Source organism: Syngnathus leptorhynchus, chromosome 1, assembly GCF_054491065.1.
Source record: "Syngnathus leptorhynchus isolate UIUO chromosome 1, UIUO_Slep, whole genome shotgun sequence".
In the NCBI taxonomy this organism is placed as follows: domain Eukaryota; kingdom Metazoa; phylum Chordata; class Actinopteri; order Syngnathiformes; family Syngnathidae; genus Syngnathus; species Syngnathus leptorhynchus.
In genome coordinates, this window is record NC_141195.1 from 4,523,245 (window position 1) to 4,658,037 (window position 134,793).

General features: G+C 42.1%; 8 protein-coding genes and 1 long non-coding RNA gene across 14 annotated transcripts; 6 read left to right on the plus strand and 3 right to left on the minus strand.

Moving 5' to 3' along the window:
* The first annotated feature begins 10,605 nt into the window (after positions 1-10,605).
* On the plus strand, positions 10,606-71,345 carry celsr3 (cadherin, EGF LAG seven-pass G-type receptor 3). The gene is made up of 37 exons (XM_085925916.1): positions 10,606-15,679; positions 25,020-25,363; positions 26,065-26,353; positions 35,958-36,180; positions 39,004-39,119; positions 39,228-39,316; positions 39,614-39,628; positions 40,364-40,521; positions 43,683-43,846; positions 44,459-44,584; positions 45,592-45,761; positions 45,852-46,037; positions 48,710-48,820; positions 48,922-49,090; positions 52,445-52,586; positions 52,720-52,840; positions 53,599-53,782; positions 54,152-54,253; positions 54,335-54,429; positions 54,532-54,741; positions 57,485-57,680; positions 58,316-58,504; positions 58,584-58,758; positions 59,146-59,313; positions 59,734-59,860; positions 60,564-60,770; positions 62,067-62,241; positions 63,913-64,025; positions 64,171-64,250; positions 64,527-64,653; positions 64,729-64,848; positions 65,909-66,006; positions 66,417-66,508; positions 66,648-66,821; positions 67,977-68,171; positions 68,835-69,870; positions 70,838-71,345. Exons 1-37 carry the CDS (start codon positions 10,606-10,608, stop codon positions 70,863-70,865), a joined length of 11,388 nt encoding a protein of 3,795 aa, XP_085782042.1. The 3' UTR covers positions 70,866-71,345.
* Positions 71,346-73,445: 2,100 nt separating this feature from the next.
* Positions 73,446-78,949, minus strand: fsbp (fibrinogen silencer binding protein). Of its 2 annotated transcripts, XM_085925953.1 has the most exons (5): positions 78,683-78,949; positions 78,124-78,169; positions 77,511-77,563; positions 77,269-77,437; positions 73,446-76,711 (listed from the first exon to the last, which is right to left on the minus strand). In XM_085925953.1, the coding sequence occupies exons 1-5, from the start codon at positions 78,809-78,811 to the stop codon at positions 76,392-76,394; spliced, it is 717 nt and encodes a 238-aa protein (XP_085782079.1). In that variant the 5' UTR covers positions 78,812-78,949; the 3' UTR covers positions 73,446-76,391. The 2 variants fall into 2 exon arrangements, with proteins under 2 accessions (XP_085782079.1, XP_085782069.1); XM_085925943.1 differs by lacking the exon at positions 78,124-78,169.
* Positions 78,950-79,376: 427 nt separating this feature from the next.
* wdr6 (WD repeat domain 6) lies at positions 79,377-85,316 on the plus strand. The gene is made up of 6 exons (XM_085925930.1): positions 79,377-79,683; positions 79,840-80,001; positions 80,127-82,764; positions 82,831-82,908; positions 83,785-83,901; positions 84,254-85,316. The coding sequence occupies exons 1-6, from the start codon at positions 79,572-79,574 to the stop codon at positions 85,188-85,190; spliced, it is 4,044 nt and encodes a 1,347-aa protein (XP_085782056.1). The 5' UTR covers positions 79,377-79,571; the 3' UTR covers positions 85,191-85,316.
* Positions 85,317-87,390: 2,074 nt separating this feature from the next.
* Positions 87,391-88,282, plus strand: LOC147061466 (uncharacterized). Its single transcript, XM_085925981.1, has 3 exons — positions 87,391-87,544; positions 87,660-87,911; positions 88,068-88,282. Exons 1-3 carry the CDS (start codon positions 87,394-87,396, stop codon positions 88,280-88,282), a joined length of 618 nt encoding a protein of 205 aa, XP_085782107.1. The 5' UTR covers positions 87,391-87,393.
* Positions 88,283-89,571: 1,289 nt separating this feature from the next.
* On the plus strand, positions 89,572-107,091 carry LOC147061467 (caspase-9-like). The gene is made up of 12 exons (XM_085926008.1): positions 89,572-89,851; positions 89,935-90,074; positions 97,624-97,734; positions 98,016-98,149; positions 98,442-98,544; positions 98,947-99,095; positions 103,647-103,836; positions 103,889-103,968; positions 105,680-105,827; positions 105,900-106,088; positions 106,319-106,428; positions 106,518-107,091. The coding sequence occupies exons 1-12, from the start codon at positions 89,814-89,816 to the stop codon at positions 106,647-106,649; spliced, it is 1,524 nt and encodes a 507-aa protein (XP_085782134.1). The 5' UTR covers positions 89,572-89,813; the 3' UTR covers positions 106,650-107,091.
* LOC147061468 (uncharacterized) lies at positions 106,134-108,083 on the minus strand. The gene is made up of 3 exons (XR_015067735.1): positions 107,969-108,083; positions 107,755-107,859; positions 106,134-106,164 (listed from the first exon to the last, which is right to left on the minus strand). It is a non-coding gene; the product is annotated as an uncharacterized LOC147061468 (long non-coding RNA).
* A 272-nt stretch (positions 108,084-108,355) lies between these two features.
* On the plus strand, positions 108,356-111,701 carry LOC147061469 (L-rhamnose-binding lectin SML-like). The gene is made up of 9 exons (XM_085925968.1): positions 108,356-108,853; positions 109,326-109,358; positions 109,437-109,514; positions 109,617-109,752; positions 109,970-110,079; positions 110,154-110,198; positions 110,367-110,499; positions 111,063-111,166; positions 111,573-111,701. The coding sequence occupies exons 1-9, from the start codon at positions 108,820-108,822 to the stop codon at positions 111,578-111,580; spliced, it is 681 nt and encodes a 226-aa protein (XP_085782094.1). The 5' UTR covers positions 108,356-108,819; the 3' UTR covers positions 111,581-111,701.
* A 5,740-nt stretch (positions 111,702-117,441) lies between these two features.
* Positions 117,442-120,369, plus strand: LOC147061470 (L-rhamnose-binding lectin SML-like). 2 transcript variants are annotated; one of them, XM_085907513.1, is made up of 9 exons: positions 117,443-117,547; positions 118,028-118,060; positions 118,144-118,215; positions 118,327-118,462; positions 118,700-118,809; positions 118,884-118,928; positions 119,091-119,223; positions 119,919-120,022; positions 120,225-120,369. In XM_085907513.1, exons 1-9 carry the CDS (start codon positions 117,514-117,516, stop codon positions 120,266-120,268), a joined length of 711 nt encoding a protein of 236 aa, XP_085763639.1. In that variant the 5' UTR covers positions 117,443-117,513; the 3' UTR covers positions 120,269-120,369. The 2 variants fall into 2 exon arrangements, with proteins under 2 accessions (XP_085763648.1, XP_085763639.1); XM_085907522.1 differs by lacking the exon at positions 120,225-120,369 and having other exon boundaries at positions 117,442-117,547; positions 119,919-120,030.
* A 10,581-nt stretch (positions 120,370-130,950) lies between these two features.
* Positions 130,951-133,173, minus strand: LOC147061471 (L-rhamnose-binding lectin SML-like). Of its 4 annotated transcripts, none has more exons than XM_085907591.1 (9): positions 133,058-133,173; positions 132,742-132,774; positions 132,584-132,652; positions 132,272-132,407; positions 131,995-132,104; positions 131,890-131,934; positions 131,497-131,629; positions 131,334-131,437; positions 130,951-131,056 (listed from the first exon to the last, which is right to left on the minus strand). In XM_085907591.1, exons 1-9 carry the CDS (start codon positions 133,092-133,094, stop codon positions 131,034-131,036), a joined length of 690 nt encoding a protein of 229 aa, XP_085763717.1. In that variant the 5' UTR covers positions 133,095-133,173; the 3' UTR covers positions 130,951-131,033. The 4 variants fall into 4 exon arrangements, with proteins under 4 accessions (XP_085763717.1, XP_085763726.1, XP_085763735.1 ...); XM_085907600.1 differs by having other exon boundaries at positions 132,584-132,649; positions 133,058-133,126; XM_085907609.1 differs by having other exon boundaries at positions 133,016-133,117.
* Between the last annotated feature and the right edge of the window lie 1,620 nt (positions 133,174-134,793).

Below are 134,793 nucleotides of genomic sequence, written 5' to 3' on the forward strand. Positions count from 1 at the left end.
ACGTGAAGTGGGGGAGTTTGGGCAGCTGAAGCAAAGCCTGCGTTCTCCATTAATGGAATAAATTGAGAATTGAATTAAATTAAATAATTTCGATTAATAGTCTGTGTAGTCTTAATTGCAATGGGCTGCTGTGATGTGTTCAAGGCTGTATGTGAGCTTGATGATCACCTCCTTGAAAGGCTTTTTACAGACAGAAATGTTTTTTTTTTTTCTGCCCTTGGGAGGATAGACTGCAGGGTTTTTGTTTTTTTTTTGTTTTTTTTAAGACATCATTAGGACAATAAAACCCAGTCATGTGTGTTTCAATTGAAATTTGACCTGTAGAATTAAAGAATGTCTTGTATGTCTTGTTTTTATAAAGGAAATTCATTATTTGTGCCTAAAAGTTGAGTGGAGAAAAGCTTGCAGAAAGAAGTCTGTCAGTCTGTTTGAGTTTTGTAACTACCCTAACCCTCCCTGGCCTAATCTTCAGCAGATGTTCCACTGTATACACATTCGCTTCATCAGCCAAATGTAACAGACCACTCATGACTGCATTAGTGCTGCGAGATCACAAATATGAGATTGGGCGCACATCCTGGGGTCGTCCACGAGTCCGTTTTTGACCCATAATGTCTTATACTGTATGTGCATGTGAGTGTGACCATTTGAGACAAAAGAAATTAGTAGTTGAAGTCAGCATGTTGCAACTCTATTCAGATCGTTATTAAATATCCACGGCTATAATACCACTCTAGATTTTGTCCTCTTTTTGAAATTGTGTAAACTGTCAATTCCACCGTACTTTATTTAGTAGCTGTCATCCAGGCTCACGTTTGTTTTTTTATCTCGATCACCAGTCTCCCCCTCTCATCCCCTGTGTCTCTCTACCACAGCATTTCTCCTCGGCAGACCTTTGTGCACTGTCGCATGTCTTTCCTACAAAATGACATTTCTTTTGTTTTGCTTAGGGAGTAAGCAAGTAAATTGTGTTCAACCGGCTTAGCTTGTGAGGAAGGTCTGTTGGGTTTGTGGAGTGGGTCATGGCTGTCATGACAGTTATTTAAAGAGAGGAGATATTTTAGCAATGGGTCTAAATACAGAGTATGGACTTTTGGAGATGTCTTTGAAAGCTGGACAGCCACATGTTGCTTGCTTGAGTTTTTTTTGGGGGGGATACTCTGGCTTCCTTATACATCTCAAAGACATGCTCTTGGTTAATTAAAAACTCTAAATTGTGTGTGTGAATTGGGGCTATAATGAAACACTAAACAAGTCTAGACTGTGTCTCACCTCTTCTGTGCACTTAAATGAATTTCAAGATGGTGACTTTGAAGGCGCATTAACATGTTGGATGTGACTCGGAAGTCTTTTGAGGCACTCGATTACCTCTGTTTCCTGGTCTCGCATTGTTGAATTACCATGAGTTTTAGTGTTTTCAAAGGCAACAGGCAACTCTATATCCATAGAGTGCAGCAAGAAGTGCAAACTTTGCCATCACACTTGTGCGTGTCTCCTTCCACGTCCACGAGACACCGGCTTCAAGTATAAAATTATTCAACCAATTTCCTAAATACATTGTGGAATTTGTGCCTTTACAGAAACGTATTCACTGACGATGATAGACATTACTGCTGCATATAAGCTCAGGACACAAGTCTGAATCGCTAGTGGCTACGATGCTGGATACTGAATAACACTGGTGTACGTTTAAAGTGGTAGACCAATTTACCTGACATATAAATGGTTGCGGTAAATAGCTCATCTTTAGTTGTTGAAAGATGATGGTATGGTTATAATTGAGGCTTCCTCTTCTCACTGTATTTGAGCTTGATAATCACCTCTTTGAAAGGCTTTTTACATTAACATGAATCTATTTTTTGGACGGTCACCAATTCCGCTGACTGCACTTATAAGTGGCGTCGGGCTGGATTGCAAATGCAGAAATGTAAATACTCCATAAGGAATGAAAGATGGCAGCGTTCCTAATGTTGAGCACTTAAAGCACGTCTCAAGGCCGTGTTCACTACTTTAGCGATTACATTCAGATTTCCCGTACGCTGCAGAGCGACTGCGGGGATTAACTCCAATTACACTGTCAAGCCAATGCTCGCCTTGAACTGTATGGTACTTTAAACGAGTGCCTCAAAAGCTTTAATAGACTGAGGTTTGCATTAATCACATGTGGTTCATTCCCAAGAAAGAAGCTGAAGGTCGTAGGGCCTTACTGTGACACTGTTAGAATCCAACACGGCAGTACCGTAAAAAGTCACATTGATACTTCTGTTCTGTCCTCACACACAATGATTGAGATGTCTGTCTGGTGGTCTGTCTATACTGTGTATATGCACAGTACTATAAAGTTAAATAAAATATTGAACTGTGGTAATGAGACCATTTCCCTCCTGTTGGCCTCGCTATTGATCCAGTGTGTGAGTGTGTGAATTCAGACTTGCACCGCTGCCAACCAGACAGACTGTGTGACAGCCGAGGCTCCCTTCAAATAAAGATGCTTTTTTTGAACATGAATGCAGTTTGACTCGGGTCCAAATCATCTCAACTGGATCCCGTTATGAATGTCATTACCGTGGTTTTAGCTTGAACTTTTTTTTTAAATCCACCAAAATCATTTAGGGCACTACTTGGCTGCAAGCAGAGATGCTGTTGAATCACTTTTGGCTATATTGCAAAAAAAGCACATCATTTTGCTGCATTGAGTCTGATTGACACAGCTCAAAATTCTATTCTGTAAATTTTAAGGCAATATACAGTATATTGTGAGTAGTTTGGCTTTCAATAATTTCACTTGGATAATTAACATAATGTGAAATAATCTCGAATCCAATAATGCAAGAATGCCATAATTTGACGATAGCTACTGTGAAATTCCCACACAAACTTTGAAATAGGACAATAATGTATGTGCGGTGAAAGTTTCAGTGAAAATGTAAAAGAGGCTAACAAGCTCAGATATTTATATCTCGATAGCTGCATAATTTCTGCTACACTAATATCATCCAGCCCCTGTAGCCCGAAGCCAGCAAACATTTGTTGTGCTTCTTTCAGACTTGTTTCTAACTTAACCCCCTCCCTCCCCTCCCTTCCGTATTGCTCTTGTTCTTACCCCAGAGTTGATCTGTTCACCCCATCATCCCTCTTTCACACTCAGGCTTTTTCAACCTCTCGCTCTTTTTATTCTGCGATTTAGGTCAGCGGCTGAGTAAAAGACGACACACATCTGGCCTATAAAGCGCTCTGTCCTCTTCCCCTCCCTTCCTCTCATTTAAACAAGTCAATTCTGGGTGGCTTTACTTTGTATGTCTGTGCTAGGTGACAGTCTGCCGGCGCTGACATCTTTACTCTACTACTTAGTATATCTATGACGACTTTATTTTCCACTCTTCTTCATGACTGAAAGCTGTACTAGCCAATTTCTTTGTGGAGTTGCACCAGCGAAGCGTAGAAAGTCCAACCAAAATTTGTTCCAGGATGCTGGTGGACTTTTGAAACACGCGGATGTGTAAATTTGATTAAGTCAGGACGAGTGTGGGTGGCCTGGTGGGACATGTGGTTGGTAAATCGGTCTTTACAAAAAAAAGGGGGCTTTTCTGAGTGGAGTCTGCATATTGCACAATTGCCCCTGCATTTCTTACACATCTTTTCACAAATTTAATTGGAAGTCATCAGTCAGAGAAATATATTTATATCTGACTCAATAAGTACACCCAAAAGTGTTTTTTGTAATTGTAATCTCCCTGTTTAATATTCATGAATTTTTAGTGAAACATTAAGGAAGATAATGCAGTACCTAGCAAAGACGACAAGCTAACCGGAGTGTTAACTAACAAAGAAACAAAGCAAACTGCTTTCCCTTTTGCATCAGGAAGAATATTGGTAAAACATCATCACATTTAATTCTATTTGCAGGCATGCTCTCCAATCTAAATCTAATCAAGTGGCCCCAAGGAAGAGAATGGAACTACACAGTGACACTTTCTACAGGGCAAGTTTAATCACATAATCTCAAATCTCCCAAATAATGAATGACATCATTTCAGGCGAAGCTGTTACAATGTGAGCCAATTGGGCGCCAGTAATAATGAGCGAGAAGGAGGGAGAGGGCGGGCAGGAGGGAGAGAGATGGCGAACAAAGAGCAGACTGTTAAAATAAGGCGCAGATGATGACACAATTTAGAGGCATGAAAAAACAGTGTAGGTGCAATGCTCCCTTGACATTGATTTTTAGAAGCTTTAGAAAAAAGAGCAGAAAGCAAAAGATAGCAAATATTGCTCATGAGAGCTCAATATCTGTGCGTGTGTGTGTGTGTGTGTGTGTGTGTGTGTGTGTGTGTGTGTGTGTGTGTGTGTGTGTGCGCCTGCGTGTTTTGCAATACAACCTTGGAACAGATTAATTCTATTCACTATTTCAAATGGAACTAAACTGTTTGGAAATTATAAAAATACAAGCGAGGCTGGCATCCTTCCTGGGAAGAATTGTGTTCCAGTTTAGTAAGTCCACTGTGACAACATTAAAAAAATAAAGTACTTGATTCTATCACATTAATGCAAATGGCAATAACCTAAAAGGAACTAATCTAAATGGATTATTGTAAGGAGAGAAGATCCAGACAGATCGACATACGGACGGAAACGAATCTGTCGGTCAAATGTGCAGGGTTATACAGGGTCATAGGTTATACAGTCATCTAGACTTTGACTTCACTTCTTTCCTCTCCGCCATTCTTTCGATGTCAATCAAAGGCTTTTTATTCATGCGCTTCCAATTTATAACATCAAGGCACGCGCCGTTCTGCTGCTGACGCCATATGTCGCCCTCACACTGAGTGGCTGCATGGAGAGTGGGGTCGACGTTAGGAGGGGTCCTTGCAAGGGGCTTTTCCGAGCAAGTGCTTCTTCTGTCTTTGACTGTTCCTGCGAATGGAAAGGGATGGGTGTCTGATGCGCGCACACACACACACACACACACACACACACACACACACACACACACACACACACACACACACACAACACACGCACACGCACACATACACACGCACACACACACACACACACAAACACACACACACACCGTGTTTGAATATGCATCACTTAGAAAGCGGACAGATGAGCAGCAAGCCAGTGACCACCTGCTGGCCTGCCGCTCAGCATCTCCCCAGGCTTTTCAGGGTGGGTGTCAGGAGGGGGTATCAGTGTTACAGACAGCCTGTGGCAGTTATGTCCCTCGCCCCCCATCACTCAGGCCCTCGCCCAAAACCCCACCCACCACCCCGTGGGATGGAGCAACAGAGGGGCAATTAGAGGGGGCTACTTATGCATGCACAGGGCATGCTATGAAGATTGGAAACATTATAGAGTGTGTGCGTGTGCGTGCGTATCTTGCGTTATCAGTTTCCTCACCACCTTTGTACTTTAATACACACACACAGGTAGCCATAATCTGCTTGTCTCTGTACACTACAAACACACACACACACACACACACACACACACACACACACACACACACACACACACAGTCGCTCTGTTACCATAGAAACCAACACCGACAGAACGCACATAGGCCAATGCCTGCAAGGCTCAAGACAACAAGGAGACTTCCTTTATAAGCAGTCAGCCAGTTATTGATCTTAGTGTACAAGTCCAGATGAGTAGATGGACACATACACATGCACACACACACACACACACGTGCATATCTGTCTAAAAAAAGCATCCACTGCTGTTCTTTATTCTCTTCTCTTTTCTTGAATTAATCAGCATCCCCTTTAGCCACAGTGACTGAGAAGGAAGTCGGCCTGTGATTGGAGGCCCTTGGTTTCGATTCCCTCAACAGTTGAGGTGCAACTGCTTTTGAGTGGGGATATCTAATTACGGCCAAAGTGCCACAAGTTCTTGGACATTGTCGATCCGTCTTCCCCTCACACATAAATCTTGAAATGAACTCCTCCATGTGAGGCCGAAGTACACTTTACAAATTCTCACTCTTTTGACACTGAACACTTGGATTAGTCTCTCTAAATCAGGTTTAGACACCTTTCCTTTGAGTTGTTTATTCTAATCCTCAACCGCACTTTAAGAAACACTGATGGCTTCAGCTCACAGAAGCCATCAGGATTGCATCTGAATTGAACACTCTCTTAAATATTAGGCCCAGTAAATTAATGAACCGACCTAATGACTGAGGGCAGGCGTAGCAGAGTCCACTTCCACTGAGAGCAAATTCAATCTGCAGCAGACAATGAGAAGCAAACTCCTACTCTGATTGTACATGGACCAAATGGCCTGGAGTTTTGATCTCTGAAATCCACATTCTGGCAGAAAATCTCAAAGAATACCAGGAGATTCCCGAATGAATGGCTTTTAAGAGCCCTCAGAGCAAATGTGGACCGATAGGGAAAACTCCTCTGCAGCCCTTAATTCCCTTGAAATGGTATGGAGCACAGACCAATGACCAGGATGAAAACCATGATCCCTCTATTGCACTGATACCCACCTTGAAGCAAGGCAAGGAGCTAAGTTTTTGCAAGTATTTGTAAAGTGAAGTTTCTTTTGTAGCTCCAGCATGTTCCCTTTCCACTATGCTACTTGACAGCTGATCAGTCATTAAAAGATGAAAACTTTCCTGCTTAGTAATCTGATATCCGATAAATGGATCGCAGACTGCAGCTGAGCGGATCAGCAGCAGACGGGATCCAGCCGCACCGCAACTTCCATTAAACCCACTCAAGTCTGATTATGACCACCATGTTCAATCAAAAAAATAATTGCAGTCCATAATTCAGATTTTAGGAAAAACTTTTAAAATGAAATTGCTCAAATTAAAAAGTAGAATCATAAAACATCACAGGAAAAAATTTAACAAAAAGTCTTCACAAACAGCCCTACGTGAATGCTTAGCATGCATTTTTAAGGATATTTTTATTATTTATTTATTATTTTCTGTTCTTTTTCTCCGCCTCCTTCTTCTCTCGCCTACAATTGTGGAGTCCCTGTCTGATGTCAAAGCCCCACAGGGTTTTCTCATGACTGTCAGTCAGTCACTTTCGTTTAGTGTTTGTAGTCCGGGAAGTGTCTCTGATCCATTATAAATAGCTCTAAGTGGCACGACATAGTCTCAGTGCTGTCACTCAGCACCTCCTATTAGAGTCTCCCACTTGTTAACCTGATCAGGTTCTCACAGCAGAAATGAAGGAACACATGAAACATTTACTATATGTCATGAATACCTTTGTGTTTTATACGGAATTAAAATGAGCCTGTTTTCCTCATTAAATATTTTGATTGACTTCACTGTCCAATGGGGAAAAAGAAGGTACAAAATACGTATTTTTAGGGCCTAACGGAGTGCAAGGTTTCTCAAAGTTGCTTCACTTCTTCGTATTCTTAGGACAAACTTTTTCATGTTTCAAAAACTTCATGAATTTTATTCTTGCTACTTAAAACTTAAATTTTTGAAGGAAACACCTGTGGGACAACTCAAATTTGTTTTTTTTAAAAGAAAAGAAAAATCCTTAGTTCAAATTTCACTTACAGTTGGTTATCCAAAATAAATTAATAGTAGAATTTTTATACGCACACACGTAATGAATGGATTAATTTTCGTTGCGATGGAAATTAATTTTGAAATTAGAAGGTCACAGTGCATACAGATGGCATTCCTCTATGAAGCAAGTGTTTTAATTGTTTTGTTTTAACTTTCAAATGAGTTCTGTTGACACAGATATTATACTGAACTCTTTGCATAAGTCTCACTGAGCTTGTCTGACAGTTAATGAGGACGCCAATAAAGGGGAACTTTAATGAGTAATTTATTGCATTCACTAAAACCGAGTGCGTACGCCTGTATAATCTTTTTTTTTGTCTTCGTGTAAATTTCAGGAATTTTGTGATTAGCACGTCCGCACCACACTTCTGAGGTTTGGCATTTCGCTCTTGGCTCCATCTTCTCTGTGGAGTTGGCTTGTTCTGCCCACGCTTGCATTGGTTGTCCACATTTTGCCCTGTGGTGACCAGTCCATCAACCAAAGTCAGTCGACATTGATTCCAGATCCGCTGCTGTAATATGTGTGTATGTCTGTAAAGAGACCAACACTGTCACACTGCGTTTTAAAGTACACGCTGCCTCGTCACACAACTTGACTTGACATCCTCCGACGTGCTCCCCTGACACGCGCCCATTCCAAATCCTATTAAGGGCACCAGCCAGTGCCAAGTAACCTACATTCTGCTGTAATCACTGTGTGACCAAAGCGTGCGATGGGTTTGCATCCACATTGGGAAAAAAATAACAAATCCTGTTGGCAAAGCAAAAGGCTGCGGGACAGACTGCAGGCATTCCCGAGGCCGATAGAGGAGAACATTATCTTTTGTGCATTTAAATCGTCTTTAGAAATGGAATGTGTGCTTTTGGGAATACCGTGTAATTGTGGTTATGCTCAAAGTTTCTGTTAGCGCTTGTAGAGAGAGGACAAAAAATATGGCAGTGATCCAAATGGATATAACATGTCCTTAATGTTTAGTTTTATCTTGTGCCTCAATATATTGCAGACAATATTGCTCACTTTCGATTGGCAGGGTCATAGTTCAGCATTAATTCTTTTTCCACACAGTGTCGGTGTGATCAGACTGTGATTGATTGGGGACCAGACCACTCTGTAGTCTTCTTTTTGCCTTTCAACCCTGGACAGGATAAGTGGTATAGAAAATAAAAAGATATGGGTTTTATTTACATTTTTTCATTCCTTATTTTTGGATCAATATCATGTTGTTTCTTAAGATATATTCGCCTCAGGTACCTGCTTATATTTGCTGGAAAGATGGACTTTATTTTTTTGAAAATGTCATGAGATTGCATGGTGTCACGTGACGCTCTTCATCCGAGGTGACCACACGCACGCAAACACTCAGGCAGATACACACGCATGCATGCATGCATGCATGCGCGCACAAACACGATTTCATACTCGCCCATGTTTCTGCTGTTCAGCTTCCTAGCGGGTGGGCCGCCTTGTGTTTTCATCTTCCATCTTGCACGCAACGCGAGAAATGCAGTCCCACCAATATCCGATTGTATAAAAAAATAGAAAATAAAAAAGAACCTCCCCTCACAACCGGAAGGATGAACACAAACTGATAATGATTGTGGGATAGTAAACGATTTCCTGTAGAAAATAAGTAGTCTGGTTAATTTCCATGTTGTGATTTCATTCCATTCTCCAACAATCAAGATCTGTTGGCCACGCGCAAATTGGTGTTAAATTGATACGTTGTGCGCAAGCGCTAACTTTACAACAGTGATAAATATGTATCGGTTTTGTCGGACCAATAACCAATTATACTTAATCCACCACTATTATTTGTTTTTAAACTAATTTGAATATGTTGACAATTGCCTGCGACCCTCGCGAGAATAAGCGGTTCAGATATTTAATGGATAGATGGATGCATGTTGACATTTTTATTTATGGTTGACAGTCTTAAAATATTTACTGAAGCAAATCTTACTCATCATGGCCAATACAGACAGTGGCGTCACTTGTGAGCTGCCTGGCAGCGTTACGTCACCCTACTGGAATTTACGGTGGATTTCCTTTGATAATGATATGATACTGTGGACAATCATATGGACATTCATATTTAATACATGCACGAACACGCACACACACTTGCGTGCACACACGCGTGCGCAAACACAAACCCACTAACACATGAGCGCGAGTGTTTGTTAGCTTTGGTAATTTAAATTCTAAATATCTTATAGGCAGCAGGACATTGTGTACATGATAGAAAAAAAAGACATATGACAGTTAAAGTAACGTAAAATAAATAGATTTTTTTAATTGAGTGATTATCAAGCTATATCATAACTACGTTACAAAAATGAAAGAATCCTGCAAAATAAATACTGCAGAAACATGAAATAACAATAATAATAATAATAATAATAATAATAATAATAATAATAATAACAACGTTTCAATAAATCAAATCACGGTTTACAAACTTTCAGAGCATCTAAATGTCCATCTATTTTTTTTTACATGAACATTTTAGATTTCTCAAGAAACGTGCAGGATGTTGCAACGAGTTCAAGTGGTGATAACTACACGTCCCCTCGGTGTTGGTGGGCTATATCTGTATCACTTCAAGGTAAAGATGCTGGCCGTAAAGGGGAGGGGAGAAAGAGGAAGGAGGAGGAGAGTTTGATTGTGTGCGTGCAGATGCTGGAGGCTTGTGCCGGCGCCAGGGGTGCATGTGCGTGAATGCGCGTGTATGTGTGTGCGCGAGTGAGAGAGGCAACCAGTGATCGTGTGAGCCATGTTGGATGTGAGTGAAGGTGCGGAGAGATGCTGCTGCTGCTGCCGCCACCGCGCAGCTCCTGACACATGCAGCCCCAGCATCACGCATCACAGCGTTTAGATGCCAACTCTCCAGGCTGACGGAGAGACGGGGAGCCTGGGGAAAGGGTTCGGGCGGTGCCGGCGCTTCTGGAAGTGGAGTGGAGGGGAGAAAAGTGATCGGGCAAGAAGGAAAGACGGTCTCTTTGGAGAGATAGGTGGAGGAGGATATAGGAGGGGAGAGACCGAGAAAGGAAGAGACTAAATGGCTACACTGCTACCGGGCTTCACCCCGCTCTCGCCTCTGGGTCTTCACCTGCTTCTTCTCTTCCTCGGCTCTTTGTTCGCCATCACCCCGCGGACGGGGAATGCAGCGGGGTCTTACGACCTGGGCACCCCGGGCCCCCGCCATCGGGATGCCGGTAAAGCGAGCGAGCGGTATGAGCGAGAATGGCAGACGCCGGGAGCCAGCCGGACAGAGCCGGAGGGAGGAGAACGACCAGCAGCGGGAGGGATGCCGGGATCACGAAAGGAGGCACGGGAAGGAGTTGGGACCTTTTGGAGGTGCGGAGACGAGCCACCGATACTACCTCCTCCTCATCTCCGCCCCGGTGTGACACACAGGAGACGTTCTGGGGGGTGGGAGAAGGGCGTTGTTCCGCCATCCACCTCGGCCGCTTTCAGCTTTTCGCCGGTTCAGAGTGGTAAAAAACGGACGGTGCAAAGGACTACCGGAACGCGCGCGCTGCCACGGCCACACCTAGCAGAACGTGGCGCAGCCTTTGTGCGAGCATTTGGCCTGCGCAACGCACCCGGAAGTGGAGGAAGGAGTGGCGGAGAGGTGCGCGAGAGGGCTCGTGAGGTGAGGAGGAGACTCGGAGCCCCCGCCACGTTTCACAAACCATCACCCGACCCTGTGCCTTGTCGCATCCTTTCTCTTTATGGATACAATTCAACGTGGACAGAGGCTACTAAGTCTACATTTCAGTCACACTCTTGTTTCAGCAGAAATTCACTTTGGAGCCAAGCAACGAAATTGGATGACATTCTAAACGCCCCTGCATTCATTGTTTTCCAGAATTCAAGTTATCAGTACCAAAAGGCGTATAATGATGAGGAGGAGGATGATGGTGGTGGCGGCATGGTTAGGAGGCCAGCTGGTAATTGTTCTCATTTGGGCAGGCACAGCGTTATCGACCCAAGCAGCATCCGAGTGGGGGCTGAGGGAGCCTGCTGCACGGAGCGCATTAGGGGGGAGAGGAAAGACCGGTTGGAGGGGGAGCAAGAGGACAGATGTGGTGCACCAACAATGTTTAGGTGGAAAGAAAAGGGTGAAAGGAGGGGTAGAAGAGGAGGAGGGGTGTGCCAAGGCAACAAATGCATTAACTTATCTAATTATGCGCTTAATGATTTGGCTTTTGCGACTCTGACTCGACAATGTAGGGCTGATAATGAGAAGAAAACAGTGGCTACTACCGAGAGATGGATCTATGAAGGCTGGATAGAGAGGAGGGAGGTCACCAACGGTTGCATTTGCTATTTGAAGAGACGAGGGACATGTTGTGGATTGTCTGCTGAATTTATGGGTCTCGGGGGAGGGACAATACAGAAAAATCCACTCCTCCAATTTAGACTAGGCAGACTCAAAGAAATGCAAGGTCAGTGGTTTATATGTACCAAAATGCATGAAAGCTTACACACACCCTGTGATGCAGAGATTGAACCCACTGAACTTTTCTTTATCTCTTATGAGAAAGTTAAAGTAACTTCAGAGGTAGCTGAGTCAGCATTTTCTATGCAAGAGAATTTTCCTGTTCATTCAACCAAGCTAAGTCCTTTTTTGCAACATGATTTCCTCTCAGCAAAACATCCCCTTTTGGCTTCACATAGCAACCTAACCACTCGGTCTAGTGAATTTCTCTTTTTGCCCCTCTCTGCGAGGGACAAGTGGAATTCAGTACTAGGGACAGTTCCCCTGAATGTTGGAATGTTTATGTGGCGGGGATTCAACATGAACAGTAATAACAACAACGAAGAAGAGGAGGGGGGGAAAGCAATACACGGTTTTGGTGAATCAGAAATAATTATGTCCAGTGAGCAAAGGCTGTTAGATGACGTCAGACCATTAGAAAGGCGGCAGATGGGGGTTGAGGGAGGAGCGAGGAGGGAGGGCGAGGCTGAGAGGGATGGGCTGGAGGGCCCTGCTAAGGGAAGAAAATTACAGGTGGGGGAGGGCGAGTTAATGGGAGGGAGAGGACCATGGGGAGAGAGGCAGAGCGAAAAGGGGACAACAAAGCCAGGCCAAACTGAGGAGAGAGCGGTAGAGGAAGGGAAGGGTCAGGATAGGTTCAGCAGCGCCGCCACCATCACACAGTCAAATATGGAAAGATGCAAGAAAGAGAGCATGGTTGATGAAAGCCAAAAGGGTGAGAGGGAGCCAGAGGGAGAAGCTGAAGAGTGGCACAGTTCAAGGGGAGAGAGGAGCCTGGAAAGGCTGATAATAGAGAGGGATGATAAAACCTTGATGCCATGGTCTCGCTCTCGACGAGCAGCTAACAGACATCCTCATTTCTCCCTGTATAACTACCAAGTAGAAATAGCTGAAAACCAGCCACCTGGGACCTCTGTTATTGTTATTATTGCCACAGATTCCGATGCGGGGGAGGCCGGCAGGGTGAGCTACAGCATGGCACCGCTGATGAACAGCCGCTCATCTGACTATTTCCACATCCACCCCGATACTGGCCTGATCACCTCCACGCAGATTTTAGATCGAGAACACATGGATCAACATTATTTCCGAATCACTGGAACAGATCATGGCTCCCCTCGTCTCTCTGCCACCACAATGGTAGCTATTAAAGTTGCAGATCGCAATGATCACGCTCCAATTTTTGAGCAGACAGAGTACCGGGAGACCATCAGGGAGAATGTCGAGGAAGGGTACCCCATCCTTCAGTTAAGAGCAACTGACTTAGACTCCCAGGCCAATGCCGAAATTCGTTACCGCTTTGTCGGCGACTCTGCCACAATTGGGAAAGCTGCTTTTGAGATAGCCCCGCGATCGGGGCTCATAATGACCCGTGGAGTTGTTGACCGGGAAACAAACGAGCACTACACGCTCCAGGTGGAGGCGAGCGACCAGGGCAAAGAACCGGGTGCGCGCTCAACAACAGTTAAAGTTTTCATCACTGTGTTGGATGAAAATGACAATGTGCCACAATTTAGCGAGAAGCGTTATGTTGTGGCGGTCAAGGAGGACGTGAGACCTCACTCGGAAATCCTCCGTGTGAGTGCCACAGACCGGGATAAAGACAGTAATGCTGCGGTTCACTATAACATAATCAGCGGGAACAGCCGTGGGCAGTTTTCCATCGACAGTGTCACAGGGGAAATTCAGGTGGTGGCGCCCCTGGATTACGAGGCCGAGCGGGAGTACACGCTCCGCGTCCGTGCGCAAGACAATGGCCGACCGCCACTTTCCAACAACACTGGCATCGTAAGTGTGCAGGTGACCGACGTCAATGACAACCCGCCCATCTTTGTCTCCACACCGTTTCAAGCTTCCGTGCTTGAAAGTTCACCAGTGGGAAGCTCTATCCTCCACATCCAAGCCATCGATACCGATGCTGGTGACAATGCCCGTCTGGAATACAGATTGACCGGCACCGGTTCCGACACACCGTTTGTCATCAATTCTGCGACGGGCTGGGTCACCGTCAAATCCATTCTTGACAGAGAATCTGTCGAGCACTATTTCTTTGGCGTGGAGGCCAGGGACTACGGAATGCCACCTCTTTCTGCCACGGCAAGTGTTACAATAACAGTTATGGATGTTAATGATAACCACCCCGAGTTTTTGCAAAAAGAATATTACGCTCGCCTGAATGAGGACGCCGTGGTAGGAACGAGTGTGGTAACAGTCACGGCTATGGATCGGGACGTCAACAGTGCGGTGACTTATCAGATCACAGGCGGGAACACTAGGAACCGCTTTGCTATCAGCACCGCGGGAGGTGCCGGGCTGCTCTCCTTGGCCCTCCCACTGGACTACAAACAAGAGCGGCGCTATGTCTTAACCGTCACTGCCTCAGACCGCACGCTCCATGACACCTGTCAGGTGCACATCAACATCACTGATGCCAACACACACCGGCCTGTGTTTCAGAGCGCACACTACTCTGTGAGCGTGAACGAGGACCGGCCGGCTGGGAGCACCGTGGTTGTCATCAGTGCAACAGATGACGATGTCGGTGAAAATGCCCGCATCACATACTTCCTGGAGGACAATATCCCTCAGTTTCGCATTGATCCCTCATCAGGCGCTATCACGTTGCAGACGGAGCTTGATTATGAGGACCAGATGACCTACACTTTGGCCATAACTGCCAAAGACAACGGCATACCGCAGAAATCCGATACCACGTATGTGGAGGTGAATGTCAATGATGTGAATGACAATGCACCTCAGTTTATCAGCCCCAGATACCAGGGAACTGTCAGCGAAGACGCGCCTTCCTTCACCAGTGTCCTCCAAATCTCAGCCACCGATCGAGATGCACACGCCAACGGCCGCGTGCAGTACACTTTCCAAAACGGCGAGGATGGCGATGGAGACTTTACCATTGAACCGACATCCGGCATTGTGCGAACCATTCGCCGGTTGGACCGCGAGAGCGTGCCATTTTATGAGCTCACAGCATATGCTGTCGACCGAGGCGTACCTCCTCAGCGAACACCTGTCCACATCCAAGTGACGGTTCTTGATGTCAACGATAATGCTCCGGTCTTCCCTGCTGATGACTTTGAAGTTCTGGTGAGGGAAAACAGTGCCGTGGGTTCTGTGGTGGCACAGATCACCGCCACGGACCCGGACGAGGGCGCCAATGCTCAAATCATGTACCAAATCGTGGAGGGCAACATTCCAGAAATATTCCAGATGGACATCTTCTCAGGGGAGCTGACATCACTTATTGATCTTGACTATGAGGCTCGCAACGAGTACGTCATCGTAGTGCAGGCCACCTCAGCACCTCTAGTGAGCCGGGCTACCGTACGGATCAAATTGGTGGACCAGAATGACAACAAACCCAGTCTGCAGGACTTCCAAATTATTTTCAACAACTTTGTGTCAAACCGTTCAAACAGTTTCCCCAACGGGATAATCGGGAGAGTCCCCGCCAATGATCCTGACGTGTCGGACCGGCTCTACTACACGATTGACAGGGGGAACGAGCTTCACCTGCTGCTGCTCAATCACACCAGTGGGGAGATCCGACTGAGCCGTAAACTGGATAATAACAGGCCTCTGGCGGCTCCCATGCTGATCACTGTCACAGGTAAGAGAGCTTGAATGGGGACACAGGAGGGAAGTGTGTGTAGTAGTCCACTGTGACAAATACCATGAAGATAACCGAAAAGCCCTAAAAAAAGTCTCATTTTTGAACGATGGAATGGCGTGTCAACAAATCTGTGACATTGTTGGCTATAGATGGAGCACTCCTATTCATTGGGTATAAATGTTAACATTCATAGATAGTTTGCAAACATTTTGCCTTAAAAGTAGACTGTGCAAAAAAACGAATGCTTTTAAGGTTGGTTAAGTTGTCTTGTTGAAGAGCAGACTCGGGAGAGTGTACGTGTGTGTGAGCTTGTGAGCACGTGTATCCATCCATCCATCCATCCATCCATCCATCCATCCATCCATCCATCCATCCATCCATCCATCCATCCATCCATCCATCCATCCATCCATTTTCTGAACCGCTTAGTCCCTATGGGGGTCGCGGGTGTGCTGGAAGAAAAAAAAAACACGTAAAAATGTCGAATCGGACTACTAAGAAAACAAACAAACACGGCGTCGAGCGGTAATTACCTCCTGGTTTCCTATTGGTTAAAAAGCAAATCACGTTGCAACATGAGCAAGTGTCTCATGAAGCCATGCAAGGCGGCCATCTTGGAGCTTTTAAAACGCCGAGAAAGTCAGTCGGCCATTTCCCAGCCGTCATCGGGCAGTAGGTGGGGGACACCCTGAACCGGTGTGCCGGGGCACACAAAGACAAACAACCATTTGTACTCGCACTCACACCTAGGGACAATTTGGAGTGCTCAATCGGCCTACTAAACATGTTTTTGGGATGTGGGAGGAAACCGGAGTGCCCGGAGAAAACACACGCGGACTCCACACAGGGAGGGCCGGAGGTGGAATCGAACCTGCACCCTCCTAACTGTGAGGCAGACGTGCTTGAGCATATGTACATTTGATTAAATTCTCTTACTTTTGTACCATAATCAGCAGTGACAGTATCCATTTATACAGTACTCATTTTCTGTGGTTTTTAAAGAATTCAGCTGACAGTCAAATGAGGTAGTTGGACAACGAATGACTGCAGGTCAAACAGTGAGTGAGTGAGGTGTGGAGTCCATTTTTACATAATGCTTGAATTTTTTTTTAACAACACATCTTTTGTTATTAATGTTACAAATTGGACCTAATTGACTCAATCATAATGCTGTGAACCATTCAGTAATTTCAGTGGTTACGCTATGTACACAACTGCAATGACTTATGATGAAATATACACTGGCCTTTCTTTAGGGTGAAAAATCTCAAGTATTTCAATGATTTCCCAGTTTCATTTTTGGTGGTGTTAATCAGCAGTTATAGCACTGCGTGTGTAGGTACTGTCTTTTGTGTCATGTGCAGTGAGAAATGTAAGTTTCATTTATTAATGGGAATCAGTCCAGATACTAGCGGACTTGTAAATGTGCCAAAACGGTGCCCCACTGAATCGTTCCACAGAGCATTCAGCTTTTTAAAACTGACTCACATATAAGATTCTCCCACTATCTTTCCCCTCCAGGATGTGACAGTTATGCGATTATAATGAAACTACATTTTGCGCCAGTCAGGCTCGGAGCATAGCTGTCACTTTCTCTCTCGCTTGCTCTGCGCTTGTGTGTCTACGATTTCTGGTCTTTTTTATTCTCTATATGCATAGATGTGTGGATGAATTCATTCCTATTAGTTGACTCACTGGTCATGTTCCTCCCTCAGTTTTCACTCTGCTCTTCTCTCACCTTATATTACTACCGTAATTTTCGAACTATTAGTCGCTCCGGAGTATAAGTCGCACCACCCATAAAATGCACAATAACGTGAAAAAAAAAACATATATAAGTCGCTCCGGAGTCGCACTTTTGGGGCAAATGTATTTGTCAAAATCCAACACCAAAAACAGACACGAACCAGCAACAATAGGCTAAACGATACGGTATGCTAACGTGACATACACAAACGAGAGGCTGAGAACGGGCCTAACGTAACATTCAGAGTTATTCAAATGATTATTACATAAATAACACGTTTATCAAACCATCTGTGTCACTCCAAATCATAAAATACATCGATCATCGATCGTGTAAACAATGCCGCGTACGCGCGCCGTCGGACTCGTGATTTGCATGGCTAATTATTCCACAGACCCATATAACGATATATAAAGTATATTTCAAATAACTATCATATAGCAGTGTGTACTTGCATACTTGTGCAAGAGATGTGTGTATACTGTAGCGGTGAACAGGCAAAAGTTGTTGGGTTTTTTTTACATTATGAATCATATTTGTGTGTTTATTTTCCCCGTTTTCAGATTACAAAGTACATACTCTCAGGAGGCTCAAAAGCTTTGTGCTTCAGAGGGTATTCACATCTTTTTAGTCAATAGTATCTGTGCATGGCAGAGAGCGTAGGGGCTGCACTCCTCTCTCTTTTAACTTGGCCTCTCTAGCTCTTTCTCTCAGTTTCTACGCTATTGATATAATTTCCATGTTTGTACTCCATTGTTGTTGAAATGCGTTGCCCAATCATGTTTAGCCAGTTTTTATGCACACGATTATGCATCTTGCTGCAGGGTCAGCCAGTAGACTGCAGACAAATCATGTTTTTATTGTAGAGTGGCACCACAAAGGGTGTCAGCTCAAGGTGCCCTTGATCAAAGAGAGGGAGAGAGAAAAAAAAAAGACCAAGTGGCCAAGAACGGCTTTGGTTGCACTCGCCAACTCTCAGAGGCAAGGCTTTGCTGGAGGCCAAAATAAGAAAATGCAATTTGTTCTGGGGACATCAATGGTAAATAATGTTCCCCCACAGTGGTGAACCACAATTTTGCTGTACGTCCTACAAGAAAACAACAACAAATGTTCTCAGCAGAACAATTAGAATATAAAGGGTGTATCAAAAATGTTGTCCTTTAAAAATATAGTAAAAGCTTATTTCTTACTGCACTTAAACACATTTGCATGGAAAATAGACATTTAAAAACCAACCAACCAAACAAGCAAGCAAATGTGATTTTTCACAGTCCATTACAGCGTGGGTCAAAGAATACACTACCACATTACAAGCTGTGGCCGATTCAACGTTTCCTTTTTTCCCCCACTGATGTTTTGTGTTGTGAGACTTTTAGTGGTTTTCTCAACTGCTGCCCAAGTAATACAAGAGTTTGATGCGGGTCTAATTGACCCTTGGTGGAGGTTTATGCTGTACTGAGTGCCATCCTCATGTAATATGGAGTTTCATTCAGGGAACACAGCCCATTCTGTAAAAGCAAAAGTTCAAACCTCATGAGCATGTTGACTGCAACCACAGCCACCTACATGTATTGACTATACAGTATCCATACTGTACACGTCAAGCCTGTTCTAAGACCACCAAAGAGTGCTTTCACCAGCCCATTAGAAGCCATTAGATCTTCTCCTGGTCCACAGTTGCTTGCCAGACGTTAAATATTTCTCAGGTGGTGCAGCAAGTCCCAGTTTCCGCACCCCGCCATTGGCTCAGTGGACCAGATGTCACCTTTTATTTTGGGTTGTTTGTGGCCAGCAATCATGCCATAGTCTGAGACCTGAGACCCTGTCAGTAGCTTCAATGACCTGCATATGTACACGGTTTGCTCTAGGGGTTCACATTCTCCATGCGTGCTTTAATGGATGTTCACAACTAAACCGTTTTTTTTACTGTCAATTATGCACAATATCCATTTGTGCTGTTGTTTCTCTGCAAAATTTGTCAACACTAAAATGGGTAATATCAATTAATACGAAAAAATGTATACTAAAAAATAGAGTCTCTGTAGCATTGCATTGCATTTTGATCACTCCTGAACCCAATCTGCTAATGCAGAAAAAGAAAAAAAACAGTTTGAACAAATAATTGTTGAATGTTGTAGCTGGTTTTGACATGTTCTTCTAGCAGACATCAAACAATTTTGCGAAATATTTTTTTTCTAAAATAGGGCATATCTTGCTTCAAATCGTTTCCGTTGTCGTTAATGCTCCATGGTTCAAATTTCTCAATGTCACTTTTCCGCCTTAAGATGCAAGGAACTCTATTATTCTATTTTACATAATGTTTGTGATCCGTGGAGGATGAAAAAAGTAACAGACCTAGTTTGACAAAACAAGGAAGATAAAGTTCACATTGGGAGTAAAAGTAAAAGGTCATAAGAAAAAATAATATTCAAGAAAATATCCCAGATACAAAATGAAGTATTTTTAAATTTGGAAGAAAACATTTACAGCTGCGGCAACAAAAGGAAGACACAAATAGGATGTTGGCAGCCGCCACATTCCAGCTGCTAACTGCTGTCACGTGCATGTCAGAGGTCAGAGTTGTGCGGATTTGTGTGAGGCTGTAGATCAACCTAGGAAGTACAACAGACGTATGTGTGGAAGTATGATATGGGCTAATGGGCAGAGACTTAACGGGCGAGATGGCTGTTGTGTCAGTGCAGCGAACTATCCGGTTTAATGTAAAGGATTAAAGCTTTTGTTGCAAAAGGCTGCTTTGAACCCTAATGTTGCCGGCTTGCCCTGTGCATGTGTGTGTGTGTGTGCGTGCGTGCGTGTGTGTGTCAGTGTTTTTTTCAACTGAGTTCCACTTTTAGTATAATCACTGACCTCAGGCCTTGAAAGGCTTTCAAAACAAACAGAGCAGAAACCAGTAGTCCAGCCAGTGGCTGAGCTGCGTGTGTGTGTTTTGCAATGCTACAGAGACTGTATTTTTTAGGATACATTTTTTCGTATTAATTGATATTACCCATTTTAGTGTTGACAAATTTTGCAGAGAAACAACAACAGCACAAATCCACTATAACCTTGGATACAACACAACACGTTGCTTCTGAAGGCCAGTGTGTTCATATTCCAAAAAAAAAAAAAAGAAATTAGAGATAATCTGTTTAGGGTCCGAATAATCAAAATAATCATCAGTGACATATGTACAGGCAATAATCAAAGTAACATTCTGAATTGTCAAACAAGTTGACTATTGTTAACTTTTGCGAGATTTTCACTTTGTGGCTGTCAAATGGAGAGCTCAGCGTACCTTGTCTTATCTGTCTCAGCAGTCTGTTGTGAGGTCAACCTTTTCATGCACTTGAGGGCTTTTCTGGCAAGAGGGAGAGGAGGGTCGCATACAGGCCGAACAAAACCATGTTGACAGCGCCGTGTAAAAAGGGATTGAACCCATCCAATTGAGTCGAGATGGCTTGAACACTAATGGGTTGAAGGCACCATGACAGACATTTTGTGTATTCCGGAGAAGCAGCAAATGGCTTTTGTTCACCCTAAATCCAATTTTTGCATTTTTTTTAACCGGGTTTGCATGCCAGTTGTAATAAATCTCCCCCTTTGGGCTTTTTACTCTTAATCCCAATCTCTTAAATGAGCAAGAGAGCAGATACTCAGCCAGAATCTCAACCACAACAGTAGTGATGAATATGAATGAGAAAAGCAAGAGGAGCCTTTTAAGCATTTAATCCTGTCAGACGTGTCTGCTACATCTACAGTACATCCCATGAACTTGACATCATATGACGAAAGAAAGTATTCATTTAAACAAAACGGATTATATCGCTCACCAACTCACAATTCATTCTGATATCTGGCAAATTAATGGAGTGAATTTCGTCTACTGGTTCTTAGTCATGTACAGTTATTCATCTAGTGCCAACCTGGTTTGCAGGTCCCTATGCCTTACAAATATCAATGTTTACAATGTAAGCTAAATTGACTTTTGTCTCCTGTTTTAAATGTAGAAAAGTTATACACTCAAACACACTCATTCAATTTTTTATCGACTTGCAGTGTTCATGAGTAATGCATGCCCTGAAAATGAAAAGCTAATTTTTTTCACATCTAAGGCTAGAATTTGATCATTTAGGACACACTGAATGAAGCTTACAATTTTTGGTGGGTAGAGTTTTTGGACTTGTTAAACCACGGCACAAGTCTCCTTAAGAGACCAAACGTGCCTTGTGAAAGGATTTCCTTATTGTTGGTGGAAAAATGCTGTCTGAAAAATAATATCTTGTGTTCCTTTTGTATGGAAACTTGCGAGCAAATGCGCCATTATTGGTGTTAACATTCGTCTACAGTAGAATCATGGATTTTTTTTCAATTTCAATGCCTCATTCCATTATACTGTAATTATTTATTGATTTTAATTTTCCAAGTACAATTTTCACATTTGTTATGACCATACGTATAAATATATACATATATGTAAAGATATATCCAATGTGTAAACAACAGTAAATATATTGTTTTATCAAGGCGGAATGATTTGTAGATGCAGCTCATCCATCTGATTTACAACATTCTTAATTGTCATACAATTGCAAAGCAAGTTAAAGCAAAACAACAACTCGGAAAGACATCTAACTTTGACAATGCCAATCCAATCACCCGGTAACGGCGATGATGACAAAGTGGATCAGCGGGAAGTGATTTGACACCCGGGGAGCGGTTCATGGTATCGGTATTTTGCTCAAGGACAGCACAGCTGGGGGTCCGAAGACTGTTGGGGGTTGATGGTCGATTGCTGCATCCTCTCAAGTCTGTCTACGCTTGCTAAATCGCTTTTTTATTTTGCCACAATCGTCTACCGGTCGATGACGTTGAACCAGCATCCCCGTGGTGTTGAGCTTTGAGCTTCATCTCTTGGCCAAGGTAACCTCGCTTCTCTTCTTCTCAGATTTATTTCACTTGACACACCAACACCTTGTCACCGGCCAACTCCTTTTGAATATGAAGAGTTCATTGTCACTGAATTGAGGTATGCAACGACCACATGCTTGGCAGCGGTTCCCTCATCACTTTTCTCAGAAATGTTGGTTGAATTCCAAATGACCTCAGGGGCTTTCAACTTTCCAATTTTTTATAATCGCATTCGGTAGATTATTTGTTTCCATCCCCCCCCCTCCAAAAAACGACAACATATTTTCGTGTCTGCTTTCAGCTGCAACTGTGGCGTTTCATTGAACTTGACTTTGCAGACTATCTTAACTGGATGTGAGCTTGGGAGGCTCTGACATTCAAGGAGCTTTCACTATTAGTCAAGCTACCTGGGAACGTGAGATAGCGCTGGAATGCTCACTTGTCGACCCAGGGAGCATCTTAAAAGCCGAACACTTATTGGACCCGCTTGGTGTTCTGGCACCAGTGGGACCTTACTGGTGATTCCGCATCAGCGTGTTCATTCTTTAAAGCGCTCTGCTGCTTTTCAAGGGGAAGATGTCTTCATATCCACACGGGTCAAAAAGGCTTCTATCAAGTTATTAAAAAATCTTTTGTTCAACAACATATACCAAAGTAACTTTCTATTTGTGGCCTTTGGAAGATATTAATGTTTTATTGTCTCCATGCACGCTAAAGCACCATAAAGGCTGATTAATTATTTATGACTTGGATTTTTTTATGTGCCAAATCACCTGTCCTCACTTTGTATCTATCAGAGTGCTTCACTCTGGTTCCACGGCTTTCTATCGCAAAGTCGGATATATATTTCTCAATGAATAAATGATGGTATTAGCCAGCAGCAGTAATCTCGCTCATCTCTTCTCGACGGCGCAAGAGTTTCAAGCTATAGTCCCCCCCCCCCCCCATTTAAAGCGACTTCTGCTGCACTCCACAGGCACTCACATCTCCGCTTGAGATGATGTTTGACCTTGTTTGTTCAAGTTTCATTGAATGTCTAATGATGGATTTGCAACATGTCAGTCAAAGTCTCATGCGCTACTGAAGCAAGCTTAGTCTTCTTAACCTTCATCAGAGTGTCATAACTGTTTATTGCGAGGCCAGAGAGTAGAGCGAGCTATGTTGTGTTCTTTTGTATTTCAATCCTCATCCAAATTTGAATAACTTCCAACATCACACCTAAATGCAATGTAATTCATAGAAAAGAAGAAATGGCCTTTATTTTTCCAGAAGTCATTATGTACATTTTGTTTTAACATTCCGCACCACAACAAAGCATTTAGCAGTTTCAATACCCACTGCTGTTCGCAGATTGCTTTAATTTGCTTCTTTTCAAGTCTTCTAATTGAGAAATGAGTAAACTAAAACTACTGCACAAATATACTAAGAGATTAATGTGAGGTTTTTTTAATGTGCTATCCATCATGACAATTAACAAAATATGGCAGTAGACAGTAAACCCACAACTCAGAACAGTCAATTTTTTTTTATTATTATTTAATACCTAAACAATGGATGTCCAAACAAAATGTGTGAGTGTGTGTGCGCAAGTGTGATTAAGTCCTCCTCCAGCAGATTATCCAGTCATTCTCAAGATTTCCTCCATTTAAATAACAATAGGAGATCATCTTCAATTTGTGTGACATGGCGGGATGACAACAATGAAAAAATGTTGCCCTCTGAAGTTGAGGATGATGAGATGTCGTTTGTTGAAACGTGCTGTGTGAGCAGAGCTATCAGTTATGACTCCATAATTAGTCCATCTAGCCTGTAAGCGTCCATTTTCTTCATGTTAAAGTCAGGGATTTTTCTGGCTTCTTATTTACTGCCTTCGTCTATGTTTGTGCGTGTCTTAGAGGTCAGTAGGGAGCGAGGTTCCTCATAATCCGATAATCAAACCAGCTGCCACCACCAGCCAACCCCCATCCTCGCTTCCGCCTTTCTCTCTTTTTTTTAGCCCACTCTCCTTCTGTTGCTTTCACTTTTTTTTTTCTTTTTAACAAATTCATTGATTCTCTGTTTATTAATTCTTAAATTAACAAATTACGAGATAGATTAAACCATTCAAATATCTTAGTCGGGAAAATGACCTAATAAAAGCCAGTGATTCGTAATACTATTACACTGACTGTATATTTGATGATCCTCAAGTCATCATTTTGTTATGATTTCTTCTTCCATATTCCTGTTCAATAAGATTTTTTTTTAATTCAAATATACTGTATCCTTGTTTATTTATTTATTCTTTACTAATTGTACGTTAGCCGTCCACCACTTTCACCACTGTTGCCAACCGTGCGCAATCTGTCATCCCCACTGTGTCTTCATTCACATACAGTACCTCTCATCTTGATTATCTTGCTTGGGAGTGGTCATTTTTCCTCCCCCAATCGCATTACATATTCCAATGGCAGTGGGTTGGCTGTTTGCCAAAGCCTGCAAACTAGCTTCAGAACTGCATATCCATCCATCCATTTATGACTATTAATGTTTTTTTTGTAATTTTTGTGAGCTATTTGTCTAACATATTGCGCATTACAGACCCCTCGTGTCTTCATTCGTCAACTCCTCGTTACTCCCATCAAACCGTCCTTATGAATGTTTTAATAAATCTTGTTGTTTTTCCGTTTTACCTGCTTACAGATGGTGTCCACAGTATTTCGGCGCACTGCGTCCTTCGTGTCCTCATCATTACAGAGGACATGCTGGGCAGCAGCGTCACCGTTCGCCTGCAGAACATGTCCCAGGAGCACTTCCTCTCACCGCTACTGGGTCACTTCCTGGAGGGTGTGTCGGCGGTTCTCTCGGTGCCCGTCGAGGATGTTTTCGTCTTCAACATCCAGCCGGATATGGACGAGGTGTCGGGAGGAATCCTGAATGTGAGCTTCTCTGCTGCGCTCCCAGGAGGACACTTCTTTCCTTCCGAGGCCCTGGAGGAACAACTGTATCTGAACAGGCCGCGGTTGACCTCGCTCACACAGATGGAGGTTTGTAACCCTGCAAGAAACTCCCAACTCAGTTGCTATGTTTATTTTTGTTCCCATGGCAACATAAACCATGAAAAGGAGTTTAACCTTGGGGGAAGAAAGATGCAGTTTGAATGCAATCAATTTATATAGGCTACTAGTACCGTGCGTATATAGACATGCATTGATTCACAAATAATGAAAAAAAATATGTGAGGAGCACTAATGCCATTGTGCATCAAACATATTTTCTTTTTGTGTTCACCTTGAATTGCAGCCATAGTTTTGACTGTATTAGATTATGACTTGAATGTCAACAATTACCTGATTATGACTTGAATGTCAGGTAATGCAAACTAAAATATTTTGTTTGTGATAAAAGATGTATTAGATTTCCCTCCAGGATACAAAGGCGTAATTGTGGACAGATGAGCTATGAAATAATGATAATGACATCACCCAATAGCTCTGGCCAAGTGATCAATCTGAATGTTTTTGGTTCTCATTTCCATGGTCGATCACCAGTTTTGAAGCAGAAGTCAAGGAAAATTTGTTGCAAGCTTTCGCCAGCCACATAAAATGAATGGAAGCATGACACCTGTAATGGATTGGCTCAGATGTTATTCCTAAACTTAATGAGGGCATATCTACATCATATCTGAAGATGCTTTGACATCCTGTGATCAGTGTCTTTCTTTTTTGGACCTTTTCTGTGCCCTCAGGTCCTTCCATTTGACGACAACGTGTGTCTACGCGAACCGTGTCAGAACTATATGAAGTGCATCTCCGTGTTACGCTTCAATAGCTCCGCCCCCTTCATCTCCTCACCTTCCATCTTGTTCCGACCCATTCATCCCATTGCCGGCCTGCGCTGCCGCTGCCCCGTGGGCTTCACTGGTGACTACTGTGAGACGGAGATCAATCTGTGCTACTCCAACCCCTGCCTGAACGGAGGGGTGTGCGCCCGCAAAGAGGGAGGTTACACGTGCATCTGCCGTGAGGACTACACTGGTGAGTGATGATGCACACTTTTTATACTAGCAGCAGAATTACTTCATTAGGATGTTTTACTTGAATTCAGAAGTTTATTATGCTAGCTAGAACTTCTTAAAAGACAAAATTAATTTAGCAGGAAACTCAGGATGGAAGCAAATGTAAGCAATAATGTTGTCATTATATGATATTGGTTCCTACTAATCAAATTTTAATGACTGAATGGCACAGGCAAATGCTTATTTAAGCCTGGCCAATTTATTTATTTATTTATTTATTTATTTATTTATTTATTTACAAAGTTCACATATTTGCTGAAGCTGCTAGTACTAGGTAATTACAAAAACAAAGCAAAAAATAATAAACAATTCATTGTTATTCAAATCAATATTTACAACCTTCAAAAATAGCTTTGCAAACAAGTACTTCACTAAAAGTGATTCACAGATTTTCCAATACCATATATATTTGCATAATTTCAGTAAACTTGCAAACAGTTCTTGAATCACATTGAAATTCCTGGATTACAAAGAGCTTTTGTATCAGGTGAGAAATTTTGTGTTTTGACTGTATGAGTGTAATAATAAGTTTTAATAATTATCAATAATATGTGTTGCTGTCTTTTGCAAAACAACAATATAATGATAGTAATGATAAAACTATCAAAATTATGAATAAACAATATTTACTTAGCTTCCAAACATATTGTTACATTTTCAGTTTGAACATAGGAGGTAGGCCAAATGCTAAAAACATTTTTTTTTTTACTCACGCATGCCCAATATGCTGTGGCATGATGGGAAATATGCTACATTTGTAGCATTAAGCCTACAAGTACGTTTGAACATATTTGCCAGTCAAAATAGTGAATTTTCTTCCAATATATTGATTATTGCATAATAATTGCTGTCTCGTAATTTTGATTATTGACATTGAAAAAGGTACTGGTGGCTAAATTATAATTATATCGTACTAGAGGTTACCAAATAAGAAACATTTGTGTGCCATATCTGTGAAATAGGCTTTCATTTTAACCCAGGAATTTAGCAGGTGAAAAAGAGAGTTTCTTCTTTCAGAAATTGGTTCTCTCCATTGGAAAGCTTCACAAATAGAAGCAGCTAATGATGGCCATGCTGTGTGAATTCATGTTCATGTAATTACTCTGGATGTGGTTCACATTTACCACAGTGTTACAAGTGTGTTAGGCCACTCATGAATTTCAAATCTGCATCCTTTCCAAATAAATGGGTGCCCTCGGGTAAAAATGTTTCTTTTTTTTTTTTTTGTCGGCACGCTCAGGAAAAGAACACACGTGTGAAGTTTCTGTGAGCTGAAGTTAACATTTTCCTTTGTTGGTGTCCCACATTGAGATTGTTTTTGATCTGGTCTGTTTTCCCTCTTTTGTCATGTGGCGCCTGACAACTTGAAACACGCACCATTGCCATGTGGGAAAACTTTGACTTTGCGGTTGTCTACCTGTTAGTTTGTCATTTACCCACAGCACGGCTACTTTATACTACTTTGCTTTAGTCTCTAAGCTTCTGTTTTTTTACTTCATTTTGTATTTGATTTGAATTGATGCTGTGCAGTGTCACATCAGAGAGAAAAAGTAGTTTCAAACTCCCACTGAGACATTCAAGAAGAGTCACGACAAATGGAATGAAAACGAAGCACAATTGGTGGGGAATACAGAAGTCAAGAACACTAGTGGAGTGATGACTAATATCCATATATATGTATATGATTAATAATTGTTAGTTCTCCAATGGTGTCAGGAAAGTAGAAAAGACTGACTTGATGTGAATGAGGCAGCCTCGAGAAGTAAAGGTGTATGCGTGACTTATCCAGGACAAATCAAGGGTCTGTCTGAATATAAGTAGCAGATTAATCACACCATATGCCTCCCTAGATCTGAATGGATGTTTCTTAGTAACCATTCCAGTACCCTCGCCTAAACTCAGCTGGGATCAGTTTCAGATCAACTCCTAATAAGGACATGCAAAATTTTAGAGTATGTATTTTTTATTATTGTGTTTCAAAGGTAGTCAGTACGTTACAGAATTTAAGGAACATAAAAGCCTCTATGGACCTAGTTCAAATTGACTCTTTCTGTGTTTCTGCTGAACCCAGCTGGTGCTTTAACTCAACTGTAGTGTGAATTAGATCTTAAACATTTGATAACCCTGATGCCATGAAAAAGCAGGATGAAGGCAAATTATCTCATGCGACACTCAAGATGGTGATATATTATCACACTGTATATGCAGTCTGCTTGGAAGAGACAAGACACAAGCAGGGATGCAGACTAAATTTGTTTGTGAGGAGACGGAAAGTCGACGTAAATAGAAATGAATTCTCATGGTGGTTGTGCAGCAGGCTCTATTTCATACACAGTGAAGCTGAGACAAAGCTAAAGAGGAAGCGCAGGATAGGTGGGGATGAGATTAGTTTTACCTGCTATGACTATTAAATTGACATATAATCTATTTTACAGGGAAGAGTGAGCAACATCACATATCTAAGATCTAGAAATGCATCTGCTCAATTGGTTGGTGTGTTATCAAACTAGTGTAAAATAAAAAAAAGCTGCATTCATCTAGTGCAGTAAATTTCAGTGAAGGTGAAAAATGTAGTGCAACCCGACAATTTTGAACTGGAAGAACAGAGGAGAGCTTTGTCTGTAACAAAGCAGGGAGAAGTGTGAGGGCATTTAAAACAATCTTCCGAAAGGCAAACTACGGAGTACAATGACCTGAGGGAGGGGATAGTACCAAAACTAGACCGCTATCTCGTTGCACTCATCGACATACATCATCATTACTGCCACGCTGTTCTCATGAGAAGGTAGTACAATTTAGTATGACCAGTCACGCAGTACTGGTGTATATTTAAGGTTGCTTAAACACAGGAAGATGTGCACCTGATTCAACAAGGCCTCAGCACAGCACTGCAGCTCTCCAAATCTGGTGGTCGAAAAAGGTGCGTGTAACTATCCATGGGGGCGGGTTTGGTAAATCTGCAGGCTAGCAGATCTATAAGAGGGAGGTCTCTGCTGCTGTGGGAATAATCAACAGCAAACTTTGATTGTATCAGTCGTGCACTGACAGCTGTGGGAATAATCAATAGCCAACTTCGATTGTATCAGCCGCGCACTGACAGTGTTGACATGCCGGAACGGAGACAACCACTTTTTTGACATAGGCGAAGTGGGCGCATGGGGATCCAAAACATTTTCTCATCTTAAAATGATGAGGCAACCTAAAAAAGTCGTTCTGGGGATTTAAGATACAGCGGGCCTCCATTTCCCAGACATCATCATTGCCCCTTACCCCCAATTATTTGGTTGCGCTGACCATTAGGTTTAAAAAATTAAAATTATGATAAAAAAAAAAGAATCTAAAACGCTGCTCCCAATTAATATATATATATATATATATATATATATATATATATATATATATATATATATATATATATATATATATATATATATATATATATATATATATATATTTTTTTTTTTATATAATAAAATATCCATCATAATCCACTGCACGTCCTCTGAGCTTGTTATCTGTCTGCCTGCGTTCCAGTCGAACCCATGAAAGTCACATTGCAGCAGCAGTATACCCTGCACCAGCACTTAGACATGGTCTGAGCTGGTGCAAGTTTACATCGACTTTCTGCCACCCTTTAGTCACTCGGCCTGTCTCATCTCCTGTATATATAACTCCTTTTGCTGCGGTGGTATACCCTGCTCAGTGGAAACCGGTCTGCCAAATTGGCAAACATGCGCAGCCAGTCTTGCGCTTGCACAGAAATCAAGATACGCTGGCATTTGTTCCCCACCGGTAGATAAGCTTTCCAAGAAAATAGAGCCCAGTCACTTCACATATGTCCCGTGTAGTTTGTTCTTTTTTATTTGGGGGGGAGGAAGGGCATTATTTCCGCAACAACCAGCTATTGTAGCTGGCCCTTCTACTAGACACAAAAAGAACCAAAATCAAAACACGCGGAGTTCATAACTTGATGCTCGCTGAAACAAAGACAAGTGAGCTATGTCGAGGGCTCATGTTATATAATGTACGAAGGCCGTTCGAACACCAAGATTTTGTGTCTTTTCAGGCCCTCCCAGAGTGCTTAATCTTCAGTTCAGTCACAAAATTTTAATATACAATGTTATAGAAGCACTTTATAAAATTTACAGTTTACTGTTGTCCATGAGCTATATAAAAGCAGTGGAAATTTTGCAGTCTAGATAAATCAAAGTGTTACATAAAATGAAAGGATAAATACAGTATTGCAAATGAGAGAAAATTGAGGATGTTCGATACCACTTTTTTTCAGACCGATACCAGTACGAGTTTTCAATTCTTAAATAGTAACCAGCACCATATCCCTATATTAAAATTTTCCTTGAAATTAAAGGAAGTTCATGGCAGTACAGTCATCCCTCCTACTTCGCGGCTTCAACTATCGCGGCTTCGCTGTATCGCGGGTTTTCAAAAATAAATTAATGATTTTATCGCAGAAATTTCATCATTTCACGAGGTTTCGCGGCCACTTGAGTTTCTTCATTTTCCTTTAATAATGATAGCTTATGTTTAAAAGTCGTTTTCTTGTTTTGAAATGAATAAATTAAAGAGTCAGTACAGTATACTTTATCGTCACATGTGACTTCAGGGCGTTCTCTCTGTTGTATATTTAGATGTTGTATATTTTGGACGAACTCATGTTCCGTAGTGGGAAAACCCCGGATGTGGGAGGGGGAGCTTCGGGGACGTTCAGTGTTGTGATGTACGGCCAGTGAACTGACTGTGATGAAAGGAATAAAGCAGTATCCATCATGTCGTTGTCCGAACCATGCTTGCTACATCAGAACCTGGAAAATAGTAAAGATATAACACTCTCCACCGGCGGTGGCCTTCATCTGGACATAGCAATACACTGTTAGTCTCGTCGCTAAGGCATGAATGCGGAGCGCACAGTCCATTGATATGAAAGTCCCCTAGCAGTGAGCTGGTTGATGTCAGCGATAAAAATAGAATATCTTCCAAGAATAGCTCAAAAAAATCTAGTTTCTATTTCGCGGAAATTCCCATTTCGCGGGTGGGTCTGGAACGTAACCCCCGCGAAGTAGGAGGGATTACTGTATTCTATTCTTCTAATTTCTACTTCCTGTTGGTAAGAACGGTCACAAAATGCTGATACCAGATATTGGTACTTGCCCATCCCTAGAAAAAAAAGATTCCAGTGGAAATCTTTTTACCTTTGAACAGCTGCTGTCAAGTAATTGAACCCAGGAATTGGAAACTGCCTTTCAGAATACAGCTATGCTTTTGTCGACAATTAAATGATGACAGCAAAGATTGTTTATTGATGCAAAAAAAGTCACAGATTAAGCAAATTGGTTGATTTGCAGTTCATTATGCATTTCTTGAGGGGCTGGAGGAGAGAGAATGATCAAGAGGGGGAGACGATTTAAAAGGGAGCAAGACCTACAGGAGGAAGACAACAGGCAGGAAAGAGGGATCTGCGCAGAGTATATCGGCCTCCGGGGATGTACCATGTGATGAGGTGGAAGAGGAGGGAGCGACCGGGCGTTGGGAGCCGAGGCGAAGCAAACCAAGATGCTGAGGGGTACTTGAAGAATATAGTGGCTTTGATGAATAAAACATCTGCATGAATGAAGGGATGGTGAGAATACATTAAGCTCAGCATGGAGGAGGAAGAAGAGATGAGCAACTAAAGATGAGGCAAGATGGATAAATACTTAGAGAGAACACAGGTGAGGAAAGGAAGGATGAAGCAATAGACTGGAGGGAGGCAAAGTGAAACAAAACTTAGAACTGATTAGGTAAGTGATAATTCAGGTAGAGCCATCATATTTTGGGACTGCAAGTGGACATTTGCTGAAGTTAAGGTCTACAGTCTAAACAGATATTTTAACATTTTATTCATAGTGCAGCAAAAAAAAAAAAAAAAATGCCGTTGCAGGCCTCGTGTAGTGTGACAATTTTGTGGCTGAAGTTTTAACGAGGACGGCTCGGTGGCGCACTGGGTAGCACGTCCACCTCACAGTTAGGAGGGTGCGGATTCGAGTTCACCTGTGTGGAGTTTGCATGTTCTCCCCGTGTCCGCGTGGGTTTTCTCTGGGCACTCCGGTTTCCTCCCACATCCCAAAAACATGCTTGGTAGGTTGATTGAAGACTCAAAATTTTCCCTAGGTATGAATGCGAGTGCGGATGGCTGTTTGTCTCTGTGTGCCCTGCGATTGGCAGGCAACCGGTTCAGGGTGTCCCCCGCCTACTGCCCGATGACGGCTGGGATAGGCTCCAGCACGCCCCCGTGGGGACGAAGCGGTTCAGAAAATGGATGGATGGAAATTTTAACAACTGTTGGTCAATTTTATTGAGAATGAGAGGAGCCGCTTTGATTGGCTGTGAATCTGTTGTGGTCACACTCACAGTGACACAAACCACCTGTTTCTGACAAGCCTTGTGCCTCTGTGAAAATATCAACATTTGTTGTAGCCTGTCTTGTTGCACTGCAGAGACTGCCATTTGCTCAAAATCTTTGGATTCTTTGTATCCTTTATTATCCTTGGGAATATTTTCTGTGGAACGTTTTTGACTGCCTCTTGTCACAATCCAAGGATGAAAAAGAAATGCACTGCAATCCTGCCTGTTGTTCTTGACTTCCTCTAATTGGGATGTATCTATGTTTTTTCAGTTATTTCTATTCTTTCTCCAATTTATTTTCAGCTTTTGTCTCCATCCAACTGTGCGTGCAAAATGGACCAGCCTGTGTGTTTGGCACGTACGCATGTGCATTTGCGTTTCTGTGCGTGTGTGTGTGTGTGTGTGTGTATGTGTGTGTGTGTGTGTGTATTTATAAGTGCGTTTAATAATGAACATGCACTATTCATGAATATTAATGTCTATTCATTTATTTTAATATTAATGAGTCTGTGCAGATAAGTGTTCCAAGAGAGAAAGGCAAGACAGGCAATTTGCTGCATTAGCAAAACTGTGTTCTTGTTGCCCAGGTTGACATACATGGACGCATAGTTACGTTTCTGTTGGAGCGAGAACGTGACGCCACTACTGGAAGATGCACTAATATGACAATCATTTGGTTATTGGTTTAACGGTAAGACGATGAAGACTTGGAAGGACAAACAAATGAAGAGTAGGAAAGTGGTGGTGCGATGGGAGAAACCCCAAGTTTAACCCATAGACCAGCTCTGCACATATTATTCAAAGGAATATCTAAGTATAGTAATTACGATGATCTGGCAAGCCTGGAAGCACTCACAAACCATTCAGATTCCTCTGAAGACATTCTCTATGTGGCTCAGAGCCATGAGAAGAGGGAAGACTGAGTCTTTTGCTGTTTGGCTTCACTTGTGTGTGGGCGTGTGTGTTGGAGGGCCCTTACCTGCCCTGTAAGCATGTGTAGCTATTGTATGTATGTCTCAATGTCTTTTCTGTCTGATGATATTTTCATCCAAACTACCATGAGGAATGGGAAAGGTTTCTATTGACTTACAACCGTGTGTGTGTGTGTGTGTGTGTGTGTGTGTGTGTGTGTGTGTGTGTGTGTGTGTGTGTGTGTGTGTGTGTGTGTGTGTGTGTGTGTGTGTGTGTGTGTACATGTGTGTGTGGCCTTGTGTGATGTGTGGACTTATTGCTCGTGGGCACCAGCTAAAAGCAGCACAAACAAAGTGCCAACAGAGACAGTTACTTGATCAAACTTGACAGCCTCGAGGGCAAGGGCAATGATTCTTTGTGCTTTGTGTTTTTTTGTGTTTGCCTGTTTGTGTGTGTGTTTGGTGTGCAAATGAGAGAAATACTGGAAGTCTGACACACAAAATTAGATTTATTGCTTATGTATGTAATCAGAATGTCATTCTGTTTGCCATCTTCTGCAGTGTGGATGTTTGAAATGCCGCCGTCAGGCTCTACTGAGGGTCCTTAAGGAGCAATTTATCTGGAGGCCAGTTTAAAACCCAGTTTGCTCTTTTTATATAGAGAAGCCAAGGGGGATGGGGTGCGAGTGTGAGCAGCTGCTGTGTCAGAATATGTTTGTGTCCGAATGTGCTCCAGGAAAGGTAGAAACAGAGCATTGATGTGCTGCATTCTGTGTGTGGCGATGAAGGGCTTACGGGGGTGTTTCTTTTCATAGACAGATAATGTAGAGCTTGTTTTTGATTTCTTACCTCCACCAAGGAGGCTGCTTTTATCAATCTGTTGTTCTACGTTCAAATGTACATTCCCAATAAATTGGAACAATACTCATTGAAACGGAACTAGCCAGAACTTTCTGAAATGTGACGTGGGATGAGGCCACCCAGTTGGATTTTGTTACTTTCAAATTTGGGGTAAATGCTGTTTAGGCATAAACCTTGCATTGATGACTGCTACTTATTCAGTTAGTCTGTGTTGAGAAGAAATAAAGGCAACACATTTGTTAATTTATGTTGGCAGTCATTGCTCATTCACTCTATCTCATCAAATCTCATGAGATGAGGTCATTTGTTAAGAGACAGGCTAGCTGTTTCACCCAAATGATCCCTTTTTGGAGGTCAGATTGCCCATTATATTTTTTTGTGTTTTTCCATAATATCTTGCGTTTGCTCCATTTGATCAACCATAAAGGTCAGTCTGCTACAAAAGAAACTCTTTAGTCCTCCTCAAGGAATCAGCACCCTGCTGGTGTACTCCATAATGAAGGAGACGTTTGCATAAAAAGGAGAGTATAATTGGCTGCCTGATTGGGAAGAAAAACCAAGTCTATGAATATGGTGCATAATGAAGATACAATCAGCGCTGTTTATTGCACTACTTTTCCATCCTCAAAACATTGAGGTAAATCTTTCTGAAGGCTATAGAACAACAATAAGAAACAATAACAACAATAACGCTGATTAATTAAAAAATACTTTTTTTTTTCTCGTGTGGTACATTATGAACATGTTTCTGCCCCTTCGGTGACCTGCAAATTTTGACTGCACATTTCGCAGAATCTTTTTTCCTTTCAAATTTTTTGAAAATTATTTTTCTTGTTTTTTTCTTTTAGTCAGACAATGAGGCTTTTTTTTTTTTTTCATCTCAATTGGTAGGATGATCAAGAGTAATTGTTAAAAAACTCCCGATAAAGACAGAAGACGTCAAAACTAGTCTGGGTCAAAATAGTCTCATTATCTGATTAAAAAAAAAAAAAGCAACGAATAAACATAAATAAAGTCAAGGTTATTTGACTAGGTCTTATACTGCCCTAATGCTTTTTGCTGATTTAGAATGACACAAAGGAGAATTATTTTGAGTGAGTTGATTTTTGTGAATTAATGCACAAAATGAGTTCTTGCACTTCAATGTTGGTTTGCTGTTCAGCAGTTTTGCTGGAAAACAAAATCACATTTTTGATTTCTCAGTTGGCAATTTTGTTGTTTACTTCAAAACCTTTGATGCAGAATAATGGTCTTTTATACTTGCATTGACAAACATATTCTGAGCAATGAAATCCATTAAGAGCGAACCAATTTATCCATTTTTAAAAATGTAATTTTTGCCATACATCATACAACAAGCCTTATGTTTATTAAGTGTATTTCCGACAGGTGACCGATGTGAGTCCGATTGGCGAAACGGTGGCTGCGTGTCTGGGGTGTGCCGTAACGGAGGAACGTGCCGGGAACTCTCGAGCGGTGGCTTCCGCTGCGAGTGTCCTGCTGGCGGGTACGAGCGACCATACTGCACCATCACGTCCCGCTCCTTCCCCCCAAAGACCTTTGCCATGTTTCGGGGCCTCAGACAGCGGTTTCACCTCTCCATCTCTTTAACGTAAGTAGATAAAAAAGACTACTTTCTGTTGCTATCATGTTTCCTTGGGCTCTCGTCTCTCAAAATCCAATTTCCCCTCATCCAGAGATCTATAATTAGACCCTTTTGATTCTCATCTTGTACTGTTTTTTTCACTTTTGATTTGGTCTCCATCTCGTAGATCGATGTCACTCGGTTTCCTTTTCTCTTGCTTCCATCACACACACTGGTGGGCAATGTGATTTCTCCTCTTTCAACTTTCATCAGGTCTCATCAAAATGTGTATCCCTGTGGTGTTCTCTCAGTCTATCATTCAGCCTCTGGTGATCTCATCCTTTCTTTGAGAGGCCATCGAAGTGCCTTCAGTATTTCCCGTACAATGATAAAATATTCAATATTAATATTAAAATAGTTCATAAAAACCAGCAATTCTCTAAAGTGGCAGCAATGTTTAAGTTTGAGAGAGCATATCTTAAAATCCAGATTTTTATCGTCACCACAAACACTGTATGCATTACATTTAAAAATTGCAGTGTGTTCAGAAATCTTACTGCAACTGGTGCTCATTTAATAATTGTCTCCTGAGAATTTATGACAAAATATGACCATGGCGGCTCGGTGGCGCGCTGGGTAGCACGTCCGCCTCACAGTTAGGAGGGTGCGGGTTTGAGTCCACCTCCGGCCCTCCCTGTGTGGAGTTTGCATGTTCTCCCCGTGTAGGCGTGGGTTTTATTCCACTTCACAAAAACATGCTTGGTAGACCGATTGAAGACTCTAAATTGTCCCTAGGTATGAATGCGAGTGCGGATGGTTGTTTGTCTCTGTGTGCCCTGCGATTGGCTGGCAACCGGTTCAGGGTGTCCCCCGCCTACTGCCCAATGACGGCTGGGATAGGCTCCAGCACGCCAGCGACCCCAGTGGGGACAAAGCGGTTCAGAAAATGGATGGATGGATGGAAAACGATTAACATAAATTCTTCAAATTTACAGGGAACAAATCCCTCAAAGAAAGCCCTTCAACTTCTAGACTTAAAAATAAAAGTCTAGCGCGGCTGAACTTAGTGTTGTCCACACAAATCAGGATTTGCTATCTGAAATTTGAACAGCTTTAATGTTTACGACACCACAGGACAATTGGTCAGGATAATCTTTTAGAAACATCAGCCTTTGTCGACTTTAAGATGGGAATCACGGTCAAAATTGAGAGATACTATTGTTAAACTGCAGATGCCCATTAATAGTCACATGTGGGAGTCTTTCACATCAATCTTAAACGTCGTGCCTTGCTGGATGGCAAAACATTGCTGAGCTTGACATGCAGTCAAATTCTTAGCCTTGTTGAATTTTACATCTTAAGGTAGCTACTAACTGAAGCGTCTGCACTGACATTGTTACCCTGCCTGCTCTCCATATTTTATTCAGCACCCTGTTTGCTTCCAGTGAAATGTTTGGCCTGATTTTGCAGAACACAGCATTCTAGAATGCGATCGTTTCTCAAGTCCCTCCACCCCCTCCAAACAATTTTGTATCCCCGTCTTCATCAGTCACCTTCAGAGGGACACAATTTGTCATTGCCATGGGGCCTAAAGACAGATACTGGGCAAATATGCTGTGTTCCCTGGAGCTGCAGAAAGCAGTATATGTTTGTGTGTACGGGCCAGCTGGAGAGTCTGTGCTGTGCAGATGAACAAACATTAGTTGAGAAATTTTAGGAGCGAGAACATCAATATGTTTCACCAGCAGGGGACACAAATATGAACTAAAGCGTGTTTTTATGCTAAATTTGTGCAACATATTTATGTAATGTCCAATGCCATAATGCATTAGTCGTCGGCATATTGGGCACACAAAAATTTACCACAACCTTTCCTCTCCTGTGTCTGTTTTAGCTGGCCGTTGCACAACGGCTAGTTGGTTAAGAGAAATTCGATAGCTCTGCAGGATGTCGGCAAGCACGGTTCAGCACTGCTGCAGTGACTTCCAAGTCATGCAGACAATTGCTATGGAAGAAATCAATATTTGCATGATTGTAATCAGTTCACAATGTCTTCTATAATGGTCACAAAAGTTTCAAGTACACATTTACAAGATTTTCAAATTCACCTTGGCTATGATTCTGATGTCGTATGGGCTTGATGCTTTATAAGTGAAGTCTGCACCAAATCTGAATCTGGTTTTCATAGGTTATGATCTGTCATAATAGTTACTTTACTTCATTTTGACTTGGTTTTTAATTCAATTAGGTTTAATTCGTTTTTGGAGTGGGTAATTTTCATTTGGTCAAAAATGCTTTGTTTTACTTGTCATTGGTCAATTGAAACATGTTTTGATTTCCACCCCTTTATTGAAAAACAAGACATTACATGTATTTCAAAATTAACATCTACTCACTCACTCACTCACTCACTCACTCACTCACTCACTCACTCACTCACTCACTCACTCACTCACTCACTCACTCACTCACTCACTCACTCACTCACTCACTCACTCACTCACTCACTCACTCACTCACTCACTCACTCACTCACTCACTTCTTTCTTTTAAACTATATAAAATTCATGACCAGCAAAAATGAGTGGGGTTGCTGGACCAAGTAAAAAGCCAAACCGTATCTCTTTTATCCCATCGCTTGATTGACATACTGGTAAGCATCTCGGGAGTCAATCACAGTGAACCCCCCCTCACCACAGCACATAGACACAAACATTACGCATCAACGCACACACTCGCTTCTTTCTTTTAAACGACATAAAGTTTATGACCATCAAAACTTGCTTGACCAAGTAAGAAGCCAAATGTATCACTTTCATCCCATCACATTATGTATGTTTTTTTTTCTAGTTTTGCCACACTTGAGAGCAACGGTCTTCTGTTCTACAATGGACGCTTCAACGAGAAGCATGACTTTATCACTTTGGAGATCCAAGAGGGACAAGTGGTGCTTAAATACTCCACAGGTATGCACAAACACCGAGCATTACAGTTTGTCTCAATACATTGAGCTGAACGAAAAGGAAAAACTGCAAGGTTTGGTTATTTTGAGTTTGCGTATACAATACCTGCAGGTGAATCGTCCACCCAGGTGAGTCCTTTTCTGCGTGGAGGTGTGAGTGATGGGGAATGGCACACAGTTCACATCCACTATTACAACAAGGTGAGTTGCTCACAAAATCTTAGCACAATTGTGCTATTTTATGACACTTACTCACATTTCACATGTAATTTCAAAATGGCTAAAGTGTCCTTTTTTTTCCAGGCTTTGTATCGTTTGGGTTTCTCCTGAATTTTAATTGCTTTGCTTGTCTAATGAATTTATTTCATGCCAACAAAGCTCTTTTCTTGCTGACAAACATGCGATTATGCCATTGCATGGGTGTTTGCTTGTCATTGTAGCCATGCGCAGTGAATGCACATCACCTTTAATTTTCTTTTGTTCTTTTATTTTCCTCAGCCAGCTATACGCTATGTGAGTATGACTGTGTGACATGCTGTCTGTTTTCCTTTCTTACCCTGCAGATTGTGTGTAAATTAATCAGGTTATTGTGTCTTCCCTGAACAATAAATCTTTTCCTTTTTCCTTACTATGAGATACAGTATAAGCATTGTGGTCTCCCATCCCACTGGTCTGCTATACTGTATGTTAGACTGATAGTAAGACACAGGTATTGAGTGGGATACAATGTAGTCACCACCCTCTCATTTTTTGTTGATAATTTTGATCTTTAATGTGGTTTATGAGTGAGGCGGCTCGGTGGCGCACTGGGTAGCACGTCCGCCTCACATTTAGGAGGGTGCGTGTTCGATTCCACCTCTGGCCCTCCTTGAGTTCGCATGTTCTCCCCGGGCCCGCGTGGGTTTTCTCTGGGCACTCCGGTTTCCACCCACATCCCAAAAACATGCTTGGTAGGCCAATTGAAGACTCTAAAAATTGTCCCTAGGTATGAGTGCGAGTGCGGATGGTTGTTCGTCTCTGTGTGCCCTGCGATTGGCTGGCAACCAGTTCAGGGTGTCCCCCGCCTACTGCCCGATGACGGCTGGGATAGGCTCCAGCACGCCCGCGACCCCCGTGGGGACAAAGCGGTTCAGAAAATGGATGGATGGAATGTGGTTTGTCTGGTTGTCAAATAAACATCATACAAGAGTCTTAATTGAATATAAAAATTCTCTGCAATCTTATCATTTTGCTCCTTTGTGTGTTCAGCCCAAGCGCAGCATGAGTGGTGAGGCTCAGGGTCCCTCAGATGAGAAGATTGCAGTAGTGAGCATTGACGACTGCGATACAACCTTGTCACTCCGCTTCGGGAGTCAGCTTGGAAATTATAGCTGTGCTGCCCAGGGCAAACAGATCAGCAGCAAAAAGTGAGTGTGTCTTTTTATGCTAGAATATTACCGTAATTTTTTAACTATTAGTCGCTCCGGAGTATAAGTCGCACCACCCATAAAATGCACAATAACGTGAAAAAAAACATATATAAGTCGCTCCGGAGTATAAGTCGCACTTTTGGGGCGAATGTATCCATGTGTCAAAATCCAACACCAAAAACCGACACGAACCAGCAACAACAGGCTAAACGATACGGTATGCTAACGTGACATACACAAACGTGAGGCTGAGAACGGGCCTAACGTAACATTCAGAGTTATTCAAATGATTATTACATAAATAACACGTTTATCAAACCATCTGTGTCACTCCAAATCATAAAATACATCGATCATCGATCGTGTAAACAATGCCGCGTACGCGCGCCGTCGGACTCGTGATTTGCATGTCTAATTATTCCACAGACCCATATAACGATATATAAAGTATATTTCAAATAACTATCATATAGCAACAATATTACCAAACCATCTGTCACTCCAAATCATAAAATACATCGATCATCGATCGTGTAAACAATGCCGCGTACGCTCGCCGTCAGACTCGTGATTTGCATGTCTGGCGTGATGTGTGCTCGCATGCTGTCCATCACAAGCAGAGCTTGCATCCTAAATTGCATTGCTGCCCCTACTGTTTTTTTTTTTTTTTTTTTTTACATCACCACACTAAATTCTCTTCACCAGACCTGTGCTTTTTAAAAACTCAAAAAAAACAACGCTTTCCTCTCCCAGTTGTTGCGTCACGGCCAATGGTGAAATTTAAATCACCCTCCTTCAGTTTAGTTTGAAAATAACTATATTTCTTTTTCAGTTGTTGTTTTTTTTTGTTTTGTTTATTTGTTTCATGAACTTGAATATTGTGCTTTAAAGTGTGAATTGCTTTATTCGTTTTTTCAGTGTATTAAAAATAATATGTAAGGTGATCAACTGTACTAGTAAGTAATGTGTTAATGATCAAGTACATTTTTTTGAAAAAAAACACATATAAGTCGCTCCTGAGTATAAGTCGCCCCCCCACCCAAACTATGAAAAAAACCGCGACTTATAGTCCGAAAATTACGGTATGTTTACACTTGAACAGCCAGTGTGGTGTATATATATGGATGTGTTTTCAAATTGGGAAACATGTACTCCTACGACCATAAGATTCCACAATGAAAAGATCTGGAAATTTGTATATTAAGTCACCTTTCATGATACACCAATTGCTCCCCGGTGATTCGCTGTATCTCGCTTATGATCTTATTACCTGTTGTACTCATCATCTTCATTTCTTTCAGCAATGCTTGCTGATATTGCTCTCCCACTTTTAATAAAACACTTTGATGGGCTCGTGTCTTGTCACCAGAAATTCATTGGGAATTGTGTAAAGGTTATAAGGAAGAAATTATAATAATTACTAAAGAATTTTCCAGAAAATTGCATTGGTGGATATTAAGCTCATTTCCAGAAGACATTGGTCCCAATTTACCTGCCCAGCACAAGTGCAGTTTAACTGAGTGCATGGGTGGAATTTTTTTTCCTTTGATATTTTTGTAGAAAGGGGAGTTTGCACCATTGTGGGAGTAAACACAATAGACTTACTTCCTGGCCACTGAACGCAGCTTCACATTCCATCTTAATGCAGGAGAGGCTCATGCAGTCTTTGACATTGCAAAAGCAGGTATAGATTCATTGGAGTACATGCAGAAGTGCAAAATGAACATTGATGAGGAACTTCATGCGGAACTCCACCTTTCACCTCGATTGATCGTGGTCCCATGAAATAGCATAACAGACAGCTTCTTCCTCCATAGTGTCGCTCTGATGAACTCACACCACTCAGAGAGAATCAGAGATATCACTGTGCAATAACATCTCGCCACTTAAATGTTGTTAGTTAGCTGAATGTTGTCAGTCACTTAAATGTTGTACTGAGGCTGAGATCAACCGGAGTCAAATTCCCTGTTTGGCATGCACAAACTTGGTCAATAAAGCTGATTCTGATCCTCTACCAAGGAATGAGTTTCTCTACCTGTGCATCAATCAGACCACCTGTAGCCACATTTGTATCTATTGACATATTATAGACTCAATTATAGACAAATCAATATAACATGCAAGTTTTTGGAATATGTGAAGAAGACAAAGTATCTAGAGAAAATCCACTTAAGTATGGGTAGATCATACAAACTCGACAAGAGGTTTGGAACTGAGATTTTGACCCGGAACCTTTTGACTGTGGAGCAGATGGGTTAAAGCTAAACACTACTCTACAGATGCGTAAAATGTTTGTTGTTGTAGTGGTTTATGTCTAGCTTCTGGGTGCTGTAATCACATTGGCTGTGTCATCTAAGTATGAAGAAAAGCCGGAAGGATCAGAGAAACATTGTCTATCGCCTCCATAGCATATCTCATCTTTTTCTCAGCACTGGCTTCCAATGATGCTTTTTTGTTCATATTTGTCAAAGGTAAATTTCTTTTTTGTGTCTGGGTTTCCTCTCCATTTGATCTATGGTCTTTTATCAAAGCCAGCTTTAACGGAGATAAAGACAATAATTCACACTCGAGAGCACAAATTTCTCAGCGACAACACAAATATGTCTTTGTTTTTGTCGGGTTATCCATTATCACATCTTCTTTCTCCCCACACTCCCTCAACTTACCTTTTGTTTTTTCATTCACGTCTTTTGATATTTGCTTTAACGCACAGTTAATCACAGTTTTTTTAGTTTGCCTCCCAGCTGCCTCCTGTCATTCTTTTATCATTTTTGCCTCCATTATTATGATTATGATTATTATTTTGTCGATGTTATGTTGAAGCACCTTATTTTATTTTTAGCCCCTGTTCTCTGCTTTGTCCCCCATCTGCCTCGTAATCCGCTTGATGATTAACGTCACTCATATTCAATCTTCATCTATCTCCTTGTATTATTTTCTGTCTCCTCTTTTCAATTCCTTTCCTCCTCCCTTTAGATCATCATCATCCTTTGATTTCACCCCAAAAGCCGTGCTTATGCTGCCATTATTATTTCCTCAGGCAAGATATTTCATGGGTTTGTTTAATCCTTATCGCCTGTCCTTTTGTATTATCTGACAATGGGTGAATGAGAAAATTTTGCCTTAACATCCTTAATCCATATCTCCTGATTCCTTAGGTCTCTTGACCTGACTGGTCCATTGTTTCTGGGTGGGGTTCCCAACATTCCAGACAACTTCCCATTTGGGACCAGGGAGTTTATCGGCTGTATGAAGGAGCTGCACATTGACAACAAACCACTGGACTTGGCTGGGTTTATTGCTAACAATGGAACTCTGCCAGGTTAGCAGTTTTATTCAAGCCATTGCGATCTTTCGTTGCTCTATTTTTGGGACTAACAACAATCCGTGCATGACCAGTGGGTGGCTTGGGAACAGATATCATAAACAAGTATCCTCATTAAATCTAAAATAAGCCAGTGATTTAGATATGTCAGTGGACTTCATGCATCTATCCCCACCACCAGTCATCACTGTACCACTGCCACCCCAACGATAGCACACTGGCCAACGGGACGATTTCAAAATAAAAATAATGAAGGTAATAATAATAATAATGATGCGTTTAATTAATTTATTTCCAAGATGACTCAGAAGGTTTCATGCTTTGTTTTCATATTTGCGAATGAAATATGATGAAATTCACGCACATATCTGTGCTTGTGACCTGAACAAATTCATCATAACTTACAGCAGTCTACGTACTACATTGGTCCCAGCTGCCCCCACTGCCCTGATGCATTTCAATAGTTGTCAATTATACGGGGATTTCTGCCATTCATAGTCCAGCTCGATCTCTATCCCCTGTGAATACATACAATTCGCTATGTATTCGTTTTTAATCCCTGCAAATACTGTAAATATGTAATATGGTGTTCTCCTGTGTTAATGATAGGCTGCAGTGCAAAACTTCCCTTCTGCAAGTCCAATCCGTGTCAGAATGGAGGAATCTGCCGGGTCAACTGGGAGACATTCTCCTGTGACTGTCCCCTTGGGTACGGAGGGAAGGACTGCAGCCATGGTGAGAGACTATTTCAGTCACAAAAAATAGTTTTCTTATGGCATTCAGTGCTTAATACATTATTATGAAAATGTTAGCAGAAAGGGATCATAGTATGAAATCTACAACAAGGTGCTTTCTATTTTCAGTGGGCTTTATTTACCTGGGCTTTTTAGATTGAAGAGCAAAGGGTCAAATAGGAGCAGCATGGGTAAATCTATTTGGGGAAAAACCCTATCATTTAAAAATCTTTTCTATCAAAAGAAAACTGAAGCTTATGGTTGAGCTTGAGGGTGGAACAGACCACAAGGGATTTTGAGCAGAAAATGAAAAGCTGTTACATAGGATAAGCAGGAGCGGAAGACAGGCTGGAAAATATGATCAGGGTTAGCTAAATGTGTTTATAAGTAAAACAAACTTCCTGAAAAGAGAACAGAGGCAGATGGCGAATGAATGAATCTCGCAATCTCCAACGCTCATTGAAGTGGTTTGCAGTGGAGGTGTAAAGTGCTTAGGATGATAATTGGCACCTCCAAATCTGAGACCAAGCAGCAGATCCTGGATAGAAGTGATCCAAATGAGTCATTCAGGAGGAACTCAAAGTTGAGTCGCTTCTCCTCCACATTGAGAGGAGCCAGATGAGGTGGCTCGGGCATCTTGTTAGGATGCCTGCTGGACGCCTCACTGGTGAGACGTTCCGGGCACATACCACCAGGAGGATTCTCTGGGAATGACCCAGGACACGCTGGAGAGACTCCCAACTGTCCTGAGAACACCGCACTGTTGACTACCAGCACGGCATTCAAATTGCAGTGTCTAATCATTATTGCAGGTGTCGACTTTGCTCATAATTACACTATGCCTTGGTTCTGGGGTTATTCATACTCACGCACACACACAGTAATATTAAATGTCATCTACATCATATTTCTTCTCAAGTCCAATGATTCATCCGATGACTCATCACCATTATCGTCATCCAGGATGTCTGACTTTTTACACATGATCCCTTCTCATCTTTTCTGCAGTGATGCCACACCCCCATCGCTTTTTGGGAAACAGTGCCCTCTGGTGGGATCTAAAGAACGACGTCACTATTTCGACACCTTGGTACCTGGGTTTGGTGTTCCGAACCCGATCCCGAGAAGGGACACTGCTTCAGGCTCAGGCCGGCCAGTATACCAGCCTGCTATTTCAGGTCAGGAAACATGTCTTTCATAGTTTTTGTCTCATTCATGCTACCTCGACTACCTGATTATTTTTACTGATGTATCGCATTCTCTTCCAGGTGATAAATGGTCAGCTAGTGTTCTCTGTCACTCGGGGTTCTACCAGACCAGTGAAGTTGAGGTTAGATCAGGTTCAGGTGGCAGATGGGCGATGGCACGACCTGCAGCTAGAACTACGAGATGTTCGCAGTGGCCGTGAGACTCGCTATGTTGCCACTCTTCGCCTTGACTTTGGACTTTATCAAGTAAGTATCAAGAAGCCAAAAGCAACGATCACTTCAATTTTTCATTTTAAAGCTGATCTCAGAGAGAATGTCTCATCCAAAGCTCTCACAAAGGCAAAGGGTGCATACCTAAATCAAGTATGATCCACTCCAGCTCTGGAGGTGCAGTTCAATCTACCAGATCTGGTTGGTCTCTACAAGTGGACTGAAACTACAAAGTTTAAATAAATTCAAGTAAAAATAATGCACACTTTTATCATTTGCACCCAAATCCAATCAAATTTCTCTGAGTAAAAACAAAGTCAAAAGTCAAAGTCCGCTTTATTGTCAATTTCTTCACGTTAAGGCACACAAAGAGATCAAAATTACGTTTCCCACCGTCCCACGGTGACTAGACACAGTACACAACACTCACAATCAAATAGCACAGAGTAAAAACAAACAGACAAGAGCAACAAATAAGTAATAAGCAAATAACCCAAATAAATAAACAATAAATAATTAAATAGACAAATAAGAGCAGCAAAATGGAGCAAGCGTGCTAATAGCAGACAGCCAGATCATAGCGCCAAAAAACAGGACGTCATGCAGCAGAGGGTGGAGGGGGGAGGGAATTCAGGATCCGGACAGCTTGGAGTAGGAAGCTGTTTCTGAGTCTGGTGGTGCGGGAGCGCAGGCATCTGTACCTCCTCCTAGAGGGCAGAAGTACAAACAAAGAGTGAGCGGGGTGACTCACATCACACACAATCGCGGCCGCCTTGCGGGTGAGACGGGAGGCGTAAACTTCCTTCAGGGAGGGGAGTGGAGCCCCGATGATTTTACTTGCAGTGTTCACTATGCGCTGTAGGGCCTTCATGTTGTACTCAGAGCATCCACCACCCCACACAGCGATACAACTGGATAGGACGCTCTCAATGGTGCCACGGTAGAATGCGGTCATGATGGCGGGAGGAGCACTTGCTCGCCTGAGTTTCCGCAGAAAGTACAGGCGGCGCTGAGCTTTCTTTGCCAGCGACACAGCTTTGGTGGTCCAGGAGAGGTCCTCACTGATGTGCACCCCCAGGAATCTGGTGCTGCTCACTCTCTCCACCACAGCACCGTCGACGGTCAGCGGCAGGTGGTGGGTGTGACCCTTCCGGAAGTCAATGATAATCTCCTTGGTCTTGTTGACGTTCAGCAGGAGGTTGTTGTCCCTGCACCATGCGGCCAAAAGGTTGACCTCCGATCTGTTGTGAGTCTCGTCGCCACCGGTGATCAGACCCACCACAGTCGTGTCGTCGGCATATTTCAGCACGCGGTTGCTGCTGTAGGTCGCAGTGCAGTCATGCGTCAGCAGGGTGAAGAGCAGCGGACTAAACCCATCTACGTTACACATAAAAAAGTTGCTCCTGAAGTAGAATTTTAGGTATTGGCGTAGCCCAACAAAAGTGTTTTTCCTCCTCTATAACGGTTGAAGGCAGAGTCCTGAGCTACGTATATAGTAATAATAAAGATAAATCACCAACATTTTTTTTCCTTGTGAGAATGAAGACCATTGAATAAGAATGCCCAACGATTGTATTTGAAATCTTCTAGCTAAGTTGGTGAGGATGTTTACAGCAGTCGATGTATGACATTAAGATACACTGTATTCATTAATTTGACAGTGATTACTTTTGAAATGACTTGGCAGTGACTGTCGGCTAAACATGAATTCTTACTGCTGAAAGACTAACATTGTAAATGGGATCCGTTGATTTATATTTCATGCTTGATGTCTAATGCTCCCAGACACTGCTGCTTCATGTCACATTCACTGTTGTGAACATTGTTACTGTGTGCATCGATCTTATGTGGTTGTTTTCTTTTATTTAATTGAGTCTATTATTCTGTGTGCTGCTCCATCTTCAAAAGCGAATCTTTTAGTCTGCAATGTGTCCTTGGTGAGAATCACACGTGAAAAAAAATGAAAAAAAAATACTTAGAACTATTGCACTTTAGATTTCTGCAACTGGGAGTTTATTTATTTATTTATTTATTTATTTATTTATTTATTTATTTGCATTAAAAGGATAACCTTGATTTCTTCATACAGTGCTATTTGATAATGACATTCAAATAAAACCTTAATGTGTCTTTTGTTAGAGATGTTCTGACTCTAACTTATTTTGCAAGAACCACACGGGAGACAGTATGCCCTTTGAACACTTGCAAGTGGAGAGTTTGTTCGTTACTGTAGGTACAGCAATGTTCGAACAAAGTCTGCCGTTGGATTCATGCAAGAGAGTATTTATTGAGAGAAGAAGGGTGGGGGTGAGAGTGGCCAAGGTGGGGGTGACATCTGGCATGATTGGTGGTCACCTCAGCAACTGGTCAATCAGTGCAGAGGGTCTCAGTTTATTGTTTAACGAGGTCGTGGAAATAAAACCTAGTGGAGCATTTTAGATGACTAACTAAACAAGGATGTTTCCACACCATTTGGAAAGTTTCAACAACTGAATGGTTAAACTTTTCAGAGTCAAGGAAAGGTAAAAGGTTCAAACAAAGTTCATCATTCTAGTCTACATCCCAACATAATCATACGATCCAGATAGTTTATAAACCCTAAGATCTTTGTTCAGGAATTCAGTTTTTCTTTCCCATCTTTTAACAATGATCATTTTTTGCCTTTTCTGTTCCTCTTTGACTTCTCACTATCTTTTCCCCTCCATTAGGGAACAGCAATCGTAGGAAATGAGATTCATGGATTGAAGGTGAAACACCTGCATGTGGGAGGAGTGTTGGGCTCTGGAGAGGTCCAGAATGGGATCAGAGGATGCATACAGGTGAGACTATAATGGTGAATTATTGATGAATGGGTGGCCTCATAAGGGGAAAGTTATTTGTTTTTGTAAAATATGTATGCAATAACTGTCTCTCTTTCTAGGGTGTTCGCTTGGGTGTGAGACCGGACTCACCCCCACTGCCGCGCCCCTCCAGAACTCTCAAAGTGGAAATTGGTTGCAATGTGGGGAACCCTTGCGTCTCATCTCCTTGTCCTGCCCACAGTCGCTGTTCAGACCAATGGGAGCGGCACACCTGCGTATGTGAACCTGGTGAGTTGGTTGTTTTTCACCCACCTGGGAAAGTTGCAAAAGCTATCTTCAGAGAAAGAGAGAGAGTAAAGTAACGATATCAACTGTTTCATTTCTTAAATTTGCATTGTGCATAGCATTAAATTTTCCCACCACTGATAATTTAACTGTTTTCACATGTGCGGAGTAAAAGTTAAAAAAGGTTTGTCAGAAAAAAGTGAAGCACAAATACCTGAAAAACGTACTTAAATGTAGTAACACTACTGCGCTCAGTCACTACTGCATATATCTAATCTTGTTTTGAGTTCTCATCCAAATGAAATTGATAAAAAGACAAACTTTTGAGGCAAATGAGGAGAGATGAATCACAACAATGGGAGCAAACACATGAAGAAATGACCCAAAAAGAGAGATAGAGGAAGATCAGAGCGGAGGAACAGACGGTTTGAAAATGTTAATGCTTAATGAAGTGAAAATGATGGCAGACGAAAATAATGTAAACAGCAGCGGTTTGGGGCGGTAATACAAAAGACGAGAAGAAAGAGAACTTGAGAAAGTCTAATCAAATAGCCTGAAAACACAGGCGACACATTTCATGAATAGATCTGAACAGTAAGATAGAAGGGGAAAAAAAAGATTTAAAACAAAATCATTAATTAAGCAGAACAAGCTGCAAAAGACACGTGTCAGGATACAAATAACCTCTTCAGCTCTGCATTGCTTACACGCAAGCATCAGTCAGCAGATTGAGAAAAAAAGTATTTGAGAGTATTTGAGTATTTTATATTAAGAAATATTTATCGAGAAAATTCTCATATTGTAGAGTTGTAAATTGAAATGTCTGTCTGTCCTATATATACTGTATATATTTGAACAATGTAAAAGTTAGAGGGGAGTCACCAAAGAAGGAAAAGTTTGGAAACGAGACAATGTGCTTGTGGCAAATATGAAGGGGGCAAAGGAAAAGTGTGTGTGTGCGTGCGTGCGTATTGAATGCAGGATGAAGAGGATGTACTGTGTGTTCAGAAGCCTCAGGCTTTGCAGCCTGAGAGAGGCAGCAAGGAGGCAGTGCTGCTTCTGTTGCATCCTCCATTGGCTAATTCCCCTTGTGGTATTTGTATTGAACACCACAAAGGCGTGTGTGTGTGTGCACACATATTCACACATGCTTTTGTTTATTTTAAACTACAGTTCTCATTATTTTTTATCAGTGATCATTAAAAATGAAGAAAGTTGAACAATGAGTGCGCCCTACAGACAAATAAAAGTTTAATAATAGCACAGAGGGTGGGGAAAAAAAAGAGAGAGTTAAGATCTCAATAATTTACTTTTATCTGATAAGCCAAACACATACAATTGATTACGTATGCAATCGGTTCAATAAAAGACATTGCACACAATTTTAAACAGGGCACTTTTCTCACGATTGAATAAATGTCTAAAAGTAAAATAAACAAACTACCAATTGAAAACATTCTAACAAAATTAACATGCAAGGGTATCTGCATACCTCACAATATTGACCAACCTATAACCCCATGTTCGCCTAATAAATATGAGCGGTCATTGTGTTCAATACAGCCCGTCAACCATCTCTGTAGTTTGTCTTTTGCAGTATGTATTTTTTTCCCTCTCAAGGTATCCAAATAGATCATTCTTGAACCCATATCCACAAATCTTTCCATGTAGACTTTCTGTAAAAATATCATCTTATTGTTTTTTTAATTTATGCTCAACCAGGTAAAGTCAGAAAAAAAAACTGTCAAGTTTGACAAATATTTTATTATTGATCAACACTGATAATGGAACTCATAACACTGTAGAAAAGAACCAACGGACAAAACAATAAACCTAAACGGGAGTGTGACATTTTTGCCATTTGCAACATGCTGCAATAACTACAACCTGCGCTTGATACTATACTAATATTTCAATCACTGATAGTTACATGAACTCTAATTAAATTGTCTCTTCACAATTTTTAATAAAACCGCTGCCAGTCAACCAGGATTGCAGTCAACATAACAAAAGAGATCAGCCAATGGTGCCAAACCAGTTTGATCAATATCTGACTTTTATTCGCTACATTGATCAACTGGATTTCCTATTACCTGTCTATCACAACTCTGAAACCAAATTAATCTGTTTAATTTGCACCTTGATAACTACTTTGAAATATGCATTTCCATGACTTACAAGAATGGAGTGTCGTGATTACTCTATCAGTCTTGGCGAAGGTCTCCGTCTGTGCGTTACAGAAATCTGATCAACAAGTCTTGAAACAAAAAGCAAGTCACAAGCAGTAAAAGGTCTAACTCAAGTGTTGCGACATATTGTGATGTACAGCAGTTGCCATAGTTACAGTTAAGTGAATTAATTTCTCCCAGTGGCGTCTCAGCTTGGTGACAGTATCTCAGGGAATCGGAATGGGTTGTGAATGTTGTAAAAGGATTCCCTTTCAGAAGCAAACTTCTAGAACATCCACCAAAACTGTGATGTGTGTAATAATTTAAAAAGAAACGTCTTTTATAATCATACTTTATCATCTTTTGTGATGTGCTGCTTCTTTGTTCGCATAGTCTCAAATCTGTCTGCATCTGAGAGCGGTTCCCTTTATTTTCCCATGTTGTTATCTCAAGGCCCATCATTATAAGTGCTTGAACAAAAAGCCAAGGCCGTCGTCACGGTACACTGTCAGTTGCCATGATAAATCAGTGGAGATGTATAGCTCTGATAACGGACTTTGTGTGTGTGTGTGTGTGTGTGTGTGTGTGTGTGTGTGTGTGTGTGTGTGTGTGTGTGCGCGCATGTGTGAGTGAGTGTGAAAGCAGAAATCTGTGTCATTCCATACTGAACGTGTCTGCGAGCATGTGTACGTGTGAGAGGTTGGCATCAAGTCGACGTGCTTTAAATAATTTTCTGTTAATGAGCTTGTGAAATACAATCTCATAAGGTTTCTCAGCTCCACATCTACTATCTACATATATACATTATTAAAACTCGGGGCAAAAAAAAAAAAAGTGATTTTTGAACTGACCGTGTTGATCGTATTTATCACACAGAGGGTTGACAAGCTGCTGTGATATTTGCCCTTAGTGTGTTTAGAAAATGCTCGCTGCTAGCAAAATATTCATGAAGATTTCCGCAAAACATTCACGACATCCGTCTCATGTCTATAATGCATACATAATATTGTTATGGTTGTAGAGAAAATCACGGATCTTTCACAGAAACCAATGTACATTTTCTTCCTACATGTTTGACAAAGTAAATAAGCTGTACATGAATGTCAAGAGTATTTGTATTTGCTCCTCACATTCCAACGCGATGCATGGTTGGTGTTTTTTATGCACACACACTCTCACTCTCATGCAGGTTACTATGGGAAAGGCTGCACTGACGCTTGCCATCTCAATCCTTGCGAAAATGACGCTCAGTGCCACAGGAAGCCCAGCTCGTCACATGGCTACATCTGTGACTGTGGTGACAACCACTATGGACAGTACTGCCAACACAGGTGGGTCCAACTTCTGTCAAACTTTATGCAGGGTTCTCTGAGGCCCGTTCACTTTCAGTGCTTTTGATAATGAGATGCCAAGATACTATATATGTTTTATATACCAAATCAACTATCTTGTGTGCACATTTAGGATTGACCACCAGTGTCCCAGAGGTTGGTGGGGATCTCCCACCTGTGGGCCTTGTCATTGTGATGTCAATAATGGCTTCGACCCAGACTGTAACAAGACAAGTGGACACTGTCGCTGCAAGGTAGGACAGGACGCACGCTGAGAGCGTCTACAGGCCAGTTTAAGTTGGAAATAGCATCATTTATACATCGTTGCATAATTTGTAACCCACTTTGCTACTTGTACCCAGTCTGCTATAGTATTATGGAACTGTGATACATGAGAATAAATTATTTTTAAGCACAGATTACATAAAATAACTATGGTCTGAAAAGCTTTGTGTAAAAAAACAAAAAACAAAAAAAACCACTAACATCATTTGCATGGCACACAGGCTTGGGCCATGTCATCCATGTGTGTGTGTACATTTCTATTTTGGTGATCCACTCTCTAATCTTTACTATTACCCTTCAATCACCCTGAGAACTGTGTGTGATAACATGGAAAATGTATCAGATTTTTATCTCCCATGTATCCGTGTCCACATATATATATTCTATGTGACACATACATGAATATTGCAGTCATTATGCTATCATGTTTTCCTACACCTGTCAACTCTATCTGGCAGGTCGACACTGGCAGCCCTTGTCATTCAGAATTTGTCATGCCTTGTGGGCATATGACTGTTAGAAAATTATCTGTGTTGTTGAAAATAAAAGAAAAATAATTCAGAAACAAACACATTTAGACAGTAAGTGAGTGATATCTGGTACCAAAGTCATAGTCATTTTTTTTTTTTTTATTGAAGTGGATTGATAGTTTTTATTTTATTTTGACTTTTAGTTTTAAGAGTGGGTTTGCTAATTTTTTTCATGAGGTTTTTTTTCATTTTTTCAGGAGTTTCACTACCGTCCGCGCGGCTCAGACAGCTGCCTGCCGTGCGACTGCTACCCAGTCGGCTCCTTCTCACGAACATGTGACCCCGAGACTGGCCAGTGCCCATGCAGGCCCGGGGTGATTGGTCGCCAGTGTAACACTTGTGACAACCCATTTGCTGAGGTCACAAACTCAGGGTGTGAAGGTGAGGGTGTGTTTGAGTTCTCATGTGGGTAGGATTTTTTCTTTTTAATTAGAATCCAATTTTGCCCCACGTACACTTTTACTTTGCTACTTCCATGTACTCTCTGCTTCTGGAGTCAAATTCTGTTCCTCACGTCACAACTGGCCAAAGGTGTGAAACAAGCCATTAATTGTCTCTTGAATTTTTTTTAATGTGGTTTCAAACACTCCAGTTAGAAAACAATGTGAGCCCCATCTCTATTTTCCTTCCAATATTTTTGGGTAATTTATTATTACTGGTCCATAGGTCTTACTCATCACACACTTGTCTGCATGTGAAGCAAAGCAAGTTCACCACATCTATTGTTACTCTATGTTTCATTTTGTGCAGTCATTTATGATGGCTGCCCAAAGACCATCACTCAAGGGATCTGGTGGCCACGGACCAAGTTCAACTTGCCCGCTGCCGTCCCGTGCCCTAAAGGTTCTGTGGGTGAGTCATCTCCAATCAATTCATCTAGTTTGTGACCTTTTGGAATGGAACCTCACACAAATTCTGCCCTTGGGCTTACAGGGGCTGCAATCAGACACTGTGATATTGAGAGAGGCTGGATGGAGCCAGACCTTTACAACTGCACCTCCCCTCCATTTGTGGAGCTCAATGCTGCTGTACGTTGGCAAATAATGCTCTGGATAGAAAGAAAGCGCAAGATATTTAGTATTGAATTGTAGCTGCATTTACATCACCATATTTCTTCATATTTCATCCAGCTGGATTCACTTGAGCGCAATGAGACAGAGCTGAACACTATCATGGAGAAGAAGCTCGCACACCAACTCCGTGATGTCACCGAAGCGTCAGGCCGCCTCTATGGGAATGATTTGCTCATCGCAGAGCGACTGTTGTCACGCCTTCTCACCTTCGAGACTCTACAAAGTGGCTTTGGACTCACCGCCACTCAGGATGCACACTTCAATGAGGTAGGAGATGCTTAGCCATTGTCAAGTTTTAGGCAGACCAGAACACAAATTAACTTTGATGACGATTGCGGGATCGGCAGCAAGGGTTGATATAGGATAGTGGTGAAAAGAGGAATACGGAGGAGTACATGAGCGTGAGAGGAGCATTAAAGTGCATTGAAAGAAAATGTGTCAGTAATGTGCTTGGACAAGGTCTTGATATTGAAGGCTGAACCCTAACAAACACATTAGAATTCAGTAGGTGGGGAATGTGGGCATAATGTAGCATCATTCATTGCCTTGCTTTTTCACGTATCGCGCAAATGATTAGTTCTCCTCGAAACAACATTGACTGATTGAATTCAAATTGTCCATCATATCACTGTATTACGTGCACAATGTTTGGATAGGACTATTTTGATGTTATTTTGGTTGATCAAATGACTAGTACTTTGAAGTTGGAATAATATGCTACAGTCAATAGCCTGTATTGTGCCTCCAAAAACAAATCATTTTCTCATAAAGCCAAGTTAGCGCTGCGCAATAATTCATTATCAATATATATAGCAAAAGACACCTGGTCAATATCAATAGAAATTGTACTCAAGAAAATATGGATTTAAAAAAAAAAGTCAGTAAACAAACTGACTGTTATTCTGCAGGCGGAGGCTACAGCATGACGTTGCAAACACCCAAGAGGAAATTTGGACCGTTTTTACTGCCAGATATTTTGAATTATATTTTTTCTTTTGATAGCTTTCTTTTATTTCATTTTAAGATTCAATAAAAAAAAATCATTATCAATAGACTGCTCTTCAACCAGCCTTACTAAGCACAGAAAAGAAGCAATTGAATTCATTCACTCAAAAAGCGTAAAATTGTCCTGAACATGTTATGAAATTCAGCACTGCCACAGCGCCAGTCATGCCTTCCGGCATTGTGAACCGTGACAATTGCATCCCGATCTGACTGTATTATGAACTCCGACTGCACAGTCGATTAAACCAGCATCTCTTATCCTTGCAAACTCGATCAATTGTGTGTGATTTTAATTTTACAAAAAGGATTACTGCCGTGCTACTGATAAATTCATGTTGGCATCACCACACTAAACCTCTGAGTTATTGTATGTAGCTACACATACCACAGTGCTTACATATGCTTGATATGTGGCAATGGAAGCTAAAGTCTTAAGCAGGTGATGTTGTGATGGCACTTCATCTAATGTTGCAAATGTCATCCTGTCATATGACGGAGCCTCATTATACGTGCCTGATATGATGAGAAAGTGGGAACTTGTTGGCATTTGAACACGCCAACAGGCTTTCCAGTCGTGCAATCATACTATGAGTACTAAGTAGTAGTAAGAAATTCGTGTGTGTTGTGTACAGCTTCACATTCATGCAGAGAGGGAGTATTCTAAGTTTTTGTGAGATTCTGGGAGAAGAAGATTTATAGCGGCCCACCTCCACTTGAAGCTGTGGCTATATACCAAGCTGTTGAAAAGGGCTCAGTCATTGTTTTACCACTAAAAATGAGTTGCCAAAGAAACTCGATCATGGGTAGAGAAGTAATATATTATCATCTTGTAATTACAATGACAACTTCAAGGAAATGTTGACCTTTTAAAGGAGGAATGCTCATTTCTGATGTGTTAATGGATATGCATTTTCTCCATTATTTTTTTCATCTCTCAATTTTCACACCATCCTTATGCCAACAGTGTTTATTCTCTTTTCTCTCTCACAGCTCTGCACACATTGTAAATTTATAGCTTTTGGGACAGAAAATTGTATGTCTTCTTTTAAGGAGAGTTATCAAAAACAAATCTAAAATTCTCTTTATTAAGAAAGACTTGTGGGGCATGCTGGATACTGTCATTCTTTCAAATAAAGCAAACAATGGAAGAAGGATGCCAATTTTATTGTTGGTTTTCGGATGTTTGAGGTTTGGCAATCACAGTTCAAGTAACTTTCATTACTTTGATCGATCAGTCGAGACTACAGTTGTCATGGCAATTGAGCCCTACCTGAAAGGAAATCCTATAGTGAGTGAAATGAATGCCCTCTTATGTCAGTCCTCTATCTGAGTGAAGCAACACGTGCTAGAAAAAAGAATTCCATACTGTAGAAAGAACTTCATTTTGGCAATTTATCTACAAGCAAAAAGCACTGGAGTTTTATTTTTTATTTTATTTTCAAGGGCATCCATGGCTAATTTCAATTTGTTTGATGTAGTTTTTGTACGTTTTGTGGAAGTGACTCAATAATCTAATTAATATACTGCAAGTGGATTCTGTTGTGTGCAGATTGTTTTCTTAAATACAACTCACTGATCAATCTTTAAATGTAAGGATGTAGCCTTAGTTCTTGGTTTGACTTCACCATTTCCTACTTGTCAGTCCTTCTGTAGATTTATTCAGCCAACCTTTTTCTGTCTTTTACAGTTCGTTGCTTTCTTAGCTCCTCCACTGCACTCTGTGCTTTGTTACAGTATTCTCCCCTGAGCATTATGATGCTCCAATACTTTATTGGATCTGGAGCGGTATCATGAAGCCCCCCCCTGCACCCCGTGCTCTCTGTTGATATATGAACCACATACAGAATGACAAAAACAGGCAAACAAAAGGCTCTCTTATCATCTCTTATTACACGTGTTGTAGTTCTTCCTCCTCCCTGCTTTTATTCCAATTTGTCTACTTCTTTGCTTTCTTGGTATTCATTGCAATCTTCACACCAAAATGTACTCCTTTGGCTCCTTCCAGAACATCCTACGGGGCTGCAGTGTGCTGTTGGCTCCTGGAACAGAGGGGCTTTGGCGCGCCCTCGCCCAGGGTCAGAACCACATTGTGAGCGGTCCGGCTGAATTGTCTGAGTTGCTGGAACGGTACACGCAGAATCTGGCTCAAAATATGAAGCTCACATATCTCAACCCTGTGGCACTGGTGGCTCCCAATATTGGTGAGTTGAGGGTGACACGCATACAGACATGATGGAGCTATACCATCAGTCAAGCACGATAACATTGAGTGGACAGCATCAAGATGTAAATCCTCACGGATGATCTGCCATGAAATGGGCGAGAATGAATGGGGGACGCAAATGAGAAGAGCTGGCAGCAGCATAGAGATAGATGACTCAAGCACACACGCACGCACGCACGCACACATTCATCATTGGAATGGAAGCTTCCATGTACAGCGCCTAAAGCATTTTAGCACTGGCCTGCCTTTAGATTTGAACCTATCAAATGAACAAATTTGCTCAATTTTCAAGACCATAGAGTGGTTTTGTATTCCTTTTTTTTTTTTTAAATGTACTTACTACTAACCAAGAGCTATAATTTGGACAAAATTTATTGGAAAATACAAAATATTTGTAATGGCTAATGCGCCTCAAAAACACACCTCTAGCTGGTTGTTATGATGAACAATTGTATTATTTTTTAGTTTTACTGTCAAAATATAGTTTTGACATGGCGCATGCTTTTTACATTATTGCAAATGTAGAACCTGTGACTGTGTTATCGTCCCTTTGGCTCAAAGATAGGGATTTGGTTAAAAAAAAAAAAACTTTTTGTTTCCTCTGTATTTTAGTCATGAATCTGGATCGGGTGGAGAATCACACCCACGTGCGGCGACGTTTTCCACGTTACCACACGACACTGTTTCGTAGTCAGGCCGTGTGGGATCCATACACCCATGTGATACTGCCCCCCGCTGCGCTCATGCCACAACGACAACAGCAACACAACTGGAAGGAAAAGGAGCGCACAGAGAAAGAACGTGAGAATACACACATAAATATGAAGAACTGCGAGAGTTGCCGACAAAGAAAATACTAACCGAGTTCTCTCTCTCTCAGACGTCCCTCCTTCTAATGCTGTTCAAGCGACGGTTAGCATCTCGGCCAATCAGACAGAGTACACTGCAGCTCGGAGAACAGTTGAACCGCCCATCACAATCGTGATTTTGCTCATCTACCGAAGTCTGGGCGGGGCACTCCCTCCTAAATATCACACGGACAGACGAGGAGTGAGGTGAGAATCAACAAGTTCACGGTCTTTTCACACACTGTACCTTAAATAAAAAAATGTATATTGCGATATACGTAGGTATTTCTTTAAAATGATCTGTCACTGTTTTGGGAAAAATTATATGCATCAAAAATATCAGTAGCACTAATGGTATTTAGAATTGGTATTAATGACTACTCAAGAATTGAATACTCATAGTGATATTGGTATGAAGAAAAGCAGTATCAAACATCCCTCATAATGGGAAATTCTTGATAGTCTTGGCCTACAGTATTTACCTGTAGATACAAAAGGAGAGTTATCCTTAGAACATTTCAACCTCTACATCAGACTGTAAAAGATGACCTCACTGAATGAGGTCATTAACCTTACACTCTCTTTTGTTTCCAGACTTCCTAGACACCCAGTCATGAACTCCCCAGTGGTCACCATCTCTGTCTACAACAATCAAACTTTTGTGGGCGGACATTTGGACCAGCCCATCTTACTGGAGTTTAAGCTACTAGAAACAGCCAATCGCAGCAAGCCGCTGTGTGTGCAGTGGAACCACAGCAGCCAGTCAGTTCACAATCGTTTTTAATCGTAGTTCAGTGCGTTATACAGTATACTATCTTCAGCATTTCGAGCAGTGGTGGGAAAAGGTTTGTCCTCAAAGGCCACTTTTGACTTTTTAAAACACAGAGAGTTTTGCCTATAGTCATTTGTAGATCAGGCAAAAATTATTATGTTGCTGTGACTTTCGGCTCTTTTTTTGCCTCCACGATGTACGCTGTTAGGAATAACCAGAGCTGGCTCATCGACTGTATTTTACCCTCCTCTGCTTTAAAGAGGTTTTATGAATAATGTTGATATTCAGAAAGGACATGCTGGACTTTATTGTAAGGTCGCAGATTTAGACGAACAATAAAGATAACTTAATATATTAATTAAGTAATGTTTATCTTCTCTCATGGATGTCTTTGTTCTGTGGCCCTGCAGGTGTGAGATTGGAGGCTGTTGGACAGTAAGGGACTGTATGGTGGTATACAGGAACACGTCACATGTCCGCTGTCAGTGTCAAAGGCTGGGCACCTTTGGAGTGCTGATGGACAGTTCGCAAAGAGAGGTTTGTGATATGTACACACTATTATGTGGTCTCAATCACATGGTGGTGCAGCGGAATGCAATAAGCTTGAAAGCAATACTTAACAGGCTCGTTGCCTCCTGGTCTTTGTTTTGAATTTTAAACTAAAGCAAATACTACTGTAAAAGGATCATTTGGTTTGTTACGGTATTGTGTTTGCAATCCACTGCCATTCTAAGCTGTATTTTTGTCTGTAGTTCACAGATCGTGATCTTATTTATATCAAAACATCTATTTATTCAATGTTGACAGATTATTTTGTGTCATCATTTGACAGGTGAAGGCTAAATACTGTAGATTTTTCTTTTAGATGCTCTCAAACCTCAGATTTAAAACATACTATAGCTTTACTTGCTAACACTTCTGTATCACAGTGCAGGGCTCGTGGGTCAGATTCCATCCTATGGCCCTCCTATGTGGTGTTTGCATGTTCTCCCCGTGCATGCGTGGGTTTCTTCAGGGTATTCCGGTTTATTCCCACATTTCGAAAACATGCATAGTAGGTGAATTGACCACTATAAATTGTCCGTAGGTGTGAGTGTGAATAGTTGTGTGCCCTGTGATTAGCTGGCAATCAGTTCAGCGCGTACCTTGCTTACCGGCCAAGACGGCTGGGATAGGCTTCAGCTTTCTCACAGCCTGAAACGTTACCCACTGATTTATTTTTTGTTGCTTTTACAAGCAGCAGTTGGAGGGCGATCTGGAGACGCTTGCTTTGATCACGTACTCCTGTCTGGTGCTGTCCATGCTGGCTCTGCTTCTCACCGTTTTGGTGCTGTCCTGCCTCCGAGGTCTCAAGTCCAACACCAGGAGCATCCATTCCAACACGGCGGCGGCCATGTTTTTGTCTGAGCTTGTGTTTCTACTGGGTGTCAATCAGACTGAACAACAGGTTGGTACTTGAGTTTCTACTGCCTAGTTTGTGTCAAGGAATCATTCTACTCACTCTACTTTGTCATTATCTAAGTGACTTCGACATGTAAAATGTGAAATACAGTATGTGGAGACATTTCAGCTTGCGTTATTTCATCTGTATTGTGACTTATCAATTTTGGCATCATTCCTGACTTGACTTGTCAGATGGTTTATTTCACAAATCAGTCTGTAAAACAGCCTTGACAATTTTTTTTTTTTTTTTTGCAAATGCCGTGTCTTTCACATACACTAGAGGCCAATGCCGTTATCAAGTACGGTACATAAGTAAAGTACAAAATGACAAGCAGCACTTGTTTAAATCACTCAGGAAGAAAAGTTCTCAAATCTGGGTATCATTGTTTATCATGTTTTCTAATCATCCTAATTAAATAAAGATTAATAAATATTAACATTGCACTCAATTTTTATTTTGTATTTTTTAATCAGAGCCCTAAATTGAATTTGTGAAAACAGTTCTTCTCTTATTTTGCATTCGATAAAAAAAAAAAATCAGTCTGTTTCTTGGTTGCTAATTGAAAGCGAAATACAAACCATGCCTCTAACTTTGGCACACTGCTGATTGGGCCACTATTTTTCTGGAAATATACTCTCTACAAACTCTACTCTTTGTGTATTATTGCAAAATACATTCTTATTATGTTATTATTCCCAGCCTGACTTTTATAATTCTAAAACATTTACTTGCTCACTATGTTGTTTTTTCTGTTAGATGGTAATTTTCCCATGTTTTCATAGAGCCCGCAGCTTTTGCTTTGCGCTTCCATTTTCTTTCCTGCCATATTAATGATGCCATATGCATTTGTGTTTGCATTTGTGTGCAGCCAGGTATATCTTGCTTTCTTACAGAGGAAAGGCTGCTCGTGTGCTCACTCTGCATGGAATCTCTAACTAAAATGGTTAATTCCAGCTGTACTACCCTATGTGCTCTCTCAATTAATGTATTTTACGCATCATGCTTAGCAGAGCGTGTTAGTGCTCATCGTCATTGTGCTATATTTGCTATTTCTCACACCTCTACTGTCAAGTCCATCTATTTTAAAAGAATATTGTCAAGGGGAATGTTTTTACTTTTTTTTAATCATGGTAACTATCGCTGGCCACAATCCAAGATGTCTGTCCAACACTAAATCTATTGGCAAGATTTTGTATACCTCTTTCGTCTATCACTCACTCTATCACTCGACATTCGTTCCATCTTAACCCGCCATCTGTCTCACCTTGCTTCTGAGTCACCTTCCTCCTCCTCTTGCAGTTCCTGTGCACGGTGGTAGCCATCCTCATGCATTACTTCTTCATGTCCACATTCGCCTGGATGTTTGTGGAAGGACTTCACATCTACCGCATGCAGACTGAGCAACGCAACATCAACTTTGGCGCCATGCGATTCTACTACGCCATCGGCTGGGGCGTGCCGGCCATCATTACCGGTAAAAAACAATGCCCGTGCACATGCTTACAGTTTCTGAATTTTAGATACGTGACCTTTCATTCTTATATAAATCAGAGATTTATTATTTAAGATGTTTTCAGGCTTCAGTAAAAACTGTTTATTTGCTTGAAATGCTTGTTTTTGTTTCCAAATTTACCAATATAATTAACGGTGAGTACTTCTAAAACTACATCGTAATGGAGAACCGAAAAAATACTGTATTCTGATTCTGAGTTTTAATACATAGCTCACACCATGAAATTATTTTTAAGTTCATTTGTGCACTTCTTTATTCTTTGAAAAAACAAAAAAAATATGTGTTGGGAAAAAAAATGGTGCTGTCAAATGGATCTAGTGTGATGTGAAATTGCTCCTAATGCAGGCCGATGACTCCATCCACATTGGTGACATTGGTGTCAATTCATTGGCAATATCCTTTACGTGCACACGTCTGCAGCAGCTGTCTGTGCAGATAAGGTGTCCTATTGCCGTTTGGGCGGAATGTGTTGACATTTTTTTCTCAGCAAAGGTAAAACCTGAAATGGACACATACTTGGTTGTCCATCAGTTTTCTTCACTGTCACACGTGTACTCGTGCAAGGTGAAACAAAATAAAATTGCACAACCCTTTTGAAAAGTTACCAATTTCTCATTGAATACAAGAACTTGGAGACTCACCTGTGGTGGACGTCTTGTGAATTAGAATATTTTAACATATCATTTATTTTATTTTGAAATATCATTAGCTAAAAATATTATCATGCTTGTATGGACAGAAAAATCGAATTTGCAATAAAAGGTGCACATTTGTATGATTGTATTGAAGTAGAACACACTTCTCCTTGCTGTATATAAAGATTCTTGTCACTATTAACATAAAAAACTCAGTACATGCACAGTCAACAAAACAGCAGAAGAAAACTGCTCGCTGTGCTCTAAAAATGAATTGATATTAAACAAAGATTGTGATTTTGGGGTGGATTTTACCACGTAAAATATGAGTCTCTCAATAGCTCCACACAGTTTATCTACATAACCATTGCTGTATATGTCTGAGTTTCAAGTCTGCTATTACTGTCCTCAGAAAATCAACATACGCCGGCGTTAAGACCACTTCTGTTCATTAGTTCGCCAGCACTCATCCTCTTCATAACTAATTTAATTACCATTATTTAATAACTTATGCATGCACAATTTAATCAAATGGCAAGTTGTGTTCACCGCACATGGGAAAATGATGCCCAACGTATTAGAACAATTTCCCCGAATGTTTTTTTTTCAGTGTGGAGTTCACTTCAAACGTAACAGCAGTAAACATTATTACATGATGACCAAAAATGATTCCCGAGCGCGGCGCTGCTGCTGCTCACTGCTCCCCTCTCCCCCAGGGGATGGATCAAAATCACATGGGGATGGGTTAAATGCAGAGGACAGAGCCCTTTGAGACTGCTTGTGATTTAGGGCTATATAAAAACTTGACTTGACTTGACTTGACTTGACATGATGTAGAATGTTTCAAATGGCTCTTGCATGTATATGATTATTTTTGAACAGCTGAAGCAATTTAGTGACTGTTAGAAATGTGTGTTACAGAATAGTTAACAAGGGCCTGTTATGTCTAAACTACATGACAGTTGACCTTGTCCACTTGTGTGTGTCTGTATTGAAGGTTTGGCTGTGGGCTTGGATCCCGAAGGTTATGGGAACCCAGACTTTTGTTGGATCTCCATCTACGACAAGCTCATCTGGAGCTTTGCTGGTCCAATCGCCATCGTTATACTGGTAACTTTTTCATTATATTTTTTCCCTCATGTTTTTTTTTTCCCCCCCAAATAAAAAATATTCTTAGAAGATGTTCAACACAGTTGTTTCTTCTTCTCTGGCTGCATACATGTGACTACATGTGTGTTACTGTCCCTCTGTCCAGATGAATGGAGGCATTTTCATGATTGTCACCAAGATGTCTTGTAACACTTCTCAGAAGGAGACCAAGAAACTTCCTGTCATGTGAGTATGGCACCATGACAACAAAGAGACAGTAACATGTTGAACTATGCGTGTACCTTTATATTCTTTTATTAGTTTCAGAGCTTGGCCACTCCAGTGGTGACTCTCAGGACGACTTTATACGGGACCATTTTATACATGAACCATATTTATATCAATCCGTCAATTAATGAAATGATTTTTTTTTAATTTTTGTAGAAAGCTTGTATTTCAGTTTAATATCTATAAAATCTGTCGTTGTCATACATTCACTATCCAAACCATATCCCTTTGCAGTGCAACCATCCGCAACGCCTTCTTGCTGTTGATGGTGGCCACCTCCACCTGGCTGTGTGGTTTGATGGCTGTCAACAACAGTATCTTGGCTTTCTATTATATTTTTGACATCCTCTGTCTAGTGCAGGTATGATCATTCTGCATGATCAGTGTACTGGGCTCCCATGTCAAGTCCCGTTGTTGAACTGGTTGTTTTTTTTAGGGTCTGTCAGTGTTGTTGGTCTTCACTGCGCTCAACTCTGAGGTAAAGGAAGCTTGGAGAATGGCTTGTTTAGGGAAGAAGAGTCCTGGAGAAGAGACGCCAAGACCAACATCGAATGCTGTAAGTTACACTGCATCATAGTGTATCATCCTATCATCCTAATGTTTTGGTTTTAGGTTCAGAAAGTGGTCCAAACACTATTATGAATGTCAACCACATTGACACAAATAAAGCAGTAACCTACTTTTTGATGACCTAATGATTAGGACGACTGAATACGTATTATCTTGGTATAGGATCGCAGGGTTTCTGATTTAATTTGATTGTTGGATTTTATTAGATGATGCAATTATGCCCAATGATGTGTCCAATGAGGTTATTTACTATTATAAAATCTGTATAGGCTAATCTCATCAATGAGGTTATTTACTATTATAAAATCTGCGTAGGCTAATCTCATCAGATGCACTGACTTTACTGTGCTAATCCACTCCATCAATTCTCCCTTCCATCTCCCCTGTCCTCTCGCTTTCCTTCTGCCTCCGGGATTTGGTACTGACCCGGATAAAATAATATACAGCCCTTCCCTGCATTGTGTGTGCATGTGTGTGCGTGTTAGTGACAATGTAGTTCAACCTTTAACTTCCATCTCCCTCACAACGCTCACTGTAAAATTTAAAACAACTATACAGTAGCTCTTGTGAGCTATTATTGGTTGCTCAAAATAGACCATGTTTGAAGCACTGTTCTGTCCAACAGCATATGTACATTATAAATCATCTGCTAGCGCGCTGGCTTATTAAGTATGAATGAATAACCTATTGCATAGATTGCTGAGGTCATGTCAAATTTCATCATGTCCTACTTTGACTATATCTGTCAAAGCTCTTTTAGTGACAACTGAGAAGGGATTTGTTGAAACAGGCTTCTGTAAACATTTTTCACCTGCAAATAATTCACACCTTGTAGAACTTTTTTTTTTTTTTGTCTTAATTGCATCCAAATGATATCCTAATTGGAGGTACATTTCAGAATTTGTAGAAAATCTATTGAGAAAAGCTGTTATAGCTTCAGTACATCGCAACTTTTTCACTTCCTCCTTCCTCCTAGGCTTGTTAATATCAACTATAGACTAACAAACCCTTTTATGTTCATTAAATGTAAGTTTTTTTTGTCTCAGACACAGAATGCCTATCACAATGCTTCCCTGCTGGAACAGAGTGGGCTACATCGCATCACCCTGGGAGCGTCCACCATTTCCTCCGTCAGCTCTGCTAGGTATTAAAGCACACAAGTACATCATGCAACATACATACAGAAATAAAAATAAAAAAGATAAAACATCAATAATTTAGGCGGTACTAGTACTGTTTCCTTGTGCTACTGGATATCAGGCAGTGTTGCTTGAGGGAGGGAATATTGAAACTCCAGCCATTAAAAGCCTCTTGTCTGTTTTGTGGGTCAGTAGGGTAAAGGGAATACACATCGGATAAAACAGTTTCTGTACCGAATGTAGAGCAACTCTAATGTTGCCGGGAGTGGCTTTTTCTTTGTAGCTCGCTGCTTATCTCCTTGTTTGTAATTGACATGCTGTATTTATGTGGATGCTCTCCATTAGTCAGCATGAGTAAACACGCAGTACTTGTGTCTCTAATGTGTAGTAACTCCTCTCCCGGTTTGCCTTTCAGAGAGAATCTTTTAGCGCGTCAAAATCTGGAACAAAGCATCGTTCAAACCGGGGCAACAGACTTGGATGTCGCCATGTTCCACAGAGATGGAGGTAAACAAGCCCAAAGCACTTCAATTAGCATAGGTCAACAAATTTCATTGATGGAGTAAAGACACACTCATGCACCAGGTTTGGATATTTGTTTTTGCGACAAAATTTTATTTATTTTCTGTCTTCCCTTTCCTAAAAGGTGAGGATTCTGACTCTGATTCTGACCTCTCCATGGAGGAGGAGCGCAGTCTCTCCATACCGTCGTCTGAGAGCGAGGACAATGTCCGCCTACGCGGGCGCATCCAACGCCGTTTTAAACGCTCTGATCACGGCGAGCGTCTGCTCACAGAACCTTCCAACAACGGTACCAAAGGTGGGCAAATTATCAAATACGCACCTGTACTGTAACTGCCATTTCCCTATCTCTTTATTTTAAGTCTCTATTTCTTACAGTTAAAACCGGTTTATTAAAGTGTTCTTCCTACAGAAAATGTTTTCTACCAAAGGTTCGTCTGCGAGGAATGAGAAAAGGGCATAGAAAAAGAGACTAACAATCTATGAATCTAAGATAACAAATCAATGTTAAGCCCAATAAGCCATCTGGGTTTTCTCTTGACCAAAAGCTGTCAGCTGTATAGACAAGCGTGTCCAGGATAGCTGTGATCCAGGAGAATTTCAATCAATTCATCAATGAGGACCATGACATTATTGAGGGAGGGGGTATTTTACTGAAAGGTCATTTTCTTTGAAAAGATGCTATCTCATCTGTCTTGATGTAACATTAAGGCTGCCATTGATTTGGCAGAGTCGATAAATAGATACCATTAGAAGACCACAGGAGGGATATGGATAACTAAGACCAACTACATCTGTTACAAAGAACATGAATACATTAAAGTAGTAGTCAAATGTGACACAATTGTTTGTGTAGTGACGGCCCTAAACTTTATTTTAAAAACAACCCAGGATAGCGGTGTTCCATTCCTTTCCACTCAGGGGCAATGTTAGCCCTGTAATATATTGTTCATGATGTTCAGGTGTATAGTCAAGTCAAATGTATTATTCATTTTTAAACTAATATTAGAGTTCTGATGAGTTGTTTTTTGAGGTTTCAAAAGTGGTATGCTTTTTTCATAAAAATGACTCGAAGATACACATTTATTTATTAATTAACATACTGCAGGGTTTTTTTTACAATCATGTGTGCAAATGTTTTTTTTTTTCATTTTCATCCACTTACAATATTTGAGTTTGTGTACACCTCTTTTACATTTTAAGTGCTTACGGGTGACCTAACAGAAGGTTGGACCTCTTATTGTGTATACCACAGTGAATAAGTTGTGTTTTTGCCTAATGGACACTTTAAATTTCCCGTTTTAGTGCTCTTAAAATGAATGACTCAATGAGCGAATGAACGAACGAATAAACAAACGGATGACTGAATGATTCATTCATGTAAAATCTGTTGTTTTTAAATTTTACCGATAAAGTAAGTAGACCCTGACTGATCATTTGCTGTGTGTGACAGATCTGGATGGCAATGACCTCCTGTCTTATTGGCCCGCCTTGGAAGGATGTGATAAACACACCCTGCAAAAGTGGGGCTCCGAGCGCCCACTCGGCGCAGACGACAGTAAGGATGCAGCCAACAACAACCAAGCTGACGCAGCGTTCACCAGCGGCGACGAGAGCGGCCTCACACAGCCACACAGACACCGCAAGGGTGAGTTCAATCACTCGTAAGACCCGAGCCCGATGTCAGGGTTATGACAAAGCTTCCCAAAATAAACAGCACGGGTAATTAACAATGTCCCTTTATGTTTGTGTAATAGTCTCTGGAGGAAAACAGTGAAATACAGACTCCACCTATGTATTTGCAGTTAGCTATTCACAAATAGACTAAGTTGTGGGTTTTTTTTTTCGGTGGAAACTTGTCTCAGCTCAGCGCTTCATCGTTTTGCCGTTACAATTTTTCACTATTCATAGCAGGGCTCAATTTATAGTAATTTTCTGTAAATGTGTATCAATGTCAGCGTGACAATTTCAACGTATAAGGGTGTGGAAAACAAATTTTAAATGTGTATCTACTGGCAACCTTCTGCCTCTGTAGCCGGCAAACTTGTGCATCAATGTCATCCTGCATCAGCCACCAACACACAGGACAGTATGCCGTTCTTTGTGGCCAGTGTGTAAAAAGGCTATTTTCTTTTAACAGTGAGAGCTTCATTTGGGAGTTCCTCAGGGTATATTACTGAAACCCATTGCAGTGATTCACAAATTGTTCACCTTGCTAGAAAATAAGAAAGAAAAAATGCTATGTATGTTTCTTTCCGGTTTTTGAACTTTATTTCTTCAATTTTGCCCTCGTGGCTCTCATGCTTTATAGGTATCCTCAAGAATCGTCTGGGCTGTCCCCCCGCCCTCCAGGGGCTTTCATCAGTGGGCCGGGGTGCCAGTGAGCTCAATTGGTACCGCACCTCAACCCTGGGCCACCGAGGTGTTCCTGCGGCCTCTTACGGTCGCATGTACTCTGCCTCAGCTGGTGCCGGAGGGGGTACGGGCTCCCTCTCGCAGCCAGGTTCTCGCTACTCATCCAGGGAGCATCTGGACTCACTGACTCGGAGGCAGCTGTCTAGGGATCCTCTCGGGAGGCAAACAGTCGGGGGCTCGAGGGACCGGCTGGACTCTCGGGGATCCAGGGACAATCTGGACCTCTTACCCAGGAGGAGAGAACTAAGCCAGGGCGCAGGTCTGGCAGGGTTGGGGCTCGATCACCAGAGAATGTCGTCATCCAGGGAGAACCTGACCTCCTCTAGGGACAGACTGGACAACCATCACTCCGGTACCATCCACGCCTCGCGAGAGGACTTGAGGGGAAATGGGGGCGCTATGGGCGGTGGCATAGAGGGAAACTTGAGCGGGTCCAGGTCTCAGTTGAACATACAAACTCGGCGACAGGCTTCATCTCGAGAGCACCTGGCAGGTGCACTGATGAGCAGTAAGTCAAATGAGCAGCTGGAGACCAATGGAGTGTCGGCGCAGGCTCAACCCTGCCGCGAGTGGCTGCGTTCCCTGCCGCCCCGCCAACCCTTGCACCCCGACCAACTTCCGCCATCCTCCCCGCCTCCGCCCATCTCGGAGGAGCCCCAGCAAGAGCCCTTCTCCTCGTCGGATCACGGTCGAGGACGCCTGGACTCTTCATGTAGGTACCCCGGTCAGACGGCCACGCCTGGCACGGGTGTGAACCCTCTGGGGAGACAACCTTCTAGCGAGCACCTGGATATTCTCTCCTCTATCCTTGCATCCTTTAACCCCTCTGTCCTCACACCTCCAAACGCTGCCTCCAACCCTGGGTCCAATGGCCCCTCCCTGCCGCAGTCTGCCACCTCCCACAGCATATCAGAAGTTTCCCCTGACTCGGAGTAAGTGTCCTCTTCATTTGTGTCGACATGATGTCCTTTAACCGAGCATATGAATATGACATCTTGTTTTGATTACACACATTTTGAATTCATTGCAATAGCAACATTCATTGATTCAAATGTACACAAAATGTGAGTTTCATTCAGACAGTTTTCTCAGAAAAATCACACTACAATTGGGGATAAAAAGAGCGTAAGGACAGAATTTTAAAATAAGTTATACAATAACGACACCACTTTGAAGCACAGTGGAATGTAAGAGTGAAATACCAATCAGATTATTCTGATCTGATGTCATTTATATACCACGACAGAAATTATTAAGCATAGCAATTATTGCTAGCATAGCAATTAGCAATTATTAAAAGCATTGCTATTATGTGCACTGATCTTAAGTTTTTATTATTATTCTAACCTCCAAAAATTGCTATCGTAGATTCCAAGATGTTTTTGTTTTCTGATTATTTCACACATGTATAACTTTGTAAAAGTTGCATAGGCCACTACTTTTAACATTATTACATTCAAGCATGGCACGACTATGGCAGAGCGGTCGAATTCACGATTCCAAGGTTAAGGATTCAAATATCCTCTTCGGCCATTCTGTGTAATGTTTACGTGTTCTCCTCATGTTTCCGTGGTTCTTTATCTCATACCTCACACATTCCGTGGTTCCTTGAAGACTGTAAATTGCGCATTGATGTGACCACTTGTTTCTCTATATCTACCATTAATGAGGATACCCTATACCTAAAACGGTATTTTAGGTTTTAACTGTATTTCTCATATTGAACCGATTCTACATCTGCTTTAAGGCAGCATCATAGCGTTCATTGGTCATTTTTAAGGCAATTATCAAGCTATCTGTTCAAATTGTATGCATGTCCTTGTTTCATTTTGTGCAAAAAAAATTCTAAAAATAAAATGGTTTTTATCTCAAATTAATTTCATCTTCTTTCCATCTCAGAGCCAACAGAAGCGAAGGACTGTCTTGATGGCAGCCTCAGTATTCTTCGACGTATTCCGAGGACAAGGTGAACCAGTGATGCATTGGAGCACTAAAATACAGCTTTGGACACAGGTGACTTAGTGTGGGAAAATAGGAAGATGCCAACTTTGATGCTCCAGAGGACAAAAACTGTTTACAAAATATCGCAGTCAGATGTAGACCGAATCCATCTAAAATCGGGGAAAAAAACTGTACATACTAAAACATTTTTATACATTTTGTATCTTTTTCATTGGAGACTAAGCTGTCTGTTGTGATGTTTTCTTTTTTGTAATGTCCGTGTGAGTGAGGTTTGTGAGAGTGAGCTGTATTTAATTCACAAAAAAACATATCTCATCTAATTTGCATGGTAATTGCAAATGGCATAATAACATCTGATGAGAAACCGCAAGACATAGTTGGAGGGAAACTATCAGCATTGGTGGTTGATGTGTAAATAGACCGTTATCATTATAAGTGAAGAGATTTGAATGGAATGAGATGATTGTAGGGTGGGAGACTATGTTGAGGGTGCCACGTGAGGTTTCAGGGTCTGACCATTAAAGCTCCGTCACAAGTTGTCATGAGATTGTGATGTTTTGTGATCAAAGTTCCGCCGTTAAATGAATGTGACCTCGTCGTCTGTCGACCTTCCGTGCCTGGGCCGTGGCCGTGTCCGTGTATGCTCGGTGTCACATCCTCAGTGGGTGTGAGGGTTGACACCAGCCTGCCTCTCTTCAACATTAAGCCACAGCAGTTTTTCAGGATTTACTGTTTTTGCATAACTCAACCTGCCTCAAGAGACAGAACAGACACATTCAAGCTAAAAGGAAAACAATCCCAAAGCTGTTTTTAGGCATCGGATTCACTCAACACTAATGACGACCAGATAAATTGAAGATGCACGGATGACTACAATTAATCAGTTACAAGATTCATAAAAAAAAAAAAATCTGTTAATTACTTTGAGAATTATAATCAGCATTTTATTGAAATGTGTAGAATTAAATGCAAATTATAATAATAATTTAAATATTCGTAATTAATTCAACATTATGTTATGGGCCTTATTGATTGATGGATAGCAGATTATTTTTAAATTATCCCCCCCAAATGTTACAGATTATTGCAATGACAAAAAGAGCATTTATTGTCATTGTACGATTTGCCATTTAAATATTAATAAATTATCTTTAAATTATATTTTTTTTATAAATTTTCAGTGGGAAAAAATTTACCACCAATTTAGGTCGTCATAACAATCAAACTACTGTACAAGTCGTAAACAGTGTTCACTTTCCATGGCAGCGACGTAACTTGAATTTGTCAGAATGTGACTAATGCTGTAATTACACTAAATATTTGTAAGAAACTACTTCTGTTCTATACGTATAAAACACTCAAAAGAAAAATAATTTAACTATGATGTTAACTGAGCGTGCCTTCTCGTTACACGTGAAAACATATTCTTACATTAAAAGTGAACCAAACCCTTAACATTCCCTCCCCTCCCAGCTGCTGTCAAATTGTTACATATTCTCTTTATATATTTTAAATAAAAATCTCCAGGACTAAAACGTAATTTTAGCCAGAAGGCAGGTGAAGCCGAGGGCTCTTCTGTTCCACACAGGAGCGAAAGGACTGAGTCCGCAAAAACTCAAATAATGTTGAGACATTTAAATGCTGAACTGCATCACTGGCCCATTTCCAAAACATTTTCTTTAACCATCGGTTGGACACCTGCCCTGAAATTAAATCACTCCTAACTGCCATACAGTATAATGACCACGTTGCGTGTAAACAAGTGGACTTAGATTTGGCCTATCAGTATGAATAGTTCAGCTTGCCGCCAAGAGTTTGAGAGTATTAATGAGGTGAGGGAAAATACTTTCCTGCAATTTGAACTGCTTTCTGAAGGCCGGTTTAGTCTCCTGCTTGGTGAATTCTGCATTGCGGCTGCACCATTTGCACAGGAGAAGATATCAGTTGTATCTCTGCTTTTGAGATGCAGCTCTGTTTCATCATAACAGCCGCTGCTGTTCTCACTCCTGCAGGAGGAAGCACAACCCTCAGACGTCAATACAAAAAAAGTCTCATGAGCATTCAGAAACCACAGCCCTGGCTGCGGTACAAAAGGTACCATTAAATAAAAAAAAGACAAATGATGTTGGAATTTTTGTTGATCGGAAATTTTATTCTATTTGTTTGATGAAAGATTTCACTTGGGTTATGAATGCTAATCTCTGAGAGCTCCGTTTTGTTTACGTCTGTGCTGTGTGACACGCCCTCCCTGTGGAAATATTTTGGCCCATGAAAAAAAAAATCAAAGCCATCCTCTGTTATAGTGTTCTCAAATTAAGCTCTGAGAACTCCTGAAGGTTCACAAAATAATTTGCAATAAATTATGTTGCATCATTGAAACAAATAGGGACAAACATACATAAACTCCTCTTCCTAGCTTTTGGCTGGATTTCATAGTAGCTCTGATGCAATAGTGACATTCAGCAAATAAATCTGACATCCCTGCATGAACAAAGCCTGGGTTTTTCTAAAAACTTTATTTCCAGAACAAATGGTGTATTATCAGACAAACATTTTCTTTATGTTCTGAGCATTGCACTGCTATAAACTTTGACTTTAATTTTACAATATTAATATTTACAATGATTGATAACTTAAATAATACTACTTATCATAATATATTACATTTTTGTTTAAGCATCATACATCATTCTCTTTATAAAGATTATGACTTCTTTTCCCCTTCTAAAAGCCACATTGTACTGAGAAGCTAGGATATGTGTACAACATCATCGTCATAGTTTTCATCTTTGATATCAATCGTACCCAAATGTGGTGGCATTGCACGAAAAAGCCAGAAAAAAAGCAAAACACTTCACAGATTGCAAAATCACGAAGCTAGAGTCTGACAATATTAGGTGACGCATCATGATGGAAGTTTTTGTGCAACCTTCCACTGTACTTAACACTCATGGCGATAATGGTATTTGCATCCATGCAAATCAAACCTTTATTTAAATTACAAATTCTTTAGAAAACTGCATTGTGCAGCTATGATGCCACAATAATCTTGTTTATGGATGTAAATATTGTCGAAAGTGATCATTTCTGCCCCGCCCACCCCTTCCTCTCTTGATTTGATACAGATCCAAGGTTGACTCTGAATTATATCTGTTTTGTTTTGATGCAATGTTTAGGAATACACAATTACAGCAAGGAGGCAATATGGTTGAATCAAGAACAGAATTTCTCAGACAGACACACGAATGAGGCAGTAATGAACGGCAATGTCTGTGATGCATTTATGTTTACATTCCCTGCACTCAGCAAGCAGATTGCGGCATGAAACCATCACAGTTTCTGTTATCATGGATACAACAGAAATGTTGAACATTAAAAAAAAAAAAATCTACAGATGTATTTTTGTGTGTGTGTGTGTGGGGGGGCTGATGTGGGGGTGTGGAATACCTGATCCGTGCGGCTCCATTATATGATTACTGTTCACTAAATAAAAAAATGTCTGTTTGAAATCTAATAATGAGGGCTAAAGTATGAGAATAGTGTGACAGCAATGAGTTTGGAGCTAATGTTAGAATTCCTTTAAAATGATAAATTGGCCTCTCAATATTTACAATAAGGGATGAACTCATTTTGTCCACGTAAGGCACTGGTGTCCAAACTATAGTATGCGGGCCATTTGCGGCCTGCCCGGTTTTTAGTGGCCCGTGGCATGAATAAAAAAAATATACATTTGGCATGACCTGCAATGCTATTAAAATAAAGGTGTGTAGGTGTGAGCAAAACTTAGAAATTTGGTTGTTGAAAAAGTGGGCAAATTGAGCAATACACCAAATATACAGGGACATTTTAAAAATAAATAATAATACGTTTTCTAAAATAATAAAATATATTTGGAGAATAAAGCTATGGTGATAATATTTGGTTCAGAACCAAAAATGGTTGTATTTGGATCTATTCCAGTGGGCTGCAGGGTTACGGGCCAATCCAAAACTAACAAAAGAAAATCCTAAACAGTTTGCCTTATCTTACCTTGACATAGCCATTTTTCAAAACGGCATTGCATTAACAATTGTATCATGTTTAAAAAGTTGTATTAAAGAAAAAAAGTTCCGTCCTTAAATTATTCTGTATTCAGACCTCGGAGGAAATAGTTTGGACACCTCTGCTGTAAGGTGGATTTATTCATTACATTGGGGTCTTTTTGGTTGTTATTGGTACATTTCAAAGTTATACATGCACATACAAGCCGCAATGTGAGGCAAGGTTGTCCATGTAAGAATGCTGGCAGAAGCAAATATGATGCAAGTACCACAGGCACACATGACAAAATCATACTGCCATGCAGAACTTGAAGTTGTTCAGTGCCTTTTCTGGCTGTCCTGTCTGAGGAGAGTAATGCACCCATCAGAGAAAGCTTAGAGATATGATTTTGGTTAACTTGGTAACAACTGCATTAGTGCAAGCAGTTTGGATCCTTGGAAAAGCAGAATGAGTGACCAAAATCATTCAACACATTACACTAGCTAATTACTATTTTGTTTAAGCTTATCAACAAACTAGCATTAGCGAGCTCATTAGTGTGGTATCGTGAGTTGGGTTGTGCCAGAGATTGATTGTTGAGACAACAGGTCCTTGTCTTAGGATTCTATGTAATTTTTCCTAAAGGACATATTTGTACGAAACAGAAATAATCTGTTCCAAGATCAAACTTGTCATCACAGGCAATAGAGTACTTCAAGAAACAATTAAACATACTTAAATGCCATACACATTGCAATTTTATCCACTACAATTAGGTAGGTTCTAATACTGAATTGAACATCAGTATTCTAAAGTAAATGTCCACTGAATCCAGAAAACTATGTTGATATTATTTGAAGACTACCTGGGTGCCATCGGCAAGATTGCCACAATTTGACCCAAGTTTTTATGTGGTAAGCATATCTGCCTCACAGTTCTGTGGTTTGGGTTTCAAATCTTGGCTTCGGGTTTCTTCTGTGAAGATTGCATGTTCTTTTCATGCTGATGTGGTTTCTGTGTACTCTGAATTCCATCAAAATGCATTTTAATTTAAGATGCTAAATTGGTCCAATGGTGGTTAATGGTTGTTTATCTATGTGTGTGTTGCTATTGATTGACTACCAATCAAGGGAATACCCTTTTGTTTGCTCAAAGCTGGGCTGGGCTCCTAATAAGGGGAGGGAAAAAAATTTATGGATGGCTGAAATTTACTCATACTTGACTTTATCTGAGGTTTGAACTCTCAGACTTGCCAACTTTCTGTTGTAGCTCACTTAAGAAGTAAATAATAATTTAAAAAAACAAGTGGGCCTGATGTCGTAGCTTGCTCTACTCAAGCAAATGTTCCCCTTGTGCAGGCTAGACTGATGAGGTGAAGAACAGTCTAAGCATTGAGGTACAAAACCATACATTAAAATACTTCGAGGGCATGTGGGACAAGCGCTTAAATGGCTAAAAGTAAAAACTCGGCTCATCCCGTGGGATCGGGGCCTCTCTCTTCGTCGCTGGTGTCGGGGGAGGATGGCGGCACGACCTCTCCCATTCTCTTTAGTTTGGCCTTGTAGTAGTTCTTCTTCATCCTGAAGGCTTTCACCTTCTGGCGAGCTGCTCGTGTTTTCTCCCTAACCAGCTCCTGCTCCCACGCCAGCACTTTCATCCTGTTCTCCCACTCTAGCAGCTTCATGTGCTGCTGTTGCTCCAGGACTTCTGCCCTCTGCTGGTGATCTGCCGCTTCCTGTGACCGGCCGCCTGCCGGTGGGACCAGACGCTGGGTGACAAAGCCGGAGGTCCCTGGGGGAGGGGGGCAAGTATTCAGCATACAGACAAGAAATTTCCCTTTAGTTAAGGAACAATGTGAAGTGAAGGAATTGGAATCAATGTGTCACCATCATAAAGTCTTCATTAACTGTACAGCGGGGTGATAGATCACATTTGCTGGTCATAAGTCTCAAGTCTTTACTTTCAATGTTCATGCATGTTTCCGGTTAGTGTGGAAACAACCAAGCAAGCAAGCCAAGTCACAGCTCCAATAAATTTCAAACAAGTTATAAGTCAAGTCATATTTTCTTTTTTAAAATGGTGCCTTGCCTTGAGAGTTTAATTTGTTCGGTGACCACAATCATAATACAAATCACATCTTTTGCTGCTACCATCTTGATTTTTGTTTACAATTCAAAGTTAAAAAGTCCAGCAACATTTCATCGCTCGATAAACAAGAGAGTTGGGTCATTTGTAAGTCAAGGCACCACCATAAATTCAAACATTCACCACTTTGCACTCAGTAGCTGTTGCCATTCTCTCTCCAGATGTACTGTAATATTTGATTTTGTATCAAAGTGACTATCTACCTGCTGCTGTAAAGTAGGCAGCAGGGAAGGATGCATCCTGCAGCTCAGTATTGTGGAGACTGGAGTTTGAAACAGGGCTGTGTTGTGGATCTGACCAGTCGTTCCCTGGAAGCCTATCCAGGTCGTGACGTTGCAGGCAGATAGCCACGTGGTCCTTGCTGTCTTCAGTCTGTGCATCACACCGAGGTGAAAGAGTATTTCATCTACTGTTTTGGTTAGAGCAATTGTTTTAAGGTAGTTACCCGATTCAAGCTGCCGTTCATCTGCCCTGCAGCATTTATCATCCTCAAGTTGCCTGTTTGACAGAACAAGAGAGGAGGAGCGCAGGTAATTGTGTTTGTGGAAACCAGTGGGTTAAGAAATAAAATTGTTTACTATTGTACTGTATTTACTATACTACTGTTACAAATGCTGTAAAATACAGTATTGATACAAAACATCTTAATATCTTGCGTGACATTAGGACAATATTGAATGATTGCAATTTGGTGACCTGATGAAAAATGCTGTATCAACGCATGGTGACAGAAACTGTATGGGCACTTATTTTGGTGGGAACATGGGTTCTGTTGACAAAGTTAGCAGAGCTGCAAATGTTAATGTTTTTGATAAACAGCACTTACTTGATTGCTCCAAGTACTTTTTCTCATTACGTTAGGAACGAGTACTGATACAAATTGCAAAAATATGCAAACACATTGACACTGCTTCTGAAAGTATTTACAATTGCATATTTTGATAGATATAATACATACAATCACCCCAAAACACTTTAATATAGTTTCAAACAAATCTTACAACAGTACCCCTAAAAATAAATGCCTTACAAATTATTTGATTTCTATAGAACTTCACCTGAAGTGTGCATGCACATGCGAGGAAGAATCTCTCTAGCGCCTCCCTGAAATACAAAGATACTAATCTTTGACATCAATTACTACTTTCCTTTTCACCTGGACGTTGGTGCCATTTTGTGGTATCTTGGGACATTACAGAATGTGTATAAAAGAAGAGAACTGTGACTAGTGTTTATAGTAAAGCATGTGTAGGTAAGACTTCACTAATTCTTGATTATTGGGGCTGTGCCAGAGACAGTTAAATTGCACGTATTGAGTTACTAAATGCCCGCTAGATTGTAGTAACCTATTAATTACCACTGACTAGTACCGTTCATTGACAGCATGGCTTGGCATTAAAGCACCATTTCTGAGATGAATAATATAATTATAATATACTCCTAATGCCGTGTAAACCTTAATTTAGCAGTTTTATCGTTGAATAACAACTACGCGTAGTGTGGTGATTATGTGGCAGTAAGCAGCATAATGACACGCCGAGATTGCACGTTAATTATTATTGCACAAGATTGCTTCCTCCCGTCTGTTTCCTACTTTGACATGTGAAGCTTATCTACCTTCCACAAGCTTGCGCACCGCCGCTTTGTGTCCAGCTCCCCCTGCGTGGCTGGTGAGAGCAGCCTCGCCCATGGTCTGAAGTTTAATGGATTTACAACAGGCCCGACATCGAGCGAAGTGAATGTCATGGGTGTCCTTAACCAGCCAGTCTTTGTAAGCCTCCTTGGAAAGCCAGGACTCCTGAAATTTGCACTTCCCAGGCATGGTCGAAGAAGTTAGCTGGAACGCTATTCCACGGAGCTTCAGCTTCTAACGTTGCATTTAAGTTCACTCGGAAAGGGGCAATTTCTAATTACTGCTTCACTGCGCCATTTAATATTTGTAGAGTTTTATTGACCCTTGCATTATCAATGCAGCGATACTCGCCCATTTAAACATTATTCGGTGTCGACCTACTCATGACCCACTAATTTAATTCATTGAAAGTCACATCGGAGTGGCGTTTACTGTTGCTGCTTATGAAACTACGGATTTACTAATCCAGTTTTCAAGTCGAATATGAAATCTACAAAGAATGGGGGAAACGTGTTTTTTTGTAAGAACGTGCCGCATAAGGATTATGAACACTCTTCTGTTTTAACCAAATATCCTTAAAAGCCTCACAACACAGTTGAGCTCTTACATGTGACTCAATGTGTCCAATAGAAATTCATCTTCAGTATTTCCAACCAGTCAGCAACACAGAGAACCCCTATGAGAAGTCTAATTGGTTATAACGCGGCACAATACGGAAGACGGAAAACAATTACGTCGGACCTCATTGGAAACTTGAAAATAGAAATATATTGAAACGTCTCCTGTCTATTCTCAAGATGCCTTGTGGGCGAAATGCCAACCGTAAACGTTACTTTTTGCAGTCTCACATAAATTAACTCATGCTTAATCAAGATGTCAGTGCCTTCAAAATACTCCACTGAAGATCACTTGAAGATGGAGACAGCAGCGTTAGTGGCCCCGGTCACAGCTATTGAATTCTTCCAGGACACGTTTCTACTCACAGGTAGGCTTTCCTTCCTCTGCACAAATTATTATTTTTCTCCTGCAAACCTCTGGTGTCCCTGTACTTTTGTCCCCAATAAATTGTGATGCTCCAGCATAAAAAAAAAAAGTTTTTGCAGCGCAAATGCAGTTCAAATCGTTCAGTCATTGTTGTCAGGTGAGGGTCCAGTGTTGACGGTGTACAATCTACTGCCTGAACCTAAAGCATGTACCTCATCGCTGGTGCTTCAACAACACCGCATCCACGGGATAAGGCCAAGAGTCTTGTCGACTGCTTCACAGCAGAATTCGTTCACAGAAAGTTGCAGAGAAACTAAAGGTAAGCTTGAGCAGGTGTGTAGTATTTATCTTTCTGCTGAGCTAATACAACACTGTACATTTTTTGTTTTATGCTTTGCATTCATTACATCTGATGACCACAATCTCCCTCTCCTCACTCCCCAGGCCTGAGCGCCACACTTCAACCCAACTCCTATGATCTAGTTGTGTTTGGTGGAAAGGCAGTCAGGCTTGTGAAACTACATTTGGATTTCTCTGCTGTGGAGACTGTGCACTTAGAGATACTGAGCCCCCTTGTAGAGCTCCAGGACTGGGCTCTTGATATCCGCTGGCTATGTGAAGATGAGCAGTCTCTCCTGTGTGTGGCTGTTGCCCATAACGGTGCCCTTCTCCTGGACATCAGCTCAGGGAATGCCTTAGTTCAACGCTCGTGTCTGGAAGGGTGTCTGCTGTACTCTGCCCTCATTGTGGTGCACAAATCTTGGGCAGATACTGTTCTGATAGGAGGGACCGTTTTCAACCAACTGGTTCTCTGGAAGCCTGGAGGAGGAGAGAGTAATAAAAAAGCTCTGGTAGAAAGGCGTTTGCTGGGACACACTGGTGTTATCTTCAGCATCTCTTACCTCCTGGAGAAAGGATTGCTGGCATCAGCTTCTGATGACCGCAGTGTCAGGGTGTGGGCTGTTGGTGCTTTAGGGGGCCCTGGAGGAAACTGTGGGGACTTGAAGCCAACGTGCTTAAGGGTGCTTTTTGGGCACCAAGCAAGAGTCTTCTCAGTGTTCCTCTCCCCAAGCAGAGTGTTTAGCGCTGGGGAAGATGGAGCATGCTTAATTTGGGACTGGGCTGGAGTTGGGACAGTGCTTCGCGCTTTGAAGGGACATCGAGCAGGTGGGATTCGAGCGCTGGCGGTCGGTGCGGGAAGGGATGACACAGGCAGATGGGTGGCAACCGGGGGAGCGGACGGAGGGGTGAGGTTGTGGAAGGTTGAAGACAATGAAGAGAAAGACATTGCGACAAAGACAATAACAGACTTGGAGTTTTCTGGTCAAGGCATGCCTAAAGTAGTTTGTGTCACAGAAGGCGAAGCTCACAGTGAAAATTGGAGCCAGTGTAGGATCGTGGTTTGTACTGACCAAGGATTTGTTTACCAGTACGGTAACGGCCGCTGGGAGTTGTTATGGCAAGGTTCTCCTGAGTTTCAGTCCTACTCTGTGATGGAAACTGTGGCCTTTACAGTGAAAGACTCAACAAGCAGAGCTAATTTATGTGCTGTTGGGAGCCTGAGCGGAAAATTAGAGGTCTTTCTCATCTCTCATCCTCACAATGGCATTGTCCTCCAAGCTGGATCAGGAAAGATTCACAGTCTTACTTGGCAGCAATGTGATCCAAATATGTATTTGCTAGCGTCAGGTGCTGAAGGACGAGTCTATCGCTGGTGTATTGGTGTGAGCTTCACTGAAACATGTACTCCCTCTCTCTGGGTAAAGCGCTGCCCTGCATTTGCCCTGCCTGCTTGTGCCAAACGTTGGCTGACGGCTGCCGTGTGCCTCCCTTACAAGTCAAAGCGGGCTCTGTGGTTGTGCGGAGACAGAAGAGGGTCCCTGCTTTTGTTTCAGGAAGACCTGGAGCAGGTGTGTGAGAAAGAGACTACTCAAAGAAGTCATGAAAGGGATGGAACACTGAAAGAGACAGAGAGGCCAGAGGAACACAAAGACCAGCCGTTGTCTCCACTAAGCTGCTTGTTTGGTGTCCATGGAAAACAGGGTGTTACATCAGTCTGTGAATATCAGGGACTTCTCTACAGTACTGGGCGGGATGGCTGTGTGCGGATTTCCAGAGTGCATTACGCACACAAAGAAAAAAATGAGGGAAGTGGTAAGGTCCTTCAGCTGGAGGTTCTAAGAGTTCAGCGGGCTTGCAAAGGTATGGAGTGGCTGGAAAGGGCTTTGATCATGGCACCTCACAACTCTGCGGAGAATGGACTTCTAAATGAATTTGAAAGGCTAAATGTGATCGAGGAGGACCAAGAAGAAGGGTTAAAGCTAGAGAACAAGGGAACAGAAGCCCGCTTTGTCATTTTTGGCTTTCATGCCACGCAGTTTGTAGTTTGGGATCCGGTAAAGCAGGAGAGGCTCTTAACGGTGCCTTGTGGCGGTGGTCATCGCTCTTGGAGTTTCTGGCCGATCCACAGTGGAGTTTGGTCTGGATACGGGGCTCTGGTTTTCATCAAGCAGGGGTCCATCCTGGCTTCCGAGCCCCCCTTAGGCTCATCAGGCTGGTCGAGCAGGGCAGCGTGGAATGAGGGATGGAGCCTGAGGGAGGGAATACATGGGAGGGGGATCGGGTGTGTTTGCCGGTTGGGGAGCATTTGGGTTCAGAAAGACTGTACAGCAGATAGAGCAGGAACATTGAAGTCGCATGGGGTTCAAGTTGAGGAGCAGTGGGAAGTGATAGTGACCGGTGGAGAAGACACAAGCTTAACAGTTTTGGCCATACAGCCCAATTCTAGTAGCGTTACAGTCCTCTCCGTTATTACTGACCACATCTCAAGCGTACGTGCCATGGTGGCGCTTCCTCATCAAGACAGACAGAGATTTCCTACCCATGCCCAGACTCTTTCCGCCCTTTTGATATCAGCCAGCGGGCGAGCTCAGTTACAGTGTTACCGGCTGTGCGTCGGCTGGAACGAGCAGAGACTGGCTCCCTTCTGCCAGGTGATGCAGGTGGCCAGTCACCGATTGGACGAACACTGGGAGAGGAAGCGGAACAGACACAAGATGGTGAAAATGGACCCGGAAACGAGGCAAGTCACAAGAGCATAAATTACTGTAAACACTGCTACTGTAACATCATGGCGATGCGTTTTCAGATATATGTCCATGGTTGTGGTTGACCACAATTCAGATGCTGTTCTTGTGGCTCTTGCGTGCAGTGACGGCGCTGTCAGGTTAGTAATGTTGCAACAAATACGTTCTGTACCAGTGCTCTGATCAGTGCTTCTCAATTACACTACTGGTCAAAAGTTTGGGGTCACTTAGAAATTTCCTTGTATTGAACCTTCACCAGGCCTGGCTGATGGGCGTCTGTCACTAACCTAGGCCTGTCACATTTTTTAGAATGATACAGTTTCACAGAGACTATCATGATGAATCATGATATTGCAATATTTTTTATGCTGTTGATATGATAACGCATCTTAAATCGCATACCTATATCCTTGTCCAGAGCAAATAATAATTGTCAAGAATATTGAACATAATTTATCCAAGATATTACTTATTTTTAACGACATCATTATGAAAGTGCATCTTGCACTTATAAAATGAACCATAAATACAGTGAGCTTTAAAGCGTTGTTTTACAGTGTGTACAGAGATACACTACTGTTTAAACGTTTGGGATCACCGGGACTATTTAGTGTTTCCCATGAAAATTAACCCAATTGTGTATGTGCATGTTTTTTGTGTGCAAATTTGTGGAAAAAAACATGGCTATCAATATAAAAAATAAAACCATCTGTATCAAATAATTACTCTGAACAGATTTTGGCATTTGTATGCAGGCTCTAAAGCTCTACCGAGAATCTGATTTCGATTACACATTTGAACAATTACATTTCTTTTAACAGAAATACTTTTTGATTTGTAATGTGCATTCTTCTGATCTGGATACACTTGTTAGCAAATTGATCATAGATTGGTAGCCTTTTAGCCATCAATATTGCTGTTGTTTCAACCCTGCACACTCTTTTTTTTTGTTACATTAAAGTCCTATTTGTTTTGAATGAATGTCAGTTCCTCATTGCCATTCTCTGTTTTTTTAGATTGTTCTCCGTCAGTGAAGTGAAACACCAAATTGATCTGGTGTGGGAGACGTTTTACCACCAGCGGTGTGTGCTCAGCGTCGCTACCTGCAGCCTACAGGATGGAAAAGGCAACAGGTAGCACATTGTTTCTGTCTTTCACACCTGACTGTTTTTAGATGAATATAACTCATGCAGTAAAAAATGTAAATATTATGAGGAGAGATTTGTATCAAAACTATTGACCTTAACCTACATCCACAATTTTCACGTGTTTCACATCCCTAAATATACACTATAGTTCAAAACTTTGGGGTCACTTAGAAATGTCCTTATTTTTTAAATAAAATTGCTATTTTTTCAATGTTTTAAGAGGTGTGTACACACACGCACACGCACAAACCACATAGTGTATTGGTCTGAGCATTAATGAAATAGGTACTTTTATTCATTACATACACTTGTGACAGATGTTTGTAATTTTCCGTAGGTACATATTGCTATTCAGTGCTGCGACTGATGGCAAGATTGCAGTGTGGGCTTTGACCCAAGAATTCCACAGCTCGCTGAGTGGCGCTCCAACTGCGTTAATCCCCTGCCTCACCTTAACCGCCCACCAGAGTGGCGTCAACTCACTAGCTGTTTGGGTCCAGACACAAGGGCACCAAGATGGCGGCTACCTGTTATCCATTGCGAGCGGCGGGGATGACGGGATGCTGATGATGTCCACCATTAGAGTGGACTACCTGGACAATCATGGCACGCCTGTGGGCTTTACACAGGACCAGCCACAAACCCATCTTGATCTACATCTTCTCTCCCAATTGAGTATCCCTTTGGCCCATGCAGCCCCTCTAACTGCCCTTAAGCTCCTTAGACCAGGCCTGATAGTCAGCACCTCTTGCGATCAGAGAGTCTGCCTGTGGGAGCTCTGCAGTACTTCCATCAACCACAAAATGGTGCTGTGCTCCCATGTTGCTGATGCTGCAGGACTTGCGGTGTGGGAGGACCAGGTGATGGTGGCGGCGGAAAATGGAAAGAGGAAGGCCGAATCTGAGGCTGATGAGGTTTGTGGAAGGACAGAAGGTCAGACGCAGTTAGAACGAACAAAAGGGAATGCAGAGGGGCTAAGTCATAAGGACCAGGAAGCTGTTGGGTCATGGGTTAAGATAGACGACTCAATTATGAAGATGGATGCAGAAACTGAGTTTGGCAAGAAAATACATACTAACAACCAACATGGAGATGAGACAATCACAGGAATTGCTCTGAGATCTTGTGACAAAAGTGAAGGGACAGAAATTACGGGATGGGTATTGGTCTGTGGTCAAGGCTTCCAGCTTCTGCAAATTCAAAACAAAGACACTTATAAAGATGTACAGCTACATGAAAGGAGGAGAAGCGAGAAGGACAAGAGTGCACAGTAGCTTTACATGGAAAATTAACATAAGGCCACCAAGAAGTGGTTGTTTTTGACTGCACATGCCGCAATCATTAAAAGCATTGATTGTATGTTATGATTACACACTTTAAAAAATAAAGCTAATTTATTACGTTTCTTTAGTCATCATTTATAAGGCAGCTGCAAAGAATGTACTTGAATGGTTCAAGACCTGATGATAATTGTGTACTCAGTACTGTAGTTCAGTTTACTGTGGTGCAGTTTACAGCAAGTGCTGCAAAGTTCAGCATCCCTTCTTTGGTGGTGAGGTAAACACAAAGGACACACACACATAAACACACATATTTCAGAGTGTAATAAAAGGACATTTGGTGTTACATACTGATTTGAGACACATAAAAAGTATATTTCAATTTTTCTGCAATTTCCTAACCTCCTTGGCATACCTACATTATAGTGAGTAGCATTGCTAAAACAGCATTATGTTTTTCCTGACATTATGTGTCCTGATATTTTCCATAACACATTTATATCTTTAATACATTTTTATTCTGCTGCATGGCATGTTTTTTACTGTTAGTAATCCGTCCATCTTAGGCCGTGCCTGGTCAAAATTTGTCTGCACTCCGCAACAAGGTTTGAGAGATGTGCTGGGACACTTTATGAATGAATGAGCAATTTCATTTCTGACGCCTCAGTATCCATACGACATTGTGAAGAGGCTTGCAATGATATATTGCCGTATTGATTTTTTGAGCACACACCTATTATATGGGATGGGTAAAAAAATGAATCCAGGGACCTGCATGTGGCTGACATTTGCCCATACCGGGCTTAGACTGTCATAAACTATCATCAAAGAGATTGGATGGAAGAGTCACAGAAAGGCGCGACGGCAATGGAAATAAAACCAACCGATCGAGTTGTGCAAAAGGTATTGAACCATTGAACAACTGGACATGAGTTCACAAGTGTCGAGACGGTCAAATTAAATTCAGCAAATGGTTCTAGTGCATTTCAGGGTCATCCTGAATATTTACCCCAAATCCTTATACCTCCAAAGTTTTGTGATGTGAATGTATGTGTTTGCATGTGCGTTAGAGCAAATGGAGGGTGATAGTCCTTTTTTTTTTTTGTTTAGTTGAATGCAGCATTAATATTTAAATGTATTAACTTCGTCTCATGTTGCCCTTGGTCTAGCGCCCATGTCACAACTTGTCATCGCAGAGAGAAAAGAGGAGGAGCGGGAAGGAAAGTGAAAACAGGTATGACCCTCAAGATACCAAGGAGAGACAGAAGGAAAGAGGTCAGCGTCAGTGCAAGTGTTATTGTATTGCTTACAAGAAAGGAACTACAGGTGAGTGAAAGCATTGCTCTTGTGCTGGCACTGTGAAGGTGAGGCGAGCTGGGGGATTATGGAAACATGAGAAGCTGCCCTGAGCATCACTGCATTTTGTAGATTCATTTTTAATCATCTCTATCCACAAATAAGAGAGCTGCATTCGAAGACTGACTTGTTCCATTTAAGAAACAACAAAGGTAGAACCACTGCTGCACATTTCATTTGTACATTTGCTTTCCTTGAAGTGTCTTGAACTCTTTGCCACTTGACTGGGCACGGTTATTTCTTGTCTCTTCAAATTGAAGTCCCCTCTTGTGATGATGTAACTCAAAGGGTCCAATTGACCTAATAGTCAACAGCTTTTCAAGTAAGTAACCTGAAGTACCAATGAGTATCTGTAAATAGCTGTACTTCTACAGTGGTCATATTTTCAGTAATTTGTCTGCACTGCCTTTTGCATGGCTTGTGTTTCCACGATGGGTGTGTAATTGATGGCAGTTATTAATGTGACTTCAGAGCTGTCACAGTAAATTCATCAAAGAAAACAAGAAACAAAAGCCCTGTTTAAAGCTGTGGTAACCCACTTTTTATTGGAGCTTTTCCAGTTCTGTATCATTCTTTGCACACAAAGGAAAAGGATGCTTTTGCAAATGGCAGCTTTATTCTCCAATAGAAAAAACAAGTTGTGTTTTTTATGTTAAAAAGAATAAGTGGAAAATTAGATAAATAGAAAAGATAAGTTATGTTTTTTTTAGTTAAAATTAGTTGTTTTTTTATGTTAAAAAGAAGGGACTAAGAACACTGGTCCATCAGCAAATTTTCTCACAGATGGCTTTTATGTTAAATCTATTTTGACCCTTTCAAACATGTGTTTATTCTTTCTTTTATGCCCTTTTTTGTACATTATTATTCTCATTATTATTATTTTAACATTGACCTATACAACCTTGGATTGTTCATGTTCTGTCAGTTGCAGTCCATCTTGGCGATGCCACGTGAACGACTTCCTCTCATTGGTTCTTCTGGAAATAAAACTGGTGAGCCACATGTTTTTTCCCAATTGTTAAAGCTACACTGGAATGTACATGAGAAATTCTCTCAGTTTCATTTGGAATTGCCTAACTCAGACTCATTTCTATTTACGTTTTACAGTCAAGCCTCATCTCCCGTCACGGACTCCCCAGCGTATGAAACGCAGAAAGCGCAGCCATCAGGAGAGACCTTCTGATCACGACGGACAACTTCCTCTCCTCTCTGATTCCACAGTGACACCCTGGCGAGCCCTCCTTCTCTCCGACTCCTCTTTTTCGTCTATTCATGTGGCCCCTTCTCCAAAACCGCCTCCATCGACCCCTCATCTTGGCAATGACAATGAAGAGTTAACTTTGAGTTTCAGCTCGAGCGGTAAGATTGTGAGGAAGATGGATTGTTTTTTTTTAATGTGTAGCCCTCTTTTTGTCTTTAAGAAATTACTCAATTTAAAATACAGTAGTATTGTGGTAGTAGCTTGACTATCCTGTGTATGTAAACCTATTCACATTGCTCTATTTTGCTCTTTAGATGATGGATGCAAAGAATTTATCACACAAGAGATGTGGACCCAATCAATGACACCTTGTCCAACACGTCTCCCTCCAATGCGTCCCATTACCAACCTCAGCTTCTCTCGCAGCTTCACTTTCTCTTTCTTTGAGCTTCCTCTGCATCAGTCACCTCGATGGCGTTCCGAACGTATGAAATGCCTTATGCAGCTTTTGAGACAGACACATTACTGATTTCACCCCCCCCCCCCCCCCCCCCCGCAGAAAAAAAACAAAAAAACCTAATGGCTGTTATCTGTTTTGACTTATGCAATTAGAATATTCATAAACTATGAATTATGTGTGTGTTTGGCTTGAACTATCAGTTGAATAACCTAATGGGCATTTTAAATGATGGAGCAGGCCACCAGTTTTCAGCAGCTATCTTGGCCGTGTGTGTGGGGGGGTCTAAATCCCTCAAAATTCTAGAAGCCTCCAATACGCACTCTCTAGGAAAAAACCGAAACAGTTCTGAGGGTTGTGGACCGGGCTCTGAGCGTACTGTGTGCACCTTTTATGTTCTCATCCAGCTTGTGTGGGGTTTTGCTAGGTAATCTGACTTTCTTCCAGCATTCCGTAATGGTGTGCTCTGAGAGATCATTACTGAGGCAGAGTAAATTTCCATTTTCTTTGCCGCTTTTGCTTAAATAAATAAATATGTATAAATTGAGATCCAATGATCATTATTTTAGTGCTCATACTTTGCGTGACCCGGCTGGTGGTGTACCATGAAAATCTAATGGGACATTAAAGGTTAAAGCATTATTGGCTCAGCCAATGGATACTGAACAATTCCTTGAGTGACGGCAGCTGTTGCGGTGCACTCTGGGACTTGTAGTATCTGATCCAAACTAAATGACAAGACCAGTTATTTTGCCCCAAATAAAGATGTCTCACATCATATTCAAAGAGTTCAGTTTCTCATCATTCGCTATAGTTAGAAAACAATAATTGGTAGAGTGGTCGGATCCCAACTGAGAGGTTGGAGGTTTGATCCCCGGCCATGAATCATGAAGTATTTATATCCGTTATGTAACAGTATAAATGATCCTCGAGCATGGGGAATGTACCGTGCAGTTGCCTCGTTTTTCCTGATATACTCTTTGTTTGTTTGATAAAGTATAAACTATATAGATTAGAACATTTTAGTACTGCATAGTTGTGTTTCAGAGGGGAGAGACACTGAAGAAAGATGCGCTTGAAACCCAATCCCAGTAATTTTTGCATTCTAGAATTATGTCTTGGAAGTGCAACTATTCATATATTTCCACACAAACCATAATAGAAGCATTCAGAGCAAGAGAGCGGAGGTGCTGGACTAGGACTGAAGGGGGTTGTAAAAGCTCTACAGTGTCCGGAGTTCAAGGATTGCCCATGCCCAATCTCCACCCTCCTGGAGTCACGTGTGCTTTGCTCCCTCCCTACTTTCACTTTGGCACGTGAACTCCTGCAGCTACCCTAGCATTCAAATAGGTCATCCCTTCTTGCTCATTCCCTTGAGCTGAAAAACCTCCCAACTCAAGTTTCATCACCTTTCACAGGCAGAAAAGCGCTTTAGAGTTAGGACACACTGAAGCCACACGGTATAAAAAGTGAAGATCCTCTGTTTTATTAATCCCGAAACTTGTTTTTAAATGGACGACTCTGAGCAAAATAGCCATCCCGACAACGCTGGACCCTGGATGAGGCCCAGCTGGAGGTCATTGGGCAGCGAGTAAACACATCCATGTCCTTCTTGGAGAGGGTCAAGATGTTGCAATGCCGGTGAGTCAAAGAAGGTCAAATTTTCTGCATGCACTCTCCACGGCCAATATCTAACTCTCTGTGTGGGTCTTCATTGCATTCAGGTGTTCAGGCGCCAGGATAAAGACCACACTGCTGGGCTTGTTTCCCATCCTGTTGTGGCTGCCTCACTACTCCATCAGAGAAAATGCAGTGGGGGACCTGATGTCAGAGCTTAGCGTGGGCGTCATGCATCTGCCACAGGGTGAGCAACGTACAATAGCGCAGAAACTATCATTAAAAAAACACACGTAAACACGGCGCCTCGCCGCACGGATAGTTAGCACTTATGCTTCACAGTTCTAAGGTTCCAGGATCGAAGCTGAACTACAGCCGTCCTGTGTGAAGTTTGCATGTTCTTGTACTTGTGTTGATTTTCATGTCTACTTTGGTTTCCAAACACATGCTGTAAATGTCATTGAGCATAGTTGTCTGTTTGTGCAGCAATTGACTGGTAACTAGTCCAGGGTCTCTTGCTCAATGCCAGCTGGGATAGACTCCAGCTTGCCAGTGACATGAGAACAAACCCTAAAGAAAAGGGATTAATGCAAACAAGTACACAACAAACTATATATTTTTTAAAAACACTAAATTTAATGAATGGATTTAGTGAGCTATGACTATACAGGCGACTTCTTGGTCTTGACTTGCTATGTGATGTGAACATAATTGGTTCTCAGAGAAAGCTAGGCTCACCATCGTCAATTTCATCCCAAAGGTATCTTACACCAAACTATTAAACCCTTGTTGACCGGGCTTTGTGGACATCCATCTGTAAAGATTTGTCTTTATAGTGCCTCTACTGTACTCTTAGACTGCCAGCTGATCTTGGGGAATGTTGGAATTTATTTCTAATTTAACATGAACGCGAGTTACTAATCTGACTCCAATTTGTGACCTTACCCAACTGCCACTCATCCAACAATTTGCGCGCTCGTTCTGCAATAGAAAGGTATCAGGAAGCTGGCATTTTCACACACGAGTGGATTTATTCCTAACAACCAAATCTAATACATCACCTGGGTCTCGGGTCCCTCTCAATACACCTCTGTACGTCTCTGTTCCCACCAGCAGACGTACTCTACTTCCGAGTTGCCCAGCCATTAGTTATACTACACAATATGCAAATGGCACATCAACAAAGGCATTCTGTCATTATTCTATTGGCTATGTGTACACTGCATTTAACTTTAGCTTGCTCTTATTGGTCTTTCTTCTTCTGCAGAATCATTTGCTCGCTCCTCCTGGTTGTAGTTTTCCATACAGGGTCCCCAGTTGTTATCTACCCGCTGCCCCTGGGTCATCTTGTACTCCTTGCTGCTCCTGCGTCATTGTTTAATCTGGAACATTTCATTCGTGCACATCCTTGCCCACATATCTTGTTTTGTCTCCACCGTCACACACTCAGCACTTTACAGTTTCATACTCTCATACACAAGATGTCTAATGAACTACTTTAAGATCAAACTCTTATATTCCTTTAATCCCTCTCATGACCTCAGACCACTGAGGTCACCACTCGAATACCTTGTTTTATTGTTAAACACAAAATTTCATACCCTCCTCATGGCCTCAGGTCCCTGAGGCCACCTTCATATACTCACATCCCGGAGGGCCACAGCTGTCTCCGCCTCCTGGGGGTCCTTCTGAGGGATCATCATGTACTGGCCACCCGGAGGGAGTGGCCCCAACGTGCGTTCAATTGTCTTAACAGTTAATGATCTGATACATGGAATACAGCAACATCCGCATAACACCATAATAGCGGCAAACACAGCGATAGAAATCAGTACTGATGCAATCAAGCTTTTCGATTTGCCAAAGACGTTTAACCAGTCAGAGTACCAACTGGTGTCCACACCTGAGTGCTCCTTCATCTTGTTACTTAGCGTGCGCAGACCCTCCGATGCCTTAGTGAGCCGACCGTCAGGAGACGTATTGTTGGGAATCAGAGTACAGCACTGATCCCCAAAAATACCACAGACTCCTCCTCTTTCCGCTAACACCATATCTAAACCTATTCTATTTTGGAATGCCATAAGAGACGTGGCTGCTAATTGCTCATGCACTGCCTGGAGTGCCGAGGTGGTGAAGTTCGCCAATCGTTGGACATTGTAGTGGACATAATTAATCCGGTCCACATTTTTGTTTACTGTAATGAGCAGGAAAATACTCTCCCATCCTGCCGCCACTTGATTCACCAATTTGTATTCATCAGGGACCCCTCTCGGAACTCCAATTGCATCTATGTACGTGGGGTCTCCTGCATTCAACCATTCTTGCATGTCCTTTTTCCTCCTCACAAGGAAGGGGATTCTTCCCCACCGTCCAACGCCTTCCCAATTTATTCTGGACACGTCTAATGCTGTCACACTAATTGGCATGATCAGCGTTACTAGGGCGCACTTACCTGAGGCATTGGAGGGAAGCCTATCGTACAACACTTTTGCTCCACACCACAGCCAAACATCAGCACGAGCGAGAGGGATTCCTGCTGGCAAAGACACATTTTCATTACACCATGACTCCTGGATATTTCCAATCCCAGGGCCAGTCCCATTTAACTTTAGGCAGGTGAAATTTTGTTGTGCAACATGGGCGTCAAAAATGGGCTTTTTCTTCCCTGTGGGTGTACCAATGGCCAGTCCTGGTACCGTGGTTGATAATTGTCCAATTTATCTAACAAATCAGGCCATTGTTGAGTCCAGTTGAAAATTGTCCCCCAAGCTTTCACCTGTGACGGTTGTTTATACCTCAGATTTAGCAGTAGTTGTTGTGTCTGTGTCAGCGTCTTACCACCATCTTGCTCTGCTTCATACCCTACCGTTCCATTACAGGAATGATACACCATCACTCGTTCTTCTTTCGCTCCATCACTTCTGAAAATAGTCAATAAAGTTAAACATTTGCATCGTCGTCGTCGTTGTTCAGACACTTTCGAGTCCGACTTGGATCCAATTCTCGCCATTGTCACATTCCCTCTCTTGACCTGCCTGTTCGGGCGGTCAACCTTTAAGCCCACCATTGGCAGGCACTGTGCCACTGTGTCCTCCAAACCTTTGTCTGCTTCCTTCGGCCATCGATATTGAGGACGGCGGACCGGACTGGAGCAATCAACTTCCAATTGGATCGGCTGAACCGTATGACAAAAACCAACATCGAATGGACCCTGTGACCACAAGGTCTGTGGCATTTGATCCAGCATCGCCTGTGCAGACTCATGGTCCGTCTGTTCCCGCCCATGATGGCGGGCCAGGAAGACCAATTCAAGGTCTGACTCATCTACCATTTTTGCCATTATTCTGTAACTTTTGGTTGCGGCCGAATGCCACACATCTGAAATCTCAGTCATCATCCAGTCATGTTGTTGTGTTAATCGTTTCACCATGGGCCCCAATTGGCGGGGCTCATGGCCTGGCGACACAGCCAGTGACACGTGCGGCAAACCTTCCTTACTCATTCGATACCATTGCTCTTGGTTCGGCGACAACTATACATATGCTGCCACCCCCTCGGGGCCCACAAAGATGCATGGTGATTGTAATGTCCAATCATCTCCCTCAATTTCTTCAAACGCATCTCTATATATCTCATCTGATTCTCTATCATAATATAGAGTGCAATGCAATGGATCCACTGGGGGGTGGTACGGTGCCAATGCCTGGATCCATGGTTTCCACAGGAGGTACGTGGAGTAGACACCTCTCCCAAACGGAGTCTCAGGATTCAATCTCGCCCAGTAGATTCGTGCCGTTTCTGGTACTGTGGGGAGTGGTGCCATCAACCACTGACCCTGAGGTGTCACAGGCTGGGAGCATTCCAGAACCTGTCCGTCAGGAAATGTCACTGTAAGTCCCTTCTCGCCGCACAGAATCTGGGCTCTCAATGCTGACATGTCTCTGCCCATCAAGTTGATGGGTGTGTCCATTGCATGAACATATGAATGATATAGTTTCTGTCCGGTGTTTGTGATTTCCGTTTTCAATGGTCGAGTGAAGGGCAGAGTCTGAGGACGTCCTGAGAAGCCGACCAACGTTGTAACTCGTTTCGACAACGCTGTACTTGGCCGTGGCATGTTGATCGATGAATGTGTTGCTCCAGTGTCCATCAACATCTGGACCGGAGTGTCTGCCACTGTCAACCGAAGCATTGGCTCTGCCTGGCCTGTGCTTCCCGAGCTTCCCAGGCCCCACTATTCGTCCGGGCCGTACCACGGGTCGGCTTGGTAATACTGCCCATGTGGATTCGGCTGTGGCCCCGGGCGGGGCTGCTGTGGTCCACTTTGGTGTGGTGGCCCTGCTTGCTGGTTCTGCTGCTCCGCCCCTGCTGGTGGTGGGTTGCCATTACAATCTCGCGCCCAGTGATCAGGGGCCCCGCAGTTGAAGCAAGTCCCTGGAGCGAACCAATTCCGCCCCAGTCCTGGGAGGGCGCCTTAACCTCGCCCTCTGTATCCACCACGGAACCCTTGGCCTCAGCCCCGTCCAGCCCCCACTGGAGTCTGATACATCTGTTTTTGTTTAACCTTTTCTTGTTTTGCCTCACCATGCAACTTTGCCAACTGTAATTTAACCAAACTAGTCGCCAGAGCGTCAGTTTCCTTTTGATCTTTATTTGCTTTTTCCATGTAGATGCGGCAATGGTGTATCAAATGCCTCTTGAATCTCGGTTCCGGACAGACCAAATGTCCAGATCAACTCTCATGATCGCTTGCACCTCATTTGGGAGGCCGTTCAGCATCGCCGTCCTGAACATCATCTTAGCTTCAGGGTAGTTGCCTGGGTGTTTACCTGTGGTCTCAATCCACATTCATTTTAAAGATATTAATTTCATTCTTTAACATCTACATTGGTTGTTGACAAAGTACACAAATAAACAACATACTTTCTCCATGGCCAGATGCATGCAACACAGTGGCTCACCCTGCAAAGGCCAAATAGATCTTTTTAAATCAACACAATGCAGCATAATTTTGGGAGTGTTCTATATAAATTGCCAACTAATCTCTCATCTCTTCTCACAAATACCATATTGTTAAAGTTAACAAAACCGCAACCCTGACGGCCACCTAACATGCAATAACGTATTACTACATACGATTACATTATCATTTAATTTGACACATCTTTCCAAATTGCTTTTGTTTTGCGTTGCAAATCAGATAGACTACAGTCTAATAAATTCTTTTTATTTACCTATTTTAGCCAATTTCATCCTTTTAACACATAACACTGACAGCACACAGACAACACAAAAAACAGCAAAGACACAGCTCACAAACAATAAAAACAAATAATGCTGCGCTAACGTCATAGAGGATGACGTTTTGGTTATATTTTTTCATCAGTGCCTTTTATCCTTTATGCAAATGTGCATCACTCTTCTTCAAACCTTCTCTGAAAAACTCACACTTTCTCTGCCTCACCCGCAGCCATAGCACCCCCCGTGTGAGGGGGGACGTGGCATCAATGTTGATTGCCCACAGGCTGGCCTTTTCCTGCAACAATCATGATGCCGGCCCACCACACACACACGAGCATAGCACAGACCCATGACTACGCGCAAGCGCAGGCACGCTCCTCAATCTCACCCTCTCAAAGGGCCGGCCTACTTTACTGTTCCCCTTCATCATGTTCACATTCAACATCTTTCACTGTCTTCTACACATTTGTTGTCTATTATTCTATCAGGCCACCTTTCTAGTCACTTTCTGCCACACACTTTATAGTCTCTACTGCCACACATCTTATTTTCTCTACTGCCACACCTCGATCATCTTAGTTTCTCCAACCAACTTAAACATACTCATCGTCTACTTCTCAACTTCCCTATTATCGCTCAACAGGCTCCTGAACATTCTCCATGACTAATTTCTTCCATAGGACACACATCTCACTCACACACCCACACATACACACACACACACACACACACCAGGATCCTCTGCGCGCACACGCACGCACACACACCCTACACACACGTTTGGCGCACAACATAAAAGACCACAAAGACCACACTAAGAACACCTTTTTGCTCATCTTACTTGTCTGATTTATTCTCTATTTTACTTTTAGACGCTTTTTGTAATTCTTTTCCTTTTATTTTGCAAATTTTAACTTCAGTGTTTCTCTCTTACTTTTTCCTTTAACGCGAATATCTCCTGTACATTTAAGATAATTTCCGTTTCTTCTTTTTTTTTTTTTTTTCTCAGCCAGGTTCCCATTCTGTTACATGGGTTTGATCCGTTTATCTAGATTTTTATTTAGATCAGGATCCTGCCTTTCACTTATTTCTTACTTTTTCTTCCATTAATTTGAAGGGACCCTTAATTTGAAGGGACCCGAGACCATTATCCCACTTCCTCTTATCCGCCTTCTTTAAATCCACTCGTGTGTCTCCCAACCACTTTTTACGCAGAACAATTTTAGTTTCCACACTCACACTCACACTCACACTCACACTGATACGTAAATCCCAGATTTTAAACCGTATCGTAACCACGAATAGTTCCAAACTATTCTAGTAGGTAAATCCCAGATTTTATACCCTACTAAGTCCACACTTGTACTGATACGTAAATCCCAGATTTTAAACCGTATAGTAACCGCAAATAGTTCCAAACTATTCTGGTAGGTAAATCCCAGATTTTATACCCTACTACACACTTTCACTGTTCCGCTCATCCTTCCTCTTATAATTTAGCGTTGTCAATATGCAGAATTTGAAAAGGAATCTGCTTACCTTGTCTCACTGTGGGCCCAAGAGGAAAGACGGTCGGACGTGTGGCGTCTTTATCAGGTCGTCACCTGGTGTGGACGTGGGTCCCAGACCCTGAGTCCCAGACTCTTGTGGTTACCGAAGTCCCAGACTTCCTTAGAGTCCCAGACTCTTTTACCTCTCTTGCATCACGTCGGGGTCACCATAAATTGTTGGAATTTATTTCTAATTTAACATGAACGCGAGTTACTAATCTGACTCCAATTTGTGACCTTACCCAACTGCCACTCATCCAACAATTTGCGCGCTCTTTCTGCAATAGAAAGGTATCAGGAAGCTGGCATTTTCACACACGAGTGGATTTATTCCTAACAACCAAATCTAATACATCACCTGGGTCTCGGGTCCCTCTCAATACACCTCTGTACGTCTCTGTTCCCACCAGCAGACGTACTCTACTTCCGAGTTGCCCAGCCATTAGTTATACTACACAATATGCAAATGGCACATCAACAAAGGCATTCTGTCATTATTCTATTGGCTATGTGTACACTGCATTTAACTTTAGCTTGCTCTTATTGGTCTTTCTTCTTCTGCAGAATCATTTGCTCGCTCCTCCTGGTTGTAGTTTTCCATACAGGGTCCCCAGTTGTTATCTACCCGCTGCCCCTGGGTCATCTTGTACTCCTTGCTGCTCCTGCGTCATTGTTTAATCTGGAACATTTCATTCGTGCACATCCTTGCCCACATATCTTGTTTTGTCTCCACCGTCACACACTCAGCACTTTACAGTGTCATACTCTCATACACAAGATGTCTAATGAACTACTTTAAGATCAAACTCTTATATTCCTTTAGGAATCACAGGGCACATATTCAACAGCCATTCACACCTATTGTCAATTTATAATGTTTAATAAATACAAATACACATGCTTTGCTTGTGCCGCATAAAACTAACACATGTATAAGTAGAGATATTTTTCATCCACGTTCCATTAACCTCAAAGTCATGTCTCTTCTGTCTCTATCCTGTGCAGGTATGGCCAACGCCATGTTGGTAGACGTTCATCCGGTGTTTGGCCTCTACACATCCCTCTACCCGCTGATCATCTACTTCATATTCGGCACTTCCAAACATCTCTCCTTAGGTGACTGTCACATTCAAACAAAAATGTCAACAAAATATACATCCCCATGCCTTGCTCCAGAGCTCTCTGCAAATGTGTGGAAACAATCTGGATTCACAATGGTAAATCCTGATCAGCCTTGTGTTTTCACCGCCATGATGCCTAATGGCGCTGCTGTAATGTGTTCAAAATAGGTACCAGTACCATAAAATATGCAACTGATGAAAAGAAAAATTACACTAATGTGCCAAACTAATCTGGTTGGTGTTTGAAACTCAGCAAATTGTGTGTTTATGTTTCAGGATCTTTTGCTGTCCTGGCCATCATGATTGGGTCCGTCCCTGCCATTGTGGAGTTGCCTGACGATGGTGCTGATGTGGCGGAAGCTAAAGTAAACATAGCTGTACAACTTACCTTGCTATATGGTCTCATACAGGTAAACACACACACACATACACACACATACACACAATACATTATCATCTATTTTTTGACACAAATACTGCCTTTTGAAGAAAAAAAATTCTTTACCCTGATATTTATTTATGTATGTATGTAAACATATATTTGTATGTATATATATTTATCGCAGCTCATATTAATTCCAGATTTGAAAACCGCTAGCATGCGTGTGTATGTACAGTATTTGCGTGTGTACTCATCCAGCTCCTACTGTATCTGCTGCGCTGTGGGTCTGTGTGCCATTGGTTGTCCGATCCTCTCATCAGAGGCTATACAACAGGTGCTGGCCTGCATGTGGTTGCCCTGCAGCTTCCCCTCATGACCAGAATCATTGCACAGAGACACACTGGACTGATGGCCTCCGCATGGGTTGGTTGAAGTTACACACACACACACACACACACACACACACACACACACACACACACACACACACACACACACACACACACACACACACACACACAAACAGAAACATGGACAATTTCTATTCATATGACACCATGTCATGATAGTCATTTAAACAAGTTAAACTTACATGTACATTATTATCCAGGGCAGAGGTCCGATACGTTTGCATTCCACCAGCATCCACTTTTCATTTCCACCACTTTCTGTACATTTTAGCATCAAACTTTCTCTGCTGTCAGGACACACACACACATACTATGTACATACTAACAATAATGCTTTTAAAATATCTTTTTAAAAATGATGATGAGAATTATATATTAAAGCATCTGTTGGATTGATGATGTGCTCCTTTTCCAGACTTAACACAACGTTCTGGGTTTGCCAGTGTGGTACCTGGAACTCTGTCAGTCACTGTAGTTTCTATGGTGATACTCACTGGTGGCAAAATGCTGAATAAACATTTTAAAAGCAAGCTGCCTGTGGCCATACCTTGGGAAGTCATACTGGTGAGCAACACGTACAAACAGCCATGTGAACAAATTACTGTAAATAGTTGATATATTTCATCGGGTTGTTTTTATGGGTTATTTATGCTTTCTGTTAGGGTTTATAAACTATCTTGATCGTATGATTATGTTGGAATGTAGAATAGAATTATTAACTTTGTTTAAACCTTTTACCTTTCCTTGACTCTGAAAAGTTTAAACATTCAGTTGTTGAAACTTTCCAAATGGTGTGGAAACACTTTCTTGCTTAGTTAGTCATCTACAATGCTCCACTAGTTTCTGTTTTTACGGCCTTGTAAAACAATGAGCTGGGACCCTCTGCACTGATTAACCAGTTGCTGAGGTGACCACCAAACATGTCCAATGTCACCCCCACCCCACTTGTTCTCAATAAATATGCTCTTGTAAGAGACTAACGGCAGAGTTTGTTCGAACATTGCTGTACCTACAGTAACGGACAGGCTCTCCACTTGCAAGTGCTTAAAGGGCATACTGTCTCTCGTGTGGTTCTTGCAAAATAAGTTAGAGTCAGAACATCTCTAATACTTTCTGTGTTTTTAATATACGTCAATTAAAGAGGTTCACAAGTCTTTAAGTAATTGTGTGTTTTATTCTTGTGATGAGCTGCTTAATTCACAAAGTCCCAAGTTAAAGTCCCAATGATCATCGTCACACACACATCTGGGTGTGGTGAAATTTGTCCTCTGCATTTAATCCATCCCCATGTGATTTTGATCCATCGCCTGGGGGAGAGGGGAGCAGTGAGCAGCAGCGGTGCCGCGCTCGGGAATCATTTAGTGATCTGACGCCCCAATTCCAACCCTTAATGCTGAGTGCCAAGCAGGGAGGCAGTGGGTTCCATTTTTAGAGTCTTTGGTATGACCCGGCTGGGGTTTGAACCCACAACCTTCCAGTCTCAGGGCGGAAACTCTACTACTAGGCCAGAATGCTGCAAAGTGTCAAGGCTTTAACCTCCAGATGAACTACTTTAAACAGTATGTGATACAACACCGTGTTTGTGTTAAGTGTGTTGTTTTTGCGGGGCCTACAGATTGTACTGGGTACTGTGGTCTCGGTGCAGATGGACCTGGCTGAACAACATAGAGTCCAGGTGGTCGGAGACATTCCTTCTGGGTCAGTGGAATAGTCTTATTGTCTTATTTTTGCTTCTGTTTTCATTTAAACTTCCACCATTTCTAATACCAGATGCTGATGCTATTGTTATTGTGTATTGACATGAATTACACAATCTTGAATAGAAACAATGAATAGAGGCTATATTTTGACTGACCCATATTTGCTGTCTTACTATCATAATAATAAGCTTGTCATGTTAGTATTCAATTGGCATGTTTAGAACTAATTTTGCTGTGAAGATATATATCAATCAATCAATCAATCAATCAATCAATCAATCAATCAAGTCAAGTTTATATAGCCCTAAATCACAAGCAGTCTCAAAGGGCTCTGTCCTCTGCATTTAACCCATCCCCATGTGATTTTGATCCATCCCCTGGGGGAGAGGGGAGCAGTGAGCAGCAGCGGCGCCGCGCTCGGGAATCATTTTTGGTGATCTATATATATACATTTCATGCCTGTATTGAAAAGATGTGGTTTCCTTTTACACTACAATCACAACATGATCGGTTTCAAATTAACCTGTTCACGGGTGGAATGTTCCTAACAATCTTTTGTCTCCCCTGTCTCAGCTTTTGGGAATGTATTGCAAGCAAAAATAAATTGAAAAAAAAAAAGTTAATAATTTTGAAGAACAAAAAAATAATAATAATTAACCTCATGAGTTTAAACAATAAATATTTTATTTTTGAGGTGAGTGTATTAAAATGAGACATTATTGAAGACAAGGGCGGAGTTTTACAGCATTGTAGGCGATGGACGTTCGAAGAGCTCGTATCACAGGTTGTCACTTGCCTTGGAGAAGAACCATTAACTGTGCAAACCAAAATAAATGTATGAAAAGCTTGTTTGGGGTGGGGGGAGCTACAGTTGGTGAACATAGAGTTTAATAGTCACCTTCTGTGAGGAGAAAAAAACAAGCTGTAAGCACTGAAAAACAAACATCAGTTTAGATACAGTTAATGGATGGCTACACAAAGACCTGAGTCCATTATTCAATTGTGGATTATTCTTAGTTTAGAATATGTTCATCTGGCGAGACATGCATAGCTTTTTGTTTTGCTACACTTGGCGACCCTAAATAAAAAAAAAACCAGTGCTTTAGTTTTTGTTAACATTTTTAATAAATCAAACTGACAATTTCCACATATCCTAAAGAGATGTTTTTTTTTCCTAGAATACTGTTAAAAAATCTCTCTAAATTTGCATTAGTGAGCACTTTGCCTTTGCCGAGATCCAAGTGTAGCATATCTATCAAGATTCTGGTTTGATAGTTTGAATGATATTTGCACGGGTGTGCTTAATTGTTGCACTGAATTTTTCTAGAAGTGCTCTAACATCAGTCTTTCTGCAAATCCTTTTAAAGTAACAAAATGAGTTTTGAATAAAAGGGATACTCACACATCGCTGAGGTGAGCCTGAAGTAGCAAGGCATGTTTTACATGATCCGATCAGTAGCACTAATGATGTTCACAGCAAAGTCTCATATTCACAATGCATTTGAAGCTTCCACTCAAGCTGGTTTGGCAAAAGTCACACACCCTAATTACGTCCCTATATGTCCCCGTCAACAAATGTTACAGAGCTATTTATCATTTACTAGATTGCTACCACCACAAATAACATCCATCTATTTTCTGTACCGCTTTGTCCCCACGGGGAAGAAACTGGTATCACCTGTAAAGTAGTGTGCATACAGTATACATACTTTAAAATTAATGACTAAAACATATCTTAGTGCCTGTAGCACTGAATGCTGGCTGTCAGGGGTGTGACTGATGTTTAGAAAATGTGCCATTAAGAAAGATGAACTTAAGTCACTCGCTAACCATAAGATTAGGTACACAGTAAGCATGCACTATCTCATGGACTTTCATGACTGCTTTTACAAAGACTCACAGACAGAGCGGTTAAATAATTTCTTATTGTGGTGACACCTCAGCAAATTTACAACCATGATATAATCACGTTTATTCATGTAGTGCTTGTTGTAACAGTTGTTGTGAAGCAGTCACCGTAACAAAGCACCTGTACACATCTTTGTTTTCCTTGCTCAACAATGGACATCTCAAACAACATCCAACAATACAATACACCTTTATTGATGTAGTGCTTGTTGTGACAATTGTTGTGAAGCAGTCACCGTAACAAAGTACCTTTAAACAATCTTTTGTTATTAAGTGTCAATTACAGCGAGTACTCACACTTCCTTAGCAGGATAAAGTCCCTTAGAGCCTTGAAGGCAATGATCTGACAAGTAAAACCACAGACTGTCCCTTTCAAGTGGGGAAACTGCAAAAAGAGTAAGCTGACATGACAGGCATGGTAGACTTTTTGTACTACAGTCATCCCTCACTATATCACGGTTCACCTTTCACGGCCTCACTGCTTCACGGATTTTTGTCACAATGCATTGTGATGGCTTCAGATGAAAAAGACACTACAGAGTGGAGTCAGGCCGCAGAGGCGCACTATATAGTACGTACTGATGATTACAATTATTTTACTGTAGTTAAAACAGACCAACCACAATCTTAAATCTCACCGTACTGTCCTTCCAGCCAATCATATAGCATGACATCATAAAAAATGTTAGAAAGTGTTAGAACCCCGGGCCGATCTGAACACCCGAGTAGATGTGGTACCGACACCGGAAAAGAAGCTGTGCTTCCTGTGTTTCTCACAAACCACGGTATTGACCAGAATTTATCAAAAATCCCTCGTCCGCCCTATATGTTAGGTTTTATAAACTATCTTGATCGTATGATTATGTTGGGATGTAGACTAGAATGATGAACTTTGTTTGAACCTTTTAACTTTCCTTGACTCTGAAAAGTTTAACCATTCAGTTGTTGAAACTTTCCAAATGGTGTGGAAACATCCTTGTTTAGTTAGTCATCTAATCGTAAAACAATAAACTGGGACCCTCTGCACTGGTTGACCATTTGCTGAGGTGACCACCAACTGGGACCCTCTGCACTGATTAACCATTTGCTGAGGTGACCACCACACATGTCAAATGTCACCCCCACCCTACTTGTTCTCAATAAATATGCTCTTGTAAGAGACTAACGGCAGAGTCTGTTCGAACATTGCTGTATCTACAGTAACGGACAAGCTCTCCACTTGCAAGTGCTTAAAGGGCATACTGTCTCTCGTGTGGTTCTTGCAAAATAAGTTAGAGTCAGAACATCTCTAACACTGTCTGAAACCCAGACGAAACCAATTAAAAGTGCCTTTAAAGTGGTCTTGAGACCAATATCAAGCTCAAACTGCAACACTGTTAAATTTGGTTAATTGCAGGTTGATTCACATTTTGTATTGTATTGTGACTCATTTATTTGTCGTACTTTTGAGCAGCCAGTGCAAATACATTGATGTCATTGCTTACATAAATTTCCCCTTGCACCCCAGATCTACAAAATGGATGCCACCCCACGCGGACACTGCCTTATTATCAACAACGTGGATTTTGAGCCACAGAGCGAGTTGAGTAATCGCACGGGGTCCAACATTGATTGCGACAGGATGGAGAAACGATTCAAAGCACTTCACTTTGTCGTTGAAGTGAGGGCAAATCTCAAAGAGCGAGTAAGAATCCTTCCTTGTTCTTGCGAGATGCCAAATGGTGTGATGCTAACACTTCTCTCCACATTACAGCGGCTCCAATTTATCCAAGAAGGACCATTCGCTGTACGACTGCTGCGTGGTCATCATTCTGTCCCATGGGACAGAGGTGAGATGCGTTCGTATTTATAAGGCAATAATGTTCAGCCCGTCAATGTTTCACTTGCGTCTTCACTACTGTTATGGCCGCTGTATGTATTTCTCCAATTACAGTAGATACAGTAGGCGTAAATGGACTGCACTTATACGTATCTACACCACATGGTGCCCAAATTGCTTTACAATGCCACACATTCATACACTAAAGGGAGGCTGCTGGTATGCAAGGCATGCTACCAGCAAATTGGGGTTCAGTGTCTTGCTCAAAGACACTTTGACATAGTCATCAGTGTTGAGGATCGATCCCACAACCTTAGAGTTGAGAGGCGGACACTCTACCATTGCTGTCCCTGTACCACTGCCCAGTCCCTTGGGTTGCATTTGACTGCGTTTGGTTGAGTCAGACCCAAATGAGTACCGTGTTTTCCGGACTATAAGGCGCACCTAAAAACCTAAAATGTTCTCAAAAGCCGACAGTGCGCCTTATAGTCCGGTGCACCTTATATATGGATCAATTTATAAATTTGTTGATCCATACTGGTTGTACACAGTGCTTTGCCAAAATTTTCAGTACGTTTTAGTATGACTCGTAAATTACATTGCACATCGCTTACCAGCATTACGGCAACCGTGGTCAGGGGGCGTCACTGAATAGCTGTTGTACCCGTGAGGCTATTTCATTTCAAAATAAGCTGTTCTGTTAATGTTTCGAGTAAATTTACGGATCAATATGGAAGGGAAACATAGGTAAGCAGTACCAAGGTGTCAGATCGAACTTTAATCAGTTCCGATCATTTTATAAGCCGTCGTTTGAGAAACGCGATTGTTTACACTTTGCTGAGGCTCATGGGAGTTTGCGAGTGGCTGTTGCTATAGTGATAGCTGCCATACGCACGAGGCTATTTCATATCAAAATAGGCTGCTCTGTTAATGTTTCGAGTAAATTTACGGATCGATATGGAAGGGAAACATAGGTAAGCAGTACCAAGGTGTTAGATCAAACTTTAGTCCGTCCCGATCATTTTATAAGCCGTCGTTTGAGAAACGCGATTGTTTACACTTTGCTGAGGCTCATGGGAGTCGCCGGGTCGCTGTTGCTATAGTGATAGCTGCCGTACGCACGAGGCTATTTCATGTCAAAATAGGCTGCTCTGTTAATATTTCGAGTAAATTTACGGATCGATATGGAAGGGAAACATAGGTAAGAGGTACTAAGGTGTTAGATCAAACTTTAGTCCGTCCCGATCATTTTATAAGCCGTCGTTTGAGAAACGCGATTGTTTACTTGAGGCTCATGGGAGTCTGCGGGTGGCTAAGGCTATAGTGATAGCTGCCGTACGCACAAGGCTATTACATGTCAAAATTGGCTGCTCTGTTAATGTTTCGAGTAAATTTACGGATCGATATGGAAGGGAAACATAGGTAAGCAGTACCAGAACTTTAATCAGTTCTGATCATTTTATAGGATAGTTTGAGTAACGCGATTGTTTACAGAGGGCTCATTGGTGATTGGCTAGTAGATGCATACCGCAACCCTAGTCAACCGCAGTTTGTTGCAGTATATCTTCTATTTTGTGCACTTTATAATCCGGTGTGCCTTATATGTGGACAAAGTTTTAAGATGGGCCGTGCATTGAAGGTGCGCCTTATAATCCGGTGCGCCTTTTGGTCCGGCAAATACGGTACCCTAAATCTCAGGCAACGCAATGCCACCTTTTCAGGTGAATCACAACCGTTTCCCCGGTGCCGTTTATGGAGTAGACGGCCAGTATGTTCCAGTGCAGCACATCACAAACTACTTCAACGGGAAACACTGTCCCTCGCTGCAGGGGAAACCCAAACTTTTCTTCATCCAGGCCTGCGGAGGAGGTAACTAACAGTCAACGTTGACTCCTTTGACACTGTTCATAGTATTAGCAAAGATTTGTTTTTGTCATTGAGGTGAAAAAGACCAAGGCTTCGAAGTGCCATCTGATGAGTTCGAACCTTCCGAGGGCGGAGTCGATGATCAGACGGACGCCATCCCCGCTTCCTCCAGCAGCGACTCGCTGAGCACGTCTGATGAACCAGACGCCGGCGCCACACTGCCCACCCCAAGTGACATTCTTGTGTCCTACTCTACTTTTCCGGGTACACTCCATTGCAGAGTTCAGAATGAGCATAGTTGAATCTAGCCATTCTGGTCCACCCGATGGCAGTAGTGCACCTAAAGAAAGGGCATTTCTTTTACCCGATTATAGAGCTTATATTTTCATTTGTATTGGAACGTTTATGAATAAGCATGCGAACACATTTCATATATACATAAACTCTCAACCCACACCATCCTCATATTGTTTTGATCAATTGACACCGCACAGGTTATGTGTCTTGGAGGGACACTCAGTCAGGCTCCTGGTACATCGAGACGCTGGACCGCATCCTTGAGGAAAATGCTGCCACTGATGATTTGGTCACAATGTTAATGATGGTGAGCTTCTCTTCTCATTATAGGCATAGCTATATTTTCTGTTAAAATAAGTCATTATTCGACGATTAATTTTAATTGTTTGTTTTCAGGTTAACAATGAAGTCTCCCAGAACTCTGCAAAAGGCATCTATAAGCAAATACCAAATTCATTTAACTCCCTTCGAAAACTTCTTTACTTTCAAACCTCAACCCCAAGACAAAATTTAGCTCAACATAAATAGATGTTACCGTACTCTGTACTGTGCCCATTTTTTAAAAATAAAAAAAACGACAGCAATTTATTGGGATGATATGGTCTATTTTCATTTGATATTTTGGAACTAAAAACAAAAACGGAATAATTGTAGTTTGTGTTACGGGTATGTTTTAACAGCAGATTCATTGAGTTTTGCTATACATGATTGGTTGTCAATTTGCACATTTGTTGTATTACTTTTCATTTCTTTGTAGATTTTTACAAGAGATTTTTGGACTGTGAGTAATTTCTACAAAATAAAATGTTGGTTCAGGATAGTCTTTGTAATTGTCGTGAAACCACTTATGCCGTTGTGACATCAGTGTTTCTGTCACCATCACAGCAAAAACAAGTGCTTTTATAACATTTTTATGGTTTACCACCAAACAGATCTGAAATATTTTTATGACTGTCTTATTTTACTTTTTTTTCCAAATAAAAGTTCTGAAATAACAACTGACTGATGGGGTTGCTTTAAACTTGCTTTAAACTTATCTCCTTAATTGCAAACACTGCAGTTCCTATTGTAAATGTATATGTCATCAACCTTTCAAGCTTATGTCAAACTGATCAACTCTGCAACCAAAAGAACTACTGTCATAAAGTCAAGGTCAGACTACAGCGAGTGTTCTTTTAGGTTGCAATTGTAACCGTAGCACATCCTCATTCTCCCCCTCCATGTTTGCTCCTACCTATTTACAGAAAATGTACGATTCCTCTCGCTTGTGTGTTTTCAAATTGCCAGATCAGAGTGATAACACCTGAAAGTATTTACACAGGCATCCTACAAATAAATGTTGAGCTCTACTGTGTTGCCCACGTATACGATATTTAACATATTAATATCAGAGTTTGAATCTCTTCATGCATGTTCACTCTTATTCGGCATATGCAGTTTTGTTTTTTTCATTTTCAGAGTTTGCACATTTTTTTCAGTTTCAGTGAATGCAGTTTTTTTTTTCATTTTCAGTTTGCACATTTTTAATAACAGTTTCAGTGAATGTAGTTGGACATTTCAATTTCAGAAAAAAATGATTAATTATGCATTTATTATGTCTAATCTGATTTGCTTTTAGCAATCGCCCATTTACCTGACAACAGTCGAATAAGGGGAGTACCAACACTTTCCACTTGAAGCACTGTGCGTTGCCAACATTAGCAGACAGACACTCTCGCACTGTTGTCAGCCAAAGAGTCTGCTAAAAGAAATGAAAGTTAACAAATTGAACTGGTAAATTATGACAAATTCTGAGTAGTGTTCATATCAATTAAAGAAAATGTATTAAGATGATTTACTTGTCAGACCTTATCTTGCAAAGAAAGTGGGAGTACTTTCTTTATTTGACCCTCTTCCACTCTGGAGTTGCACGCAGTGAGAGGCGCCGAGCAGGTGTGGACATAATTATTGCCCCCTCCCCCCCAGATGGCCCCTGTACATTGGGTTCACCCCGGTGGTTGAGAGAGTAGCCTTCCTCTGTCTTCAGGTGGGGCGACACGTCCTGATTGCTATTTGCACCTTGCAACAAACAGTAGAGAGCAAAGGGAGGCACCTGTTCTCAGTGTGTAGTAGAGTGGCTGAGTCAGTTCATGAGTGTGGGAGAGGAGGGTGGAAAAGGAAGGATGAAGTCATTATTGCCAGACTGAGGATAGGACATACTTTTCTTAACCCTTTTTTAAAAGCACTGGTCTGGTGAGGAGAATTTAGTGTTGTGAAAAAAAAAGTAGGGGCGGCAATGCAACTAATAGGATGCAAGCTGCCGTTAAACCCCAACGAAGAAGAAGAAGAACAAACAGTAGTTTAGAGGACCCAGCCTTTTTGGAGTGCTCAAGAGTGCTAATTCTGCGGATTCTGTCGCTTTGCTGGGTGACTTCAATGCTCACTAGGGAAATGACAGTGAGACCTGGAAAAGCGTAATTAGGAGGAACGGGACTTAAGATTGTTTGTTATTTCTGGTGGAGGTTGAATATCTGAAACAATCTAGAAAATGATAAATAGCTCTGGAACATTTGATGACGGGGACATACAGGGGTGTAATTAGGGGTTGTGGCTTTTACCAAACCAGCTTGGGTGGAAGTCTCAAATGCTTCCTCTAATTATGAACACAAGAGACTTTGCTCGGGGCATCATTAGTGCAACTGATCGGATTGTGTAAAACATGCCTTACTACTTCAGGCTCACCTCAGCATTGTGTGAGTATCCCCTTTATTCAAAACTAATTGTGTTACTTTAAAAGGGTTTGCAGAAAGACTAATGTTAGACCGCTTCCAGATAAATTCAGCGCAACAACTGAGCACAACCGTGCATATATCATTCACGCTATCAAACCAGAATCTTGACAGATATGCTACACTTGGATCTCGACAAAAGAAAAGTGCTCACTAATACAAATTTAGACAGATTTTTTAACATTATTCTAGGGAGAAAATGTCTCTTTAGGATATGTAGAAAATGTCAGTTTGGTTTATTAAAAATATGAACAAAATAAAAGCAGTTTTGTTGTTCTTGTTGCTATTTTTTAGTGTCACCAAAACAAAACAAAAATGCTGTGTGTATCGCCGGATAAACATATTCTAAACTCGGAATAATCCACAATTGAAAAATGGACTCAGATCTTTGTGTATCCATCCATTCATTGTATCTAAACTGATGTTTGTTTTTCAGTGCTGATAGCTTCGTTTTTTCTCCTCACAGAAGGTAACTATCAAACTAACTCCATGTTCAACAACTGTAGCTCTTCTTTCCTGAAACAAGCTTTTCATACATTTATTTTAGTTGGAGCCATTATGGATGATGTACAGGAAGCAACCACCTGTGATACGAGCTCTTTGAACGTCCATCGCCTACAATGCTGTAAAACCCCCACCTTTGTCTTCAATAATGTCTCACAAGCCTAAGACTGAAATAGTCGAGCATTTTTACTTGTCAAAGAGAACCTCTCTTGTCATGTGACAGATTTCGGAGTCATCAGCGTCCAGGAGGCTTTATATGGGCGCTCAAACTCCTTAGTGTGCAGCGATAATATACCTGCAGGGCAGCTGGCCAACACGGCCTGCTCTCAGGACGACGTTTTGGAAGACATAAGCTTAAGGTACGGTATGCATTTTGCTTATTTGGTAAGTGTTATTTGAATGAATGAATGAATGTATGTATGTAAGCTGCTGCACCTGACATGGTAGAGTGGCCAACTGGCTAGCACATCTGCCTCAGTGCATATGCATGTACGTACATCACATGTCATGATTAAAGTAAAACTATTGTGACAGTTTTTATGTTTATTCTGCTGACTTTTATTTTTATGTCTGCAGATGCAATGGCAAAAAATCATGCGAAGTGAACACAGGGCTTTTCAACTCCCCTGATCCTTGTAGTGGCACCTCCAAATATTTGCAGACCAATTACACCTGCGTGGCTGCAAGTACGTTGCCTACATTGAAATTATAAAGAATAAATATTGTTTTATAGCTAATGTTTTTAATTTCCTTTCAACAGATGTTGTTGTGGCATGTGATGAGAATTTGGCGCATTTGTGTTGTGGTGAGATTAACAGTTTTTCATGCTGAATTCCTGTATGTTACATGCATTTTACATTGCAGTAAATTTTAGTTTATCTTGTGTTTATTATTATTGCTCTTCTTAAAAAAAAATTGTGTTGTGACTGGCCACATTTCCACCACCAGTTTCTTTCTCTCATCTTGATGCCAGATCAAGGAGAAGTCATCTCCGTGCGTGGTGCTGACTATGGACGCCGCGATTCGACCACGTGCTCATTTGAAATACCTGATGCCCAGACACAAAATGTTGAGTGCTTCAGCCCAAATGACATTGTCGCCACCAGGTATGCGAAATCAAAACCTAATCTCAGGAGACTTTAGCAAGGTTTTGGTATGGGAGGGAAGAGAAATCTTTACAAGTGTTATGTAAATTGAACATTCTAATGCAAGTGTGAAAGGTTGCTTGTTTACGTTTATCCTGCGATTGACTGTCAACAACTTCAAGGTGTACCTCATCTCGTCCAAGGTCATTGAAAGAAGTCGCTCTCAGAGGGAAAAAGTATTTTCTCCATGAAACTTTGCATGGGCCAAGGAAGATCCTTTTACAGTTGATCTAAAGGTGCACCCTGAACTAGTTGCCAGCCAATCGCACAAACCCAAACCCATGTTTCCTATTATTGGCAGGTGCGGTCATTTGGTAATGCACATTACTGCCTGCTGCAGGAGTGTGCTTGAACTGGAATATCTCATCAAACATCTGTGACTGACATTGTGATTAGGTCGTTAGTTTGAACTACAATATTAACGCCTGGGCTTCTCAAAGTTACAGTTTAGAATTATTCGATGACATCATCAACACACTTGTATTTTTAGAACTGTAATACGCCAATTTCTTCTGCATCCATAGTTGCAATGGGATGAGAGAATGTACAATTGCAGTTACCACTGACCTGTTTGGAGATCCCTGTGGAGACACTTACAAGTACTTGGAGGTTGCTTACACATGTCAAAGTAAGTCACTCTTTTTAGCAGCTCCAAATATTTTTTTGCCCTTGGAAAGGAAAAAAATGCCATACTTATATTAAAAAAAAGAGATTGGAGTTCAATATTATTCAACTACCTTAGCAAATCATATTTACTGTACTGAGTGGCGATGCCTTTAGTTGTAATGTAGCACTGTACAGTACTTGAGCGGCCATGTAGAGAACGTTTGTATATCTTGCAAATAAAAATGGGGAGGCTCAAAGATTTTATAATAATATATCATAATTCTTTGAGTTTTTTTTCAAAAGGTTTTGTCTTTATTTTATATATGCATCAACTCATTCGAAAGAGGAACAGAGAAAGAATGAATTCTAAAACTTGACAATATTAGATATTAAATGAGTGACAATTTTGTGTGTGTGTTTTTTTGCAGAAACTTAAATAGATAAAGGTCACCTGTAACTTCCATCATGTACGGAATTGACTTACCATCAGCACAAATGAGATATGCCCCTGACTGTATGTCTTCATGAAACATCAATAAAATCTGAGGAGATGGAAATGCTGTATTGTATTCCAATCATTTTGTAGCCCCATAATTGTTTGGCTTGACAGTTTGTTCATTATTTGTCTGTGTTGGAAAAAAGAAGAATTAAAGAGTATTAGTAATGTTTAAAAAAGGTGATTGTGTTGTATTGGAAAAAAAAACTTTGTAAATTGTTGATTTCTTTTGAATTCAATTAATTTACTTATATGAACAAAGGGTTTTTTTCTTTTCTCGTAATCACTTTTTCATCTTGAATAATAGATAGCAGTTTGATGACACCCATCAATGATCCAAACCGAACCGCTTAGCCTCATGGAGGTCACAACAGTCAAAGTCTGCTTTATTGTCAATTTCTTCACGTCAAGACACACAAAGAGATCAAAATTGCGTTTCCTACTATTCCACGGTGACAAGACATATTACATATTATATATCCATCCATTCTCTGTACCGCTTTGTCCCCATGGGGGTCGCGGGCGTGCTGGAGCCTATCCCAGTGGTCATTGGGCAGTAGGCGGGGGACACCCTGATCCGGTTGCCAGCCAATCGCAGGGCACACAGAGACGAACAACAATCCGTACTCGCACTCACACCTAGGGGCAATTTGGAGCGCTCAATCGGCCAAGTAACACAGGTGTCCTAAGGCGAGCTCAGGGAGGACAGAAACCTCCCGCGGAGCAGAAGGGCAAAAGCTCGCTTGATCTTGATTTATCAGTTCAAGCACACTCCTGCAGCAGGCAGTAATGTGCATGACCAAAATGCATATTTTGGTAATAATACGCATCATCAATTTATATATATATATATATATATATATTTTTTTTTATAAAAAAAAAAAAATTTGAGCTTATTCTATATAAATTGGCTGATGTTATCGCACATTATTCCATCTTTCGTGGAAGATGCACGATGCAAGATGCATACATATATATATATATATATCCTCCGTTCGGAGTGGAGTAGTTCAAACAGACTGTAACCTGGGTGAGAAGGGTCTGTAGAGATGTTGCTTGCACGTTTCCTGGTCCTGGACAGGTACAAGTCTTGGCTAGATGGGAGGTTGATTCCAATGATCTGTTCTGCAATCCTGATTGTCCGTTGCAGTCTGTACTTGTCTTGTTTGGAGGCCGATCCAAACCAGACAGTGATGGAGGTGCAGAGGACAGACTGGATGATGGCAGTGTAGAAGGTCTTCAGCAGCTCCCTCGCCAGGTTGAACTTCTTGAGCTGTCTCAGGAAGTACAGCCTCTGCTGGGCCTTCTTCCGGACAGAGTCTATGCGGCCGGTCCATTTCAGGTCCCACGAGATTGTGGTACCCAGGAACTTGAAGGTGTCTGAGGAGAGTATAGTATTACTGCGGCTCGTGAGGGGTGAAAGTGGTGAAGGGTCTCGCCTGAAGTCCACTGCCATCTCCACGGTCTTGAGCGGGTTCAGCTCCAGGTGGTTTTGGCTGCACCAGTGGACCAGCCGCTCCACCTCCTGTATGTACGCAGTCTCATCATGTTGTCTATATTACCGCAATTATATGGTTGCTTTTTCCCAGATAATATTGTCAATAGCACGCACCATGAATAAAAACAATTATGCAAACAATCCGCGTGATTGAAATTTGTATCGGAATCGGCCAATCTTATTTATGGATGATTGGTATCGGTGGCACAAAAACTCCAGGTGGTTTTGGCTGCACCAGTGGACCAGCCGCTCCACCTCCTGTCTGTACGCAGTCTCATCATGTTGTCTATATTACCGCAATTATATGGTTGCTTTTTCCCAGATAATATTGTCAATAGCACGCACCATGAATAAAAACAATTATGCAAACAATCCGCGTGATTGAAATTTGTATCGGAATCGGCCAATCTTATTTATGGATGATTGGTATCGGTGGCACAAAACCATGATCGGAACATCCCTACCTCTTCCTAAAACGGAACATAAGATGTACATAGACCCAAAACCCAGATCGGAACATCCCTACCTCTTACTAAAATGGACCATAAGATGTACATATACGCAGAAATGTAACAACCTTATGATGTGCGTTTTCAATTTTTTTAAGAGCCTTTGTCTTGGAGGTCAGGCCAAAGATAAAAAAAAAATGTGTTCATAATCAGTTAACTTTATGAAACTAAAGTGAGTCTGTGTCTAATACATGAGCTTTTAGGGTTTAAACATATTTTGGTAAGACCATTGTCAACATCATCTGTAACCCAACTGTCTTCGCATTGAAATTGTAGCCCATCTAATCCCCATGCCATGTAGCGCAGGCCCCAGATTCATTTATATTCGTTTTGAGTTTCAAATTAAATGTGCCCCAATTAAAAAAATAAAATAAAAGTAAATCGACAGACAATGAGATACGTATCAGAGCACAGCGATGTCAGACAGGTCAAAAAGAAATCCAGGACATCAAGAAGGGCAGGCCTCCCTTGCCAAATTGAGGTCAGTGTGCTTGATTCACTATTGCTTCTGCCCAAAGACAACAAAGACTTTTGAAGAAGAAGAAAGAAGAAAAATATCTGGATTATTCCCAAGAATATATTGTGGATTGAGAAGTGAAAAGATGCACTTTTTTTGTAAACTGTTCGTCATGTCACAGCTGGCATAGAAGTAACACAGCAATTCAGAAAAAGAACACTGGACCAAGAATGAAACATGTTGATGGTCGGGAACTCCTTTGCTAATTCAGGACCTGAACGACTTACTGCGATTGATGGACTCATGAATTCTGCTCTATTCTGCTCTAGAGAATCCTAAGGGAGATTGTTTGGCCATCAGTTTGTGTCGTCAAGTTGAACCGCACTTGAGTTCTTCAGGAAGTCACAGAAGCTTGTAACTCTCAAATGAAACCAAGCAACATTACCATCATACATTAATTAAACGTCCATTCATTATCTGAACCGGTTTTCCTCATGAGGGTGGCAGGTGCGCTGGAACCTACCCCAGTTGACTTCAGGGAGTTGGCGAGGCACACCCTGAACTGTTTGCCAGTTAATCACAGGGCAATTATTCAATTAGAAAATTCCTTCCAAGATATTAGTCACGATCCAGCTTCACATTATTTTGTCTGGTTTCCACCAGTAAACGCATGACATCTGGTCACCAGACAGTCGCAGGGCAAATATAAAGATGACCAACCAGCCACACCCACATGCACACTGTCACTAAACGGGAATGAACCCCATGCTCGCTACACCCAAGTCAGGCGTTTACCTCTATTTAAAATCTATCATATATATCTATTATCCATCCATTTTCTATACAGCTTGTCCCCACGGGGGTCGCGGTGGTGTTGGAGCCTATGCCAGCAGTCATCGGGCAGTAGGCAGGGGACACCCTGAACCGGTTGCCCGCCAATCGCAGGGCACACAGAGGCCAACAACCATTCGCTAGTGCACTCACACCAAGGGACAATTTGGAGTGCTCAATCGGCCTACCAAGCATGTTTTTGCGATGTGGGAGGAAACCGGAGTGCCTGGAGAAAACCCACGGGGGCACGGGGAAAACATGCAAACGCCACACAGGGAGGGCCGAACTGATATGTGAGGCAGACGTACTAACCAGTGCTCCACTGAGCCGCCTATTTAGAACATGTTTTTTTTATTTTTATTTGAAACCATCAATGAAGGTAATTAAACTGTTTAAACAGTTACAGCTTACTGGTGGGATGTATAAAAATGAATAAAGATAAATCAAAATAAAATCCCATGACAAGCCTATGGCATTTCTACTGTCAGAATAGAAACCAAAATAGCCTGGACCTGTTTTTGTCACACGCAACACAGATTCCCTCCCTATGTGCAATCCAATACAACACACCAACTTCTGCATTCCGTTTTTGCATTCTACTAGTTTACATTACCGGTTGCTATGTTGTCTGTTTTGTTTGCTTGTTAATCACCAGTTTATTACATTAGCTGCTGTCTGAACTGTCTAAAACTTCTTTGGAGTCTTGAGATATTACATGATACAATTCCATCCATTTATCAACTCCCACTTAACTGGGGCAGGGACATGGAGGAAGCATCTTCAGCAGGGAAGCCCAAACCTCTCTTCCCAGTCATTTCTTCCACGTCTTCTGGAGGGATCCCAACGCGTTCCCAGTCCAGCCGAGAGACATGGTCTCTCCAGCATGTCCTGGGTCGTCCCCAGGGTTTCCAACTGGTGGGACCTACCTCAAACACCTCACCACGGAAGTGTCTTGGTGGCATCCTAATGAAATGTCCAAGCCACCTCATCTGGCTCCTTTTAATGACTCAAAGTCCCTCCCAAATGACCGAGCTTCTCACCCTTATCTATAAAGCAGACCCCAGACACCCTGCGGAGAAAAACTTATTTTGGCCAATCTTGTTCTTTCTGTCACAAGCCATAGCTCGCGACCATAGGTGGAGGTAGGAGCGAAGATCGACTACTAAATTGAGAGCTTTGCCTTTCGCTCCTTCTTCACGACGACAGACCAGTACAGGGACGACATCACAGCAGACGCTACACTGATCCATCTGTTGATCTCAAGCTTTATCCTCCCCTCACTCAAGAACATGACCCCAAAATAATTGCACTTCTCCATTTGGGGCATGATCTCATCCTCGACCCCAAGATACTTGACCTTCTTTCTCTACTTGGGGCAGGATCTCATCCTTGACCCGAAGAGGGCATGCCACCCTTTTCTGACTGAGGACCATGATCTAGATTTGGAAGTCCATGACTTGAAAGAGCCAACAGTGCCAGATCATCTGCAAAAAGTAGGAATGCAATACTGAGGCCGCCAAAACACCACTCAGATTTGCATCGGAGGGCGGATGGCAATGACATTACATTACAATTTTAGTTTCCTTTAGGAATTAGTATTTCAAACAGAAAATGAGACAAGACAATCTTAAAAAGATTTAAGTGTCAATCACAATATAATTAAAACAACAGAATTAAAATAGCAAGTCTTATGCAGGCCTGCACATGTGAAACTGTAGAAGAGATCTGCCACCTTTCACTGAAGAAATCAAATCGACTCCAGAGCAACACATGCCGTCATTATAATATCAGGTGTTCCAGTAAAATATTGTGCATGGGATGAAATCATTGTGCAAGATTTCCTAGACTAAGACTTTACACAGGGTGGGTCAATGGTGCACTGGTTAGCATGTCCGTCTCACAGTTAGGAGGGTTCTGGTTCGATTCCACCTCCGACCCTCCCTGTGTGAAGTTTGCATGTTCTCCCCGTGCCCGCTTGGGTTTTCTCCGGGCACTTCTGTTTCCTCCCACATCCCGAAAACATGCTTGTTAGGCCAATTGAGCACTCCAAATTGCCCCTCGGTGTGAGTGCGAGTGTGAATGGTCAATGGTCTCTGTGTGCACTCTGATTGGCTGGCAACCAGATCAGGGTGTCCCCCGCTTACTGCCTGATGACTGCTGGGATAGGCTCCAGCACGCCTACGACCTCCGTGGGGACAAGCGGTATAGAAAATAAATGGATGGATGGATGGATGGATGGATGGATGGATGGATGGATGGATGGATGGATGGATGGATGGATGGATGGATGGAGACTTTACACAACATCATGCATTTCAAGGTCACGCAATTATTAAATTATTAAAATAAGTATTAAATTAGGTGCATTTAAGATTATTCAATGTTATTACTGGTAGGGGTTGAATACCTTTAAGCAATAGCTCTAACATTTGATGACAGAAACAAATAGGGTTGTAATTAGGGGGTGTGGCTTTTACCAAACCAGCTTGGGTGGAAGCCTCAAATGCTTCCTCTAATAATGAATACAAGAGACTTTGCTCTGGGCATCATTAGTGCTACTGATCGGATTGTGTAAAACATGCCTTACTACTTCAGGCTCACCTCAGCATTGTGTGAGTATCCCCTTTATTCAAAACTAATTTTGTTACTTTAAAAGGGTTTGCAGAAAGACTGATGTTGGAGTGCTTCTTGAGAAATTCAGTGCAACAACTGAGCACACTCGTGCAAATATCATTCACGCTGTTGAACCAGAATCTTGATAGATATGCGACATTTGGATCTCGGCAAAGGAAAAGTGCTCACTAATGCAAATTTAAACAGATTTTTGAACACTATTCTAGGAAAAAGTAAAACCATCTCTTTAGGATATGTGGAAATTGTCAGTTTGGTTTATTAAAAATGTTAACAAAAACTAAAGCACTGTTTTGTTTTGTTTTTTTATTTAGGGTCGCCAAGTGTAGTAAAACAAAAAGCTATGCGTGTCTCGCCAGATGAACATATTCTAAACTAAGAATAATCCACAATTGAATAATGGACTCAGGTCTTTGTGTAGCCATCCATTTACTGTATCTAAACTGATGTTTGTTTTCCAGTGCTTACAGCTTCGGTTTTTCTCCTCACAGAAGGTGACTATTAAACTCTATGTTCAACAACTGTAGCTCCCCTTACCCCAAACAAGCTTTTCATACATTTATTTTGGTCTGCACAGTTAATGGTTCTTCTCCAAGGCAAGTGACAACCTGTGATACGAGCTCTTCGAACGTCCATCGCCTACAATGCTGTAAAACTCCGCCCTTGTCTTCAATAATGTCTCATACACCTAAAATCTTCACGGATTGAAATAATCTACCATTTATACTTGTCAAAGAGAACATCTCTTGTCATGTGACAGATTACGGAGTCATCAGCGTCAAGGAGGCTTTATATGGGCGCTCAAACTCATTTGTGTGCAGTGATGGCATACCTGCAGGGCAGCTGGCCAACACGGCCTGCTCTCAGGATGACGTTTTGGAAGACATAAGCTTAAGGTACGGTATGCATTTTGCTTATTTGGTAAGTGTTATTTGAATGAATGAATGAATGAATGAATGAATGAATGAATGAATGTATGTAAACTGCTGCACCTGACATGGTAGAGTGGCCGACTGGCTAGCACATCTGCCTCAGTGCATATGCATGTAGGTACATCACATGTCATGATCAAAGTAAAACTATTGTGACAGTTTTTATGTTTATTCTGCTGACTTTTATTTTTATGTCTGCAGATGCAATGGCAAAAAATTATGCGAAGTGAACACAGGGCTTTTCAACTCCCCTGATCCTTGTGGTGGCACCGCCAAATATTTGCAGACCAATTTCACTTGCGTGCCTGCAAGTACGTTGCTAGCGTTGAAATTAGAAAGGATGCATATCGTTTTATATCTAATGTTTTTAATTTACTTTCAACAGTTGTTGTCGTGGCGTGTGAGGGGAGTTTGGCGCGTTTGGTTTGTGGTGAGATTAACCATTTTAATGATGAATTCCTGTATGTTACAAGCATTATACATTGCAGTAAATTTCGTCTTGTGTTTATTGTTATTGCTTTTCTTAAAAACATTTGTATTGTGACTGCCCACATTTCCACCACCAATGTTCTTTCTCTCATCTTGATGCCAGATGAAAAACAAGTCATATCCGTGCTGGGTGCCGAGTTTGGACGCCGCGATCAGACCACGTGCACATTTGAAAGGCCTCAGGGACAGTTAATAAATGATGAGTGCTTCAATCCAACTGACATTCTGGCCACCAGGTAAATGATGCCACACTTGGGAACAAATCACAGCCTCATCCGAAAGGAATTTCACAAGGTTTTGGAATGGGTGGAAAGCACTGCAAACCATGTGTCTGTGCTTATAGTTCAGACTAGGCTTAATGTGTGTTAGTTCGGAAAATGGCCCCACCCAGTTCAAATCTCATTTTAAGCCGTCCTGTGTGACATTTTTTGCTCCCGTGTGATGTTTCTCTGAGCACTCCAGCTTCCTCTCGCATGCTTATTAGAAAAACTGAACATTCAAATGCAAGTGTGAAAAGTTGCTTTTTTACATTTATCCTGCGATTGACTGTCAACAACTTCAAGGTGTATCCCATCTCGTCCAAGGTCATTGAAAGAAGTCGCTCTCACGGGGAAAAAGTATTTTCTTCATGAAACTTTGCATGGGCCAAGGAAGATCCTTTTACAGTTGATCTAGAGGTGCCCCCTGAACTAGTTGCCAGCCAATCGCACAAATCCAAAGTCATGTTTCCTATTAGTGGCAGGTGCGGTCATTTGGGAACAAGAATATCTTATCAAATGTGTCCGACTGACATCATGATAAGGTTGTTTGAATGACAATGTTAACGCCTGGGCGTTTGAAAAGTTACAGTTTTTAAATTATTCAATGACTTAATTAAAACTGTTGCAGTATTATTAGTACAGTATTAAAAGAATTTCTTCTGCATCCATAGTTGCAACGGGACCAGCAGCTGTACAATTTTTGCTTCCAATTCTGTTTTTGGAGATCCCTGTAGTGGCACTTACAAGTACTTGGAGGTTTCTTACAGATGTATATGTAAGTAATCACTACTTTAGCAACTCCAGATAAGTTTTGCAGTAGTAAAGGAAAACAATGCCATAGTTTTAAATATTCTTTTAGATTCTTAAAGCAGCATTTTATTCATGAATCAAGTCATCCAATAGAAACAAACAAAAATCATAAAAATCTCAACACAGCGTGCTTCCATTAACGGACTGTTTTTTTTTTTTTTTTGCAGATCCTACCACCAACAGGTATTCTGCCCCTTGCTGTCACCTCTAAATTCCATCACATACGGAATTGACTTACCATCAGTGCAAATGAGCTCTGCCCTTTACTGTGTGTCTTCATGAAATATATCAATAAAATTGGGGGAGATGGAACTGCTTTATTGTATTGCGTTCATTTCAATGCAAAGAGTTCAAGGACAGTCGAGTTACAGAACAAAGTTGAGCCCGTGTAATCTTACCAAAACATATTTGAACCCTAAAATATAGTGTCAAACCCAAGGCCAGATGCGGCCTGCCATATCATTTGTGGCCCGCGAAGACGGACTTTGCTTTGACTTTGTGTCATTACTAAAATTACAAATTGTCTTCACTTTAAAAAAAAATAGAGATATTGCTTGCAATTTGTCTTTTTAAAATATTCGAACAGTTATTACTAGTCTCTGATTTCAAAACTAGTTCTTCCACACTTTTTTGTAGCTTATCTAGAAGACATTGACAATCATAATAAATAAACTTTTTTAGAATTGGTTTTAGACCCTGAGCCGATCTGAACACCCGGGTAGATGTGGTACCTACACTGGTGTCACCTGGAGAGCTATGCCTCCTCCACACAGAGAGGGAAAGGGAAGACTACTTGAGACAGATCCTACCACTAACAGGTATTCTGCCTCTTGCTGTCACCTGTAAATTCCATCACATACGGAATTGACTTACCATCAGTGCAAATGAGCTCTGCCCTTTACTGTGTCTTCATGAAATATATCAATAAAATTTGGGGAGCTGGAACTGCTTTATTGTATTCCATTCATTTCAATGCAAAAGGTTCAAGGGCAGTCAAGTTACAGAACAAAGGTGAGCCAGTGTAATCTTACCAAACTTTGTTTAAACCCTAAAAGCTCAGGTTCACTTTAGTTTCCTTAAGTTAACTTGGAATGAGTCGGGTGCATAGTGAGCTGGGCGGCGGCCAAAGGCGGGGACCTTGGCGGTCCGATCCCCGGCTGCAGAGGCTGGCTCTAGGGACATGGAATGTCACCTCTCTGGCTGGAAAGGAGCCCGAGCTGGTGTGTGAGGCAGAAAGTCTAGACATAGTCGGACTTGCCTCCACACATAGTTTGGGCTCTGGTACAAGCCCTCTCGAGAGGGGCTGGACTCTCTTCCACTCTGGAGTTGCCCACGGTGAGAGGCGTCGAGCAGGTGTTGGCATACTTATTGCCCCCCGGCTGGGCGCCTGCACATTGGGGTTCACCCCGGTGAGCGAGAGGGTAGCCTCCCTCCGCCTTCGGGTGGGGGGACGGGTCCTGACTGTTGTTTGTGTCTATGCACCGAACGGCAGCTCAGAGTACCCACCCTTCTTAGAGTCCCTGGAGGAAGTGCTGGAGAGCGCTCCTTCTGGGGACTCCATCGTTCTACTGGGTGACTTCAATGCTCACGTGGGCAATGACAGTGAGACCTGGAAGGGCGTGATTGGGAGGAACGGCCCCCCCGATCTGAACCCGAGCGGTGTTCTATTATTGGACTTCTGTGCTCGACACGGATTTTCTATAATGAACACCATGTTCAAGCATAAGGGTGTCCATGTGTGCTCTTGGCACCAGGACACCCTAGGCCGCAGTTCGTTGATCGACCTTGTAGTCGTGTCATCGGATTTGCAGCCGCATGTTTTGGACACTCGGGTGAAGAGAGGGGCGGAGCTGTCAACTGATCACCACCTGGTGGTGGGTTGGCTCCGATGGTGGGGGAAGATGCCGGTCCGACCTGGCAGACCCAAACGCTCTGTGAGGGTCTGCTGGGAACGTCTGGCAGAATCCCCTGTCAGGAAGAGCTTCAACTCCCACCTACGGCAGAGCTTTTCCCACGTCCTGGGGGAGGCGGGGGATATTGAGTCCGTGTGGACCTTGTTCCGCGCCTCCATTGTTGAGGCAGCCGACCGGAGCTGTGGCCGTAAGGTTGTTGGTGCCTGTCGTGGCGGCAATCCCCGAACCCGCTGGTGGACACCGGCGGTAAGGGATGCCGTCAAGCTGAAGAAGGAGTCCTATTGGGCCTTTTTGGCCTGCGGGACTCGGGAGGCAGCTGACAGGTCCCCGGATGGCCAAGCGGAACGCGGCTTTGGCGGTTGCTGAGGCAAAAACCCGGGCGTGGGAGGAGTTTGGCGAGGCCATGGAGAATGACTTCCGGACGGCTTCGAGGAAATTCTGGTCCACCATCCGGCGTCTCAGGAGGGGGAAGCAGTGCACGGTCAACACTGTTTACAGTGGAGATGGTGTGCTGCTGACCTCGACTCGGGATGTCGTGAGTCGGTGGGGGGAATACTTCGAAGACCTCCTCAATTCCACCGACACGCCTTCCATTGTGAAAGCAGGGCCTGAGGACTCTGAGGCGGACTCTCCAATCTCGGAGGTCGAAGTCACTGAGGTTAAAAAACTCCTTGGTGGCAAGGCCCCGGGGGTGGATGAGATCCGCCCGGAGTTCTTAAAGGCTCTGGATGTTGTGGGGCTGTCATGGCTTACACACCTCTACACCATTGCGTGGACATCGGGGACGGTGCCTCTGGATTGGCAGACCGGGGTGGTGGTTCCCCTCTTTAAGAAGGGGGACCGGAGGGTGTGTTCCAATTACAGGGGAATCACACTCCTCAGCCTCCCTGGTAAGGTCTATTCAGGGGTGCTGGAGAGGAGGATCCGTTGGGAGGTCGAACCTCGGATTCAGGAGGAGCAGTGTGGCTTTCGTCCTGGCCGTGGAACAGTGGACCAGCTCTACACCCTCGGCAGGATCCTCGAGGGTGCATGGGAGTTCGCCCAACCAGTCCACATGTGCTTTGTGGATTTGGACAAGGCGTTCGACCGTGTCCCTCGGGAGGTTCTCTGGAGGGTGCTTCGGGAGTTCGGGGTGCCGAGCCAACTGATAAGGGCGGTTCGGTCCATGTATCACCGATGCCAGAGTTTGGTCCGCATTTCCGGCAGTAAGTCGGATTCGTTCCCAGTGAGGGTTGGACTCCGCCAAGGCTGCCCTTTGTCACCGATTCTGTTCATAATTTTTATGGACAGAATTTCTAGGCGCAGCCGAGGCGTTGAGGGGGTCCGGTTTGGGGACCTCAGCATTGCGTCACTGCTTTTTGCAGATGACGTGGTGCTGTTGGCTTCTTCAGTCCGTGATCTCCAGCTCTCACTGGAGCGGTTCACAGCCAAGTCAAGTCAAGTCAAGTTTTTATATAGCCCTAAATCACAAGCAGTCTCAAAGGGCTCTGTCCTCTGCATTTAACCCATCCCCATGTGATTTTGATCCATCCCCTGGGGGAGAGGGGAGCAGTGAGCAGCAGCGGCGCCGCGCTCGGGAATCATTTGGTGATTTAACCCCCCAATTCCAACCCTTAATGCTGAGTGCCAAGCAGGGAGGCAATGGGTTCCATTTTTATAGTCTTTGGTATGACCCGGCCGGGGTTTGAACCCACAACCTTCCAGTCTCAGGGCGGACACTCTACTACTAGGCCACTGAGCTGGTCAGCCGAGTGTGAAGCGGTCGGGATGCGGGTCAGCACCTCCAAATCCGAGTCCATGGTCCTCGGTCGGATAAGGGTGGAATGCCCTCTCCGGATCGGGGATGAGATCCTGCCCCAAGTGGAGGAGTTCAAGTATCTTGGGGTCTTGTTCACGAGTGAGGGCAGGATGGAGCGCGAGATCGACAGGCGGATCGGTGCAGCGTCGGCAGTAATGCGGACTCTGTACCGGTCCGTCGTGGTGAAGAGAGAGCTGAGCCAAATGGCAAAGCTCTCGATTTACCGGTCGATCTACGCTCCTAACCTCACCTATGGTCACGAGCTATGGGTCGTGACCGAAAGAACGAGATCCAGGATACAAGCGGCTGAAATGAGTTTCCTCCGCAGGGTGTCCGGGCTCTCCCTTAGAGATAGGGTGAGAAGCTCGGTCATCCGGGAGAGACTCGGAGTAGAGCTGCTGCTCCTCCACGTTGAGAGGAGCCAGATGAGGTGGCTCGGGCATCTCATCAGGATGCCTCCTGGACGCCTCTCCGGGGAAGTGTTCCGGGCATGTCCCACCGGGACCCCGGGGACGACCCAGGACACGCTGGAGAGACTACGTCTCTCGGCTGGCCTGGGAACGCCTTGGGATCCCCCGGGATGAGCTGGAGGAAGTGGCTGGGGAGAGGGAGGTCTGGGAGTCCCTCCTAAAGCTGCTGCCCCCGCGACCCGACCCCGGATGAGCGGAAGAAGATGATGAAGATGAATGAAACTTGGAATGAACACTTTATTTTGGCCTCACCGTTATGGCAAAGGCGCTTAAAAAAATAGAGAACTTGTCATAAGGTAACTTTTTTGGGATATCTTTCTAGGTAGGGATGTTCCGATTAGAAAAGAAATAAACATGAATTTTTTCCCCCAAGAGTATACAAAAACTTTTAACGAATGAATGCAAAACTGCTGGTGGCACAAGATGCAACTACTCTGTCAAAACCTTAACTGAACCCTTTGGCAGCTTCTAGTGACAGTCCTTAACGGACCCAAAATAATCAGCAGTCTCAGACAATAGTGCAGAAAGACAACATAAATAACATGCCACCAACATTTCATTGTTCACAATATTACGAAGTGAAAAAAAATATTACGTCACTGCCATATGAAGTGCATAAACTTACCCCTTGGAGATTATGTATACGTAGAAGATAACTGTCAGCAGCACAAATACCCAATGTTAGGATACGGATTTTTAGCTATTGATCTGACTCCAAATTGCGATCAACACTTAACACAAGTTGCTATGTCCCAATCCACACACTGGCGCACCTAACAACGTTGCGAGTTCGTTCTGTCAAAGAGAAGACCAGTATATCAATCAGATCAAATTTACCAATTGTTTATTCCTAACAAAGCGCACTAATACAGGCCTGGGTCCCGGTTCCCTCACACTAAAACTCGTGCGTTTTTGTGACCACCAAAAGACGACACATTCTTCCGGGTTGCCCAGTTTTAAAGAAACACAATATGAATATTAAAGCATGCAAAACATTGTGTGATGATTGGTCGATGGCCATTTCCTCCCCGTCGAGGTGTCATCACTCTGGTCAGGCGGTTGGATTTTTCCCGCTAAGCCCAACCACCTGGACGTTTAGTTGTTCTTTGTTCCTTGTTCCTCACCGACCTCGAGGGGTTATCGTTCGGTACTCCCTTCGTCCGGTACTCCCTGTCAGGGCCTGTTTTACAACAATTCGCAGAAAACAAGTTCATGCAGTGTGCCTGCACATTCCTCAACCCCCACCAATCCACACGAGCACTCCAATACTAGATAATATATATATTTATATATTATATATATATTATATATATATTTATATTATGTTTAACACAACCTTAAAAAATATGTTTGCAAACTGCTGAAAGCACATTTCCCTTTACCAATGACAGTTTGTTTCAGACTTTGGCATATTTGAGCTATTCCACCTTGTGCTAAAGGACAAGTCACAGCTTTGATAAAATTTTCTAATCATGGTTCTTCATAGAAATTGGCTGATAGTGTAAATTTGTGAGCCACAACTCAAGAAAAAAATATATATATTTAACTTGTGCATGTCTAAACCTTCAATCCAAATCTTTCAGGCATCATTTGAAGAAATTTATTTTCTTTCAAATGCAAGTCCAAAATTGTTCAGTCAGCAGTAAATTGCAATGACACTGTTGTTCAACTGACAACAAATGGCAGCACTTTGGCTAATCGCAGGATCTGCAAAACAGCCAGTCAATTATTTCAAGCTAAGGCGCACACGCACACGCGCGCACACACGCACGCGCACACACGCACACGCACACACGCACACACGCACACGCACACACGCACACCTATCATCAATGTTCTGAGAAAACAAAGAAGCTAAACCTTGACTATTCTGTCTTTTCCAGTTTTTGCATGATTATTGCCTTTCCAAAACATCGTTCACACAACCCAGTCTGCAGCACTTGTACATGGTGAGGTGAGGATCACTCCAATTTATAGTGGCTCCACGGCTTCCAGCCAATCTGCTAATCAATAGCCACTCCAATGGTTGAATCAATCAACTCAACATCCCCTCATCTGAAAAAAAAAATAAAAAATCTTTCTGCACACCAGGACATGACAAAACCTGTCAAAATAAAAAGTAAATGAAAGTGAAAAACCCCCATAAAAAAAACAGAATAAAAAGATACATTCAAAAAAATATATAAAAATGTGAACAAAAGTATTTACTACAAAATATAAATAAAAATAAATACAGAAATAAAAAACATTTTAAAAATTATAAATATCAAAATAAATGTGGAGATGAATCCACAAAATATATATACGTAGAATTAAATATTGGTGTATTTGTATTCTGGGGGCGGTGTGTGTGTGTTTGTGTACACAGGGCATGTGATGCGTCAGTGCAGTAGTGTTGGAGTAGTAGTGCCTGTAGTTTGTGCATGCTGTATGCTGCCTCTGCTTGCCACTTTTCTGCTTTCAGCTACCGCCACCGGCTAGCCCTCTGTTTCCGGGGGTGAAAAGAGGAGCCGAGTGCATAAGCCTCCACCGCCGGTACACAGCCTCTCCATTGCCAAGACTTGCACACGCCTCCTCGTGGCCACACACGGTAACTGGCACCTTGCGGTCCCAGGCTAAGTTGTGCAGTCGGAGCAGCAGTGGGCCCCAGAGATGTGGCATGTAGGCCCACCGGTGTGGGACACGCCCTACTGCCCATCAGCCACTGTCCCTGCTGTGGGTAAACAGCCCCAGCTTTGGGTAAATAGTGAAGACCTCAACGGCGGACCAGGCGGAGGATGATGGCTGACCTAAGGGGAGGCGTCACAACGGCTGGGAAGGCGGATGAAGGCTGCAGCAGAAAAGGGTCACCGGTCGTCTTGGCCTCCTTGCCACTGGATTCTGACCCCAATCTGTCGAGGACAGTGTGGTGACTGTCTGTGCACCAGTCTCTCCACGTTAAACAAAGTCACGCACAGGCGTCTTTTTCAGGGAATCCATTTTACATCCCAGATTAAAGTCCTGTGGCGACCAGTAAGTGGCAACGGGGGCAGGATTGTGAAGTCTGGAAGCCCCTAGTCACAAGCTGGCACATCAGGCGGTGGATGTTAGATGATCGTTGGGCTCTTGGACCGAGGCAGAAAGAGCTCTTTGGTAGCTGCATCCACGACTGAGCAGCCCTTTTTAGGATTCACTCTGCTCACCCCTGACGGGGAAGGGGCTAGAAAAGGTGCCCTAAACATAGCCTGCCTCAAACCTCCCGACTGGATTACCGCGTTCAGAGGGATCACCAATATGCGGTCAAAAACACAGAAACATGAATTTTGGAGCATGGAATGTGCGCACACTAATGGACAGAGTAACCAGAGATAGGCCGGAGAGGAGAACTGCCATCATTGCCATGGAACTGAGAAGATGCCTGCTCTTTCAGAAACCCAATGTGCAGAGGAAGGTCATCTGAAGGAAGAAAAGGGTGGATGCACTTTCTTCTGGAAAGGAAAGGCCACAGATGAGCCTAGGATCCATGGGGTTGGCTTTGCCATCAAGAACCAACTGATCAGTCATCTCTCTGAACTCCCGGTGGGAATCAGTGAGCGCCTGATGACCCTCCGTCTGGTGCTGGCCAACAACCAGACGGCAACAGTTCTTAGTGCTTATGCACCTACCCTCGTTTCCGATGAGGAAGGAAAAGAGGCCTTCTATGCCTGTCTGCATGAGGTATTGTCAAAAATCCCCAAGGAGGACAACATTATTATATTGGGAGATTTCAATGCCAGAGTGGGCCGTGACCACCACCTCTGGAAGGGCACCATTGGAAAGGAAGGCATTGGAAACATCAACTCCAACGGGGTTTTGCTTCTTAGCAAATGTGCTCAATACGACCTTACCATCACCAATACCATCTTTTGCCAGAAGAAAAAATTCAAGGCCTCATGGAGACACCCTCGCTCTAAACAATGGCATCTTATTGACTATGTCATTGTCAGAGCCAGGGATCAGCGCGACGTGAGCATCACAAAAGCCATGATAGATTCAGAGGCCTGCTGGACAGATCACCGCCTGATACGATCCACGATGTCCATCAGACTCAAGAGGAAGAGGAGACTGCAAAAGAAGCTGAGCCGGCCGAGACTAAACCTTGAGACCCTGAACAAAACTTCCGCCCTGCAGCTGTTTCAGACCTCTCTTGGAGAAAGCCTCAATCAGGAATACCCTGACGACATTGAAGAACACTGGAGCCTGCTCAAGTCTTCCATCCTTGATACCTGCAGTGCCACTCTCGGGCACAAGTCCAGAAAGCATCAGGACTGGTTTGATGAGAATGACACAGAGATAGAACAGCTCATCTCCAAGAAAAGGGAAACCTTTCGTGTCTGGCAAAATGACATCACCTGCAAAGCAAAGAGACAGGCTCACTCCAGAGCCAAGGCTGACGTCCAGAGCCGGGTGAGACAGATTAAAAACTCCTGGTGGACTGAAAGGGCACTGGAAATCCAGTTTGGCAGACTCTGGTGACACCAGAGGCTTTTTCAGCGCTACTAAGGCTGTCTACGGGCCAAGCCATCGCGGCCAAAACCCCCTACGCTCTAAAGACGGGCAGGAGCTGTTGAAGGGCAATGAGTCCATAAACAACCGGTGGAGAGAGAGCACTTTCAGGAACTCCTCAACCGTGACAGCACAATTCAGTCAGATCTTCTCAGTCATATCCCTCAGAGTCCCATCAGGACATGGGTGAACCTCCCACATTAGCAGAGGTCCAAGACGCCATCAGGAGCCTGAAGAACAACAAGGCCTCTGGGCCAGATGGGATCCCAGCCGAGGTCCTAAAGGAAGGTGGACCAGAGCTCCAGCGCCACCTCCATTCCCTCTTTTTGAAGGTCTGGGAAAAAGTACTCCCCTCGGAGCACAGGGACGCTCTGATAGTGCCCATCTTCAAGAAAGGGGACAAAGCGGATTGTGGGAACTATAGGGGCATCTCGCTCCTTTCAACAGTTGGCAAAGTACTTGCTCGTGTTCTTGCCAATCGCCTACTGCCATTGTCTGAGGAAGTTCTCCCAGAATCGCAGTGCGGTTTTCGCCCATCTAGAGGCACTGCAGACATGATTTTTACAGCACGCCAACTCCAGGAGAAATGCCGTGAACATAAACAGCCTTTGTTCATGGCTTTTATAGACCTGACAAGAGCCTTTGACACGGTGGATCGCCAGGCCCTCTGGAGCATCCTTTTGAGGTATGGTTGCCCAGATAAATACGTCAGAATACTGCGATTATTACATGACGGAATGACAGCCACAGTGCTCTACAACAGCTCTTTGATTGAGCCTTTCACTGTAGAGACAGGGGTCAAACAGGGATGCATCATTGCACCCACCCTGTTCTCTATCTTCATTGCCACCATACTCCATCTCATTGACAAAGAACTACCACATGGAATCCCTGTGTGGAGTTTGCATGTTCTCCCCGTGCCTGTGTGGATTTTCTCCGGGCACACCGGTTTTCTTCCACATCTCAAAAACATGCATGGTAGGTGGATTGAGCACTCAAATTTACTCTGTGTGAGTGCGAGTGCACATGGTTGTTCGTCTCTGTGTGCCCTGCGATTGGCTGGCAACTAGTTCAGGGTGTCCCCCGCCTACTGCCCGTTGACTGCTGGAATCGGCTTCGGCATGCCGCCGAGCCCCGAGGGGACAAGCGGTACAGAACATGGACAGATGAAAGGAACTATATATATTCTTTTTTTTTTATGATACACCTATTTGTTCTCATTTTATTTATTCTTTATTTTGGCAGTTTTACTCCATAGGAGATGGCCAGCATTTTTCTCAGGCCATTATTTTAGGAACAGACTTCTTGAACAAAACATTTCAACAGTACTGAAACGATGAGGCGGTGGGGCTATTGATTACCAGATTGGATGTATTTATAGCAATTGTAGAAAATTAGAACCACCCTAAACAGTTAGGAATCCAAAAATAAAGTGACATTTACTTCTGTTATAAAAGTTTGAAAAAGCAAATACAAGATTTCTGTAAATTTTCCATGGCAACATAGGGCACAAAATGCGACTTTTGGAAAAGTCCGGTACACATTTGCTTTTACATTGATTTCTATGGGAAATGTTGCCTCTACATACTAGCCCGACCACAGAACCAATTTAGTAAGTTAAGGTTCCACTGTATTATCAACTTGTGCATAAGGTTTTCCTTGGTAAAGGCTACTACCGTATTGGACCTAATAGAAGACTGTTTTTTGCACTGAAGACTGGTTTGTCTTACATTCAGGGTCTAGACATTATACCCATCCACAAAGTTTGATGGCACCAGATACCTTTAAAGCAAATGCTGAACTTAACTCCTCAGGCCAAAGCAAACCAGTGTCATGAAGAAAAAGAAAAATAGCAGTAGTTTACTTTTTATTGCAATGTCTTTCCTTACCTTTGCTGAAGGACTACAGAGACTTCACTTTTAAGTTAATGGAGTTACTGCAATTTTACTTTATCACAGATTGGTCACTTTACATTTCAAAAACCAGAAGCTTTTCATTTATAATTGTGATTGCAGTTTAGTTCACATTTAAATGTTCAGATGTGACAGTTTTTGAATGATTTGAATCATTTTTTTTTAGACTTAGTAATTATTTTCAGTTTAAAAATAAATTTAAGGTTCAAACTTGAGTCTTGAAAAACTGAGTCATCTTGTATTCAGGCCAATACGATATATCACCCAAACCTTCATGACATGAAACAATTTTTATTTTCCTTCTAAAACAAGTACAATTGTTTAGTCAGCAGCAAATTGAGAAGAAACAGCACGCCAGCTAATAGGGATGAGTCCCAGGATCTGCAGAAAAGGCAGTCAATTATTTCAAGCTAAGGAATGTGGAAATTTGAGTTGTAATGCTCCCAAAAAAAAAAAAAAAATAAAATAAAAAAAAAAAAAACAGTAAAAGTTTCTACACCTTCCAAAATGAGTTATCTTCAGCCAGTTCAATATTGAAATTTCTGCAGTTTACAGTCCCAACAGAGACAGAGACACAGGTGTGGTGAAATTTGTCCTCTGCATTTAACCCATCCCCATGTGACACCTTGAGGTACTAAAAAGGCTACCAAATACTTACACAGACATGTGTACGAAATCTCCAAGTACTTGTAAATAAATATACATGGGTCTCCGAAAACAGCATTGCTGGCAGTAATAGCACAGCCATATTTTCCATTGCACCTATGAATGAGAAAAAGGGATTATTGCCTTTCCAAAATATGCATCCTGTGCTATCGTACATTTTGGCAACAAGGTCAGTTGGGCATGTGCAGTCAACATTTGCTAGCTCATGAGCTGCCCTCCTGTATGAACACGTGGTCCGGTCACGGCGTCCATAGTCTGCGCCATAGACGTAAATAACGTGTCCTAAATCTGGCATCAGGATGAGAGAAAGAAAGTTGGTGAACATGTAGAGTCAAAACACCAAAAAATGTAATTCAGTTGAATCTTGATTTAACGAGTCCAAAAATTCAATTTTATACTTTAGTTTTTAAAGTTAGTTGATTTCAGAATTTGGGGGGGGGGGGCGTTACCAGAAGATGGTATGTGCTTTGCAGGGGTGATTGAACCAACAAAGGCCATCACAACAAAAGCGGCACAATTCACAATGTCAGAAACAGGATACATCTTACCACAATGCAGGTGTGCCACAGATCCCTCACATGCCACCACAGTAACTGTTGAAATAAATTAAAACTTAGAATCGTGCACACTCTTTTCAGCACATGAAGACATACTTGCTGGCAAGCACGTAAAGTTGGTCTGCAAATACTTGAAGGTGTCGGCACAGGGGTCAGATTTGCGGAAATCCTCCAAGCTCAATTCACACGATTTCTTGCCATTGCAACTGCAGACAATTGGCACGACTCAGCAAAAGTAAAGGCAAAGGTTATCTTAAATAATTGTTACAGAGGGGCTCACCAACAATCTCAGTTACAAATAGGGAAAGTCCACAAAGCTTATACTCATTTACGCAACCAACTAAGTTTCTAACAACTCATGCACAAAGCATACCTTTTCTTGAGCCTGTTAGCAGTGTTTGGCTGAGCGCAGTGAGTGTTAGCCAGCTGGTTTTGAGGTTTGTCATCGGCACAGACCAATGAGCTTGAGCGACCATACAAAGCTTGCTGCACGTTGATTACTCCATTATCTGTTACACAAGAGCGCAATAAACATGGAATGTAGTAGAGTTGCAGTCGGGTATCAACCTCTATTGAATATATTTTGGGTGGGAGAAAGTTCAGAAATTCCAGAATGAATCTTCAAGGAATTAATAGATTTACTTTCAAGTCAAAACAACTTAGTTAAGACATGCTGAAGTCTTACCACAGTATAGACGATGGACTTGCCAATGGCCGTAATCGCAGGTGGTTATTTTGTCTGCAGAATCAACTACTGCAAAAGGGGGGGGGGAATAAACTTAGTTTTAACAAGTTTCAGAAACTGGAATCATACAACATTTAGACATGAACTTTGACAGTCACCTGCTGTGAGGAGCAGGCACGTTGATGTCAGCACTGAAAAACAAACATTTAATTTTAGACAGTGAATTCTTTTATTCTGCTTTTTCTAAAGGTTGGCTGATTAACCAACAGAGCTATATATGTATATTACTGAAAGCCTCTTGAGGAAAGTGCAATCCTGCTCATAAAACATTAGAATTTAGTACCTCCACTACAACTACAGCAATCAACAACCTTTGGTGAGGTTGATTTGTAATTACAATATTTGCACTTCCTTCCTGAAACACATACTTACTTTGGAACATGTATATAAATTTCTTTCTGAAGGATTACTCACACACTGCTGTGGTAAGACTCAAGCAGACTGGCGCCATATTTCACACAATCCAGTCTGTAGCACTTGTACATGGTGAAGTGAGGATCACTCCAATTTATAGTGGCTGCACAGCTTCCAGCCAATCTGCTAATCAACAGCCACGCCTCCAATGGCAAATCGATCAACTCAACATCCCCTCGTTTGAAAAAAAAAAATCCTTTTGTGTTGCAGGGTGAAACCTGTCAAAATAAAAAATAAATAAAAGTGAAAATTTAACAAACATTAAAAACATATAGACACACAATTGGAAACAAAACAAGAGTATTTACTGCAAAATATAAGTAAAAATAAAAATAAAAAATAAATGTGGAAATACAAAAATAAATAGATACATAGGATTAAACATCATCCATCCATTATCTGTACCGCTTGTCCCCACGGGGGTCGCCGGCGTGCTGCAGCCTATCCCAGCAGACATCGGGCAATAGGCAGGGGACACCCTGAACTGGTTGCCAGCCAATCGGAGGGCACACAGAGGCGAACAACCCTTCGCACTCGCACCACACCTAGGGACAATTTGGAGTGCCCATTCGGCCTACCGATGTGGGAGGCAACCAGAGTGCCCGGGGAAAACCCACGCAGAACTCCACACAGGAGGTGGAATCGAACCCGCACCCTCCTAACTGTGAGGCGGCCGTGCTAACCAGTGCGAGTCGCCATGGATTAGATATCAATGTATATCTATTATCTTTTTCATTTTCACTTTTATTTTTCATTTTGGCAGTTTTAGTCCTCCATAGAAGTGGGCAGCATTTTTTGTCAGGCCAATATTGTAGGAACCGATTTATTGTTCAAAACATTCCGACAGATTGAAATAATGAGGGGGCGGAGCTATTGATTACCAGATTGGATGTAAACTTGGCATTCGTTATAAAAACATGTGGTTCTCTGTTACCGTAATTTTCGGACTATAAGTCGCGGTTTTTTTCATAGTTTGGATGGGGGGGCAACTTATACTCAGGAGCGACTTATATGTTGTTTTTTTTCAAAAAAGTTTACTTGATCATTAACACATTACTTACTAGTACAGTTGATCACCTCACATATCATTTTTAATACACTGAAAAAACGAATAAAGCAATTCACACTTTAAAGCACAATATTCAAGTTCATGAAACAAATAAACAAAACAAAAAAAAACAACAGAAAAAGAAATATACTTATTTTCAAACTAAACTGAACGAGGGTGATTTAAATTTCACCATTGGCCGTGACGCAACAACTGGGAGGGGAAAGCGCTGTTTTTTTGAGTTTTTAAAAAGCACAGGTCTGGTGAAGAGAATTTAGTGTGGTGATGTAAAACAAAACAAAAAACCCCAAAAAAACCAGTGGAGGCAGCAATGCAATTTAGGATGCAAGCTCTGCTTGTGATGGACAGCATGCGAGCACACATCACGCCAGACATGCAAATCACGAGTCCGACGGCACGCGTACGCGGCATTGTTTACGCGATCGATGATCGATGTATTTTATGATTTTGAGTGACAGATGGTTTGGTAATATTGTTGCTATATGATAGTTATTTGAAATATACTTTATATATCGTTATATGGGTCTGTGGAATTATCAGACATGCAAATCACGAGTCCGACGGCGCGCGTACGCGGCCTTGTTTACACGATCAATGATCGATGGATTTTATGATTTGGAGTGACAGATGGTTTGGTAATATTGTTGCTATATGATAGTTATTTGAA

What these genes read in the sequence shown, in the direction of transcription:
- celsr3 (XM_085925916.1), top strand. Translation starts at nt 10,606, where the DNA reads ATGGCTACACTGCTACCGGGCTTCACCCCGCTCTCGCCTCTGGGTCTT. An exon ending in GTGGACACTGTCGCTGCAAG is followed by an intron (nt 52,841 to 53,598) that starts GTAGGACAGGAC and finishes TCATTTTTTCAG; the next exon opens with GAGTTTCACTACCGTCCGCG. An exon ending in CATGTTCCACAGAGATGGAG is followed by an intron (nt 66,509 to 66,647) that starts GTAAACAAGCCC and finishes CTTTCCTAAAAG; the next exon opens with GTGAGGATTCTGACTCTGAT.
- LOC147061470 (XM_085907513.1), top strand. Translation starts at nt 117,514, where the DNA reads ATGCCTTACTACTTCAGGCTCACCTCAGCATTGT. An exon ending in CAGGCTCACCTCAGCATTGT is followed by an intron (nt 117,548 to 118,027) that starts GTGAGTATCCCC and finishes TTTGTTTTCCAG; the next exon opens with TGCTTACAGCTTCGGTTTTT. An exon ending in CGTCCATCGCCTACAATGCT is followed by an intron (nt 118,216 to 118,326) that starts GTAAAACTCCGC and finishes GTCATGTGACAG; the next exon opens with ATTACGGAGTCATCAGCGTC.
- wdr6 (XM_085925930.1), top strand. Translation starts at nt 79,572, where the DNA reads ATGTCAGTGCCTTCAAAATACTCCACTGAAGATCACTTGAAGATGGAG. An exon ending in GGACACGTTTCTACTCACAG is followed by an intron (nt 79,684 to 79,839) that starts GTAGGCTTTCCT and finishes CATTGTTGTCAG; the next exon opens with GTGAGGGTCCAGTGTTGACG. An exon ending in CAGGATGGAAAAGGCAACAG is followed by an intron (nt 83,902 to 84,253) that starts GTAGCACATTGT and finishes AATTTTCCGTAG; the next exon opens with GTACATATTGCTATTCAGTG.
- LOC147061469 (XM_085925968.1), top strand. Translation starts at nt 108,820, where the DNA reads ATGCCTTACTACTTCAGGCTCACCTCAGCATTGT. An exon ending in GTTTTTTCTCCTCACAGAAG is followed by an intron (nt 109,359 to 109,436) that starts GTAACTATCAAA and finishes CATTTATTTTAG; the next exon opens with TTGGAGCCATTATGGATGAT. An exon ending in TTGGAAGACATAAGCTTAAG is followed by an intron (nt 109,753 to 109,969) that starts GTACGGTATGCA and finishes TTATGTCTGCAG; the next exon opens with ATGCAATGGCAAAAAATCAT.
- LOC147061466 (XM_085925981.1), top strand. Translation starts at nt 87,394, where the DNA reads ATGCCCTTTTTTGTACATTATTATTCTCATTATTATTATTTTAACATT. An exon ending in TTCTTCTGGAAATAAAACTG is followed by an intron (nt 87,545 to 87,659) that starts GTGAGCCACATG and finishes TACGTTTTACAG; the next exon opens with TCAAGCCTCATCTCCCGTCA. An exon ending in TTTGAGTTTCAGCTCGAGCG is followed by an intron (nt 87,912 to 88,067) that starts GTAAGATTGTGA and finishes TTTGCTCTTTAG; the next exon opens with ATGATGGATGCAAAGAATTT.
- fsbp (XM_085925943.1), bottom strand. Translation starts at nt 78,887, where the DNA reads ATGCCTGGGAAGTGCAAATTTCAGGAGTCCTGGCTTTCCAAGGAGGCT. An exon ending in TGAACGGCAGCTTGAATCGG is followed by an intron (nt 77,438 to 77,510) that starts GTAACTACCTTA and finishes TGTGATGCACAG; the next exon opens with ACTGAAGACAGCAAGGACCA. An exon ending in TGCCTACTTTACAGCAGCAG is followed by an intron (nt 76,712 to 77,268) that starts GTAGATAGTCAC and finishes CCCCTCCCCCAG; the next exon opens with GGACCTCCGGCTTTGTCACC.
- LOC147061471 (XM_085907591.1), bottom strand. Translation starts at nt 133,094, where the DNA reads ATGGCGCCAGTCTGCTTGAGTCTTACCACAGCAGTGT. An exon ending in GTGCCTGCTCCTCACAGCAG is followed by an intron (nt 132,653 to 132,741) that starts GTGACTGTCAAA and finishes CCCCTTTTGCAG; the next exon opens with TAGTTGATTCTGCAGACAAA. An exon ending in ACTGACCTTGTTGCCAAAAT is followed by an intron (nt 131,438 to 131,496) that starts GTACGATAGCAC and finishes TCTCATTCATAG; the next exon opens with GTGCAATGGAAAATATGGCT.
- LOC147061467 (XM_085926008.1), top strand. Translation starts at nt 89,814, where the DNA reads ATGTCCTTCTTGGAGAGGGTCAAGATGTTGCAATGCCG. An exon ending in CGTCATGCATCTGCCACAGG is followed by an intron (nt 90,075 to 97,623) that starts GTGAGCAACGTA and finishes TATCCTGTGCAG; the next exon opens with GTATGGCCAACGCCATGTTG. An exon ending in AGAGCGAGTAAGAATCCTTC is followed by an intron (nt 103,837 to 103,888) that starts CTTGTTCTTGCG and finishes TCTCTCCACATT; the next exon opens with ACAGCGGCTCCAATTTATCC.